Source organism: Strix uralensis, chromosome 4 (genome assembly GCF_047716275.1).
Source record: "Strix uralensis isolate ZFMK-TIS-50842 chromosome 4, bStrUra1, whole genome shotgun sequence".
Taxonomy (NCBI): domain Eukaryota; kingdom Metazoa; phylum Chordata; class Aves; order Strigiformes; family Strigidae; genus Strix; species Strix uralensis.
This window is the reverse complement of record NC_133975.1, coordinates 34,998,720-35,142,898: the sequence shown is the minus strand read 5'-3', so window position 1 is coordinate 35,142,898 and position 144,179 is coordinate 34,998,720. Positions and strand designations below refer to the sequence as shown.

Sequence of the window (144,179 nt, the reverse complement as noted above, 5' to 3'; positions counted from 1 at the left end):
ATATAGTGGAAAAAAAAAAAAAAGAAAAAACTGTATTTGATAGTAAAAAACAGTTGGAAGAAGTTTGAAAAAAGCATTTAGAACCAGATATACATACTGCTGAGTTGTGCTTCAGGGAAATTCAATATTACTTTCTAAGTAAGGTAGTGTCTTTTCATCATTAATAACAACAAGGCCTGTCTTCCTCCCATTCCCATGCTTGTTCTTTCTACAAGTTGATAATTTCTTAACTTGCCTTGGAAGGCAACATCCCAACAGTGTCACTATTTAAAAAATAATGTAAAGAAATCTTTCATAATGGCTGTTGAGCCTAAGTCTCAGATTTGTATGACTCTGGGTACCTTTTGCATATAGTAAAGGCACTGCATAATGTGCAAGCGTTCTCTTTCACTGAATGATGTCAGAACCTAAAAAGAACAATAGTGGTATTTAGAAAGTCTAAGAATAAACCAAAGGCAATAAAATGGAAACTAAAGGGTATCAAAGGATACCAATGGTATTTTAAAGTTTGTGACAAAGCTTTCCTGCAAAAATAGGAGTAAAGAAGAAACAGTCTAAAATATTTTCATATGAAACTTCTCTTGCACGTGAACATTATCATCTGATGAGCTGATAAAGTGCTAGAATACAGACACTTTTCTGTTACTCTTCAGTGCTGATTTAAAAGCTTCAAACATTTTGAATGGAGGCCTCTCTCAATGCTTCAGACTCCTGATGCTGACTAGTGTTGAAGCGCCTTTTCTTCTTCATATACCGACTGCATCTGCTACTCCATCTGCACTCCTCTCAATTTTCAGAGATGAGGAGAAGGAGGTTACTAACAGCAAAGCAAAAGAATTTCTTCAAGTGGCTTAGCTTTTTCTCTACCCCAAGAAAAACACAAATGCCTATGAGTGGCAAGTTTCAGGCCAGTATCTGGATAGTCTGTAAATGGTTCATAAAAAAAAAAAAAACAAAACAAACAAACGGCTGGTACTTAACATCAGATTATTTTTTTCAAGTGTCACAGCCTACTTAGTCCCATTAGGTGTAAAAATAGTCAAAACCTCCACAGATTTCAAAATCATAATTCAGCAAGATATCTGGAGGAGAGTCAACCCTAAAGACGTTTAAGCATGTAGAGCCATGTGTGTATTCTGACCACAGTTAATTCACTTTGAGTTACTTTTCATTTACATCAATGCCACTAAGAACAGAAACTGAATCACTGAGGTCATTATTCTTCTACTTTTGAAGGTGATAGCAAAACTTGCATTGATTTCAAAAGACAGAATCACAGAATCACACAGAATCGTCTAGGTTGGAAAAGACCTTGAAGATCATCCAGTCCAACCATTAACTTAACACTGACAGTTCCCAACTACACCATATCCCTCAGCACTATGTCGACCCTACTCTTAAACACCTCCAGGGATGGGGACTCCACCACCTCCCTGGGCAGCCCATTCCAATGCCTAAAAACCCGTTCTGTAAAGAAATGTTTTCTAATATCCAGTCTAAACCTTCCCTGGAGCAATTTGAGGCCATTCCCTCTTGTCCTATCGCTTGTTACTTGGTTAAAGAGACTCATCCCCATCACTCTGCAACCTCCTTTCAGGTAGCTGTAGAGGGCCATGAGGTCTCCCCTCAGCCTCCTCTTCTCCAGACTACACAACCCCAGTTCCCTCAGCCCTCCTCGTACGACATGTGCTCCAGACCCTTCACCAGCTTCGTTGCCCTTCTCTGGACACGCTCGAGTAACTCAATGTCCTTTTTGTAGTGAGGGGCCCAAAACTGAACACAGTAATCGAGGTGCAGCCTCACCAGTGCCGAGTACAGGGGTAAGATCACTTCCCTGTCCCTGCTGGTCACGTTATTTCTGATGCAAGCCAGGACACAGTCTTTCTTTTTTTAAAAAATATAGCAAGATAACCAGAAGTAATAAATACAAATTGTTGGCATTAATAAACCAGTTGTGAAATACAATTTTTTATACCAAAAATATATCACTGATTATAGCTTTGGAAAACCCCAGAAGATGAATTTTACTCAATTCAATATTGTTGTAAAGAACAGTCTATTACAGTTAAGAACACAGTTGTTTCTTTGCACCTGTTGAAATAGTACTAGCAGAGTATAATGTTGCAGCCATAAAAAGAATAGGTCTGTATATTTGACATGGATAAAAAAATCCATCTAAAATAAGATGAGATCTCATGATTCAAGGGTTTTTTTAAAGTATATTGTTCAGTTATTTATCACAGCAGTAAATAAACCCACTGCTATAAAATGGAAAATTATAAGGTAAGGTTCTTTTCCTTTCATCTAACTTCATAATCAAGAATAAACATAATTAGAGGCCCCAGAGGCTTGCTTAACAATATTTCATGAGGGAGAGATATGAAGAACGCCAATGACAAGAAACTTACAAGAATGAGTAAGGGATAAATCAGAATACTATTACTCTCTTGTTTGCATGCTCAAATATACTGTTTGGATACCCAAATGAGAATTGATGAAAAACTGCTTATTTGGAGAGAGCGCTTTTGTTTATTCCTTTTTAGTTATTTGAGCATTTAAAGTGTATTCACTTTTCTCTCCATTCAAAACCATGAATTTGTATCCCTGCCTTACTGTAGTATTTGGTGAAAAAAAATGCTTCACCTATGTAGTCTTCAGTAAGGGAACACATTCAAAAGTCTTTATTATGAAATACTATAGCGGTGAAAACATAGAAAATTATGGTCATGAAACGATCACTAGAAACAACTTGTCTATTTTGCTGAGATTCCAGCTTTATTGGTACTTCCATGATCTGTAGCCAACCAGAGAGCAGCCACAGTACATTATGGAAATCTGAAAGTTACTTTGTGCTATAACTTTCCTCCAGACAACTCCTTTCCTTCCACTTGAGCTCAGGGAAGAAAAAGAGGAATAAAAAATTGGTAAATCTTTTTCAATGGATAACAGCTTTTCCCTAGTGAAAACCAGTTCGAACACTGACGTTCCAGGAGTTTCAATCACAGTAAAAGGTGAAACAACAGTTGCTAAAAGCTCTATTGCAGCTAAATTTCCTCCACCAACTGAGGTTTATCTTGGCCGGTATAATACCAGATTGTGTAATGTCTATGTTTAGTTTGTGCGCCTGATCAGAAGCTATACATTTAAATGGCTTCTTCTGGTTTTAAAGGATGAATCTGACTGTTACATATTATATCCTGTATAGTAAATGTATCTATATAAATATATTGAAAGATAACTATTAAAAGATATATAGATATTAAAAAAATGTATATATTATATGCCATATATATTCTACACTATACATATTTTATATGATATACCCATACTGTACAGTATATATTATACACTACAATTACATACCACTTCATACTCTTTATTAATTATTTACTATTTGTTATATATTATAAATTTTTATACATTATATCGTAGAGTACATCTGTAGGGTTTTCTAAGTTCCTGAGTTCATGTAGTAAAGCAGAAGATTATTGAAAATGATGAACAGCAGTATTATTCAGGACACTATGAGAGGCAGAGCTGATTTATTGGACCATTCAGCATCTAAGACAATTTTAATTCTGGACTATGTGTTTCATTTGGAGGCACACATTTCTTCTATTTCTTCTGTATCTTGAGCATGTTACACAAAGTCATCTAATTATCATAAACATTGACAGTGAATGATATTTGCATTCAAATTTAAAACGACAAGTTATAAGAAAGCCCAAATACTTGCTTAACGATGATTCTGATTTAAGCTTAAATGTTCCTAGAAAATTCAATGGACTTTTTTTTCTTCAAATGCCTGATAGTATTTTTACTAGCTTGCTAATAAATGCAGTATTGAATTATTTTGATCAAACTTGTTGAATATTTCAGAAGAGGCAAATGGTAGAATATAGAAAGCATTTACAGGACTTTGGAGTCTAAGTTCTAGTTTTAAAAGTGATTTAAAAATGTACAAGCCTGAATCTCATTTACTTTCAAAAAGATTTAGACTCCTAAACTTCATGGTTACTCTTAAAAATTTTAACAAATTTCTAAGAACTGTATAATACAAAACACACAAGTAATAGAAGACCCTATTATGCCATTCAAAGTGTACTTCTTGTTGTTTTTTTTCCTGTTTTCCCACAGTTAAAACATAATCCCAAATTGACTGACTGTGGAAGCAAATATGATCAAATTTGTCTCATTATATGAACAGAAAATAAAATATATAGGAGAAAAACAAAATAAAAGGCTACTATGGGAAAAATAATATATGTTCCTTATGTTAAGCACCTATTCTCTTTTCCTTATATTTCAGTCTTCTTTCTTTAAAAAAAGAATATGTACTATTTTCATGCAAAAGTATGCTGAAATGATGCCTTGTGATTTGAAGACACATTGGTAATTTCACTTTTTTGAGCTGGGTAGTTATATTAGGGTGCCAGAACTTATTGCTGAAAGACTAAAAATAGGTGACCTGAAGGTTGACCTCAAACACTGTTTCTACTGTATCATACTTAATTATGTATATCTTACAGACATGGGATCAAACAGCTAGAATAGTGCCAGAAGGAAGAAGAAACATCTTTCAAGTGGTTCATTTCCATTATTCAAGGAAAGGTGCTATCTATACAATTTTTCTGAAAATACTGTGTGTGAGCAACCCTGGCAAAGGAAATCTTAATGACAGAAATATTCAGTGGTGACTCTCACGACCTCTGCCAAAATTAGAGGGTGATCCCTAAGAAGATATCAACCTAGGAAAATTACAGATTGGGTAATCACGAACATAGAGAAAAGATAGTAAGAAAGAAATCCCATATTCAGAAGACTGTCTCTAAGCACTGTCAGAAAGAATATATTTTGTGTCATTTGTCATAAGTTATCTATTTGTCGATGCTTAAAGTAAGAGGAACATTTATCCCATTGTGAAGAAATGTACCAGCTTTCATTAATTTTACAAGTCATCTTCAGTCAATATTAATATCTATGAGCTGTACATTTATTCCTCAGATGCCCAGAAGTTAATTCAAGGTCCAGTTGCAGGGTCTAAACTTGTCCCTCTATCTGGTTAAAACATTGTTTTAGCCATTTCAAAGACTTCTGAGTTAACCTTGGAGTATGAAACAGAGGATGAAGAGTCATTGAGCACTGTATATAATATCATGAGGTGGGTGAGAAGAAGCATATTTTTGTACTGTAAATATACCTGCCAGGAACAGGTACCACAGAATGACAGGAATCCTTTTGTATTAAACAAAAACATCATAAAAATTTGGTTATACTAAAGACATCATTAAATTTTTATTCCTTGCCAAGGAAAAAAAACACAGCAAAGAAAAACCTAGCAATATTTGACTGTAGGACTTTGATGTTCTCCACCCAGTTTCATTAGTTCCTGCTTCACTATTCAGGAAAAGGGGGCAAAAAAAGTTATGCAGTGAAACAGATGTTTGGCTCAGCTCCCCTAGTAAATCCATCTTCTATTGTATCAAGCCTATACCTCTTTAATGAAAGCACAGATATTAATATTACTAAAGGATTCTCTGTCCTTCTTTTACAATTACAAACCATTATTTTATGTGAATGTAATCTAAAGTACCTCTTAACATGTTGAAACCAGAGACTTAGGCTTAAGGATGTCATTCTGCTTTATGAAGAATGGGTGCAACTTGTTCAAATCATTTTAAGTGAAAAAAAAAAAAAAAATGAGGGATGTGTCAGACTCCAGCCACATTAAAATAATCTAATTCTTTACTTAATTCAATTTGCTCACTATTTTAACTATGTTACTGATTCAAAATTTTTCGTATTATCAAACTTTTCAAAACTCTGGCAAGTCTTGCCTCCTTAATAGAAAAAACTCAGTAATCAGGCCTAAATTTGAGAGAAAATTATTCCACATACTGCTTCTTTTCTGGAGATATGGTCTTGTGCCACAGATGTGCAATTTTCATTAGCTTTAATAGAATTAATTTCTGCCCACCCAGAGAACAATTTACTGCAATGTGTCAGTTAATTTTAGAAAGGATATTTTAGGCTACATGATGATATAGTTACATAGGACTAACATGAAAATGGTTTCAAACTTTTTCCTTTAAGCGTAACATTTTAAATTTACATTTATACCACACATAGCCCCTGAATGGGGAATTTCAGAAAAGTAAGACAGCTAATGCAGAATACTACAACATAGATCTGAAAAAATGTGTGCAAATTATTATCAATCAACAATTTAAAACAGAAGAGAGAAAAATCGTTAGGCTAACTGAGAAACACAGAGTGTTGTTTATGTATGAGTTGACTATGTGACTCATCTATAGGAGTCCTACAATATTCAATAGGTGTAATTTCTCAAAGTGATTTTTGCATGACTCTAAAAACCCTGTTGCAGTCTACTTCTTTCTCACATCCATGAAGATAAATCAGGCTACCTTCACATGGATTCAGAGACACAATCAGGTCAAACCTGAAAAGAATTTTGTGTTCCACCATGCTGCTATTTTTCAAAACTCTGGTGAATTCTTCTCTAACTGCAACATCAAGTCTCTGAAGAAACAGGAAATCAAAAGCTAAACATTATTTCTGAAAGAAATACTATGGTTATTCTGGCTCCTTACACATCATATTGGCCATCCTTTCCCCCAGCAGGTAGAATCTCCTGAATGAAGTAGCATTAGTGTAGAAAGTGGTATGGGTAGTGGTAGTCAGAACAGGGAATTAGATTTGGCTTTTGTTTTTTCAATCCCCTACTGTATTTCTACGACACTTTTGTCAAATTGTCATTGTACAAGCCCATGCTCCCTATAAGTACCTAATATCTAATGCACATGCTGGTAAGAAACTTGATAATTTAAATGCATTCAAAGGTGGATATAGTGGTGAAAGAACTGAAAACTTGTTTTGGAAGACAAGCTCCACTGAAATAATTACATATAATCTGTGGAAAGCAGGGACTATTTGACTGATCTTCTACAGCAACTTCCAGCTGTTTAAGACTGCTGCAATATTGTTAGGCTCTATAAGATGGGGAAAGGACAGAGTGAAACTTTCTTAACATATTTAGAAAAAAAAATAACTCTCTTGTTCCAGTGAAAACTTCCATTATATTATTTTGATAGAGAAACATATTTTTATATAATGCTTCAGGATTTTACCTCAGAAAGCCTAGATGAAGCTGGTGTGCCTCTTTCCTACATTAAAGGAAATAAAACACAGATTGTCCTAAAACTAAATAAACTTATAGTACTCCTGAATGGAATTCTATTTAGTCATTTGCTGTCATGATTATTAACAGGCTCCAATTATGTGTTCTGCCTTGAAATTAAAAATAAATACTAAAAGTGATACAATATTAATAACTGTCACTTTTAGGCTACAGGTAAAAAACAAGGCAAGAATATTTATGTGGGTGAAATAACTTAAAATACTGCTCACATGCACAATAACATCTCATTATATAGTGCAGCCTGCAGACTGAAAAACAACTGTGCACATAAATACACTTTTGAAAACCAAATGGCTTAGAATACCTTTGCTTCTAAAAGGCAATAAGGGCCATATTCACTATTATTTTACATAAGCTTTAGTTAGATCAGTTAATGTGCTTAGTCTTCTTTGAACATGTGAAAACAATTACTTTCTGGTAGTGGTGTTTTAATATCTTTTCATACAAATCTATGTTCTTCAAAACATTCAGCAAATAACAAGACCAAAAATTTAAGAAAATATTATTGTAAAACCTTAAGGTAGCTAGAAAACCAAACTTGTTTCTTTTACACTTAGAGATGAAGGATGAAATTCATCTACTGGGAAGACCTAAAAAAGCTCAAATAACAGTTGATTTCAAGTGAGGCTCAAATTAAGGATAAACTTGGGCCCATATAACTTTTAGGCACTACTTTGGCACTCTGTAGAGAGAAAATTGTAACTTTTGTGAACTCATTAAAGTTTCAACCACCATGACTCAGATCTCATTGATTTCACTGAAAGCAGCTGGCAAGGTACAAAAATTAATCCCTGTTCCCTAAGTTTACACGTGTTTCTTTTTGAAAGCTTTGAAACATCTACCTTCTTATCTGTAGACCAGCATGGGAAAATCTCCTGAGTCACATCTTTTCATATTTTTGTACTGGCATATTCAGTAATGCTCTGTGCCTCTTTCCCTGTTTGTTCTTATTTTTCTAATTTCCTGGAGAATAAGGAAACTGTGCTGATTTTGGTTGGGATAGAGTTAATATTCTTCATAGTGGCTAGTATGGGACTCTGTTTTGGATTTGTGCTGAAAACAGTGTTGACAATACAGAAATGTTTTATTCTGAGCAGTGCTTACACAAAGTCAAGGTCTTCTGCTTCTCACACCGTCCCACCAGCGAGTGGGCTGGGGTTACACAAGAAGCTGGGAGGGGACACACCTGGGACAGCTGACCCCAACTGACCACAGGGATATTCCATAACATATGACGTCATGCTCAGCGTATAAGTCTGGGGGGAAGAAGAACAGGTGGGACATTTGGAGTTACAGCATTTGTCTTTCAAGTCACCATTACGCATGGTGGAGCTCAGCTTTCCTGGAGATGGTTGAACACCTACCTGCCCCTGTGAAGTGGTGAATTAATTCCTTGTTTTGCTCTGTTTGTGTGTGCGGCTTTTGCTTTACCTATCAAACTGTCTTTATGTCAACCCACGAGTTTTCTCACTTTTACCTTTCTGATTCTCTCCCTCATCCCACCAGGGGGAGTGAGCAAGAGGCTGTGTGGTGCTTAGTTGTTGGCTGGGGTTAAACCACAACCTCGAGCTTTTTTCTCACTGTTAATTCTGTACTTCAGCTCAATACAAGGTAGTTTACTGACTTCTGTCAAAGAAAGATGAAACCTTTCTAGCCACTTCCATTTAAATGCAGAGTTATTTTCATGCAGAGCTTTTCCTCAGTAAGAACCACAGATGCAGTAACTCATAGCTGTCATTACTGTGTCATAGATATGATTAGATTGTGGTTTTCAGAAGGCAAATGTAAAATTTCTTAACTTACCTTTACTTATTTTGAAAACCATAAAGAAAACCTACCACTATATAAAATAATTTTGACATAAGTTTATTTTCTTTTGTGTCTTCTAGCCACAATAACATTATATTTCCTTGTTTCATGTTGCTGCTGTGAGACTCTCTTTCATATTTAATTACTTTAAAACTCTTAATTTATCTTTGGAATGTATTCAGTGGTATGCTGGATTTACAATAAATCAATCTTCTTGTCTATAAATTTAGATTACTAATGGATATGTATATATTGGACTTTTAGTCTTTTGTTCAGGACTCTTTTCTGTCCAGTATCACCAAAATATTTAGTCAAAATGTCGGGCAGTACAAGAAACATAAGGCGTGTTTAGTTTTCAGATCCATAGCAATGTATTACTAAGCAATGAAAGAAAATGGAAGGAGATTTATAATCTTGTGTTTTTCTTGCATGACAGAAGTCCCTAGGACAGATGAGAGACTGGAAAATGTAGGCCTGTTTTCTATATTTCATGGAAACACACACAGTGAGATTTCCCTGGTCTGCCAAGGGAATGATACACAGATAGAATGTGAACTTCTCCACACTATACGAAAATAAAGATGTTTTTAAATAGTAAGTAGGATTTTAGTCCATTTCATGTGTTGATTATGTATTTGTCAGTTACGAAGCAAGGCCATAGCAAAACCTCAATAAACTTTAATCAACTTTACTGTAATAATTTTTTGTGGATATATTTAAAATTGCAAGAAATATCAATCAAACATGAAACAGACCGTGGAAAGCTATTTTGTATGAAGTGGAAGTAATTTGGGGCTGGGAAAAAGTCAAAAAAATACTGTTCACAATACTGTGAATAACGATTCCTGTATTTACATTTTTTTCTTTCTTATATATGCAAAAATATGGTATCTTATCTGTTCTAACATATCTTCTGGACTTCCACAAGCAGAAAGAAAGCTGAAAGCACCTCAGAAAAATAAATTGTGATTCATATTTTTATCTGAAGCTGTTTCATTGTGCTGTCTCAGCTTAACTGAGTTCTTGCTAACACTTTCAAAGAACTTTACTGAGAAAGTCTGCCCCATAAAACATACAGCAAGCATAACTGTGATCAATGTAATGACACAAATGCAGTTAGAAAATGTTAGACATTCACAATGAGTTCAATCTTCTTGTCTCCTAGTGTAACTGCAACTGATAGGACAATCCAAATAGAGTTCCTTGAATGTCATTAAATTCAAAAGAGCTCTCAGTTCTTACAGTTCTCAGCTCCATTCACTCTATGAAGCACTTAGTTTCAGAATATAGCTAACTACACAAACAACCTATTTGACTTATTTAATATTGTAGCGAAATTTAAGACAAAAAATTAGAAAAGCTCCAAGCTAACAAAGCCTAGAAAGTTCAAACCTTAGTTTGATGTACGGCCATTCTCAAATCAAGCACTGCTATCTCTAATTTCTGAGCTTATCTTAATTAGAACAAAAAAAAAAAAAGGAAAGAAAACAGCAAAATGAAAAATTTGCATATGTCACAGCCTATCCTGATACCCAAAAGCCATAGGAACAAATTACAAGTTCTCAAGAACTAGAGCTACTGCAAAGTTCACTGCTATTTAGATCCCAGATGCTAATTAACTAATCAAAGTCCTTCAAAGAGATCAAGCCAAGCAGGGAAGGATCTTAGTACGAGAATTCCAAATACAACTATAATGCTAGAAGCAGAGTTAGAGCTCCTTTATCAAGTAAGGAGAAGCAGTAAATAAGCACATAGTTTCGTGAAGATTTCTTAAGTGTGAGACTGACCTAGGTTTCTTTATCTTGCATTCATAGGTAACATTAAAACAAGAGGCTGGCTTCATCAAGTATATATAGAAACCAGTATCAGGAGTCTCCTTATCATGTCAGAACAAAGATTTGAAGGTAAAATTATAAAAGGAAGATAAGAGCTACTGAGATTGTTGTTTCAATTAACATATGCATAATTATGTTCCTTCTGGGTGAGTGATACAGATACATATGTGTATAGTTCAATTAAACTTGAAGTGTTCAAAAAGATTTTTAGTCCTCTAGGCATGATTGGGTGTCCTAAGAGACCTGAGGGGAAAGAAAGTTTTTCTCTTAATAGAAAACACTTCTGTATATCTGAGGATGTTAGTTGAAAGTAGAAAACTGTAATTATTAAGAGTATAGCTGTGAAAGAAAGCTATAGAATCAGGTACATAAACAGCTGATCTTGTGACCTTAGTGAATGTAAAGAACAAATTAACTACAAAATGCATAATTACTGACTTGTCTTCTATGAATATCTAAGCAGAAATTTTTAGCTAGGTATTGTGTAGATAACAATGATGTAGTGAACAGTAGGAGCAAAAATTCAGAATGAAAATTACGATTCCTATGAGAAAAGCTGAGAACAAGTGCTTTCTCTGAAATTATTCCAGAACCCACCCAGACCACAAATTTACTTCACATGTATTTCACTACAGCTACATGGTTACTGGCTTTTTCTTGTTTAATCAACTTAGGTTTTGACATGCCTCCAGTTATGTGTCTATTGCTAAGTGCATTGCTCTCACTTTACAGCAGTTATCCTTTGCATCTTAATTTATGACCTGCAAATAACAAGGAATCTGGGAAGATCATATTTTCAGCTATGCCCTGGTTATAGATCCAGAGTTCATTTCCTTGTTCTAGAACTCTGATGTTCAGGTGAGTTTCTGTCAAGCTCATTGAAAACCAAAGCTTTGAGGGAGCCCTGAACCATGACTGTGGTTCTTAACCAGGAATGGATGGTACTGGGATGTGTTCTGGTCGACCTGAAAATCTTTAATGTGTGGACGACTTAATACAATAAAGGACTCTTCAGGTTTTATAGTTCTTCTTGGTGTTTAAGTCCAAACCAAAAGTCATAACCTACTGGTATGTTTCTGCTTATAAGGATTTTCTTTTACGGAGTTTGAGCTGTTTCAGGAAGTGTCTCACACTTTCACAATCAGTTCTGCACTGCTCAGGAGCATTCCTGGATTGCACTGTAATACTTCTGCAGATGTAAGTGATAAATGGCCAGTAGATTTTATATAGATAAATAGAAACTCTTAGATCCACCATAGCATGAATGATTAGTGGGAACTGGTAAGGACTGGAAGAGAAATAAACAGTTGTAAAGAATCCACAGGATCAGTTTACAAGGTATTAAGGACCATATAATGAGTTTCAATTTGAACAGGACTTTACCTTGTTAGAATTTATAATTTGAGGATTTTCTGATATTCAAATTAAATTACAATAGCTGCAAGCAGTGTGCAGGACTGTTAAAGTTACTCAGTTGCAAAGCCAGGGGATTTGATAATGTATATACAGTTTTTCCCTTGAGGCCAAAAATGTAATTATGAAAAAGTTCTGAACTGAAAAATAGTCTTGTCATCTGTTTTCATGAGAGATAAAAGATCACTTCAAGGTGAAGAGGTTACAGATAAGAAAGAAAATTAAATTTAAAAAAGCCAACATGACCAACAGTACAGCTGCTGAAGAATATTAGGAACAAAACTAAATATTAGATTTAGAAGGGGAAATCATTCTACCTTTACTAGACATATGCTATTAAAATATTTAATTCATCTCCTGATTAATTCACTGGATGATGTAAAGATTATTATAGAGGTGATAAATCGGTAGATTAGTATGTATTCAGCAGGAATACATGAGGTAGGACTGAACGAAATTCCCTAGCTCAATAGGAGACCAGTTAGCCCCTTTTCACTGTATGTGGTCTAGAGCAATGTATCTTCTTTTTACATGTGGTTCTAAATTATCATACTGTCTTAATAACTCCAGATGAAGGGAATATAATGATTGGAAACAGGGTCCTCGTACAACCAGTTTTAGCTATTATTGTAAATATTTCTGAATTTTCAGAATAAATTTTCAAGTTTATTTTGGTAAATTAATTCTTCTTAATTCTCTAATTAAAGGTGATACTATCCCTAATCTTTCCTCAACAGACTGCGTTCCCATATATCTGGAGAAAAATATACCCTTCAGACTTGTCACATATTTGTCTTATTTTACTCATTCCATTCAGCTGTATTAAAAGGCCTCAAACTTCGGAGTTGTAGTATGTTGCAAAGTTTTCTATGACAAGTATCTCTTACAGGAACCTGGGAAAACTATTCAAAATTAATATAATATCTTTAGCATTCCTCATTGTTTATATTAAGAAACCTTGAAAATTGGAACCTTTAGGATGAATAAGGCTATGTGGAACAGTCTGGAGACAAAAAAAAAACAAACAACAAACAAACAAAACCACAAAACATTTAGAGGTAGAAAAAAGATTTTTTTTTTTTTTTTTTTTTTTTTTTAAAGAAAAAAATTCCCACAGATAGCAAATAACCAGGTAGTAAAGAAATGCAGACTGGAAATAGGATACTCAAATTTAAGCTGTATCCAAACAGGAACATTTTTTCTTATTCTGAGGAATTTTCCCTTACACTGATATGTTTTGATGGAATTATGTTTTAAAGCAGAACAGAGAAAAATTTACTTTCAGAGCCCCTACTTGCCTCATTAGGTAACATAAGAATCTATATCATGTGGCCAGAATCTGGCACATGGTCATGATGCTCCCTACATGAAATGAAAATGTGACTTTTAAGTTTGGTAAAACACAAAACTGTACTACCTCAGGAGAAGGGTAAGAAACATTGTTTATCAAGTAGGCACAGACTCTCCTTAGGTACAAAACAAATTGCAAAGGTCCTGCTAACCTCTAAGTGCTTTGGCATGAACAGGAGAAGATCCAGATCTATAACTAAGACATTTTAGTCACTCTTCAACTATAATTTGAGTTAATGTAAGAAAGGTGCTTTAAATTAAGGTAACATAGTAATACATTATGTCTGGCTACACCTTGAAAAATGTATGTAATTACAGTGAATCAGAGAAGGATTAACATATAGTGGATTTTTGTTGCTGTCAGTTTTGTTTGAGTTTACACTGGCGAGTAATCTAAGACAAGCCAATGCACCATTTCTAAAATACTATTTGTGATGTATACTATGGATTACAATTGCAGTACTAAGTGTTCAGGAGAGAAATTAAGTACCTGAAGTTTGACTATCTGGAAATGGGGCAGAGAAGAAATCCCCAATAAATGTGACCAAATCAAAACCATAGATGATACAGTCCCATATTTCAGGGGATGGTCAGTCCACCAAGCTGCATGCTTGACATATACTCAACAGATTCTGCACTTCTAGATAGTGTTATGATTCCTTTCTCATAATCATCACTTCAGACTATTTGCTACTCCAAGAGAGGAATAATGAGAAAGTAAAAAACATGCAGAAGGAAGAAGGTGCAGAAACAAATTTTTTAAAGGAAAGATGAGAATAAGAAGCTATTGGAAGTCAATGTCCAGGAATGGATGAAGGGAAGAGAGATAAAAAGTCAGATTAAAATATACTATTGACTTTTAACATGGCTGCCCAAAAGTCAGAATGATAAGTCCTTGTTAATGTTTCTTCAGAGTTTACGAAATTATTTCTTTGGCTGAAATGGAGAGAAAAGGAGAAGGAATGGGCCCAAGAGTAATGACAGTAGATCTAGGTGTTTTCTGTGCCAAACTACTTAACGAACTCACAGTAAAATCATTGTTTCACTAGTAATTGCTTTAAATATTACTATTCAATAAATAGTCACAGGTGCTGAGTTTATTTTGGGGATATACAAGACAAGGAATGAAAATGTAACAGTAAAAATTCATAGCAGACTAACATCCTGATCATTTCTTTTTCTGAAAAAATATAATTTGTTATATTTTTATTTCTCTAAAACCATATTTTATCTGAATCTCAAGCATTGCATACTAGGAAGTTTGGAAATTAGACTGCAGATAATGAGGTTCAGCTGAGACTTTGAAGAGAGGAGACAGAAGTCAGCTGGTTGTATTGAAAGCTGAGTAATGTGTAAAGAGAAATTAACAGATCATTTCCTTAATGATCTGGTGTAGGATGATTGCTATTGAAGAGATTCATTAGAAAAGTTGTTTAAAGTAGGGAAAGTATGTTAACTAATTTTACCATTTACACAAAGTTGGAAGATATCATTAGTACTGAAGAGTTGGAATATTTAACAGGAAGATGAAGATGACTAAGGCATAAAGAAATAGGAATAAGATTAAAATAATCATATCAAAGTCAAGGTCTGAGCTGACAGTAATAGATGAGCCACTCTTAGCAGCTCCAGCCTAGTGTTGGCTTTGAGTTTGCTAATTAGGACAGAAGGAGGAATTTGTTGTCTATTAACCACTGAGTAATTAAGAGACAGCAATTCAACAAGGCTCTGAAGATTTCAGGTCCCTCTCAAAACACTTCATGTGAGGTGTTTTCAGTTGAGATGGGGAAGTATCAACAGTCTTGTAGATGGCTCTAGACTTTCTAGTATACCGTCCAGAGTTCTGTAGAGGAAAAAAGAAAAGAAAAGAAAAGAAAAGAAAAGAAAAGAAAAGAAAAGAAAAGAAAAGAAAAGAAAAGAAAAGAAAAGAAAAGAAAAGAAAAGAAAAGAAAAGAAAAGAAAAGAAAAGAAAAGAAAAGAAAAGAAAAGAAAAGAAAAGAAAAGAAAAGAAAAGAGAAATATTCTTAGCCTCCCTTACGAAAGGAGTCAAGAAGGAGATTTATAATCACCAATGGGCTGAGAATGTAACAGTGTTTAAATGGCCACACTGAAGCAGAAAACCCCTTTCACTGAAAGGTAGAACTTTAAAAGATTAAACAGTGTATTTGCTTGTGATATCAGGGATTAAACTTGATAAACTTCCTAGTTTTGTACTGTAATGAATACTTACATGCAGCTGCAATTACTTTAACAGTTTTCTGTTTTCCTAAACACAGACAGTGAACTGAGATCTTAAGGACTTGGAGGATGTGCATAATCATATACAGCCTGGTGCCTTGTGGAACATGGTACCACAAAAGTCATGTCACACTAATCGCTTGCTGTTTCCAGTGTCGATTTGATGCTCTTCTTTCCACTGAAATGGGACACTGGAGTTGTAGGCATATGGCATGAATATTTGATTGAAATACCCAATGCTAATTAGGTCAGAATTGCACATTGTTATCTGTAATTTACCCAATATCTGAGACACTCATGTTTTCCTTTTTCTTTTCCAAGACAACATATGTAAAAGAAATATAAAATGGCACAGAGTTAAGCTGTTGAAAGAGAATTTTAATAAATATAGAAGATGGTCTGATGATAACTTTTGATTAGAGATTTGCTAAAAATTAAAAGGGGTCAGCAGTATTGCTAATTAAAAAGCCCCATTGTTTTATTGAGTTTTTTAATCTACATATAATAAAATTATATGTAGTCTGAATCATGGCACCCTTAGAGTATTTCCAAAGCAGAAACAGAAACACCAGAATGTTTAGCAATGCAAGATTTCTGTAGAGTTCAGCAGGATTTGCATTCTTTCTTCTGTAGGAATAAGATTAAGCTCCAGAAATGATGCATACATATATCCATGTTGTGGAGAAATTCCAAAATCCAAAACGACTCAGTCAGAGGTCATTTGATAGTTCAGTTTTCCACAGTGCCTTTCTCTATTCACCACTTCTTAGTTTTTCACCAGGCTCTAGAATGAGGAGAGAGGAAATTTTAGTTCCATAACATAGAATATGGAACTATTTAGATAATTAATATTTGGACATGTATTACTTATAGGTTCTCTTATAAATCTTGCTCCTTGTTGTGGAAGGATAATTTTAGTCCAGAGTTCCCATCTCCTTCTAAGCCCTACTGTTACAGTTTGATTCTTCTTTTCAGGGGTTTTCTGAAGGTAAGTCACATTAACAGTATATGTTGCATAAAAATGTAGTAATCCTATTAGTATTAGTACTTTCAAAGTCTTGAGTCATCTTTCTCTGCAAATTGTGAATATCAAAAACCACATGGAAGATTGTGGAAAGTAAATGGCAAGTGAGCAAATGAAATCAGGGAGGGGGTTTCTCCCTTTCTATGACTCCTGGACAAGTGTCTGTTTAATTTTCTGCTTATTCACATAACAGAATCACAGAATCACAGAATCGTCTAGGTTGGAAAAGACCTTGAAGATCATCTAGTCCAACCATTAACCTAACACTGACAGTTCCCAACTACAACATATCCCTCAGCGCTAAGTCTACCCAACTCTTAAACACCTCCAGGGATGGGGACTCCACCACTGCCCTAGGCAGCCCATTCCAATGCCTAATAACCCGTTCTGTAAAGAAATGCTTCCTAATATCCAGTCTAAACCTTCCCTGGTGCAACTTGAGGCCATTCCCTCTTGTCCCATCGCTTGTTACTTCATTAAAGAGACTCATCCCCAGCTCTCTGCAACCTCCTTTCAGGTAGCTGTAGAGGGTGATGAGGTCTCCCCTCAGCCTCCTCTTCTCCAGACTAAACAACCCCAGTTCCCTCAGCCGCTCCTTGTACGACATGTGCTCCAGACCCTGCACCAGCTTTGTTGCCCTTCTCTGGACACGCTCGAGTAATTCAATGTCCTTTTTGTAGTGAGAGGCCCAAAACTGAACACAGTAATCGAGGTGCGGCCTCACCAGTGCCGAGTACAGGGGTAAGATCACTTCCCTGTCCCTGCTGGCCACGCTATTTCTGATACAAGCCAGGATGCCATTGGCCTTCTTGGCCACCTGGGCACACTGCTGGCTCATGTTCAGTTGGCTGTCAATCAACACCCCCTAAGAAACCTAATATATCCCATAGGCACATATTAGTTTTATGAATCAGGAGGAGGTGTTTTTTAAAGATGATTTTAGGTGCATGTTTACATGTACAGGCTTTTCAACAACACTGAATGATAGTAGTTTTTGCAATTTAAAATAAGCCACCTGGGGAAACCAGACTCATAATAATGTAACCCGATTGTGTGTTAACACATAAGTGTGTGCAACAGCACAGAATTTCAAATAACACTGAACATATAATGATCCTCTTCAAAAAACACTCCTCTCTTAAGGGATAGAGCAGATGCTGGATTGAGCACTGAAGAAAAAAAAAAACAATCCATTGATTGCTGCAACTGATCCTGACATTGTTTTATATACAGAGCTCTCCATGGCTTTGTAATAGTTCTTATCCACAGTTGCTGCATTGCTAAACTTGGCACTGAGCCCCATATCTGCAGATCCCAGAACATTAAATATTTAGGTTAAAGCAAGTAAAGAAAAGAAAAGCTAGTCAAACAAATCTTGCATTCACTTGGATAAATACACTGACCGTTTGTCAGTATAGTAAACACATTTTGCTCAGCAGCATCATAGAATTATAGTAGCATTTTACTGATACCTTCAACTGGTCTTTGCTCAGTAACAGAAAGACACCTGAACAAACATTTTTGCCAGCTGTACTATTATGTGATAGATAAGGCAAAATAAGATAGCTATTCACTTCAGATAATGGATTTTTAAAAAGAGACAAGATAATAACTGCAGATGTGATTTGGTAAGAAAAAGTAGTCAAGTGTTCTGTGTTTTGTGGGAAAATCTTAAAATCACTGAGGAAAACTGTGCTTGGGATAACTAAGGGTGTAAGCTTCAGAACAAAGGACAGTGGTGCACAGGAGCTGTGTGATCTCTTCTAACCTGTGCTTATGACAGTTGGTGTCATAAGGGAGAACCCTTGTGATCCCATAAATACCATTTCCCAGAAGGATCCTGACAAAAATAGGAAGTGGCCTAGTTGAACAGGCAGATGATATAGCCACAAAATGTCGTAATAAGCAATTAGCATTTTTTCAGCATTTTACTAGAGTGCCAAGAACTTTAAGGGTAAATTGTTATGGGTTTACAGATCCAGAAGATTTGAGAAGGGACTTGAAAAATTTCTTGTGGTGATTCTTTAAGGAACCTTGAAGCTGGTGATGAGTTAACATGTAAGTAGAAATAATAGATCACACTGCCTTATTGTACCATGTTTTCAGTCTTACAGGTATTGTGCAAAGTTACATGACTTTTCAGTTGTGTAATAAAGATATCTTATTGAATCATTTGGAGAAGCGCTCAGATTGCAATGGTATCGAGTTCTTATCAAGTAGGTAGACACAAATAACTTGACTTTCAATATTGCAATGCCACATGTTGTGAGATAACTTATACTGGGCTCATTAATGAGAGTCTTAGATTCTCATTCGTAAAATATGTGAATTAAAAGATCCATTTTCTTTCTAAGATCCCCCAAAACCTAAGAACAATAATAAAAACAAATCTCAGGTGATGATTAAGCTGATATAAACAGTATTTCTTGTGCTTCAGAAAGGACTGCTGCATTTTAAAATGTACTTTTTGACCCACAAAATACGCATGGGACTGATTACTTTTAAAAAATAAGAGAATGCACTGAGAAGTAGATGAAAAGTGTATGTGTGGAGAGTGGGAAAGAAACCTAATGTATATGGAAGTACAAAAGAAATCCTGAATTACCCCTTTTGGGTATCATGATGAAATATCCTGTACAGAGCCCTTGCGATTCGCCAGGGTCAAGCTGGCTGTAGGAGGAAAGCAATCTATCTAGGTATGTGTGGTCCTGTGTCTAAGTAAATTAACCTCACTAGTCTAACTAACCTGACAACAGGGTGTTCCCAGTTCAAACCAGTACCTCTGCACAGCACTGCACAAAATTGTGGGAAAACAACAGCTCCATGGATGGTGGGCTGAATGTCTCTGCACTACTTCTACTGTACAAAATACGTGTACAGCCTGTGTCATTGTTTGTATCGATGTGACTCCTTTGATTTTGTTAAATGCAGATAAATTGCAGAAAGATGTAGGGGAATGATATCATAGATATCTAGAAAGATATTTCTATTGACAGACGATGGAACTGGGGCAAGGCAATAAAATGAGGCTAAAAAATAGAGTGTAATGTGAAAGAGGTTTCAGTGAAAAAAAAAGGAAGTTTGATAGCAGGAAAATGTTCACAAACTGATTCTGATTTCATTGAACTGCTTTTCTTCCCCCAAAAATCATAACATGAAAAAGAAGCAATTTCAAGAGAAATATTCCAGAAATGTATTTGAAATCACTTTTATGATATTTCCCTTAATACAGAAGAATCTAAAAAGTCAACAATTTAACAATTAGATTAATTGAAAATATAGCAAAAATTCACTTTCCATCTAACTATGGTTTCTGATAACATCAACAAACATACTGTTAGTTTAGCCCTACTTAGGATTTACTTCTGTGAGCTAAAGCAAATCATGGCATCTTTTTTGTTTGTAACTGCACATTAGAAGTATTAGTTGTGAATTACAGAAAGTTATTCACAATGTGGACATCAGTGAATGATTGGCAATGGTAGCAAGGTATGAAGAACTGTGAATCACTTGGGAGCAACCCAATCTGAAAATAACATTCTATGTGATAATGTAAAGAACACAATTAAGTTTTCAACATTCATAAATGTAATCATACTGATCTTTTGTGTCCTGCTTAGATTGACAATTATTTGAAAGGTATTTTCGTTCCTCTAAATATTGCAAATCATGATAAAATGCTTCTCATGGGAAACAAAGTAATCTTGTAAAAGAAAGTATTAGGGAGCCCAGCCAGCAACATAACATGTAGCAAACTGCTACTGGATCATATATGGGCAATGATACAAAATTGACTCATGATTATAAGACCCTGGGTACTTCTTGGAGCACTGTGATTTAGCATCTGATGGGCACATGTTATGCTGTTTGCTGACTTTGGCAATGCTTTTACGACATGTCATGGCAATAAAGCTACAATGCTAATGAACTTGTCTGAACATAAAAATACGTATCACTTTGTACACTATTATGCTAATTTATGATGACTACTTTTTAATTTGCTTTTCTATGGGGTGAAGAGAGAACACCACCTTCAACCACTAGCCCTGGCTGACTGTCCATAACAACTCATGAGTGTTTACTGGAAAAACCAACAGTCAAGTGGTAACCTGTCAGCTTGGAGAACAATGTTCCTTTTGTATGAAATACTCATTTTCTATTTACTATTCTTTCCTTCTATCTTCCTCCTTATTACAGCTCTCTTAAGAGTGGATCACCATTCCAAACTGTTACCCTGCCTTATCTGTTTTCTAGCAGGAAATCCAGATTTCATAGGCCCAATACTGCTTTTATGAGTCTAGAGATTGCCTTATCAATCTTTAAGTCAACAAATAGAGGAGATCAATAAATATACCTATGACCTTCATGGACACAATTTTTTTGCTTACTAAAATTTGATACTGAAACCACAGATATTGTTCACGATCACAAAATGTGTACTCACCTCTGAGCTTCCATTATATACTTGCTAATCGTCTTTAACAATACTATATAGCCTTAATTAAATCCTGATGTTTTTAAAGTTCCCAGTGGCACAATCTTACTTTTCTATTGTCTCTTCTGCTTAATTTTGGGATACTTTCTGTCCTTAAATTGGTTTCAGAATGATGAAATAGTGCAAAAAGTCTTGTACTTGAGGAAAAAAAATTCTTCCCAATACACTGCAGTTTTATGCTCATTTATTTTAACCTTAGATGTTCCCATTATGAGCAAAATGACACAAAAGGACACATGAATGTGTGAAAACATGGATTATATCATAGTATGTCAGTGTCCTTTTTATTTTAATTTTGTTATAATGTCTGAAAAAATTCCATTTATTAAACTTGAGTCTGTTCTTGGTATATTCAATGTTAGTTTACTCATTTCGTGTTCGTATATAGTCACCGCCTCTTGTGGAAAACTGTGTATAAGTGTGTAAGAAAAAAAAGCAATATTTTAAAGTCAAACAAGGAAACTACTTTTGCCAAAGGGTCTGTAGGTATGAGTCATGTGAGCAGCTCTAAAGCCCTGTTGTCTGCAAGGGTAAAAATCTCTGAACTATTCTGACTGGAATGGTGCTTATATACGTTCAACATTACACGTAGATTTTGTCTTCTAACTAATGAGGCTTACCAGGCGTGAAACACAATGATAACAATAATCATTAACAGTACAAATTCTAACTGTAACTAGTGAGAGGAAAGTGATACCCAGACTTTTGAAGAGCCTGATTCAGTGTCCATATATCTATTCAAGAGTAATACAATTCAGCTGCAGTGGTTAGTTCATAGTAACATCAAGGAACACTGAAGGAATCAAGTCCTAACAATCACAGGGAATCATGAAGCTGAATTATTCCAGAATGGTTTGCATATCTGTTTTACCCATCCCTAGGGAAGAAAAAACAAACAAACAAACAAACAAAAACAAAAAACAAAACAAACAAAAACAAAACCAAACAAACCAACAAACCACAAAACCCATGTCTCAGTAACATGACTCAAATAGGAAAATAATCCACCTCAGAATAATATGCCATAGGAAAAGAACTCCAATATCATTCCCCTGCTACTGATCTCTTCATCCGATAAAATCAATAAAAGAATAAAGTTTTCTTTATGACCTGAAAGAAAAGAAATGCTATTATAGTTATGAACTGTAGTTAGTCATATTATCTCCGGATGATGTCTCTGACTTCCAATATGATGTGCTTGAGTGTTCACACTGACTGTTTTTGCCTAGAACAGAATTAGAATATACTGCCATGACGAATTGACAATATTAGAGACTACCAAGAACACTGATTGAAGAATAATAAATGAAATTCCAGAAAGTGTTCCAAAGGACACAGATATATACAGCTGTAACATTAAAGCTGGCTATCTCTTTCACTGTTACCACATGCCACAGGTGTGGAATAGGTAAAATTATGCAGTGAGGGAATGATGACAGGTATGTATCCATACATCATTCCTCTTGAATTGCATATGTGCACCTTTTATTTATTTAGGTATTTTTGTTATTACTTTTGGATGTGTTTCAACAAGTTAGAATTTCTAATTGACTTAATGGAAACATTCTGAAAAAAAAATCTGAGAATATTTTGCTTATGCATTTGACATTTGCCTATTTTTCTTCTTATTAGGAGTATTTGCATGAAAAACAGAGAACACAGAAGTTCATTTGGTTCCAAGATCTATTTCCCACCTGAAGTCAGAATCAATTCCATATTAACTAATTGAACTTCAATGGATTTTAAGTAGAGTTTATAATTACAGAAATACTCTGCTTGATGCAGGACAGAAGAAGGTGAAACTGGCTTAAAGCCAATTTAGCACTCTCCTGCTTGTAGGCTAAATCCCAGTACAAATTAAAATAGCCTCAGGCTTTCTGTAACTTGCACCAGATGGTAGAACCCCTTAGAGGCAATTACATTGGCAGGGATGACTGGAGCATGGTATGCTCCAAGTACAGTCCTTCCTGCCCCAGTACGTTTCCAATAAGCATTTCCTTAGCCAGGTTGTTGCAATGACAGCTTTACATTGCTCAGAGATTTCTCCCATGTGGGATAAATCCCCAGTTAGTCAGAACATGTTTAACTCTGCTTAGAGATGCTAAAGCAATACATAGCCAACTTGGCTTAGACTAACAATTGGCCCCATAGCCATAGCTAATGAATAAGCAATAGCCCAGTTCTGTATGACATCAGTTTTGAGTGGGTTTTTTTTAAATGATACTATTTTTTCTTCATCCTTGTAAGAGTTCATACCTACAGATTATCTGTATGGAAAAATAATTTCTGGTACCTATCTTAAATTGCTTTTCCTTTAATTGCCATTCACACCCACTTGTCCAATTAGCACAGTTATGTCGAAAAAAAATAATTCCCTCTCCTGAAACTTCAGGTTAGCATTCAATACAGCATTTCAACAGCCTGCATTCTCAGACCTTATGGATTTAAGCTCTCATACTGTCCTCATAGCTCATAACCTTTAATCCTGACATCAATCTCAGTGCTCAGTTCAATTACTATAGTGCTGTGTTCTGAAAACTGGCAGAGGCTCAAGGGAAGTTTGTGAAAACTTGCAAGTTCCCCATTCATTTTCATTAAAAAACTGGTAAGACACAAATTTCCTTCAGATGTTCTCCAGAATTCCTCCTACTCATCAGTGAGATATTGAATAGCATCTTTAGTCAGTGTGGTTGAAAAATCACAAAAAACTGTTCTGATTGTGTTACAGGTCAGCACAAGCCTGGTATGCATTTTTAAATTCCTTTCAGGAGTGCCTGGTGACTTTTTCTTACTTTAATCTAGTGTCTGGTGTGAATGTACAGCTCCAACACTAGGAGTCTTAGAAGGGTGATCACCAGAATCTCCATTTTATGTATTGCAGGTTGCCAGTCTGTTTCTAGATCACAAGATTATTCTGCAATAGTTATTTCTACATAGCAGCCCTTTCAGAAAACAAAAAATGCAAGCTGAGGATCTTTTACAGGGTGTAGATTCTGGTGTTTGAGAACAGCATGTATTTTAAAATGGTGATTATATCTGAGATGCAAAACTGAGGAAAGTTTTGCAGATTTCATTTCCCCTGAGAATTGTTCCATAGTCATTCATAAAATATACCTTCTCCCTAGCATCTAAATATTCTGTCCTGAGCTTTGGGGCTTAGAAGAGCAAAACCAGAAGGGTGATTCACAGACTGAAAATCTGATCTGAACTGATATGGATGTCATTAAAACCATATTTTTATTTTAGAAAGTAATCCCCACCGCCACTTGTAACTTACCAACAACAGGAGCAAGACCCAATGATAGGCTGTCTACACAGTTTGAGTCCTGCAGAATGCAAGATGCCACAGTTTCTGAGACAGAGCCTATGAACTGTCTTCATAAATGTCTTCAGAAAAATTAATTACTTGTCCAGCCTGAAGGTATCAAATTGCTTTTTGTGACTGAGGTCTCTAAGAAGCTCACAGAGAAAGCATATTTTCCAGAAAGTGGGGCTTTTTTCTCTGAGCTCAGCAAGGTACCTAGGTTTGGTCTCTGAAGACTTTTTTGCTTTGGTCCAGTAAGTGATACAGCTTGGCATTGATCTGAGGCTTTATTTCCCTGTACATTTTCATAGCCTTATAGTATAATCCTACAGTATTTCAATAAAACACGTCAGACTGCTTGTTTGTATTCCACTGATTCCTGGCCTCCCTGGTCTCCATCTCATCATGAAACACTGATTTCCTCATTTCTTTATATTTGCTGTTTTATACACTCAGCAGTGACATACACTAGCGAAGCCAGTGTTGTCTCAGCTTCACTTTTGGACAACACCAGCAGAGTTATGGTTTTGTGCCATTTGCAGATCAAGCAAAGAATATTGAAAATGTATAATTTGCCAAATACGGAAGTTGAATATTTTACTTCCAAAATCTATTTTTTCAAAATATAATGCCAACAGGTATTGTAAACACATACATCATTTAGTACTGTCTTTTATTTGGTTTCATGACGAAAATGTAAAAAAAAACCCAACCCTGCAGACAAGTAAACAATTTCAACTAGGACTGTCTAACTGTAAAGAGAAATTAAATAAGCATATTAATATTGCTAGTGTAATGTTTTCTCAATGGTAACAAGTAGGTAAAGTTGCCCATAGAGTTTCTGAAAAAACATACTATATGAAGGGTATACATATGTCATAACTCTTTTCTTTCTTTCTTTTTTTCCTCCCTAAAAGTTAAGATCTGCAGGATCTTATGTATCATTCTCAGTTTATTAGTCTACAACTTTATGATATTTTAGCAGCTTGGCAAACTGAAATGCAATTATGTTGTAAATTGTATTGACAGCCTTTTCATTCCTAAGCCTCATTTTTATTGTACCTGTATCTTGTACAAATTGGCACACAAGATCCTAATAGATTAGACAGCTAGATTGTTTGACAAACAAAAAATATTAAATGTCACTGTATTTTGATGAAGGTCAATCAATACCAGTTTGTTAGAAAATTCTTAGTATGTACTTCTCAGATTTCAGCCCTTTACACCCTTTTTTTGAAGAAAAATTTTTTAAAAATTAAAGACCAGATTTTAAAATAACTTGAAAGCAGGGTGTTTGTTACAATTTTGACACCCATTAGAAACCTGTAGAGTTATTAATTCATCTTATACAGTATTATATGAACCTCTTGGTCATTAACTACCATCAACATTTTTCAGGGACCAAATACATTCTTGTCATTAAAGATTTAAATCATAATTCTATAAGGGAGACATGTTTTTTGACATAACCATTAGTTACTAGCAATGAGTTGATGATCCCTCTTTAGGAATCACCATTCTACAGCATGTTATTTTATTATTCACAAACACTAACAATTTTCATAGTCTGTTACTAAGATAAATCTAAACTCATTAAATATTTTAAATTACACTATGGCATTATCAAGCATAAATTGATGCCCTGTAGGTTTTATTACATTACGTTGATCCTTCTTTTCTATTACTTGTGATCGTTTCCTGTTAAGGTGAAATACTTTAATACAGTAAACACCTAAATGTAGTTCTTCCTATGCAAAGGTTGATAGGTTTTCATATTGAGGGTTAACAGGGGTCTTGTTTGTTTTTTTTTTTCTTTTGAAAAACAATCTTGCATAAGAGACACATCAACAACAAGGACATTTCCTAGCTGTGAATTTTACTTTTCAATTACAAAAAAAAAATAGTATTTCAAGGTCATGGAGAAAGGATACGGTAATATAACATAGGTGGGCTGGATACAGGGCAACGCGTACAAGGTAATTGTGAATTTTTATTTCTGCAACTAACAGTTGGTTGTCTATTTGCAAGCTCTATATGTAACCAATAAGCATTTACAAGTGTAGTAACACTCACACTGCTGTAACTCTCCCCTTTACACTCTGTTCTGTCTCCTAGAGAACCCTTTTTTAAGAAAATGTCTTGAAAAAATACAGATATTTTACGTTGAAGCTAAATTAATATTTTTACACCCTTGCAAAGGTATTCACACACTGGGTTTTTTTTTTTTCGTTGATACCAGATTTTAGAAACATAAGTTTTAAGACAAAATGAACATGACTTGTACAAGTTAAAGGAATCTTAGACATGAAGAATAATAATTTCACGGTCTGATGGAGCACTTTTTTTTTTAAAAAAAAAGTCACATATAAGTGAAGACAGTTCTTTCTCTGATAAAGAAACTACTTAGGGTGAACATATACACTCTGACTGCAGTAGAGGCAACTTGAATTACCTTCTATTTCTTTAGATTTAATATGGGATGGATATTTTTCTGGGATACCAAATTCTCTTCACCTACCTTCCCACTAATTGACACTGAGGAAGGGAGAGATTTCTAGGGTGAAGTCACCAAGGTAGTCAAGCTTCCTTCCACTTCCGATAGAAAGCCAAAAGTGGGAGGGGATAACAAGAGTGTAGGGAACTCCTAGACAACTGTCCTAAGACACAACATGTCAGGAGACCTGATTTCTTGAATTTGTGTTCTTATTGTCTCTTTGTGAAGAGATTTTCATTTTAGTCTCTTCTTCTTAGTCTTCCACAGTAAACACCCTCCATCTCCCTGTGATTCCCTCCCCTCCTCATACCAATATTACAGCTTTTCTTTTAACCCAGAACATAAAACTTGCACCACAGAGAGTCCTGGTTTGCATTCTGACTCATCCTGACTTTTTGACTTCCTTTTCTCTTGCTATACAATTTCTACAATGCTTATTTGTGCATGAAATTCTCTAAAATACTTTTTCCAATTCTGTCTTACTGCTGAAAGGGACAAAGATGAAGTGGATCAATGCTAAAGAGTTGTGATAGTATCTCAGCATCAATAGATACACATTTTCTTTCTCAACCATAGAGCAGAACTATACAAATCTTTTTTTTTTGCATAACCCACTTAAATATCACATTATGATATAAACCACACAGCAAATTGTACTAGGAGACATTTAGCACACCTGCATTTAGAGAAAACAGAGTACAGTCAACCACAAACCAGGTTTCAAGTTTTAAATAAAGCCTAATTCCACCTACAAGCACATTTTTGCACTTTGGTTTTCAAAGAGAATGTATATCAGGTGCTTTCTGTTCTGATTCTCCAGTGATATGCTGCTTAGAATCAACCTTTGTTCCATTAGTGGCAAGTTTAGAAATTGTGAGAACCTGGCTTTCCATAGGTTCTTGCAGATCTATCAAATTGAGATGCCCTAGACAATTCCAGTTGTTGTGTTGATGACATAGGTTTGATGTCATGTCACATCTGACAGCTCTGTGTAGAGGTGTTAATACCCTAGTGCATCTCAAATGTCATGGGATGTTTAGCTATAAGCCAAATGAATCAAGACCTCACTGACAATAATGAGATTTAAACAAGATGAGGTAAATACACACAGATGCTGAGAACTAGGTTTGCTCAAAAATGGGTGGCTGCTGCCATTTCAGATGTTCTAGACTATCTGAAATATATTTATTGGACAAGCAGATTTTGCAAATTACTTATGGTCTTCTTTACCAGTAGTTGGTAGTTAGGTGTGGTACCCTACACCATCTCAAAAAAGCACTGGAGGCCTGACCTTGTGCAACCTATTGAACCTTTGAACTGTGTAGATTAATAAATTCAGGTTTCCCACCCTAGATACTGAGGTTCTCCTTATTTAAACAAATTCATTTTCTACATACAAAAATGCAGAATTAATTTTAAGGTTTTAAGACATAAACTCACCTTTATATATAACAAATTTCAGTGGGGAAACACCTCCAGAGAAATAATTATCTTTAAATTAAAACTGCAACCAACACCTAGTACACCAATAGAAAGTCCTTATACACAGCGTACATATGCATTTACATGTGTGCATGTGAGGATTTTTTTAAGTTAGTATATACACATGTACAGTAGACTTGAAACGTTTTCAGAAAGGAGCAGAATGAGACATCTGAATCACTTACCTACTGCTACAACTACAGGATCCTATTTTGTATCAGTTTCATAGGACACCACTGTATTTATGCTGATTGAAATCTCTTCTGTAGCTACCATGCAGGATAAACAAGGGTTGTAAATTCAGATCTTTATTAAACTAATTCCTGATAGTGATTTTTTTTGTTTTGTTCCATTTGTCTCAACATTTATTATTTGTGGGACACCTAATCTGACTATAATATTAGCATAAAAAAATATATTTGCAAGGGCAAGCTGTGAAAAGAATGGAGGAGGTTTCACCTTATTTGTGGGGGGTGCCTAAATCCATTCTGAGGTCTGGAGTGATTCCAGGAGGAAATAATCTGGACTAAGGAACAAGAGGCTAAGTAACACCTGTTCAGAAAAGAAAGAGGAGCGTACAAGGAACATCTAGATCAAAATCCAAAGAAGTCAACAGTGAAATTTGTTTGTAAAAAAAACCCAAACATGGTACTAAGATGTTTAAAGAGAAGGGTAGTGTTCAAAATACACAAAATCGTGTTTCTGTTCAACATTGGTGGGTCCTCATTGGATTCAAATATCTGCATTTGGTCACTATGTTTTGAGAAAATACAAAGAAAATGAATATGCAAGAAATGATCAGGGATAAGACATGATTTAAAAGGAAACACTGAAAAAATTGCAGTTGTTCAGCCTGAAAAAAAAAGTGGGAAGGGGGAAGGAAGTAATGCTATAACAGCCTTCAGATATATACTTTTTTTTTTTTCAAAAGTAAAAGGAATAGTCTGTTTTCTGTGTCCAAAATCAACCTAACAGGAAGTTATAGACCTAAACAGAAGCAAGTGAGATTCAACGTAAGTATTTGGGACAAAAGACCACATTGTAAGCATAGGGAACCAATAGGAATAAATTGCCAGGGGAAGTCACAAATTTTCTGTCATTGCAGAAATACCAGAGCAGTTAGACAAATGTCTGTCAAATGACCTGAAGTATGGGGATGGACTAGAAAACCTTTCATGTTTCCTATCAACCACATTCTTCAATTTATAGGTTCGAGAAATACTCAGTTATATACTCAATTTTAATAAACAGATTGAGTATAATTTAAGTTAAAAAAATGTTATGACTTGCCACTGCTGGCTGGTGGAAAAATTAGACAAAAATCTTTACCTAATTAGTTATTGTTTTATCACCATTTTACCTTTCAAGGTATTAACCATGATGCCACACAAGATGCTACCACAGTGAGATAACATGAGGTTCTTTCTGATCTCCAAACTGCGTTGTTTGGCAGGTCACACTTGATATTTTAAGGGTCAATTTTCACTCTCAAATCTCTCAGTACACACAGACTCCTTCCATTTTGTTGCTAGAAACAGTGTCATTATCAAAATATCCCATCAATTATACAAAAATCTTGGGTTTAGAATGTGCATATTAGAGTTACTGATTTAATAATCAGTGACAAAAGTGACATTTGCTGCTTTGCTTAATTTCATGTTTTTATAATGAGTTCTTCAGTTTCATCCAGTTTTTAATGTCAGTGTTCTATATATATTAAATAGTTCATGTACATAAATTTTCCACAACTTTACTTTCAACATTTAGTCTTTAGGTTTGTTTCTGATAATACAACACCATATGAAGAAAAAAAACAGATTTTCTCCCAGTCTATGACAGAATACCTAAATAATGGAGGGTAGTGGTATGGCATATCTATACTATGCTTTACACAGTATAACTGCCGTTCAGGATTGAATCTTCTCTAAAATTCTTTTTCCTCTAGACTTATTAATACTTTAATGTAGAGATTGTGCAGGTGTGAGCCTTAATTACAAAATATGTTTGTTCTGATTGAATAAATTACATGACTAAATCCAACTTTGGATACAGAACAGTGCAAGCTACATTAAAAAGTCATTATATTTGGAAGTTGGAGCAAGACACTATAGCTAAAAGGCAATTGGACTAAATTAGCTTTGAGATTACAAGACTTTAAGCAGAATTTAGTAAGTGAATATTAACATGTGCATTTTATTATAATCTTTTCCTCTCTTTTTTCATTTCTTATTTACTTTAGATGTCTATGAAATAAGACACATAAAAGACTCCCACACCAATTTACACCATTGCACTTGGGCTCTGCTCAAGCTCATAAAATTTTTCTCCTGTGTCGCAGACACCATTGAATCAAAGCTGAAGCCATCATGTGGGCTACAATAAACTCTTTGTTCTTCTAACTTGTTTTCATCAATGATATTTTGTTTCCTACAGCTGTGTGTCACAGAAAATATGCAGCTGTCTTGTACAGAGTTCCAAGTATTACTAATCTAAATGGTTAGCACTATCTTCAAGGCATCATAAGAACAATCAATGAAGCCCAGGGAATTTTGTCTTTTATAAACAAGTGTTTAATACTTCAAGACTACTGAATGAGACTGCTCAAGGCTATGAATAATTGTACCTGAGGGCTTATACAAAATTAAAGACTGAGAAATGTGTATGCTATCACAATATCTGCTGTCTTCAGATACCTCCAAGCTCTACTGCAAGCCTTTCATGAATATTCTACAGTGCAAATCTTGTTTTCTATTGCTCTATGTGAAATCTTTTGTTTTGATTCTCTTTGCTTCCTTTCGTGCTGATAAAGTGTTATGAGTGCATGAAATACTTCCCAAGTGACTAACATAATGTGCCCAATGCCAGTGAAGTTCTGAGCAAGCATATCCCTTTTGCTGAATGCAAAAAGAGAGATATCAGTAACAGCATTATAAACTGCACATTTTTAACAAAAATAATATAATAGCAATGCATCAACCTAGCAGGAATTGCAAATAAATCATTGGAATTAGGAACTCAGAGCTATGCACAGAAGATTAAATTTATTCATACTTTTATTTTCCTGTCTTTTTTATTCATTATGTATCACCAAAATGACATGCAATGTCTCAGTCATATTTCTGGTATATGCCTGCCAATTTTTTTAGGCAAAATCCTTCAGAAATTACTTAGATAAGAACTTCTGTTGAAGGAAGAGTGAGTATTTACCTGAGTAAAACCTGCTACGCTTTCTCTTATTAGACACATTGCAGATGTCCTTAGAGACATAGCTCTTTACCTGACAGATCACTTGAAGTTATTCTACAGATGTGTGAGCAGACATGGAAAACATCATCCAATATGCATACGAGCCCTCTGTAGATACTGGCACCAGCAGCCACTGAGACATATCGTGTCAGTACCTCTCATAGTTTATTTATGATACCTTCCATTAACACTGCTGGATCAGATTTGTTCAAATAACTTCTAGATTACACACATGCAATATTTGTGAGTGGGCTTCTGTAAATGCATATATTCTGAGTCTCTCTCAAAAATTCAGCTAATTCTCTAGCCTTAAGACTTGATTTATCGTGCACATAAGTGCTTCTGTACACTATATGTGAATTTTGCGTGCCTATGTATGAGAGGCCTAGGCAAATCTTCACAAAGGAGTTCTTTACATGCTACTGTCGCAGATCATAGTATAATTACATATTGTAATGTACCTTGAATGATGCTTAAGACAGTGTTGCAACAGCTGGTGAAAGTCAAAGTAAGCTACTGTAATGACTAAAATGGAGGTACTCTGATTTACAGAAGATCTAGTTATTGTCAATCTGCTGGCTGTACGCTACATGTGGAAGTCCCTTTAAAATAATATTAACATAAATAAAACCATGTATGTACCCTAGATTGTTCCTTCTCTAATTCACTAAGATTCAAGATGAGGACTCTAGCTTAGAAAAGCAAGGAAAAGTTTAAGTAACTTAAGTAACCATCACCAGTATGTTCATATAGAAAGCTAAAACTTAGGATTCTCTACCTGCCTGTTATATACTGCTGCCCACACATTCAGTTAGGATGTAATCAGAAGAGAGCACGGTGTGTAACAAAGTTTCCTATTGGAATGAACCACAAAGTTAATCAATTGATTTTTTTCATGATTTATCTCTTTTTGAACACACAATTTTTAACAACAAAATGTGAGATTCAGATAACCAAAAGAGTTACACCCTTTCCAAAAGGGCTGTATTCAAAAAATATGCAGTCTCTGAATTCTGAGAGATGATCCAGTGACTCATTTCTACCCTCGCAGAAAGTCACTGCAGAATTCTTCATGGCTGTGACCTACAGGAGACAAATTTACCCATTCATCAGAGAAGTGATCCCCAAACCTGAAAAAATCAGGTCTTACAGAGTGGCAAAGAGCTCAATCATTGTAATCAGTGACTGGCCATTTTTTAACTCCAATCTCTTCTCATCCGCAAAAAAAATCATGTCTCTGGAGCACTGCTAGAGCATGGTTTTCTGCTAGAGCATGATGATTTCAGAGATGAAATATCAAACCAGAAAAATCAATGTTCTTTCCTCATTTCATACATGCTTCAGACTCTGCATTTACTTCTTTCTGTCCAGAGAAGCAAAGAGAGAAAACATGTGGCTCTAGACCAAGTTTCTTTTGCCATAGGACCTCTGGATATTATTCTTCACAAAAGCTTCTTTTTAATGTGAGTCTGGATAAACAATCAGGGATCCCAGAAGAGAGCCAGTCTGTAGTACTCTTTTCTTCAGTCTCAGTTGTTTTATCAAGGTACACTTGGATGGAAATAGGGTGTAAATGTTCACTGACTCAGGTCTGTGTTATTTTGGTAATATGTGTAAACTTCAATCCCCAGCTAAGAATTAACCACACTCAGTGGAATATTGAAATTCATAGCAGAACAAAAAAACTGAGCAATGTTGATCTCAGCCTGTGCCTTGGTAGTTTACTGGTTTAGTACTATTTACAGCTTTCATTGCATTTTCCTCAAAGGTTTCTTTACAGAATCAAACCCTGTTTTGTCTGGCTCTGTGTGAAGGACACAATATAGATATCTAAAAAAGCCTGCAGAACTATCAACCTGATGGTCATTACTCATTTGTTGGTTCCATAGTGCTTGGTTGTAAAATAGTCTGACCGCAGCTTCCTCTTTTCCTAACCATTCTTATTCTCCTTCAGCACAATATTTCCCAAAGTATATTTAACTATCCATCTCTGCTCCCAGATCACTTATTGCTGCCAGCTTGAATGAATTCATCACTATGTCCCTCTGGTTTTAGTTACTTAGGACTGTAGATAGATAAGTACACAGAAAGAGAGAGACAACATAGATTTTACACTAGATTTGATGGTACTTTTAATTAGGTCAGTTAACAGAGTTCAATAGCAAGACAGACTGCTCTTTATTTACCATATGTATTTTCTATACTATGTGGAATTATAGATGCTAAACGCAATTTGTTATCAAACCATAGTCCATACTGGTAGAAAAACAAAGTCAAAGCTCAGGGTAGAAGGGCTGGTAGGATAAACATTAAATATTTGCTTGTTAATTCTAACATTTTGGGCTACTAGACTCTAAAACAAAAAGTGGGTCAAAACCCAAGATGCATACAGTCATAATAATCTTATACTTGACAGCAGACCAATCTTATTCAAAACAAGACCTTTAAAGGGTATTTCCAAACAAAGGGGTCCAGGTCTTAAATCTATGATTAACAGAAATATGCATTTTTTTCTTTATATTAAAACAATGCAAAATTATATTGAAGGAAAACCTATGAATATATGTTGACTACATAAACCCAGCTTCATAGCCCATATAAATTAGTAGATCAGAGTCACCTAGTTGAACTTTCTGAATAGGAGACAGAATCTGAACCATGCCAAAAACATATCAGTTAATGAAATGTCAAAACAAAACAGTCCGAAGAGAAATACAGGACTTTGAATGGCACAGCCAGACATTAAATTAGAAAATTTTTGTTGTAAAGAATTACATTTGTTCATGTCTTTAAATCCTTTCTTTGTGACAATGTCAAAGAGCAATAAAGACTAGAAACTGAACAAATCACAGAAATTTCAGAAGTTTTCTTAGAATTGCTCTACACATTTTTGGTGATTCAGTTGGCTGTTACAGTGTATGATGTCGTATACAGTATCAAACATAAAATAATTATATACAACTAATAGCTGAGCACTATCACTCAGGTATATCTAGTATTTAGATATACTGGCTTGACCATAGAATCTAGTAAGAAGAATACTGTGTGTATGTATGCATCAGATATCTGTGTTACACTTAAACTGTTCTACTTTCTTGCTCTTGGTTCTGATGAGAAATTCATAGAGAGCAAAAATTCTTTTCCAAATTTCTCGAGATTATCTGAAAAAAAAACTTCAGCTCAGAGAAATCTATTTATAAATAACAAATGTTTATTTCCCAAGCAATGTTCATTTTATTAAATCTGGCTCCTCCATTTCAGAATTCATTTCTGTGCAGTTCAAGAACTTCCACTACCACAACTGTCATCCAATGTATATTTGTCTGAATTTAATGTCTGCTTTAAATCCAAGTAGAACTCCAACTAATACTTACTTTAAGTATGGGTATATGAAATCTGTTAGAGTGGACTCACAATAGAAGAAGGAGAAGGAGAAGGAGGAGAAGGAGAAGGAGAAGGAGAAGGAGAAGGAGAAGGAGAAGGAGAAGGAGGAGGAGGAGGAGGAGGAGGAGGAGGAGGAGGAGGAGGAGGAGGAGGAGGAGGAGGAGGAGGAGGATCACTTGACTATGTATGACATTCTAACAGCAGCTTATGAAAACCTGCTGAGTAAGATCAATTGGTTAACAGGGATCAAGTTCCAGGATACTAAAACTCAGCTCACTTTCCTCAAATCATGAGTGAAATTTCCTGTTTATTTCAGTGACAACTTTCTATATTCAATTATCTATGCATTTAATAATTTATGCATGCATGCAGTTTATATTTTTAGAATGTTTTGGAAAAAAGAGAAGACATTACAGACAATTACATGCAACATGCAAATAATTTCATTTTTCTTTTCAAATCAAATCTGCCAGACAGATGGCCCTGGCAACAGCATCATTGACTAAAAATCAGATACTCAAATGACACAGAAAGAGAAGCAAACAAATTATCATCGTCAAAAAGTGACTCAGCAACATTTCATGCACCAACAACCACAAGGTTTAGAATGAACCTGTAAGTGCAGGTAAGCAATACTGATGTATGCCAGGATTCCAGGATTTTTTTTGTGTTTGGGTTTTTTTTTTACAATGCTTTCCAGCAAGAATGAGACTGAAAACTAGAAATTATTCAAATTCATATTTGGCTACTATTTTCTGAAATGCTCAGATGCTGCAGTCAACAAGAGTTCTACCACTTCCTTCCAAAGCAGGGAATTACATGCACTGTAACCCTTAGCTCTTGCAGAGGACATAAAAAACTCTCAAACAACTCCCCCAAAACCCATCACAAAAAAAACAGAACAGTGATTGGAAATCATAAAATTAAGGAAAATAAACCGATGATTATTGATGACACTCAGCCAAAATCTGGGTTTGAAAGTGATTTGAAGTCTCACTGCATTTCTTGAGGGAAGGGGTGCTCAGGAATGATTAAGATTTAGGGAGATACTTTCCAGTTATGCAACATGAGGCTACACACTCTGAGCCTACCTTGTGATCCCTTCCACAGAGGGTGAGGTGCAGTGAAGGTAGAGGTACAGGACTTTTTAGGCCAGTGTGTTAGCCCAAACATTTTGTGGGGTCTTCTGGTTCATGACAAACAGGAGGTGGTGTAAACAGTGCCCTGTATGCAGATGCCAGTCACAACCTGCACTTGCCTTCTGGGGTCCAGGCCACCAGGAGAAAGGCATAATAAATGAAAAGGTTGAAGAAAAGAAAGCAAACATATTTCAGGAAGTATCAAACAGATGAGGAGATATCTGTCTTTGAAGGACCTGGGTAAGTTCTTCCTGTGCCTACATGCACAGAGCTCCACAGCAGTTTCTGACCCAGAGAACGATTAGGCAGCATGCATTCAGCCAGTTTCAGTATTTCCAAGCCATGTCAGGTCTTCCTGTTCAAATGTAAAAAAGATAAAAACAAGTTTAAGAGAGGTATAGAAATATTAAAGTTGTGACTAATCAAATGAGTCCTTCATATCAGTGCTATTCCTGACAGCTGTTGAATATCAAATGAGGCAAGACAGACGTAACTGAGAGCCTGAAGCCTTGCCCTTCTAAACAGTGCCTGGAGGGAGAGAGTTTCCAACCACTGAAGTAGTCAGTCAGTACCTGACAAGCCATTCATTAAAACAGAACAGTCTATTAATGTCTCTCCTTGCTTCAAGGTTACCATATAAATCAAATTACAAAACCTGAGACCTTTAGGAAGATGAGTAGAACAATTTGATCCAGAAAAATGGCAAGCTGTAAGAACTGCTTGCAAAAAAAAAAAACCAAAACAAACCCTGAAATATAAAAATAACCACCACATAGTTGACATGGCTGAAGTCCAGGAAGATTCAACAGTGAAGTTTTTATAAATTGTTGCTAAACGTCTCTAAAACCAAAGACTGTTCTTAGATGATACTGCCTATTTCTCTTAAAGGGAAAACGTTCTTGAGAAGTCTATAGCAGGGAAATACTAAGTGACAACAAATATAAATCTACCATGAACTTTGAAGAGAAACTGCATTCCACAGAACAAGCCAGTCCTCACAGCTTCTGCACAGGATTTCGATGTTCTTTTCACAGTAACTAGATTTGTTTTCTTCAGTGGGTCTTAGTAGCAGAAGTGTGTTACAGTCCTGTAGTGCAAAAATGAAGGACATTTATGCCAACATTTGTGGCCAACAGCTATATTAAATATGGTCAATTACATTCATTCAGCATGAAAAAGAGAGAATGGCAAGCCAGTGTTCTACAGAACAATGAAGCTCTTGTGCCTACAGGCTACATGGAGCATAAATTGCAGCAGAGTGAGAAAACTGGACTTTAAAAAGTACGTTTATTTTCTCAAAACACTCGACAGTTACCTGTAATCCAACTACTTTGCTAAAAATCCAGTTGATGACAGCCTGAAAATGATTATTATTTTTCAGTGCCATAGATATACCTGGTTACAACTATTATTAATAAGCCCACTAATGTGTTTATAACTTAAATAACATTGGTTGTAGCTGGAATGGTATTTTATACAGATGGACAAAAATTTGTAATAAACCTCAAGGACTTCAAACTGCACAAATAACACTGAGTAAGTGTTCTGTAAGCTGCATTTTTTTTCAGTTGTTTTTGTGTGACTTTGTGAAATACATCTTCCATGCAGCTGCCTTAGCTTTGAACTTCTACACAAGTAGTGAACTTCTGTTCTCCTGACTAGGGCTGCACGATCTCACCTGAGGTTACATCACCAGCATCTTTCATCACAGATCCAAGGTGAGGCAATATATGTTCTATCTCAACACTGAAACAATGAGAGTTGGCTGAATATCAAATCAATAATTTATTTGTGCTAGTTTGTTTAAACATCAGCATTTGTGGGTGATCCTCTTCAGAGTTTGCTTAGGCTATGCATGTCTTTTGGATGTGAAAAATTCTTCTGGAAATCAGGCAACAAATGTCTCATTCATGAGAATGAAGGCGCTTTTTTGCTTTTTTTCTTTTTTTTTTCACTTTCTGGTAGGCCGATTATATCCCAAATATTCTGAAATGCATATAAAGTAACAAAGACAAAGTTTAGCCAGACTTGAAGCTTTACCACTATGGATTAAGTGTAAGTAAAGGTGACATGAGTGTTGTTTGTAGGTTATCTAAGACAGCATGTCAGGACTAGGGACTGAAAGAAAGCCTGGGCAGCACTGAGAGAAAAGAAAAGTTTTGCCATTTTGAGACTATGGTGAACATAAGTAGATGGAGTAGTAGCCTGTCAGATAAATGTATGCAATAAATGATACTATGAGGTCATGAAAGAGTCATCTAGGTCTACCACCTACTGCAGATATAACAAAGATCTCTAACCAAGATCAAGCCAAACTATATTAACTATTTCCTAGCCAACAAGTAAAATTACTCTCCTACAATCTTCCTTCTAAACATGTTTAATGTTGATGTAAACAAGTCACAGGCTATTTTTTTCAGAAGGGCTATGGTGTGATCTAAACATTTATCCAAAAACACACATGAAAAGGTACTACATATTACTAAACATATATATAACATATATATTTTGCAGATGAGCTAAATATTTTTGCCTTTCCTTAAAACCACAAAAAGACACATAAAGTTAGCTGATTTTGACTTGTATAGAAAACTGTTTACTCCAGAGTCTAGGCAACTTAGCCAAGCCAAAAATCTGAATCCACTTTAAAAGGCAAATAGCAGACCAAATATATCTCGTTAGCTGAGGAATCATTCTAGCTGCTCAACCAAGTCAAAAAACAACCTCCTAAAACTTGAAACAAAAACATTTTAATATGAGTGTTATATAGAAAGCATCCATTACACGAATCATACCAAATAAACATACCAAATACAGTCCTCAGAGATCCCAGTCTGCATAGCTAAATTAAAGCAGGGATTTAAAACTGCTGAAAACCTGTTCTGACTAGTCTGATTCAGACAGATTAAAGCAGATGCAAACAGCTTTTCATACCATTTGCAGGGAAAACTTATGGTAGCCAATTATATTTTAAAGTGTTATAAAATATGTATGATGAGACTGAAATATCAGCATTTCCAGACTACTTCCTTACTGCTCTTATAAATGCTTTCTAAGCACTCTCACAAACAACCAGGATATCAAAAGGACGATTAGGTGTTCTATATTTAAAATAAAGCTAAACACAATCTTCCTCTCAACCTGTAAACACACAAAACCTTCATTGTGGCTTCGTATTTTATAAAAGTCCAGTCTTTTCAGATCAAGTGATTTTGATTTTTTTTTTTTTTTCAAACTAACTCTATTATCTTACACATAGACCAAATGCTACAGTCATTAAGTTTTAGGATAAACTTCTGGTACCATCTTTTTCTGATATAATTTATCTTGTTTCTGAGAAACTTCGCAATGAAAACTTCCTGAAAATAATGTGGTTCAGACAAGTTACTTCTTACTGGTATTCCAGCTAGCTCTGTTAATGATGACATACTAGTGAAAAACAGAACTGCATCAAAGACAAGTATGAAATCATTACTTACAGCCCACTTGGTTTTATTACCAAAATATTCTATAGTCAAAAAAGAAAAAGAAAAAAACCCACCATCATCACCACCCCCAAAACCTGAAAGCGTATTAGACTGTACTAGAAGGCCTAAAACTGACATAAAGGCAAAGAAGCATTCTCCAGAAACCATCTTGATTCCACCTTTGCCAGACATCGAGCTACTGAATATCATAGTCAGTTAAAGTTAACCCTGTTATTCCAATATCAATTATTTCGTTAGCTGTATCCATACATGAACTGTCTAGAATAGTCCTTATCCACCATTCACCATAGTTTGAAAATCTTATGTTGCCACTTCTGACTAGTTACCGAGATTCTCACCTCTTTTCATGTTGCCAGTCAATAAGCCAGGGAAAACTCCTAAAAAATACAAGCAAATACTGCCATTTCTTCACAGCCAGCTGACATGTGAATATGCATGTGCCTATGAAAACCAGCAATTTCCGAAACATTTTTGTACACATAAAACTATGACTATTCTCAAAGCAAATGAAAATGGACACAGACATGTCTGATCAGCACAACCATTAGATTTTTGAAGAGGTGTTCTCAAACACTGCATTTTGCTATTCAGCTACCTACATTCATATGTGTCACATAGCCAAATGGTCAAAATATTTTCCTCTGAAGTAGTTTTTAGATACAATATGGGGTAGCTATTATTATAGCTATGTCACAGGTATGAAAAGCAAATAAAACAGAAACAAGAAGGGTTATTTCCTTAAATGATATTATTTCTCATAAGAATAATGATCATATACATATATATATTCAAATACTTTGGATTTTGTACATTATTAATGTACTGAAATAAGATATGTCAGTACTTCAAGTAGCATACATATATTTATGGTAAATCAAAATTTTATCTAGATTTACCTTCCCTTCCCCACAAATTATACACTCTCCAAATCAGCTGCTTCTTGGAACAAACACAAATGAATCAAAATTACAATTTCGCTTTAATTATTATTGGAGAGAACTCAATTTTTTTTTCCAAATGATCAGAAATTAAATATGGAGAACAGAAATCATCCTTTCAGATGGAAATAGGACAAAGGTAAAAGCGCCATGAATTTTTGAAATCTCTTCATTTCAATGAACTGTGACATATCAGACCTGCCATTTTAATGTGATAATGTAACTATACTATAACATTCTCTCAATGGTGTGGAGAATAAACACATTTGAAGTAGATACCAGTTTCAAAACTGAAAACTCTAAAGAGCAATTGCTGAAAAACATCAACACTAAATACTTAAACATTTTTGGAACTTTGGCAGAGATTTTTGGTTTGTTTTACAATTCTGGGTTTAGTTTGAATGAAGCTGACCTCAGTTTTCAAAGCATTTCAATTCCAGTGAAGCAACAAATCTTAATAGAAAGGCATCTGCAAAAATGTACTTTCAGAGCGATAATGGCAACTCGACTATTCTTCCACATTCCTTAGTCAGAGTAGTTTCAATAAAGCACACCTTAAAGTGCACAGGATTTCTAAGTTCTTATATGGGTCATATAACCTTTTGCTACTACTGTGTTTGAGATCCTGGTTTAGGATTGAAAGCTAATATCTTGTAAATCATCAGGCACAGGATATAAAGTGGAAAGTTCTTTGTGTGAAATAAGAGTGCTAATCACAGTAGGGTTTTTAGCATGGTCTTTTCACCACTTTGTTCAGGCAAGTCAATCATGCAAATCATGCCTGCTTTAGAAATGTAGCTTACTTTCTGCCTACACCACTTCAGAACTGGTGACAGAATGCCACAGTTTTGTCCTAAAGACAGTTGGTCTGCACCTATACCGGAATCACTTGAGCAATGTGCTGCTATTTTTATTTTAGTAAAAGTAAATAATGAACTTGGTAATAAAGCTCTTGGAAGGGCTAAATTGCGTCTGGACTCAGGGGGTGTCAAATAACAGAAGCTCTTCAACACGACACATATGGAGCTGGGTTTTGGATGAAGAGATCTCTCAGCCATCAGCATGTGAACTCTTCTTTTTAACATACCTTACAGCATGACAGCTGTGATGCATGAACATTGAGAATGAAAGAGTCCATCCAGCCCACTGAGGTTCATCCTTTCCTTGGACATTATTTTCCCAAGACATACATAATCATTACTTGAATGACCCTAGTGTTTTCTGTGTTCACAACTTTGCCCTGTGGGGTCGCCTCACATTTATTATTCGGCAACTGAAAAAAGTGTTTCTCATGGCCTTGTCTGAATTTATTTTTCTTTCACTTCCTATTAGGCCAGTGATTTACCCATCTGTAGCAAGCTGAACACTGTAACTTCAGGTTTAGTTTTCAGAGTGGCATTACATTTTCATGCTTATTAATACTGGTTTTTTAGATAATGTTCTATCTTGGTGCTTTAATTTGTTATTGAAGGAGCTATCAATCAGCCAATTTACCTTTGGACTGTTAGGTCCAGCTAGCAGATGCAGATAATAAATAAAGAAAAATGTAGAAAGAAAACCCCTTTAGAAAAACTGGAACTTCAAAGCATAGAATAATACTCCCAAATCTTAAAGATGCTCAGAACTACAGCATATTTCATCCAGAGCTACATGCAGAGGGACAAATTTGTCCTTAGATTTCTAAGCAGCTTCAATAGAAGACTCTCATTCATATATCTAAGCTCAGAATGTGGGTCATAAGCTCTGGTTCAGTATTTTCATCTTTGAAAATGTTGTCCTGTTACAATTCCAAGAGTCTTAAGTACAAATTGTTTGCCCTTATGACAGTAAGCACTGACCTCCTATTCATTAATCAGAAAATAAAATCTGTTTTATTCAGAATCAAGGAATTAAAATGCAGTGGAAAAAAAAAAAAAAAGAGAACTGTAGCTTTAGCTACTAAGACTCAAAGAGTTACACTCCTTGTTTTGCCAGGTTTCTTAGTTGAATGTGACATTACTTTAGAAGATTAGGTACCTTTATTATTATTATCACACCCCTTTTGTTTTCTGACTGTTGATTACATTGTATCAGCATTTCTGTTTTCAGTTCTACTACTCAAGCCTCAAAACGGCAAAAAAAAACCCCTTCCCCAAAGTCTTTATGAAATCCCTCATTTTTAACAAAAATTAGTGAGAACAAAACAATAAAAAAAATCTCAGCAATAAATTGAGGAAGATATTGGTGCAATAAACTTTTTCCCCTTTCTTCATCAATATTCTGTAGTATGATTTTTGCTAACAAAATAATATTCTTGGAAACCTTCTTAACAAAAAAACCTCAAAACCAAATAAACAGAAAAATACTACATAAAAGTGCAGCAAGCTATTAACCTATAAAGTTAACCTATGTCATTAGGACAGAATATTCCAATATTTTATTGCATACTATTTTAATTTTTGGATAAATTATGCTTGTCCCCCTTTTTGCTGTTTTATTTCATTCAGCAAGAAATGCAAGCAGTTCTCAGGTTCAAGTGTTTGTTCCAATCCAAAGCAAAAACAAGTCAAGTCTTTACAAGCTTGAAACATTTGTAAGGTAGAACATAATCAGCATAATAATTTTCCCCTTTTAATATCTTTTAAGATTACAGACAAGTATTCACACACTGTAGAGAAGCAGTAAGGAATAGAAAATAAATAATTCCCATTATATTTCCAATTCTGAATATAATTGATATTTTCTTCTAGCCAAAATAATTATATTTCACCTCCACTATAAACAGGACTCAGACTGTCCTGAGTCACACCTATGACACATAAATAGAACCTTAATATTCCCAACCTGGAAAAAAAAAAAAAATCCTAAAGAAATATGATACCTCATCTATACCTCATCTAGATTTAAAGAAATCCATATTGGTTTAAAGCCTGAAGAAAAAAAAAGACACCAACTTCTCATACTTAGGACCTGATTATGACAGCTACTATATACTGTCTTCTCCCTTTGATTTATGGTTTTCAAGGATAAAAATTTCTGTGGCCTTTGTGTCTGTGAAATTTATCCGGGACAATTATAAGAATATATAAAATAGTCTGTGATTTTAAGAAATCTGGCAATATCATTAGAGCTACTCTGAAGTAGCTGAGCTGCTGCCATGGCATAGCACACGTGTGGTCAGTTTGTTACTTCCTGAAAACACTAAATTTTCTGTGCATGTTCTGCACAGGTGTTTTGTACAGCTGCAAGGAAACTCAGAATTACTGTGCAAAGCACAAAGTATCTGCAATGTGCATCAACAGTAGGTTTCATGCTTCTTGTCAGAGACTTTTCTTTCAAAAGAATCATGGAGAAAGATATAGATGTCTTTCATCAGCTACACTGAGTTTCTCAGTTGCCCCTTACATCTGACATGGCAAATAAGGCTCTTCAGGCTGACTTTAAAGAATATATCATCAGATCATCTCCAGAAGACTAGAATACCAAGTTCTCCATCCTGTCAGTCCTATATTGTGATGTCTGAAGGTAAATAATTTCTTCCCAATCTGATGGTAGGAGGAAAAATTAGTTAATTGCCAAATATTTCTGACTTCCCAACATCATAATTTTCCCAAGTTTTCCCATTTCAATTCTTGTTAATATTTATTGATGGGAGGTGATATTATGTGCTTTGAAAGAGACTTTCAGATAGCATGAATTTGGATCATCCGGATGATTGACAGTTCCCCTTTCAATGGTTCTTATCTCTTGAAAAAGCACCCTGAGTTCACCAGCACAAGTCAGCTTTTCCCTTGGAAACTAATAGCCATTGCAGTGTTTAACAAGACATATTATAGCTTGGGCACAGAACAATACGAGTATATCCATGTAGCTTCTAAAAAGGAGCTTGCACACATCTGGCTGACTCAGAGTTTAGAGTTTGTGGGTAGGCAGTCTAGATTCCAGTAGACTCAGATCATGGTACCTTGGTACCACAAGGTGGTTTGGGTAAAGGGATAAGATCACTTTATCTGACAAATATGGACTAATCTAGCTATAAGAACATATTTTCTTTAAGCCTTGAAATTGCTAATGTTGATTTTTTTCTATGGTTCTTTTTAAAATTTCTCTTTCTGAAGTTTCTTATTCTACTCCCATAGAAGTTCTTCATATTTCCAAATTATTTATGAAGACACCACCCCCCAAAGCTCCAGTATGGCCTTTAACTTATACAGAAATTTACTATATATTCCAGGTTTTGTCTTCTCTCTCTTAGTCAATTTTTATCCTGTCAAGAGATTGTCTCATGAAAGTCTCATGAAGACCTCCATCAGTTTCTATTGAAAAAATATTTAATGAATAAAATGCTCCCATGAAGTAGATTTTAAGCACAAAGAAGTCTTAGTCCTCCTGTCAGAGATACTCATGCTGTGTTTTCAGATTTTTACAGGCAGAGTGGCCCTGGAGGAAATAAATCTCCAGAAATTACCTCTCCCGGAAAACAGGTTGCACAGGTATGACTTTAAGGAGGACTCAGTAACTAGGTAAAGATTTTTTATTGTTTTTTAAAATGCATTAATTTTCCATTCAAGGATGATTAGTTGGGAGACTGGTGCTGGGGAAGTTGAGGGGAGGCGTGACTTTTGAGATATAGCAGATATGTATGCAGGGACTAAGATCTCTAACATCTTAAGAAGCCACTAAATAACATTCAGAGTGTTTTTGACTTGTAGAATATTAAATACTGCTCAGTGTTTTTGACTTATAGAACATGCTTTTTAAGACTGTCACAAGAAATGATGCATCCTTTCTTGAAGTGAGACACTGGAACAGGTTGCCCAGAGAAGTTGTGGCTGCCCCCTCCCTGGCAGTGTTCAAGGCCAGGTTGGACGGGGCTTTGAGCAACCTGGTCTAGTGGAAGGTGTCCCTGCCCATGGCAGGGGGGATGGAACTAGACGGTCTTTAAGGTCCCTTCCAACCCAAACCATTCTGTGATTCTTTACAATCCTGTAAAAAAACGAAATCCTTTAAGACAGGGTACTCATCTGACCTCCAGTTAATCTAAATAAAAAGAAGTACTACAGGTTTCCTAGTTTCACTACGTGTAAGTCTGGGTGAATGGTGATTTCATCTTGAATTCATTCAATTATATTACAAATAAATAAAGGATTAGAATTCATATATAATTATTTTCATGTAACTTATATATAAAGGATTGCAAGTACAATTACAATAAAAATTACTGTAAGAAAAAATGTGCTATTCTAGCAAAAATTAAAAATTCTTAGATTCTCCTTGCAATTACAAGATCAGGTTACCTGACACAATCCATATAACTTTGCCTTTTCATATACACCCAATTTAAATAGCTTAGATACTGCACTGTGATTAAAATGATGAAATAATACACCCAGACAGTCCAAAGGCTACATCAGTCATAGTAGGTCAGCAGCACAATCAGAATCGAAAGGACAGAGTACGGAACAGTGAAGAAATCTTGACTCCGATAAAATTAACTTTTTGGAGATCCCTTAGCTGCTTGAATATGGTCAGGTGTTTCTTAAAATTTGAGGCATGACTGCATGCCAAGTTCAAAGTAATTTATATAATATTGAGGCTTGAGATTAATATTGGATGTTAACAGAATGATATGGTTAATAAAAACCTAAATACTGTGTGATCTTCTAAAGAAAACTTCAAAAAAAGGGTTTGCTTTTTTTTTTTTTTTTCCCATATTAATGAAAATATTTCCTTCATTGCTGCCTACAGCAAGCAACACTGGGACTTGTGTATTTTTGTCCTTGCCATTGCTAGATTCAGGAACAAAGAATGGGACTTATTATCATACATAGGAAAAACATAAATATGCTTTGTTCTTGCTACTGCCATGTGGACAAAGATGAATGCATTTTTTTGCTAGCTTTGCTGCTGTTGCCAAGCAGAGATGAATATTATCTTATCTTTTTTGTTTTGCTTAAGAAAATCCTGCCCCAAGATGAAGCCAAGGCCAAGGGCAGACAAATATTTCATATGGAAAAGAAAGATAAGTAGATATTCACCATAGGGATGTTTGCTCCTGCGTGGAAATGCTAGTGAGAATCAACGTAAAGAAAGCAAGTGTTTTTACATCTTTTAGATCTCTCTTTAACATAGCATTGTCATTAGGTGCACTGGAGCCATTTTCCACTATCTCAAAACATTCTGTAAAGCATTCCTGCTCTGCACTGAATTAGTATAACTGCCCTTTACTCACAAAGAGTGCTTAAAAGAATGGGTACGTTATACCAGATACAAGAACTTCATTATATTATTGAGAAAAAAGTGAAACAGTTAATATTGTGTTCAAAGGAATATTATATCTTTCTCACTGAGCTTAGCAGTCCAAAAGTTCACATTTTAGAAGTCTGATGCCACAGCCTTTATTCATCCAAATTATTTAAATGGAACTGTTTTTGTCAGAGAATTGCTTTCAACTGGATTTGAAGATAAAATTCTTAGCAACTCCTTGATATGAATTGATACAAAAATTGATTTAAAAAACTGTTTGTTACATGGACAGGAAAGTTCAAATACAGAATTGCATCTGAATTTTCTGGTTTCACTGCATTTTGACCTGGGTTTTTGTTCTAGTTTGTGAGAAAAATCCATTTACAAGGACTTAAAATGAAGACAGATTTTATCTCAGGATTTTATTAACTGTTGGTCCAATTTCTACAATATCTCTGTGGAGCTTCCAGTGAAAATCAGTCTGTGTAACTGCAGAAGTTGATGCATTTGTTTGTGTGTGTGTACATGTGTGCATTTGTGCATTTTTGTTGTGTTCCCCTGTCACTGGGCCCTCTGGTGTTTAACAGAACGGGTTCCAGAACTGTTCAGATGTGACTTGAGTTCTCTTTGTAATGACTTCACTTAGAGGTGATTGGACATCCCTTTATCTGACCATGCCTTTTGAGTAAACCACCTCTGCTAGGTCATCACATCTCTGATTAGTTTGATTTTAGGTCTTTTATTGTTTTGGAAAAGATAGGTAGAAATTTCCAAATGCATCTGAGGCTTTGTTACTACGGTTTTAAGTCACAATTTATAAGCATTCAAAAGAGTTCGGACAGTGTGCTAAGACTTAGAATTCCGATTTTATAATATGGTAAAGATTATGTCTTTAAAAGGAACCTTATTTAAACTTATATTTATTATTGCTGCAAAAGTAGCCAATTGAAGATAGTTTATAGAACTTCTATACAGATTCAATAACAGTAGTGTTAAAATAACACCTTGATAATAAATAACATCTATGATTTCCTTAATAACATATACGTAGGAAGCAAGGAAAACCAAGCTGTTACAAGCCTTTATTGTCAATCATATTTTCAAAATATTCTTTGCTCACCCAGTTACTTGATTCTTTACATCTAAATGTTAAACAGTGACTGTTGTTTATTTAAAAAAATAAATATATAAATAAACAAGAATGAATCCAGTGGTATTTATAGCTGCATTATGACAATCACTGCTGGCAGCTTAGCTTTCATTTATGCAAAGTTTATGCACATAACACTTTAATAGTTCTAGAAGAAAGGAACTAAAAATAAATAGAATTTCAGCAGTAATCAAATCATTACTATATTTTGGTGGCACCATTTCAACTATTATTAATGCCACATTTCTAAAATGTCATAAAGTTAATGTAACTTTTTTCAAGAAAGAAAACACAATAAAAATTATGAATATTAAAATTATGAATAAACTAAGTAATTGTAGACAAATGCTCAGCACATTAGAATCCAGATAGAATAGCTGTACTAAGACCTGTCTTACTGTTCCAAATGAGTGAATGTCCTGTGTCTGAACTCTATTTAATCTCACTAAAACTCTGTAAGAGCCATAAAGTCTGCTCACATGGTACCGAAAGATAGGCGGATACTGTGCAAACCCACAAGAGATGAAAACTGACATCCTAACAGTGTCATCAGAAGTATGAAAATTTACACCAGCAGGAGACAATGAACATATTCTTCAATAGTTCTTCTAATTTTTTTATTTTTTCCAAGGATGTTGTGTCAGGAGCATGGAGATTTATTAAAGCAGTTATGGAAAATAAACATTAAAAAAAATTCCAAAAGTTGCGAAGCTCTTTTTTGCCTTTCTTGGCATCATTTATACTATTTTTGTTAATTTTTATATCAATTTGATTTAAAAGTAGAATTTCAATTGATTAAAAAAGAAATTATAATGGTCATTTGCATTCTTTGTTTGTTAAATTTCAGAGAAACAACAAGAAGAAACCTGTAGATTTTTCCTAAAAATTGAAAAGCTTCATTTTAGGAAGCAAAGGAAAAAGATTCCTTATTCCTGTTAATTTTTAGTGGCATTAGATCTCTCATTCCTTGTACAGCTGCTTATCACTTCTTGAATCAAACTATCACAGCTATTCATTTACTTTTGTGAAAGTCAGGTTATTCTGAGAAATTAATAAGATTTGTATTTCTTTAATACTGCATTAAATGCTTAATATATCCTTTTGAAAATTTCAGTAGGTAATGCTCGTACCTGGCAGAAGGAAACACTAAATTATTCAGTAAAGCCCCTGGCAGGGTATATTGGTGGAGAGTTCCAGATTTTCTTCTTATGAATAGAGGTATAACCTCAAAATGTAGCTACTGATGTCAATATGATGGGGTAAAGAACATAGGGAAAATTATTTTTATTCATAATTTAGTGAGGATTTTTTTCAAGTAAAGGCTGTAGACTCAAATTCCAAAGTTTAGACTTTAGACTTCAAATTCCAGCATTTTTTTGTGTAGTCTGATAGGATTTAGAAAAAAAAAAAAAAAGGAAAAAAATTCTATTCTTGCCTGGATAGGATGCATAGCTGCTGCCTACCAAGTCTGCATCAACCACTGATGATTTTATTCAGCTGCTGGTCACTAGCATCTGATGGATTCTTAGATGCCTTAGAGTATCAGCCAGTCTCATGGAGCTGTATATATCAGCTGTGGAGAACTCAGATGTTCTGAACCAGAAGTGGTATAGGATGTGGGATGTTTGGGGGCACCTCAAATGGCAAGGGATGCCGATGCATGGCCACTGAATCAAGTACTGAAATCTGAGAAATGTTTAAAATTGAAGATAAATCCTGAAAATATCAGTTGAAATTTATGTCATTGTAAATAAAAAGAATGCACACAATATTTCCTGATATTTTTTTTCAAATAATGGGGGTAGGGAGGAAGAAAAATGATCTTTCTAATTATCCTGTAAGACTTACAAAGGCCTTATAGCAAGCTATACTGACAAATTATGTAGACCTTTCAGTTTAGTTTCTAGTCTTAAGGAAAGCCCATTTCAAATAAAAACATCTTTTTTTCTATTTATGAATAATAACCAGTCTAAATCAAATGAAAGCCTGTTCTGAAAGGATAAAACCAAAAAGGATTTCAAAGTAATTACTCTGAGCTAATCAGATTTGATCTGTAATCTGGGATACTGGCTACTTGCTGCAGATCTTTTCCTCTCATTGAACTAACTCTGTGATGAAATCTAGGTTAACACTAATGAAGAAATGGTTTGCATTCCTGAATAATAGCTAAACTCTTTTTGGTACATATTTCTTTCAGGCATAAACCAGATTGGATACTATCAACAAAAGAATTAGTTCATTCAAAGAACTTGTGTACCTTGTAACTACAACTCAAAAAAAAAAAAAAAAAAGTGTCACATGGCCTGAAATAAAGGTGACAAAATAAGTTACCTACTTGCTAGTAAAGAGGCTATGCTATCATTGACACAATGCTTTCCACAGCTTTTAGGACTTAACACTTATACATATCGTTAACAACAGTACCACAGGTAGCAGCATAGAGAAACATATACATATATAGAAATGTGGACAGCTGAGAAAACACAACCCCTTTTTGCAAAACTCAAAGCTTTAAATAGTTTCCTATCTTAGACGCTACAGAAATATATGAATCAGACTATCATAGAGAATATGCATAACAGATTAAAATTAACATGGATTCACTCTGCAAAGGTGAAGGGCCATCTGACAAGATATATTGTGCGTACCTAAATAGTCTTTGAGACAGAACTATCAATGTAATTTTAGCAAGCTTACCCTTTACTGTGCTTTGGTCTGCATTATTAAGCCTTCTCAGAAAGTAGAAACTGGATTTTGTTGGTTTTTTTTTTTTTTTTTTTTTTAAAATGAAACTGAAATAGAAGATGGACTCCAGGAATCACATAATGCACTCCAGCTGCAAACAGGCATTTGGTCTTTGGAATCAGACTTCATGTGGTCTGATGTTAAAAAACAAACAAACAAACAAACAAAAAACAACAAACAAAAAAGCAACAATGAAATGTGTATAGTGTGGATACCATAAATGTAAGCATGAATTTTAGGAACACCTCAAGAGGCCATAAAAAAATTGTGATACTGTGATATTAAGGTCTTATAACTGAATTAATCTGAAACCAAGAGTAACTACTGCATCCCCAATGTCATCAAAAATTTTTTAACTTTGATAGCTGACAAAATGTTAGATCTTGAGCTTTCTATTAACCTATGACTGAACAGTCTACCTTGTATCCCAGCTCAGCATAACTGAGAGCAGGGGGATTCCAGTTAGGGAATAATAATTTGAGGTGATAGCTTAAATAAATTATAATTATTTAAAAGCTGCTCAGAAGCTTGGAATTGTAGAAGCAGTTCTATTAGATTACTCAACAAAATTCATATAAGACTATTAAAAATGCATGATAAATACTTCTCAATTTGTTACAAGGACAAGTCCATCTCATCTGTGTAACAAATATTTTATATAATGTAAATAGCTTTATATTTAAATATATCAAGCTGACTATATTTAAAATAGTAAAAAGATTTTAATCTGCCTCAGTTCTTGCCTATGTGGGTATTTTTTTCTTAATGACCATGAAAGAAAATAGTGGAATTAAATTTATATATGATAAATGAGATTATAAACAAATAAGAACTGGGTTTAAAATTCTATCTGATTTTCTGAATTATTGCGGAATGCAAAACATTAATCATGCATTATTGATTCAACAAGGAAGTGCAATCATTTAAAATCTATAGACCTGCATATATTCAGCTAAGTACCTTGCTCAGTGTCTTCAAAGGATAAGAAATGAAAATAAGTAGTTGGGAGCGCAGTTTCTAACCCCTGGACTAATTCTATGAACAGATGTCCAGAAATTAGGCCAGTCTTTATTGTGGAGTCCAAACACCTTCCTGAAAACATGCAGGAGTGACCAGCTGTATGAGTGTGTGTGGACCAAGCACTCAAAGAAGAAAGGCTTATTTACAGTGCTTGGGATTCTTCTGAGATTCATACATTCACTTCCAAATCCCCTTGCCTTTTCTCTGAAAGCCTCCTTATGTTGTGGAAATGTGTAGTTGATAGCTAACTGAAAGTCTTATTGCAGGCATGCCTTTTATGCCTGAGAATGAAATATGTAGAGACTGGAAAATATGTAATCTCTCTAGATAATGCAAAAAAAGTCCTTGACTTCAAGAGCCTTGGTACATCATCACTTACAAAACAAATATTCGTGTGTATAGGATATCTCAAAGAAATCTGGTTATTGGTAAGTAACTTTCTCTTTCTTTGTTATCACTGCACTTTTCAAATGAAAATAGCCAAGATGAGATGCTGACTCTAGCCATATTGCTTTAACATTCTTTTTGCATTGATGTAGTGTCACTTTTGAAATTATGCCAGGCTAAGATAAGCACTCCATTTCTCTGGCTTGGAAAATCTGGCTCCCTCATCTTCATCACCTACATGAGCTGGGATTTATGTAGCTTTTGGCAAGCACAAATGAGGTTTCTCACCCAAATACCTGAACATATATTTAAGCCAATCACATGCACACATACACACACATTTGCCAAATACCGTCGATTTTACTGGCTCATTGTATAAAAAGATATATAAAATTTGACTTTATATCCTTTTCCTTATTTTCATGCTGTCTGTATAAAAACTCCACTATTTAATAATATTTCTCCCTTCAGAATATATTATACATGACCTTTATGCTTGCCCATCTCTCCTGAGATATAAAAAAGGCATGAGAAAGACCCCATACTCATTATTTGCAAATCTGTATAGCTAGTACTAATCTTATACACTTAGCTAACAAATACTATTTTAGGAACTTGGGTTTTTTGGGGTTTTTTTACTGTTAAGCTATCGCCTAATGAGAACTTATGCTACAGTGTATCAGAGTGAGCATTCATTTTTTGTTCATAGTGATCCAAATACCTTAAAGTGCATTGTTTTACTTATAGAGCTCACTGGGGTTCAGCTACAATATCTAATCTGTAGACTTAATTATTTCATTGTTAGTAATTACAATTAGTTTTACATCAGTATTTTCTAATGATTGCTTTTTAAAATCCATTTTATAGTTGCTGGGAGATTCTGAGAAGTAGTGATCAAAAAGGGAGTGTATAAATCAATGTAAAAGACTCATCTGCTACAGCCATTCCATACAGTATCTGTTCTAGGTCCACAATGAACCTACCACAGGTGCTATATTTTGAAACTGGGGAAAAATAGGTAAAACTCATCACATTTTAAAACATTAAGAAAATCTAGAGTTCTTTAAATGAACGTAACTGATGTCTGAAATATATTACATACATTTGTGAGTTCTAAATTACATGTTAGTGAGCCTGAAATGAAGAACATATATATGCATCTATGTGTCAGTGTGAAAAGTTCTGAACAAGCACAGAGTTCTATGTTATTGAACATATAATTGATCAATTCAGAGACAAAATTGTGTTTCTGATGAGGGGACTTGAAAAAGAGTTGACTGCAGAACTGTGGAGGTTTTGTATCACAGATTTTACCAACGTGGAAAACAAAGGTTATCAACTGCTTTTCCAATTAATAGTGGTGTCTCTATTGGATGAGCATGTACAGAGCACTCAAAACTTCTCAGTGGTACAGAATCAATTTTTTACATAGGGTATTCTTGTGGTTTGAACTCAGCTGGTAGCCAGTTGCCACGTGGCCAGTTGTTTACTTTCCTCCCCCCTCCCCAGTGAAATAGGGGAGGGATAAAAGAAGAAATCCATAGGTTGAATAAAAAAGTTTAGTAATAGTAACAAAAACAACAGTAACAACAGTAAGTCCAAAACAGGTAAATTAATATCTTATTCTGCCCAAACTGGCCCAAGGGTTACTGCATGAATTATTTCCTGTTTAATTTGTTTTAAAGTTTGTCATTGCTCTGGGCTCCATATAATTTTTTTTTTTTTTCCTGGGGTCACTTGATAGAAAGGGCTTATAATCAGACTGTAATTTGGAATGTGCAGTCTCAGAAACCCACAACACCCAAGAAAGCTTGTGTTTCCTTTCTGTTAGTCAGTGGGGGCATAGTTGTTTTTTTATTAATTATCTCCATTGGAATCTGACAACATCTATCTTGCCATTTTACTCCTAAAAACTGAATTTTTTGTGCAGGTCTATTGACCTTATTACACTTTATGGCAAAACTGGCCCTTAGAAGGATTTGGATTATTTTCTCTTTTTTCTTGAAAACTTTTTCTGCTGTATTACCCCATATAATGATATCATCAATGTACTGTAAGTGTTCTGGGGCTTTACTCTGTTCCAGTGCAGTCTGGATCAGTCCCTGGCAAATGGTGGGGCTGTGTTTCCACCCCTGGGGCAGTCAATTCCAGGTGTATTGGACCCCCTTCCAGGTAAAAACAAACTGTGGCCTGCACTCTGCTGCCAGACGGATGGAGAAAAATGTGTTGGTAATAGCAGTCATGGTGTATTACTTGGCTGCCTTCGACTCTAGTTCATACTGAAGTTCTAACATGTCTGGCACAGCAGCACTCAGCGGTGGCGTGACATCATTCAGGACATGATAACCTACTGTCAGTCTCTACTCTCTATTAGACTTTCTTGCTGGCTGTTAAAGGGGGAGTGCGTCTTGCTGATGACTCCTTGGCTCTCTAGTTGACTAATCAGTTTACGGATAGGGATTACAGAGTTTCGATTGGTGCGATATTGCCGTTGGTGTACGGTTGTAGTGGCAGTTGGCACCCGTTGTTCTTCAACCCTCAGCAATCCCACAACAGAAGGATCCTCTGATAGACCAGGTAACAGAGACAGCTGTTTAATTCCTTCTGTTTCCAAGGCAGCTATACCAAAAGCCCACCGATACCGTTTTGGATCTTTAAAATACCCTCTCCTGAGTTAATCTATACTAAGAACACATGGAGTGTCCGGACCAGTCACAATGGGGTGTTTTTCCCACTCTTTTCCACTTAGGCTCACCTCAGCCTCCAATACAGTCAACTGTTGACATCCCCCTGTCACTCCTGAAATACAAACGGGTTCTGCTCCTTTAAAATTTGATGGCATTAGGGTGCACTGAGCACCAGTGTCCACTACAGCCTTATACTGCTGGGGGTCAGATGTGCCAGGCCATCGAATCCACAAGGTCCAGTAAACTCGGTTGTCCCTGTCCTCCGCCTGGCTAGAGGCAGGATCCCTCCAATGTTGGTCATAATATCCTCTAATGACAAATGGGTTAGTGTGGTAGGCACGGGTTTCAGTCTTATCTTGATCACTCATTACTTGTGAATACAAATTAGAAGTTCTTCTGATAGGATTGTGAGCAAAGCTGACCTTTTTTGTCAGTTTGGGCACTTGATTACTGGAAACCGAAGCAGCATCTCTCCTAAAATAAGATCGTTTTGTAGTTTTCTTCCCCCTAACTCACATACCCGCTCTTCTAGGAGGTAGGTAGGTTTTTCATCCCATTTCTTTATGTCTTCTCCATAGTCACACAGGCAATGGCACAGCTTCCCCTGTGGTGTGTACCGGTTCTCTCAAGTAGAGAAACAACTGCTCCTAATAACTGAGATTCTAGTCTATGCAGGTGGGGAGTAGGACATGTTCTCTTTAAATTGCTGGAATTCTTGAGGTAATTTCTCCACAGCTGCCACAAGAGGGGAAGAGAGACTTTCTTCATATTGTCATAGTCGGCGAGCCAATTCATCCACTGTTGGTGCCTCTTCGTCTCTCCAGTCCATTACTGCTAATGCACTGGCATATGATGATGGTATGCTCCGTAAAAATTTCTGCCACATGGGCTGGGTGCATTTGATTTAGTCTGGATCTGTGGGTAGCTGCGCATTATCTGGGTCATAGTAAACTGCCTCCCACATGGCTAGCTCCCTCAAGTATTGGATACCTCTCTCCATAGTGGTCCACTTACTTGGATGACATCTTCCTTGAAGGGATACCTCTCCTTCACACTTGACAGAAGTCACCTCCAGAGGCTGAGATTTTGTGTCTCCTTTCCAATGGCTTTGTCAATGCCCCCTTCCCTAGACAGGGATCCCAGCTGCCTCGCCTCCCTGCCCTCTAGTTCCATGACACTGGCCCCGCTATCCCAGCACCGGAGCAGCCAGGTAACGAGTTGTTCATCTGGATGGTGGCTGAAATCTTTTCTTATGTCTCGCAACTCACTCAGGGATAAGGATTAGGTGACTATCACTGGCTCTGCCTCCTCCTCCTGTTCTCATGATGGGCCTGGTTCATCATCACCCTGTACGCCATGAGGGGATTTTCTTGTGTATTTCTTCTTCTGTATGGGAGCAACTGACACAGTCATGTGTTGGTTCTCTGGTTCAGCTGCAGCGCCTGTCTTTGGGATTGTAGTGGCTGCTGTTTCTGTTACTTTGTTACCAGATCCAGAGCCTTTCTGTTCCTCTTGAGGGTTCTGAACAGTGTTTAATAGCACTCAGTAAGCGTGGGCTATGCCCCAACAGTGAGCTGTGCCTCTCTGGAATTACCCGGGTGACAACATACTTTTTCCAAATATTTTACTAGTTCCTCAGGATTTTTCACCTGTGCAGGAGTGAAGTTTCAATACACCGGAGGTGCTCACTGTTGTAGGTACTTGCCCGTACTGCTCCACACCCCCAGCTACTCATAATTCTCCAACCTGGGGGTAGGTTTCCAAGTGATACTCTTAAATAGTTGCTTAACACTGAACAAAACCCGAACCACATGCAGGAACACACTAGCTCCTAGAAGTAAGACGACCATGTTAATGTCAAAATTCCAAGGATATTTGAAATTCCTGAATTTCTCAAACACAATTGTAAATAGCCCCAGGGCCAATGACTGCACCCTGTGATAGGTGAGCATCACATAGTATAGCAAAAACAAAATCTTAACCCAACTCTCATGGACTGTGAGCAACAGCATGGGAAATATATATTGTAAATGAGGTGATAAAATCTTAAGGAGCCAAACATTCAACATTATTATCCATTTTGTTGTTATCTCAAAACCTCAGGCCCCATGTTGGGTGCCAAAAACTGTTGTGGTTTGAACTCAGCCTGTAGCCAATCACCATGTGGCCAGTTGTTTACTTCCCTCCCTCCTCCTCAGTGAAATAGGGGACGGACAAAAGAAGAAATTCGTAGGTTGAATAAAAAAATTTAGTAATAGTACCAAAACCAACAGTAACAATAGTAAGTCCAAAACAGGTTAAATGCAGCTGTGGCTTACCAAGTATGACGATAGGTACGCAGCCTGCCCTCCCACAACAGTGATCCTACACACCAGAAAATCCCACCACTCCGACTTGGAAACCGAAAACAGGGCGTGAGAGAGCACACGTTCACTTATATACTGAGCATGATGTCACATGGTATGGAATACTCCAACAATCGAACTGGACCCGGCCCTCTAGCTGTGTCCCTCTCAGCCCAAGGAAAGTTAACTCTATCCTGGCTGAAACCAGGACAGATATATCCAACCTTCACAGAGCTGTGGCTGTTGTCAGGCCTACTGATAACTTCTGAGTCTTTGGCTTCAGCTGCCTTCTAGTGATTTGCTCTCTATTTCAAAGTATAACTTTGACGGGGAAAAAATAAAAACTCATTAACACACCTTTATTTTAGAGAGACAGAAACAATGTTGAGCAATGACAGCTTATTTTCCTTTAAGAATGTTTTGTGATTTGTATTCTTAAATAATTTCAGAAAATTAAGTAGAGCTTTAAAATTTATTCCAGAATTTTGAATTGGAAGCAGACAACATTGCAAGAGCTGATAAAAAGAAATCCAAAGTAGAATCACAACTGATGAATCATAGAATACTTTGGATTGGAAGGGACCTCCAAAGATCATCTAGTCCAATGCCCCTGCGATGAGCAGGGACATCTTCAACTCGGTCAGATTGCTGAGAGCTCCATCCTATTATTCACTGATTTGTTTCAGAGGGAAGTGTATTAGAATGAAATAGAAAAGATTCAAACTCTTAGGCCAAAAACTTCGGAATAGTATATGTCATGGGTTCATTCAAAATGTGTTTCTTTTCTGAAGAAACACATTCTATTTTATTGGGTGCCATGAAAGGAAAAGGACACTGCTGTACTGCTCTCCTTTCTATTAAGCAATGTATTGCTGCCTGCTGTAAAACCCGCAAGACAGGATAAAAAAGAATGCTGAATTCCTCAGTTTCCTGGTCAAAACAGAAAGTGTGGCTGTCATCAGTTCACCACCAGTAATTAACTGTATTATCACTGCATAATGCAATGCTAAAAACAGAAAGACAGCTATGTCTGAAGTTTTTATCGAAAGTGTTTAGTCAAAAGTATTACTACAATCTGCTTAAAAAATATATGTCTAAGTGACCACCTTATTTCTAAATCTTCTCCCTTGACAGTAAAAAGAGTTGTCCTTTCCAAAATAATGAAGTATTTTTTCAGATACTGACATTTCAATAGGCTTCAGTCTACCTAGGAAACTTAAAGTCTCCTAGAAGACATCTGTCCACTTAGAAAAGTTGGGTCTGCACAAATGACCTGAATATTAATGGTACTATTGTTGGTTTTGGCAATGGTCTCATCATCGCATTTACTTTGAACAAAGTAGCAATACAAAATTCTTTCTAGAAAGACACATTGTAAACCTATGATAACTACAGAAAACCATCAGCACCATATAAAAAACTGATAAAACTTTTGAAAACTCCCTGTTCTCCAATTCTAATTAAGGACATTGATTATATTCTTATCAAGAAATCAGTTAAAATCCTGTGTACCATTACCTTTTAAATTTTATTTTGTGGATAAAAGCTGAGCTAGCTGTTGTCTATATAGCCAAGAAAGGAAGGAATGAACAAACAAATGAAACAAGAATGAATGAATGAAGGAACAACGGGAAGGACAAAAAAAGGGCAGCATTGGGAGAATCCAAAGGATCTGAATTTCCCCACATGGAAATCATAAACATCTTTGAGAACAGGATGAAACTTAGATAGAATAAAGGTAAAGATAAATGAATGAAGTTTAGGTGGTGTCTGTGTGGACATTTAGGATGGGTGACTGGCTCCTAGGACTGAACACCTCACTTAGCATATGTGAAAGCATTCCACAAAAATTATTCTGCATTTCTTCTCCTCATTCTTTCTGTATTCTAATGCTTGCATTTGGAAGCAGACACTCCATGGATCTGTGCAGTAATCAGTTGTAACCACTATCATCAGAATTATAAGAAAATGCCTCTCTCTTTCAGTAACAGCTGTGGAAGAGATCAAGGATCATCCTCGTAGATTTAGTCCATGTCCACATGGGCACTACTGTTTTACAAAGCCCCAGCTAGGCAAGCACTTGTGCATCTGGAGATGGCAGGTTAACACACAATTTAAGAGTGTGAATTTATCCTGTGTGAAATGGCCAGGAGAGTGAGATGTAATGAATAGCTGTATTGAGCTTAGAAGCATAGGAGAAGGTGAATGAAAAGTAGGAAGATAAGGAATAAAGTGAGAAATAAGAAAGGGTAGAAAATGAAAGGATGATATTCATATGTTTTAAACGTGTGCAAAGTCACTTGCCATTAAACACAGTAAAAATTAGAAGGGATGTCATTGTCCATCTGACTCCATTTATCTGATAATCAACACATTTTATACTCATCATTCTGAACTCTCATTTTAAATCCACATTAATGAGATGATCAGACTGTTTTACTCCTGCCTTATGAACCTTGCCAAAGAGAACTCATTTTCTCAGATCATTTGCTGAAGTATCAGTCCATTGTTTCATCCTGACCAGACTGTTATACCACTGCTTCTGTCTCACCTGCTAGTTTAAAATTATACAGATGGATAAATTAAAGTCCTTTGACATTCCAGTACTCACTTTTTTGTCTGAGGAATCTGCTTCTGATTGTCAGTAACCAAAACAGTGGTTTCAAAATATTAACATTTATCCATTTTGACACAACTAAAATTTCTTTTACCAATCACTTAGTTTCATATGTAAGAGTGGTTTGTTATGCTCTTACATATCTTTTATTCTTCTTTTTCTGAGGATTTTTGTTTATATGTGCAAACCAATACTTTTCTCATTAGCATGTTCTTTTTAAACAAACAAAATGAGGTTCATTTTGACCTTTTAAATCAATGAGAGTTATGCCAGGAGCAGCAGACTTGTATGACTTGTTTTGGGAGGTTTGTGTTTCATACATACAGGGTTTGCTACTGTTGAGCCTCAGACTTCTGGTCTCCATCTCAAGTTTTAAAGCACATTTCAGTATGCTGCATGTGCCGACCCTAGCTAAAACTATGCCAGCATTTCCATAATAAAAGCTCTTATTTCCAGAGGTTCCAGATGCACATTCAGCTGTAAAAATGTGTACTAGGCTAAAATTGGATGTACAGGACTTCAATGTGGAATTAATACAAATTAAAAAAAAAACATTTCACCTGATGATTTCTGAGCTATAACTTCTGAAAGTAGCAGTTTGTGAGGTTCCTTTTTGCCCTCTCATCTTGTAAATCAGAAAACAATTTCTCTTTTTCAAAATAATTATGCAATTATGTGATGAGCTTGTTTGTGCTTCCACAGAAGCCTTGCTCTATACCTTAGACACGGGAACTGGTTTTCTTGTATACACCAGAGGTGAGCATATGTAGTTGTTTACCAAGAAGAATTCAAAAATGACACACTGTCATCCTGCCTACACAGTTCACTGCTACTAATGTTTTTTGCTCATCAAAATCCTATTCCTGCAAAAGCAGGAATGTGAACATCAATATATAATTTTGGTTTCTTGGCAGGGGGCAGAACTCATAATGCACTGTCTTAAACTAGCTGTGGAAACCTTGTTGCTTTTACTTTATTTTTTGTGCTTTGTGCAGTTCTTTTACTTCACTTAGAATAAAGGTAGAAATAATGCTAAATAATACATTAAATTCTGGTAGGTCTTCCTATTTCTCCCTACTTCTACCTGTATAATTCCATGAAGGTTTCATAGGCCAATTGTCAGTGATCCCATGTTATGCATCTTGCCTGCCTATATGTCGAGTTCTGACTCAGATGATGCACTGTTCTTATTTTTGTTTCTGTGGATTTTTCTCTCTGACAAGGATATCTATAACTTGTCCATACCTTATTGATGGACCTTTCTGAAAAGAAATGTATATATGTTTCAGAGAATCAATTGCACTCATTCTGCTAGTGGGCAGAAAGGAATGTGCAAGAAATCCCTTCCACAGCCTTCACCACAGCCTGTGACTGTTCTGCAGTCATGGGGCAGGTTTGGAAACAAGGGTTTAGAAATGCCTGGACCCCACAAGTGGCTGGACTCCCTCTTGGATGGACAAAAAAAGCAAAGACAAACTGTCTGCTTATCTTTGTCTTCCAAATCTTCATCTGTGTACACCATCATGCAATAGGAACCAATGTACTTGACTTTTTTATCCACATTATGAACATGAAAATATCTAGATTAAAACTATATATGAACCCGTGAGTATCCTGATGCTAAGTGTTCTATAATTGTGTGGTGAGTCTGTTACAGACATTTAGAAATAGGTTTTCCTTTCAACATCAGTTGTCGTTACATCTGAACACCTGTTCCATAAGTATTTCTTGTCAGGAGAAAAAGTATACTTATGTGTGTGAAAAATCAAGGTTAAGGCCATCTAAGGTGACACAATAAAGCAATTTAAAAGTTCCTTGTTAATTATAAGGCAAATGAGCAGCAAACAAAATATTTTTATCGACCAAATTATTTTATGTATTATTTTATGTATGTTGAAATGATCAGATATGCATATAAGTCAATAGAAGCTGAAGTATAACACCCTTTAAAGTGCTCAGCAGAAGACAGGTAGAAGAATCTTCTTTAAAGGCTTTGGGAGAGTCCCTTGTTCCTTATAATAAAGTTAAAATGAAACAAAACCTCTGGCTTACATTACTTTAGCTTATATCTATACAAGAGTTTCAGATAAAGTAACAAACTATATAAAACAACCAAAATCAGAAGACCGCATTCCCAAATCAAATTACTGTGTTTTTTTAGTTCGTGTACAATATAAAATTGAATGGAAAATTAAAGTGTGGATGTTACTATGAAAAGGAATAAGTTAAAATTCTGTATGTTTATGATGACTGCTGATTTCATTATCCACAAGCGGAAATCTATAATGCATTTTGCTTCATAGCACACGAAATAGTGAAGTGTACACAGTCTAAATAAAATATGAAATACACAAACAGGAAAAGCTAATGATTCCACACTGGTGAGAGAAGATGGGGTCCACAGCTCAAGTGGAAACTATTTATCAGTGGTGTAATACCAATAACACATAGAAGTAGTTTTAAAGTATGAAGAGTGTTCCTGGCTTTAGAGCCCAATACAAAAAATGATAGTTACAATCCCATTGTGTTGTTTTTACAGGCGGGGGTGAAGGTCCAGAATCCTTACAGTTATGTGCCTTATTTTCATGTTCTTGGATGTTCAGTCTGCAGGCAAGGCTCTTTTTGCTTTTCTTTCATTTAAGGAAAAGTGGGGAAAGGAAATTAAAAAAGAAAACAGAACCAAACATCCTTCAGGAACTTAAATATATGGCTGTTAAAAACAGGAGGATCTGGACTGTATATGTACAGGGTCAGAGAATGACTCCCCATCAAATTTATCACCTCTTCCTTGTTCCTTTGTACAAGTGAAAATCTTTGGGAAATGGGCAACAGGAGGTGGAAAAAAGTGGCTTATAAACTAGGACCACCAGAAGATAACATATTTTCATTGTGGAACCATTGCAATTTTCTACACACTCCGCTACCCATGGATAAAGTGGATGTGAGTATCTTACTCTTTGGTATTTTAATGAACCAAGAAGGAATTTCATAGGAGTGTAAAACTGGTCTAAATTCACCTTTTAGCATCCTTGGGCATAGGTCCCAGACAGAGAGGAGGCATACACATTTTTTATTACATAAAATGTAACATCATCTAATGTATCTATTGCTATATGAGGGTTAAAGTCAGCTTTCAGGGAAAAACCATACAGAAAGGTCTGCAAGCCACTGATCTTTCTCTAAAGGTTAATCTGCATCCATGATCATTTTGAGGAGTGTTGGTGAGGCAGGAATTAACATTGCAAAAAGAGGGATCAGAATTGACCAAACCCCCTAAACCTGGATACTGGCTAGACACTGGATACTGGCACATGGATAATTCTGTATACAATATAATCATGTTCATACAACTTCTGCTTGCCATTTGAATCCCTTAGTTGGTGTCTGCAACACCCTTTACTGGTAGCTAAAGCCAAAAAACTGTCTCTTATCAAGTCTAAGAGTAAAACATGACTTTGAAAAAAAAAAACCTACCAGCAATAAAGCAACAGGAATACTTTGTCTTCTGTCCTTTTGTTCTGTACAGAAGCATGTACAACATCTTATAAAACATTAATACTACCCATTTAACCTGAGTGTGTGAGTGGGCAGGAGAATGGGGAGCTTATTTTTTTTCATAGCAGCAACGGCTTTTAAAGACAGAATGAAACACTGGTCCTATTATAGTTAATTGAGGTCAAACTCATCAGTTTTAAAGGATTCAAGATTTCACTGTTTTGTTAGTCAAGCCATTTATTTCTGTGACCTCTACAGCAATTTTTTATTATAGTATACATTTTTATATAAATACTCTCCACAAATATCACATAGTCTATTACTAATTTCTGTTGCTAAAGGTGACTCTCTTTATTATGTAGCACTGACATCTAGATTGGCTCCTCTTTCTATTATGTTAGTATAGGTATAAGGTTAGACTCCTGCAGACAAGCTGAAAATAATAAGTAATCACTAAGAGTTTCTAGCTTTTTAAAGGTTACCAATGAGCAATGGAGAGATCACTATCAGTGATGGATGGACAACATCTTTGTGTTATAAAACTAAGTGTTAGACTGTGCACAGATTTAGAACATGCTATTTTCTTCTATAAAAGTGGTGGTTTATTGAGCAAAATAAAATTCTAAGCAAACAATCTCTGGAAAAGCAGAAGGATCTTCAAGACTAACATTTGCCCAAGCAGCATAAATTCATTCCATGCATAAGGAGGAGTCTACAAGTAACTAGAATGTTTAATTTATTTTCACTTGAAGTTATAGACTTAAAAATAATTTCTTTACATTACTTTGTGTATTTATCAATATATACATGCAGGAAAATCCAACGACTGTTTTTCACTTTTCGCCTTCTGTCCCCTTTGTTTCCCTTTCTTGTTCCTTCTGTTTGACTGAAAAGAAAAAAGGATGAGGGCAGTAAGTCAGAATATAAGAAAGAAGAAAGGTACCTTTAGAAGTCTTTAAATACAAATTTTGCATGATTTGGTATTTTTAACCCCTAAATTTGAAAGAATAACCTGGAAAAAAAGCCCAGGAAATATGTAAACATTGAAAAAAATTAAAAGTTGAAGAAACTGTTGAATGTTATGAACAACAAACAGTTCTTGTAATTATCAAGCCATATTTACCTGTGATAAGTCAAAGAATTTAATATGCTTGCAGTTTTCCCTCAGTGTCTTCATGCAGCGAAGCTCTGTCCACCTCTCACTTATTAGGCAGATTTGTCTTTAGAATTTCTCAAAGACCATATTCAGGATGTCTCTAAGGGTAAAGCTCACAGATATATAATCTATGTTTACAATATACAGCATGAAAAAGCAGGTGAGGAAAACCCTTTCTTTTCTCTGGAGCTGAGGGCCAGTGAAATGTACTTCTTTAAACCATTTGAAAAGGAAAGAAACTGAGCAGTCCAAAACACTGCATGGCAAAGAGCTTAGAATGAAAAATCCTGTTACTCTGAGTTGGAGAGGTAAATTTCCTGGAACCAGACTCACCAGCTGAGTCCCAGCTCAGCAGTGTATTTTTGTAGTACGTTAATACAATATAAGCAAACAATAACTACAGATACTCAGGCTTTTTTTGTGTACTTTATTCTGGTCTGTTGACTCTCATATCTGTACACTTCCCTTACAGTGCCTGTTTTTTTCTCCTTCTCAGAAAACATGCCTTGAGTTGGCAGTTATTTTACGTTTCTCCCTCTTTACCTACCGCCTGAATTTGAAGAGCCTTTGATGTCTGTGCATAAAAGATAAATGTTGATCTCCTGCAACTCTGGGAGTAGCAGGCTTCAGTCAGAGACACTCTACAGTGATCTTCTCAACTGGGGGGAAGGAGGAGTTCTCCCAATACTAAACCAAAATTTGCTTTAAAAGAAAAAAGGAGCTATTGAAATACTTTCCTCTCTAACCCTTCCCTTGCAAGTATACAAGTCCATTTGGTGCTTTCTTGTTCTCTAGTTGTCATGTCTTAAAACAGAATGCTTTTTGTTTCCTACTATATGCAACATCAAGCACAGTACCAGCACTGAGAATATTTATTATCACTATTGTGATTCTTCTCAGTATGTACACATTAAATAACTTATGTTCTGAATGGTTGGATATGAAAAGAATTTAATTTTATTATGGATAAAAGTCCTGAGAAAGAATTCTGAAATACAGATATCAATGTAAAGACGTACCAGTGAAAGAAGATGTATTACTTAAAGGTATACTGTTTCATTAGCTGTTAGAAAACTTATCTGCAGAATCTTCTGTAATAGCTAATCCTATTCTCAGGCCCTATTTGAAGTTTATTTTGGAATTTCTGCAATAACAGGTAAAAGTGAAATTTTTCTTACTCCTCTGACAAATGCCTGTGTTACACAAACAGGAAAAAAAACGGAGAAAAAAAATGGAGAAGATCTGCAAAAACACACTCATGTGGAAATCATTCCAGTCCATCAGAAAAAAACCTCAAACCTTCCTTTCCATCTACTACTATAAATATTATTGATACAAATACTCTATAGGTATAGGTTAAAAGAAATATAGTTTATAATTCTTTTAATGATTCCATCTCTCTGTACATTGCATTTGCATAGACTAGAACAGCTTATTAAATGCGTTTACATAGACGTACATATACATACACATTCTAAATTTTGATGGACAATGATTCACAGAAAAAAGGATAAAAATAGCCAGAAAGTCTATATTTAGTCATTAATATTTTAATTCTGAAAGTAAACATTCAAATAGTAAAAACTATTACTTTTTATGTATAATATGGGAATACTTGTAGTATACTAAATATATATACAATCTATGCTTGCATTCTGTGCTACATATATACATACACACACGCACATGTACATGCACAAAGGATGTATGCATTATATTTAGAATAAAGATATTGACAATAATTGGTCAAATCCATTGTCATCCCAAAGTGTTTAATGTCAGATTGTAATAGTGAGCTGTGTTTATTTGTTTATCTTATTTAAAGGTATGTATCAAATACTTTAGTGTTCACACTGATGTAAAATACTAGATTTAGTAGAAAAGAGATTGTGTAACAGGAATCTGAGTGACAAGGACTCAGTTTGCTATCCCAACTGTGCTGATCTAATATCTGCTGTCAGCTGGGCTGGTCCCACTTTCCCTTTTCCCTGCTTGCTCTCATATATATGCTCCATCACTTCTCTTGTAGTACTACCAGCATTAATCTAACCTCATGGTTAGCTGACCACAGTTAATATGATGAAAATACCTCTTAGACAAGAAGAAATGAGTTGCAGGAAGAAAGATTAAATGTCTGGACCACCTGGAAGACTTCAGAGGAGACGTAGCTTATTGAAGATGGCATAAATGTTCATGAAGTGGTTCTTTCTAATGAAAGAAATTTGAGGTTTATGTTAGGTCTAAGTTATGCCAAGAAGGCAGCCTCTGACAGACAACTTGTCATATAAACCTCCAGCAAGCCGTTGGGAAGGGAAGACAAAGACCTTGCTAATTTAATTTTATGGGAAATACACAAAAAGTAGGTTTTCATTCATTTTTGTCAGCATCTTCCATATATCAGTGGAACTTTATTCTTTTTTTGAGAAATAGCACGTCAGGGGGTGCTTTAGTGCCCTGCTACATTCCCCAGTGTGTTCAGAAGGGATGTGCTCTGTTCCATGCAATGGCCAGACCAAGCGTTTAGAAAGGAAGAAGCATCATCCCATCACCAGCAAAACTCTTCATCAGACAGAAAGGCGTTGAGGTGGTCTCTTCTTAGGGAGTTTGTCATTGTGATTAAACCCAGTCATTTCTAACATTTGGTGTAAAATTAGCTGTAATCCTCATGCCTATCAGTGTTCTGATTCAGGTCTAAACCAAGCAGTATCTGAACATCCACTGATATGATCTGTGAATGAATGTTTTGGCACAAGAATCGAATGAATTTTTTGAACACTGCATGGCCAAGTCCCCATATGTTACAGCATTACCTGTATATTATATATGCATATATAAATGTTTACACATATAACAGATGTAATATAAATCTACACATACATACATATAAAAATATATTTTAATGAAAAAAACCCCTCTTTATGTTTATCTTAATCATATAACAACATATCTGTGGTATACCCATATCTCCCTTGTGAAATGTTTTTAAGTTGAGCCTTACTTTTACTGGCATTGCACACAGCTGCCTCAGGTGTGACTAAGCCCAGCTCCAGTGAGACTGCAAGTTAGTGTGAATGGATGTAGGGAGGAAAGGCTGAGAACATGCACTTAGTGTGAGGCAACACTGATAATTTCCTCATCTGAGTCATGGCTAAAAAAGGTCTGGGAACCATTTCACTGTAATTGCCCAGGTATTTGGTAGCATCAAGAATTAAGCAGTTTTGCAAAATGCCTGAAAACTTTGGTCAGCAGCTGCTGACCAAGAGATTTTTGAACCTAACTAAACATGGATCTAAGTGCCAAAAGGGGTGGATTTGGCCATAATATATATTTTCAAAACATTTAAGTTTATCAGGAGCTGAAGACTTGCTGAAATGCTAATCACGAAAATGCTTTTATAGAGTATTAACTGTATTTTTAATAAGGACTACCAAATAACTTGCCAAAAATAGCAAAAATTACACTATATGTTTGGTCCCAATCTTACTTTAACTCCAGCTGCAAGAGAGAACCTTTTATATTTTCCTGTGTTCAAAAACACCAAGAAATATGAGGGCAAATCCAATCTTTAGGGTCATATAGTTTTATCTTCTGTATTTCTCTAGCTATAGAATTTTATTTTTTTTCTTCCTGTGTAGAGCCCACTAACTAAATTAACTCTTCCAAAATGGCTTTTTGTCTTGATGTGAAAATGTCATACAATGGACAATCCAATACTTCCCTTGATAGAATGCTCCAACTTCAAATTGCTTTTTACAAACATTTCTCAGGAGGCAATAAGAGATCCTTCGATTTTAATAAATGATACACCCTAACATAAAAATGAGGTAGTAAAATTAATTCCAGTTGGTTTGTATATGAAGTGTCACTAAAGTCAATTAAAGGACCAATGCCTTTTTGTTTATCTATGTCAAAAAAGCTGTATAAATAGCAATTGTAGGCCTGGGTTTAGGTAATGGAGTGTCTACTTTTAGATATAATCCAGTAAAATAAAAGGATCATCATAAATCTCAACAGAGTTTTTTTCAGATTTCTATGGTTTTAACTGAAAAAAATCTGTACAAAGTTATAAACAGCTGAATTAACAGAAGCCTTAAGAAGTACTTCGTGTTGAAAGGCTGCAGACATCAGAGAAGCATGAATAAGCCATCACAGGAAAGGAAGGAAACAATGAAATCCAACTTAAAAATCTAACATATTTGTGAATTCTGAATGTTTTCTTACACTTAACAGAAGGGAATATTTTGAAAGAGGTAAAACTGTAGAAAACTTAGGGGTAATTTTGGCAAGAAAATGAATATGATCTTAAAAGGTCATACAGTACAAACAAACCCAAGATATTTTGACCTCTTATATACAAATACTGATAGTGAAATAGATAGCTGCTTTACATTGTGGAAAGGGAGATAAGGATCCCTTTCTGTATAGCACTTGATTACACATTTGCAATATGACACACAGTTTTGGGCACTTCAACACAAGAAACTTGTCAAGAAATTGGAGGAAATTATTAAATGACTAGAAGGCTTGATTTATAAGTTAAGGTATATCTAAACAGATACACAGTAAATATAATGGTCTGAATATCTTATAACTACTACAGAACATTCATAAATCTTACAAGGCTGCTGCAGAGGAGTAAAGGTTGATAACCTCTTGAAAGGAGTAAACTCTTTGCTCATACCACTCAGATCGATGTTGTTCTCAGGGTAAGACACTCCACAGTGAGCAGAGGAGACAGAATCAATCTTTACACACATAAAATTATTATTTTTAATTGCAATTGTATACAGAATAGGAAAAAATGAAGAAAACTAGACATCAGAACAGAAAAAAAAATCTACTGATGATCTAAGATAATTTGAAAAAGAAACAGACATCACAACTGAAAAAAACTCTATAAATTGACCGAAGGTTGCCTCCCCAGAATGAAGAGAAGTATACTTCACCATTCTGGTTCTGTAGTTTGAGGCACGTACTAAAATCTTCTCTCAGATTCTCTTTACCCCCAGTTTTCTCTTCTTATACCCATTCATAGTGTTTTTGCAGCCCATTACTCCGACATGTTTCTTTCTGTATACTCAACCTACAGTTTATCTCGTTCTTTGAAAATATAGAGGATACTATTTTTTTTTTCTCTTTATAGCTAACCCTAGCTGTCACAAGCAGCCTGATTTTATTCACAGACAGACAATGCTCATAGTCAAAGTGCTTTTATTTGTTGTCAGACTAGTCAATGTGTTCCATCTGAAGTACTAGGTGGAAACAAAAATGTGTATAAAATATTAATGATCTCACTGTTGTGTACTCATTATTTCAATAAGAAAAAAATGAGGCATAAAAATCAAATATAATGAGGCCATTAGAGAAGAAGAAACACGGTAATCAATTTCTAATATATAACACCACTACAATGATATTAGCTATAATTTAAACAAAGTAATCTGCTTTTGTTAGATATGCAAAATGCAAATGAGACATTTTAGTAGTGCTCCCATCTCTTGCAAAAGTCACAGCAGTGATGCTAATGAGGAGATGATAAGGTTAATAAACATTTGCTTTTATTATAGTGATAATTTTTTAAAGCTATAAGATTTCGGTTTGACAACTTCCTTTGCAAACTTGAAAATACCACATCAGATAAAACTAAGCTTTTCCTTTCACAAACACAACAAGAAAAGTGTTTATACACACCCATGACACACATTTTTCCTGAAGCAGCCATGCAATATCATAACCACATTGCGGCTCTGTATGTATGATAAATCAAATAACTGGAACAATGATCAGGTTTTTGAACTTTTTCTGATGCATTTATCAGTGCAGTAAATCACTGTAAAAATGAATGTTCAAATGTAAATTCCCCTAAGTGTATTTGTATCACGAATTTATCCTCTGAGTTTCATTTGAGGTCATATTTTGCCCCCTGAGAATAAAGAATACTGTATGCTATTATCTATAGTTAGGCTTGAATGATAACATTTACAGAATCAAAGCTTCAGCAAAAATTAGTGAATAAAACAATATATAAAATTAGTACAAGAAGGAAAACCCAGGTAAGGAAGCCTTTTGCATTCAATCTTCTTTTTAGTGTTTTCTAAGACAACTAAACTCTCAGCACTAGCATGGCCTAAAAAATAAAATAAAATAGAATAGATAAAATAGAATATATCACCTCTATAAATTTTAATGATAAATCCTGGGGATTCTTATAACTTTGAGGAGATTTTTAAAAGTGTTGCACAGGCAAAAATGAATAAAAAGAAAAATGTTCATTTCATCCCTGAACACTTGTCAGTGAGAAAAGACAGCAACTATGCCCTAAAGAGCCAACAGAGAATATTTAGTCCAAATGGGGCTGCTGCTGTGTTTTTTTCAGAAAATAAGCTGTAAAGGAAATTCTATAGGAAATTTTGATATTTCCATTCCATTTTTACACAAAAGTTTTTTGAAAGGTTTTAATACACTTGGAATGAATATTCAAGCACATGAGTACACATCTGAACCAAAAATCTGAGGGCAAATTTTTCAAATACAAATTAATTTGTTTCAGCAGGAGTTCCCTTATTGCCTTCAAGCAATGGTAGTCATTAGGAATACTTTCAAAAGCCTTAGCTCTAAACTTCTGAAATTCAGACTTCAGTTATCAAACTACATAGTGCAGTTTCAGATCTCCACACTTTCTACGGAAAATTAAATAATAAATATATCTAAAACTTATACCTCAATGACATCTACTATTTTCTCCAAATCAAGCTTACGGAAGATGAACTTGTAGCTTACAAACTTTGCTATATCAGCTCAAAACCTCTTAAAATGCTGGCTATCCTAAAGACCATTAAAGTAACAGGTGGTATGAAGTACATCTGAAAACTGATTTTAATTGCAAATAAGCTTTTATCAGTTCATAGTTGGCAATAACCATCTGGAAAGATATAGTCTGAGATACTAACTAGTTTTAAAACCAAGTCTGCTTTCTGCTTTGATTTGGGCTTGGTAATCAAAGACACAATTAAATGTTTAGTTTTGGTATTACAGCTTTCTTCTTGGATCTTAAGAAGTGTCTAAGGTGTGTTTTAAACAAGCTTACATCCTCTTCAATATTTCAGCTATATTTTTTTATAAAAAATGGATTTCAGAATTATTTTATGGCCAATTCTGGGAAACATGACCTTCTGGAAAATTAAGCCTTGTGTTTCTGGGCTAAACAAAAAAATGGAAGAACTCTCTATTTAAATTTGACTTTTTCCTTTGAAGTTCTTTCTACCTTATTTCAAGGCCACCCAAGGTACTGCTTTTTGCCCGTTGCTGGGACTTCATACACAAAGTCACTAACCACAATTCAGTCAGGACTTCTGTGAACTGATGTTGATAACTGTATTCTACACCTTTTTGATCCCTAGGTTTGACTACTGAATAGATTTATTACATTACCCCTTTCACAAAATGCTGTCTCAGTTCTTACTAACACAAAAAGCTGTTAAAAGCATTTTAAGCCACACTAAGCAGATTCAGTTTAATCTGATAGTCTTTGGGGAGTCAGATCAATACTTATTGTCAAATATGTATTAAATTTTGTAATTTCAATAGCTTCCAGCATACTCTGGAACATGTATTTATATGACTGGCTCATCCCAGATTTGCCTATTCACAGGTAAAGGTTTTTATGTTCTATACTACAAAGCAGTATTGAGCATCTACTTTTAATTTGTGTCTCACTTCCATACTAGTTTGAAACTCATTCAGAGACAGTGTACAATGTAGGTTCAATAAATTTGAAAAAAAGGAAAACAAAAATCTGAACTCCATTTTCATTCTTTTTCTTTTTTTCATTAACTCACTTAACCCTAATTCATACTGGCAGTGATTTTGTCCATGCCATCTCTTCACAAAATAGAGAGAGTATGAGTTTGCATGAAAGGTATTAGAGAATCTTGGTTAGTATTTTGCTGTAAGAAGAGCACATTCACTCTGGATTGCCAGTGCAATTAGTCAGATGAATGAGTTCCTTGAACTCAGCTTAACACGGTGTCTGTAATAGCCCCATTGCTAAAGCACCACGTAACACAGCACCCATCCATTGGGGTGTTCACAGGAACAAATAAGCACAATGAAAATGAATACTGCTGGTCCAGTCACTTCACGTGAGACATGACTTTCAGATAGTAGTGACTGAGAGAAATCCTAAACTCTTGTCTTTACTTGCACTCTTTCTTTCACTCTCTCTCTTTTAACATAAAGCATTAAAGTATCTGGAAAAAAACTGCTTGACAAGAAAACACTGAACAGTTAGACACGTGAACTTTTATTTAGCAAAAAATGACAAAAAAAAAAAAAAAGAGAAAATAAAAAAAAGAAACCCTTTATGTCTCTAAAAAGGTCTGTCTGCTAAAACAGGCTGTGAGGTCACTAGTAAGGCAATGTAAAAACTTACCATTGACTTACACCTAAAGTTCCAATGTAAAGAGCTTTAATGATATAATCGGTTGACTTTCATATTTCTTAAATTAGAAAAATATACAACGATTCATATCAAACATTTAGCAACACTTCTCACTCTGGACCTGATTAAAAAGAAGTAATGCCTGTTGAGAAAGGAAATATTCTTCTGCTTTATCAAAACCAAATATTTCAGCAAGCTGTAGCCTACATATTACACAAAAATCCATAAAATTCCAGTAACATGCAATATTTGTGACTAATTCAATAATGAGAAAGCACAGTCAAACAAGATTTTGGAAATAACCAAAAAAGGGAAAATATGTTCAAAGACAGCAGAACTATATTTTTAAAATAACATCTACAAAGCTGGATACATTCAAACAATAATAATTTATCATAAGAAAACAGAGCAAGTGATTTAGGAGTGGGATCTCAATCTAGATTTAGAATATAGTAGAACATAGTTCAAGAATAAAAATTAGTTTCTTGTCCAAATAGAAGTCACCAGAGATAAAGATTAAGACATTCAACACAAGGAATAAAGCTGAAAAAAGATGAATACTGAAAAAAAACCCCTGGATTATTTTGAGTAAGAAGGACTATTCCATCATTTTAAAACAAATATGTTGTTTTACAACTTGACTTAAAAATCCTTTTGAAAAAGATGTCATTATTTTGATTATTGACCTAAACACTTCTATCTTTAGATAGCACCTTAAAACACCTTTTGATACCCTATTTCTCTCTGACACATTGAAAAAAATCAGTCTGGGCGAATTATCAGCAACAGGTTCAACCTCATTTAGTTGGCATCTGATATAAAACTATTCAAGATTTCCATGATTTCCATTTTATTAAAAGTGTCCATTAATGACTGTTAAGTCGGTTGACCACAGAAGACTCAGCAACTGGTAGCTGAACCATGCACTCCATGGAGCTCCTGTAGTTTCTCTGGAAGAAGTACAACACACAATCTATCTATTGAAAGGAAAAACAAATTAAGTGTTATGAATCCTAATGATAAATTTGAACTTACAATATTATTTAGTATTATATTTTCACAGATTTCCAATGGAAGAACATTTCACTCTCTACATCTGTCTAGCCTTTCTCCTCCCCAACATACACACACACACACACACACACAAATGCTCATAACAGCTAAAACAATGATCACTGAAAGCATTGCTATAACCTGAATGTAGCTATATCAGTCAGTACACAATATCTTAAATTACACAGTATGTTGACACCTATATTGCTGTGATTAATTTTGTTTGACACTGTAGGCAAAAAACCCTTTCACTTTATTGTAACCATTTGATTTTTTTTACTGTTATAGCTCTCTGTTTGCTCTTTCTGTTTCATTTTTCCAGGGCAGGGGGCAGGGGTCTGTAGCTAAACCCCTGAAGTGACACCTTTTGGAGGTTTCTCTTTCCCCACATGAACCAAACTTTTTGTGTCTTACATCACCTTTAATTTCTGCTCATATTTTGTCACAAATGCCCCTTCAGAGCTTGAGGTGAAAGAATAGTTTCATTTGGGCTAGAATATTTTTTCAAGAGAACTTTAATGACATTGTCTAAACGGAAACACATACGTTTATGCAAAATGAAAGCTCTGAGGATAAATATCTAGTTGAAGAGTTTTAACTACATGTATAATCAAGATATTTATAACTCTCTTGTTTGCATGGTAATTTAAGTTCAGAAGACACTGTTCAGCTGAATGTCCAACAAGAAAGAGGTTTCTATTGTATTTAATCCTTATATTTTCACATAAACTATTCTTACATACAGTCTTGAGAGCTCAGGTTCTTCAAGTTTGCAAAACAAGAGGAGGAACTGGAAGAGAAGGAATCACTGCCTAAAACAGCCTCCTGTTTTGCAGAAAGTATCCTCACACTAAGTGTGCACACAACTGTATAAATTACAGCTCCATCCCTATAGTGCCTTGTCATATTGCATTTGTTTATTAAAAACTCCACAGATTTGTATAGTAGATGTCTGAAAAATAGATAGTACATGCTCTTACAGAATTTACAGTCTGAAATACATATGGAGAAGACAAGACATTTGAAGAAAATTTAAGGAAAGAATCAATTGTAGGATCTCATCATTTAAATTAAGTTACTGTGTCATAGTATCATGGGATTGCTTCAATTAATGACAACAAAGCCCAACATTCAGGGATTGGTGTTCAATCCATGACCCAATAACAATGTAAAAGAAAGGCATAGAAACTAGTGTATAAAAGAGAATTAAAAAAATTATGAAATAATATTTCTCTACAGAAAAGGTATGGGTTGTTCCTACCATTTCCTGTGATATTTTGAATTTTTAATAACAAAGACTGGGATGTTAAATATAGAGTTCTGGTGTCTTCTAAGAATGCATAAACCCAAAATGTCACTATCTTGCAAAGCAATAAGAAGGAACAATGCACAATATTTTCAAGAATCTGAAGATGACCTCACAGCTAAATATATTTTATAAAAGAGGGTATTTTCTAATGAAAAATGGTTTTAGTAAAAGCCGTGCATTCTGTATTACCTACTCCATAGTTTTGATCTACCTTTTTCTTGTCTGCTGTCTTTCAGCAGCTTAAGGGTTTGGGTTTTTTTCTTCCACCCCCAGCCATTAATAAACCTTAAGATTTCATTGAACTGTTCTGCTAAAAATCTGGAACACTATCATTAAAATTGGCTCGACTTGGAAATCTCAAAGCATATATTTCAGTGAATATGAAATTTCCTGAGCCAAATTTGGCTTGGCTATACCCAAGTGATCTTGCAAGCATGCAGAATATAGAGTTCTTTAAAACGTGAGCTATAAATAAATAAATGAAACCACTTTTAGATGTTTTTGTTGAAAAGATTTCTGCATGTATCACATATGGATCCATTGTTTCATTTTTCAAGTCCTGTCCTCTCTCCACAATTAAAATGAAGGCCAACTTTCCTTTTTCATTTTTCTCTCCATCTTCCCTATTATTCCAAATTAATTTATCTTTTGTTTGCTTGTTTATGTCATCTTTGTTGTCTTATCTCGGAAAGAAATTGTCTGGTTTACATTTCTTTCAATATTTTTATTTTTTAAATCATTCTAATGAGGTTTTTATTTCACTTCAGGATAATATTCACAATATGCTAAACAGTATATATCCATCTGGAAAAAGATCGCCAAAGTAAACCATATGGTGTTCATTAATGTGAACTGATGGAAGGTGCCATGTTTTTACACCATACTAAGAAGTTATATACATACACCATTCCCTTAAGGAAAGTCAGTATGTCAATAACCTAACAAGTCAGGCTTACAAAAAACTTTTAGTCCAAATACTCACTGGGTAGTTTTCAATCTGTACACCTCACATAAAGAAGCACTTTACATAGTTATAATACTGTCTACCATAAGTAAGGTCTATTTTCTAGGATGACATGTGTTCATATTCCATAAACTACTGGAATTAAAAAGTCTAACAACAAATAAAGAATAATAAGGTAGAGAAATTTTTACTTGATTTTAAAAGAACTAATAGATTAAACACATGTATATGCTTCACTGGACCAGGGCCTGTTGTGCTCAGCACTAAAGAAAGTAATTTGTCTTCCAACCCATTTTGTGTTTGCACAGGTTCCCATCACAGCTGAACTACATCACAGCTCTGGGCAGTGCCAGTGAAAGTTAAGACTGGTCCTGTTTTAAATTCCATCTTGTCTTCTTTAAGCATCTCTTTACTTCCATATAATCTGCGTTCCTCCCAGTTGTAGCAGCTGTTTTTTCTCTCAGATCTGTAATGTCTATTACCAATCTTACATTAATTTAAAGGAACACAAGTCTGTAGTCTTCACCTCTTTTTTAAAAAAACCCTGTTTGTCTTTTTCCAGAGCAAGAAAATTAATGAATATTCTAGCAAAAAATGGTTCAAAGTAAATTATTCTGAAATATCAAAAGTTCAGAGAATGAATGCTTAAAACTGTCATACCATGAAAATTGCAGAAAAAGAATTATTTAGAAACAAATAATGATTTTATATGTGAGTGCAGGATATGTATAAATTATATATAGCTGAAACATACACTTTATATATATACATAAATGGATAAAGCTTTTTTCTCATGTTTTAAATGAGAAATATTCTTTTGTTTCATTATATTGCACTAATCTTGTCCTTTATTTCTAGCCTGAAGGCGTAATCTCCCATTTGTAACATTAGATTTGTAACTATGCAAGTGCTAAAGGTGTGAAGTCAGAAGGAACACATCTTTAGGTGAGAAAATACAGAAAGATGAAAGGAACTTTAAGAAAAATAAGAATAATAGTCTCAGAGAATAAATTAAATAGTTGAGAATTAGAAACAACAGCAGTACAAATATGTTTCTAATTAGAGGACTCACTGGAGTTCTCAATCAGAAGACAGCAACTTTTTTCTTTAAGAGATTTTGTTGTATCTTGTGTTTCTATTTGTGAATGCAAATTAACACTAAGAGGCTGTGTAAACCCTGTTATGACTAAGTCTGACTAGCCCTTCCACCAGATGTACAGTAATTACTAGCAAATGGTTATTCTCTTTACTCCATTTTACAGGTGAGCAAATCAGGCTTGGGAGGCGACCCTGCCTGGCACCTACCTCATGCCTTGGCACAGCGACCAGCAATGTTTGCTCAGAGAGAAAAGCAATTGTAACAACAACTTTTTTCCCCTCCTTGGAAGATGGAAAGCACAACTAGAAGATTGCTTGGGAGAGACTGCTTCTCTGAGCCAATATCATGCACATGGTAAATTTAAATTGACCTCAAAAAATTATATATATTATACACATATATTAGGGTAGGGAAAGAAGTAGATCTTAAACATTAAAGTACTCTAAATAAGAAGATAACTACAATATGAAGAGATCTAAATATAGAGTGAAGTACTCACATTGCCTGCTTTAGGAGCCTATTTACTGCTTCCAGTATCATAAATGCAACGAGATGAAAACTGATTTAGGGCACATCCTCCTCTATTAAAAATTTAAATGCTTCTGGTGCATCTTACACAGAATGAAACCTCTAGGCCTTTGTGCTAGAGGTACCTAACAGGTACCTACAGGTAGATTTACTTCAATCTGCTTGAAAACTAAACCCCTGTCATTTCTTTTGAGATCAGCATAGGTAACAGAAATAAAAGTTTAAAACAAAACAAGGTCTTGCCTGTAGGTTCAAATTATATCTTTTTTTAAGGATATGAAGAAACCTATTCTGATTCTGAATGTGGCCAATTACTTTAAAAAAATTAGCATTTTTAATCCTCTTTAATCACTTTAATCATCTGATACTAATCTTAGGGAATTTGTTTTCTTTTTAAGCATAAATTTAAAAATTGCTATAACTAGCTGTATGGTTGCAAGTCATGTATTAATGCTGGGTTTACTATTGCTTTCCCCTAATGTATATCAGATTGATTTTCTTCAGCTGAACTTCATAACCCTTACATTTTTATCTTCTGTGCAACAAAGACAATGCTCTGTTCCAGCAAGCATCTTTTTAAACAGAGAAGCTTGGGAGCAACACCAAAAACCAAAATGTGGAAAAATTGAAGGGGATACAGAATGATGTGTTTACTCTCGGTAAACAGCTTTTGAATTAGAAAAATCTGGATTAAGAGGGAAAAAAAAAATTGCTTCCTGCATCTGTGATTGATGTTTACAGAGTCATAAAACATTTTACTGTAAACCATGTGCCTAGGGGAATTTGAGAGATTTGCCAATTTTCTACACCAGATCTGCATCTATTGAGGAATACCATGTTTCTTCAGTTTCTTATGTGTAGCACACTGCACAAACTTATCTCAAAGCACTTCACAAGCCAGTTCAACAAATAAGTAGATATAAAAGGAAAGCATGACTGTGAATAGATATTGATGAAGGTTAAAAGAAGAAGTTTTCAAAAGAACTCTAAAGCTGACAGCCCTTAGTTTCATGGGTTTCTATTGCATAACTCTGATTTTACAGAGGAGAACTACATTTTTATTTTGAAAATATATTTCATATAAAGAAAAGTGTATAAACATTTGTGGACTGATTCTATTTGAAGGTATGGCTAAAGGTAATTTAATTTATGTGTAGCTCCACCATTAACACAAATAATATCATTACTAAAAGAGCTGGCAGTAGCAATCAGGTTTGCACAGATTTTTAGTTTTGTTTGTAGCTTTTTATTTAATGAAATATTGGGAAACAGCTTTGTGGGTTCAGTGTTTATTATTTTTGTGCATTCTATTTGAAGTGGGAACTGCAAGTACATGCCAAACGGATTGACATATTCTCTACAAGTCTCAGGGTAACTCTATAGCCTTTGTTTAATGCTAATTTATAGCTCTTCCCACTTCTAATCCTCCCAACACATATCCCCCAAAGTAAAGAACAAGTTAAACTAAATAAATAAAATAGTGAGCCTCAGTATATCAAACTGGGCCAAATATTTGTGTTTGATTTCTTCTTATATTAGCCTGCAAGTCCATTTTACATATGGTCCAGGAGTCCTATAACACTTCATATTTCTACTGCCTTAAAAACTGACTGATCTTCCTTTCCTATTTCTTTGCACCTGCAGTGCACAACTGCCATCAGTTGTATACAAAATATCCTCAGCAGAGTAAAAACTATACATACATGAAAGTCGTTCAGAGTTTAGTATCTTGGCCACTTCTAACAGACTGCAATAAAGGTTGCAAAATAATGTGTCCCTGAAGCACAAGGACATATTTAACATGGTCCAAACACATAGATATTTTTATAAACAGAAAGTCATCTTCAGATTTCCAAGGAAGGCTTTCTTCATGGCAAATATTCACCCTTTGTACTGTATGCTTTCTTTATTCATGTAATGATTTATCCTTTCCTGGTAGAAATAGAACATTACCCTCCTTTTTTGTATGGTGGAACATCATTATGTGTTTCTTCAGGGCCTTTTGTAATCTAGGAACACCTAGCTCTTTCAGCTGTGTATACCACATAATGCTTTCTAAAACTCTAAGCTTTCTGGTTTGTTCTGTTCTGGATCTCTTCCACTTTTTTTTTTGTTTGTCTGTTTGTTTGTTTCTTAATGTCTTCCAAACAAAACTGGGCACAGTAGTCGAAGCCAAAGTCTCACCAATGCCAAGTACAAAGCAAGTTTTAGATAGTGACATACAGTAGTCAATAATGTAGGGTGGAGGGAAGATGGCATAAAAAAATATATTTCTTAGAAAAGAAGAAATTTCAAAGCAACACTTTGATTCAATAGCGTTAGACTGTTTCGAAAAATGAAGAATTTTGTCAAAATTTTTTTTTAAAGGAAATGTTAGGCATTTTGTAGGGTCCTGGGCTGCATTAGAAGGAAGCTAATGCAGACAGGACTGTGCAAGGACAAGATAAAGTCAGCAAACAAAGGGATAGTTATGGTCAGCAAAAGAAGGAATGACTATGGTCAGCAAAAGCACACAAGTCTGAATAAAATAAGATACAATGTAGAGAAGTTTGTAAGTTTCAGGTTGTATGTACGCAAATACAACTAACCAATGCAAGTGCTTGTAGAGGCGCCTGAACAGCCCGTGTAGATAGTATGCAGCCTATCGGAGTACAGATGTGCGTGTGTACGGAACTTAGCGTACTATAAATGTAACCAGGATTGGAGAATAAACGAACGATTCGATCATCATATTGGTGTTGTGTCGTTCCTGATCCCTCATGAGCAAATAAGGACCCCGGCACATTTGAAATGCAAACAAAATTTTATATTGTTGGAGATCATAGAGCTGGGTTTTACAACAGCTAGAGTAGAAATTTAAAATTTAATTTAGAGAATCTGCTACACAGTCATCATATTAGATCTAGGAGAAAATGGACTTAATTTCCCTATTTAATATTGGAAGTAGTGAGAAAAATTTTCAAGGAAAAAGACACAAAAAAATGTTTTTCCAGAATGACAAACCTGTATATAATTGTAAAAAAGAAAAATCTTAGATTAATCTAAAAAGCTAATTGATGGTATGCAAATAGAACATTTGTGTACATGAAGTCTTCATTTGGATAGATTCAGATCTTCCTCGGTGCATGAAAGAAAGGGGAAAGAAAGAGGTCAGCAATTATTCCATGCACCTGGACCACTTTTGACATCTCTAGGAGTAGCTATAAAATTAATACATCTAATCTGCTCATGAATGGAAATGGAGAGCTGTTGGTGTTTCGGTGTCACGGTACTCCTTTAACCCCCTAAAAATTGTCCACTGTTTCCTCAGGAAGGAAATGCCACATTGTTTATGGGTCAGTATGTGTACGTTTTGGGAAGGAAACAAAGAAAGGAAGGAAAGAACAGCAGCAACAAAAAATGGGTATGATGATAAATATGCATGGATTCTTTTTTTAAAACATATTGTGAAAACATTGTCTAAGTTTTGAGAAGCTCCAAACCTGCAACTGCCTCAGGCAAGCAAAAAGGCAATGGCTTATAAAGGAAATATGCTCTCAAATGATTTTTATTAAAGTACAGAGTAATCTTCTACTGGAAGTGGTGGCTGTCCCATCATTTGAGATATTTTGAACAAGAAAATAAAATTTAGCTGGGCTACAAAACTGATCTTGACTACAGATCATGGACTAAAATCTACAGATCATAGACTAAAACACTTTACATGTATTTTTCTTATATCTAGACTCCAAGATTTAATGTTGCTGGTACAGTTTTAAAGGCCACATGCATTAATTTTCTGTGATGCATGCAGAGAAAGTTTTTGTGTCCAGGTAAGCTTATTTCAAACATACAAAACCTAGTAATACTTATTGAACTTATTTTATTGCAAATTCCATGGATTTTATATTGAAATCACATGCATCAGACATGAATATCTGAAACTATCTTTCAGACATAAATATGCATGTGTAATGCTAAATGTTGGATAACACATTTAGCATTAGTCCATGAGCTGCATGTTTTATATAAACATAAGTTATTTATAGTATGTTACCTGTATCTTCGTATATGTTACATATTTTTGCAATTTGCTATAGACAGTATCTGCATCCAGAACTTAAAAAAAAACCCACCCTATGTAAAGAACACACTCTACCAATAACATATTATTAAATAGGACTTGGTAAGTGAGTGCACATCAAAAAAATTGCTACCATGCACTCTCCACCACTTAAGTAGATGCACACTGTGTGGCTAAAATGATTAGAGCAAAATGAAGTTATGTCCTGTAGGAGTGAGAGAACATCTGCTCTGAATTGTTTCATCAGCACAAATCTTATTGACTTCTTACAAAAGCATGTTTGAATCCCCAAAGCAGGAACATCTATCTTTCCCCATTTATAATCTCCATGGCTCACATAGAACCTGCTTACTCAGATCAAGGTGAGCCTCTGATTGGTTTATAGATATATAAAATATTTAAATCAAAGAAGTTGAAAGCAAAGGCTTATCCTGTATCCTCTCTTCTTGAATTTACACACAAGAGCTAAGGGCTGCTCACTTTTCAAGACAGTATGAGTAACAGACATTTCCATTTGTAGTTTTAACCCACCATCATAGCCTTTTTGAAAGTTTAAGACCCGTGTATTTGTCATGAGTGGTGGGGTTTTTTGGTTGATTTTTCAGGGTTTGTTTTTGGTTTTGTGTGACTATGATACAGCTTTCACATGAAACTAAAATTCACCTTTGTGTGGACAGATTCCTTAAACTCTCAGAACAGGAATTATTATTAGGGACACAAAGGCTTTGTGTCGGTTTGTCATGAGGTTTTATCCAGTATGATGTACTGTTAAGTGCTGTGTGAAAGCATTTTCCAAAGACCATAATTTCATTCAAGACTGTGTCCTGGTTTGAGCTCAGAGGGCAACTAAGCACTACGCAGCCATTCACTCACTCCTTCCTCCCCAGCTCTGGGAAGGAGAAAGTGAAGCAAAAGGCCCAGGAATCAGGATTAGGACAGGGACCCATTACGGTCAGGGGCAAAAGACAGGCTTGTTAGGGGAAGAAAAAGAGCATCACTTTAATTCAAGACACAAACAACAACAACACTTAACAGACAGAATGGGACAGTGAGAAGCATTACCACATCTTAAAAACACCTAACCCCACCTCTCCCTTCTTCCCAGGATCAGTTTTTTTTTTTCTGATATCTCTACCTCCTCCCTCCAGTGGCACAGAGGGCAGGGAATGGGGGTTTTCAGTCAGTCCACCACTCCAAGGGAGGGGGAAGCCCTCCCCTGCTCCATGTGGTGTCCCTCTCATGGGAGACAGTCCTCCACAAACTTTCTCCATCCTGAGTCATCCCCTCAGGGACACATTCTTCCCAAGGTCACCCCCACATGTTGTAGTCCTCCCAGCACTGAACTACAATCGCGGGGGCTTCTTCTTCCCATAGAGTCCTGACCTTCTTCAAGCTCATCCACCTGCTCCAGTGTGAGGTCCTCTGCACCACTGATGATGTCCATGGTGGCAGGGGGGTCGACCCTGCTGTCTCACCACACTTCAGCACTCTGTGCTCTGGCGCACCTCCCCCACTTCCTCCTCCTTCCTTCCACTGACCTTAGTGTTCTCATAGGTGTCCTTCTTGTAACTCCTTCTCACCAATCTCAATCCTCTCTCAGGTTCCCCTTCTTAAATATGTTATAGCAGAGGCACAGCCACCTTCTCTAATTGGTTCAACCTTGACCACAGAAGGGTCCAACTTGGACCTGGGGGAACTTCAAGAAGCTTCTCTCAGGGGGCCACCACTGTAGTCCCCTCCCCTGCTACCAAAAACCCCGCTGCACAAGCACAGCACAAATTAGAATGAGGAACACAGGGTACATTAGATGTTTTAGAAAGCTAGTGGGCAGTCACCTGCCTAACACACTAGTTGCAAACAGGTCTTTCTTCAAAATAATTATCTTAAAAAGAAAAGGCTAACTTACTTTTAGAAACAGGATCCTCTCACTGGGAGAAAACAGCTTTCTCCCTGGTAGTATTCTCAGACTGTTACTTTATGCACACTGGTTGCCTGAGATGCCTATGGGGGAACCTACTGAGAAAAAGTTAAGGGGTTCACTGTTCTGGATTTGCTTTAGAACTATGCATGTTTAGTTTCTTCATACCTTCCCATCATGATCATTTTGACGTTGATAATTTTTTTTTCTATGAGTGATTCTGATAAAGTAAAAGGTTATGTCATGCTTCCTGAACCACTGTCACTCACACATTTATTGAAACCTCAAAGAACTCTTACTAGATTTTTAAAGCATAATTACCCTTTACCAAAGCTCTTTTAAATATTTAAATTCATTATATGGTCTAATTATATAATATATATCATACATTTTATTTATTTTTTATTATTTACATATAGGTTAATTAATACATGCATTGATATCTTATTTAAAACATTTGACTGACACAGAAATAGTAGTACTTGACATTGAGAGAGCTCTTGACCAGCACTGAAGCTTTTCTAAAAATTGGTGCTTTTATAGGTGACTAAAGACTGCTTATACATGAGCTGTAATTCAGATCTAGGAGAGCTAGATGTATGGAACTAATGACTACATGAACACCGAAAAGAAATTGAGCAGTAAGTCTAGCAAAATAGTCAGATGTAGAGCAAAGAAACAAAGCTTTGCCAGATAAGTCAAGAGTTAAGGCTGTTAGCGTGTATTTGCTCATAAACTTAGAAATCTCTAAATTCATACTGTGACTATGAAAGGACATAATATCTAAATTGTGTTAGCATGTATTCTTGAAACATCTGGTGTGTCTATACTGCAAGTCACTCTGGAAATCTGGCTAAGACATAGGAAGGACTGTCACCCTAGCAGCAAGTTCTTTTTCCTGTCTGTTTAAGGATCTGCAGTCTTTTAGTTACATTGTTTGCAAAATGTATGTAGAATAATTGCTTCCAAAGGATTGAACTGAAAAGAATTAGAAGAGTTGGTCAAAATACTGAGATTAAGCACAAGCCTTCTAGTTTATAGCTCAGTCCAGTAACTTCTCTAACCATATGAAATCTGTACCACCTTATATTCTTACTAGGATTTATGTTCTCCCTAGATAAGTTAAGAAACAATAACAAATAAAACAATATCATTCACTGTTTTTTTCTGAACAGGAACCTGATATAGCTCAGAACTGAGAACATTTATTTTTTATCTGCTTGTTTAATGAAATTATCACTTAACTTTTAAATACTTTTTAAATTATGATACTGCTGAAATGAAAAGCCTCCGTTTCTTTCCACATTGTTTAAACTCTTGTTTTGGATACAGAATCCTAAATTTTCATAGATTTAAAGAAGAATATGGTTATTTAGATTATTTTAAAAGGCACCTGTCATCTGAGCCCTACATCAACTTACTGCTCAGAGCAGGGCTCATGTCAAAGACAGGCTAGGTTGCACAAAGCTTGGTACAGTCAAGGAAAAATCTGAAAACCTCCAGGAACAGAGATTTCACTACCTCTCTGGGAAACATGCCTCAGTGCTTAACCACCTTTTATGCAATTTCCCTGTGCATTTTTTCACTTTGTAAACACTGTGTCTTCCCCATTTATGATACACTTCAAAGATTTCAGCTCTTCTTCACAACTTTCTGATTAACTGTTTTACACAGCACAAGGTTGAAATTAGGTTCCACCCTTCCTCATCTTTCTCTTCTCCAGGCAAAAAAAATACAACAAACCAACTTTTCTGTTTCTCCTCATGTTCTTTAGCTCACTGACCATCTTATTTTCCCTCCACTGGACTTTGTCCAGGTGTCAATCTCTCTCTCATATGAGGGCACCCAAAACTGGTCATGATATAAATGCCTTACAACTTGCATCAGCCCATTAGCTTTTTATAATGCAGTCCAACAAATTGTTAGCCTTCATTGCTATGATTGCCAAAGCATTTTTTTTAAAAGACTGTCAAAGTAAAAATGAAAATAAAATAATTTTAAAGTTTTTTTCCAAGGTCTGATTTCGGAGGAAATTTTGGAGGCTTGTTCTTACTGTTCTCTTTCAGCATAAAATCATGTGAGAATAGTGGAAGATGTCTTTGAAACAAACAAAAAAGTAGTAACAATAATTCCCATGGAGTACTGCTTCATAACTCTTTTCATAAGAGCAAGCTCCTGATGCAGCAACTTTTCTCAGCTAGAAGGTTAGCCAGTCTTAATTCCCACTGAGGGGACTGTAACCTAGTGAAATAATTAAGCTCATACCAGTGGCACAGAAAACATTTTTGGGTGTTCCTGGTAACTTCCATGCCTTAATTCAATATAAGACAAAATTACACCTTCTGAGAACTTTCTAAAGGGTTGTTCTCTCTTTCCCCCCACCAGTTACTATGGATAAACAGCAGATTACAAGTTAGGCAGCTTATTAAGGCTCTCACTAATCCTATGGGTTTTCAAAAAGCTTGGGGGTTAGCTATAATTGGGTTTGTGTTGAACTTGACCAGAACATTATACCAGAGCAGCTGTACTGCTTCCAAGACTGGAAAAAAGACACTTATAAACAAAAGCAACAAATAGCAAGAACAAAAAGATCTATTTTCCCCTTTGTTCATTAATACATCTAAAAACATGTTTGGTGCTGCTGCACTCATTTCAATAGTCTCAGTAGGGATGAATTTGAAAAAATTCTCTGCTTCAGAGAAAAAAATCATTCCTGAACATTGTCATTTGTATGTATCATTTTTCTAGCATACACTCTTGTAAGGGACTGTGTTTGTCTCAACATTGCTACTGCACCACTACCACTTCCTGGCCTCAACATTCTGTCGCCATGGAGTAGTACACTCTGAAGGAGACAAATTGCCCCTGAAGAAACCACGATATCCACCCAAAGCTGGAGCAACAACATCCTTGGCAATGCCAACCAAGCTGCGCTTGCATGCGAGCTGGGTGGAGAGGAAATCAGGGTGAGGAAGAGGTGCAGAGGCTGAAGACCCCACAGATCGACCACCCACCGGCACGACCACCGTGAACACCTGGGCATGCGCGCATGGAGGAACAAGGGGTGGCACATATTACAATGAGCTCTGTAGAAATGGGCAGACTCTTTGGAGAAATCGTGGGGACTGAGGCAATAAAAGGACTGTGTACTTCTCTCTCAGGAACCTTGATATTGATCTTGATCTTGATATTTGATGAACCTTTATCTTAATCTTGATCTTCTTGACCTTGATCTTATCGCTTGGAGTTGGGACTCTGGCAGTGCTTGGATCTTGGAGCAAAGACCCCATCACCTGCACTGAGACCGAGCCAACAAGATGTTGCTGGATTCACGGTGGTGGTAATTAATCTTGCTGCATCTCTACCGTTTGCTTGCTTTGGTATTCTGACTTTTCCTTTCTTCTTCTCTCTGTCTTATCGCTTTTATCAGTTGTTATGGGAAATAAAGTTTACAAGGTTGTACGGCATCTGACCTCATTTGTGTCTTAATTTTACTCCTGGGATCATTTAAAAACCCTCCCCAATATTGGATCGGGGCAACTCTTTATGTGAAATAAACTTCACAAGCCAAAAAAATAGAATAGCTATCAGAAAGCAGTGAGGAGAAAAATGAAAAAAAAAAAAAAAGTTTCACAAGGTAGTCTCATTCCTTTCACAAGTACTTTTTTTTTTTTTTCTGTGTAATAAATTTCTCAAGTAAACATTTGTTCACAGTCAACACATTTAAAAATTTAAAGCAATATCGACTCTGCTACATATACCATCAAATCCCATATCATCATGATAGTCATCAAACCCAATAATGTCACACTGTCTGTGAGGTAGAAGCTGACATCAGGTGAATAAATTGCATTCTCCAAATACCCAGAACTGATACTATAGACTAGTAATCAAATAGTAAGACACTATTTGATGTCTTAGGGGGACAAATACTAACCCTTTCAAAGAGGATTTGGCCACTGAGCAAGAATTTATCTTCTAGTTTTCTCTTTACATCAAGATGAATGAGGTAGAATAAAATATGGATTTATTGACTCTGAGGACTGGAAATAGTAAAACTTGCTCTTTCTTTCAGTAAATTAAACAGAAATTACTCAGAAGATAGAGTATGTGTGTAGTCCATTTCTTTTGGTGACTTTTCAAACCATAAATGAATGCTTTGAAATGAAATACTTCTGATTAGCCAGTAGAAATAGTTATTTAAATAAAAATGTAATAGTGGTTTTCATTTAACACTTTTCTGGTTTCCACTCTCCTATTCATATCAGTATGAACTAAATCAAATAGATGGGCTCCAGAGATCCTTAAAGCAAAAGGCCCTCTGATCAAGCAGTAATAGCATACAACAATTCCCTAAGTGAATAGTATTAAGGGAAGAGACTGGGCACAAAACAAAACAGGAAGACATTGTTAATAGTTTTCACAAGTTTTTTGTCTTTTAAGGTTTTTTCTCTGTTTTTATTTCTCTGACAGTTTACTTTCTCTATTTCCTGATCTTTCTAGAAATGGAAATGTAAATGGAGATGTCAGAGAAAGGAACATTCCTGAAAACCATGGTTTTGTACTGCTTACCAAGGAAAATATTGCAACTCAATACATTGTGGTAATGAAAGAGATGAGATGCTGGGAAATTATAAGTGTGAGAAAAAAGAAAACCTTAGAGGTGGCACTTTGAACAGATTACTGGAGAATGAGTCTATGTCCCTTTTATTGACATATTTCAAGAAAACTGCTATATGGCGGGTCACACAATTCCAGTATAAATGTTTTCATGTTTATGAATGTCTGCATCCACAAAATCCCAGAAACACAATATATTCTGACCAAGAGGAAAGGAGTTTCCTCTCTCTTTTAAGCTTGCTCTTCCTGCTTTACATATATAAAAACTCAAACTGAAGCAAAGAGCTTTGGAACATATATATACTGACAATCAAATCCTAAATAATAAAATGCATTATGCATTTGGTCATTAGAAAGAGTGTTTTCCAGGACATTTACTGATTACTATGTGCAAACATAATCCCCTAAAAATTCTTCAAGGTTAGTTATGTGAGAAAGGCAAGGTAGACGTAATTAGTTTTATTTTATTCCTGCAAACAAGTAATTTTGGGGGTGAAGAAAAAAAAAGCAACTTGTTATTCAGTACATAGTCTGTGAGCATTTGGTGGCAGAGAGATGTGTTTATTCTGTTATCTAGTAGGTATGGGTGGTTTAAGCTAGTTTTTCTTCAATATAATCAGTCTCAGAGGGACCATTGAGACCCTGCTGAATCAAATGATCACAAAAGGCATGTATGATTTCTGAACAGCTTGATGTTATTATGACATTTAAGCCCAATTTATTTCATTTGCATTATGATGGAAGGAATACCAGGAACCATGGTAACTTAAATGTAATTTAAATTCCTTAGAAGATTTCATTTTAGCTACAGATAACTACATTAAGAAAGATTTATTTAGCAAATTGTAGATATTATCTAGGGCTTCATGTTTGTCATTTGCAATAAATTATATAGTTAAGCAAAAACTATAAAAGGCCACTTTTTGTTGTCATTTTGTTTTATAACGATAAACATTAATGTTGGCACAGATTATATATATAGGACATACTCAAATGGACCATATTGTTAATAAATTGTATAATGAATAAATAAATCTTTTAAATTGTTTGGTCTTCAAAGCTTAGATACGTTCATGCAAATAGAGATCATCAGTGACAGATCAAATCTGGTCTGTATGTGACTATGAATATCTTTGTATAATTTAATGCACTGTCTTTTGTAATTCTTCAACACACTCCTTACTGTAACGAACAGATTTAGTTGTCAGATTACAGTCTTTAAATGACTAAAGCTATCATGTAACTATATATCTTTACAGGTCCTTTTCTTCTGTGAGAATCACCAAACTACTTATTTATTAAGCTTCTTAACATTCCATTAATTTTATCACACTGAAGACTGAAATGTAGACAAAATTAATTTTCTTCAACAGTTTTGCTCATGGGAAAAGAAAATGCTTCCTTCTGTTTGACTGCTTGAGGCTCGCTTCTTGGATACAGAAAAACAACACTGGTATAAACTGCTGGTTTAGGCTTATAACCTCATCCAGCTGGCATCCAGAGGCTATAAACGTCAAAGTGCCACTCAAAGTGATGAACTTAATAAGCACATACCAGGAATGATATTAGCTCTAATATTGCCAATGAATGCAGGCTGTTATGAAAGTTTTTGTGGACTTGCATCCCTTGGCCAAAAAAACAGCTCTTACTACAATCCATAAACCAGTGTAAATAAAGCCACTGGCGCTCAAAGATGTCTGTATATTAACCCCATTACGTAGTTATACCTTTTATAACTGCATGATGAAATGGAGCTGACAGATTCCCTTGTTATGTGTAGAGCTTAAAGCATTTTTTTCTTCAGTATTCTCCATTTTAGATCTGCAGAAAAAGTGCTATATAAGCAATGTATTAGTAAAAGAATACACACTTTTCAAAATATTTAAATTCAAATTAAACTTGCATTTCAATTAAACAAACATAATTACTTAACAAACCAATTAGATATGATTCAAAATAAAATACGAAACATGCACTTTTACCTTTAGTCCTTAAATGAATCATGATTTCTTGTCTGAAATAAAAACACAGTTTTATAAGCATGTGTCACAAAAGCATCTAGATAAATAATTCACATTGTTTACCAGGTGCACTTTTTGTGCTGGGACATAAGTACAGCATCCCAGTCTTTTTAATGTATAAGCTAAATTACATAATATATTTTAAAATACCTTTTATATTGAATATGTAGTTTACTAAACTATAAATGCATTTAAGTTTATATATACAAGTCTATAAATATGTCAGTTTATATAATTTAGAACAAAATTTTCATATATAGTATTTTTAAGTATTTAAAAAAATTAAGTATCTATGTGCAGTTTCCTTGATCCACCAATCTTTCAATAGAATAGATGATGTAACACCAATGATGTAACACCAGATGTAACACTAGATGATGTAACACCAATAGATAAAGGTAACACCAATGATGTTTATACAAATGGTAGTTACTGTGAATTAGAGATGTAATTAATTCCTGGAGGAATTTAAATTCAGCTTTTACTGAAAACCATCACTGGATGTTTTTAATATTTATGCACAGTCAGAGGGAGAAGTAGAAGTGTTTGGGTTTTTTAAATGACAGGTCAAAATTCTTTCACATGCAGAGGAATACAATTTGTTGTGAGAATTTATATGGCATTGGAGACTGGCCTCCACAGAACTGTATGCCGCTCTTTGTAAAGAAACAACATTTTAAACCTAATCCTTACTGTACTTATAACTGCATTTAAATATTGTGCTAGTTGGTGCATAGATCACATTCCTATGACCTGTACCTCTTGCTTAAAATTTTGTCTTTTTCTTCTATTTGATTCTAGACTACTTTTGAATGTGACTACACGTTCTGGCACACTAGGCACCAATAAACTTCATTGGGGCAGAAATTAGACAATCCAGTTCTGTCTATAGGGCACTGTAGGCCACTGTGATTTTACATCCATCAAGCTAGTTCAACTCAGTTCATCAGCAGACAGCTGAGAATCCATTTGTAAATGCACATCCAGGCTTGCTGCCTTAGAGACTGCCCAGAGGGCATCTAGATGACTGATTCCAAGAAGCGAGGTAGAACACAAAGTTACTTTTATATTCTGAATAAAAATATCATCTCTGAGTCTTGACAGCTGAATGTTATCCAGCCAACCAAAACTATGTGCTCATTCACTGTCTTTGCTATTAGATTATCACCGTCACTACGCCTTTGAAAAGCACTACGTACATCTTTCATTTTCTCCGTTCCTGAATAAACAAACTCCTGATAGCTGAAATCCCTGCTGATCCGCTAACATAAGGTGGTAGATATGGAAGGATAGGAAAAGGAAAGCTTCAGACTTGAATAAGAAATGCCTCAGCTACACCATGACAGAGGGACCAAGAGTTTTTTTAATAGAATTGAAGTATGTGATTTCTAAAATGTATTTTGAGTATAATTAACAAACATCCTATTACCACATAATAGCAAATCTGTCTTTTAAAGAAAAAAACTGGTAATATATGTTTAATTATACAACAAGACTTTTAAGTTGTGTCTGGATTTTTTTTTAATTACATTTCTGCTTTGGGTTTCATATGCAAATATATGCATAAGGAGAGTAGACATTAGACAAATTTGTTACAGTAAGTGAGAACCAAGAGACCTATCTGATTAATACACATTGAATGAAAAGAAAGAAAATATTTAGTAGAGGACAAGCCAAGGAAACAACTAGTAATGCATTGACTTGAGAACAAATTAATTTATATTATAAGCATTTACAATTTATATTGTAAGCTTTTTCTTGCCAAAATCTATACAGGAATTTTGCTATGTGAATAGATATGAGATGGACACTGTCTGTTGTATGTTATGTCCCAATAGTTCAAATTACTTGTATTATATTTGATCAGTGATATAATAGGAGAACAATGTCCCTAGGAAAGTTCACAAAATGTTATGTACTCATCAGGCAGTAGTTCTCAAGATATATAGTCTACAATAGCCCAGAAGATAAGTAGATACTATTTCGGAAAAGAAAGTTGGTATGATAAATTATTTTATTGATGATGATGATGTATAAGATACTTCTTGACATTCCAATATGTACATGATTATCCTCCTCTATATAACTGAGTCTTTTGGTATTGTTGAAGATCTTTAGGCATTTCACACTCCACAGTTCTAACCATTTCTCAATATAGCCCTGGCAGTGTACGTTCTAATACCTTGTAAATAAAGCACTGCCTACCTTAGATTAGGAAAGTGCAACTTTATAGGTTGCTCATTTGAAAGTACCATCATATTTAACAGAGAATTAATATTATATTAGAAGAATCATATAGAAATTAATGTGCACTTTCTATAACACAACAAAAATAAAAGGTGTAATTTGTGCTATTAAACTTGATTTATTGTTATACAGTAAGGTTAAATTGAATACAAGGTAAGATGTACTTTTATTGTGTTTGTTTCAGAGTGTATGGTTTTATGTTCACAACAGAAAAGGCACAGTTTCACAATTAAGACAGACCATCATTTCAGTTAAATGTCCATCCTAATTCAGAGGTGAGTTCAAGGCAAGTATTTGGGGAAAAGAAAAACAGCTGCATGTAATAACAGGAAAATGTATTAAAATTGGTATAATTGTGTCATGTGCAGAATTGATTAAAGATGCTGAATATATCAAGGGAAAATATACTTGGGATAAGGCTAAGGAAAAGAAGTACTTTTAATGCATCAATTACAAGTTAAAGAATTTTAACAATAAGTATTGGCGTATGAAAGAAATAAAATTGATGAGTGATGCAAACAAAAGTCCAATAATTATTCTGTGCTATATTTGCAAAGTGGAATGATAGGATTAACACTTCGTGGTATTTTTTCTATTTATTTGAAAAAGATGGAAAAGAATGGGAATATTATTAAAACAGCAAAATATTGTCTCCATTAGTCTGTAAAGATCTAAGGAAAATTGGCATCTCAGAGGAGAGGACTCTAGAGTTTTATGGACTATAGACAATTTATTTTAAATAAATCCTGGGAATTCCAGAAGTGAGCTGACTACGAGTTTGTTTAATTAAATTAATGCAGAAGTATTTCTATACAAGATATTTTGACTGGTATAAGGTTTTTTACTTCACATTAAATTAAAATAGTGCAGTTTATTACCAGAATCAGAATCATGGAATGGGTGAGGTTGGAAGGGACTTCTGGAGGTCAGCTTGTTCAACCACCCTGCTTAAGGAGGGCTGCCTAGAGCCAGTTGCCCAGGGCCATGTCCAAATGGTTTTTGTGTATCTCCAAAATGGAGACTCCAAGGATGGATCAATCTTAAAAGAACTGAAAATATTGTCAGAACTCAAAATTCCCTACTGATGAGAAATCAACATGGAACTGAAGTTCCACATGAAGTTCTGTAGGGATTGATATCAATATAATTCAGAATTTTCTTTAATGATATGGAAGTGAATATAAAATCAGTGCTTATAAAATTATTAAAGTAAATTAAAGTACAGTAGTATGGCTTATTTGAAAAACTGACCCATTCAAATAAAATTCATTTAATGTAAGGCAAATGTAGAGATGCAGATACACAAGAAAGAAATGCAAGTCATCACTGATTTTCATGGAAACTGAGACCAGATAAATTGGAGGTGGGAAAGGAAAAGCCCTTATTTTTGAAATAATGTCTAGTTAACTAACAAGACCTAGTAGGAAATGGCTTTCATAATGCATATTTCCAACATATACTGGTTTTCTTTTCAACCTAGTCTAGACTGAACATTAATTTTTAATTAGAATTATTTCTCCCCTCTATCAAAATTGTGGATTGTTCTTTTGACATGTTTTATTTCAGTTCATACTTTTATTTATTTTGTGTCATTGAAATAGAAAAAAAAATTGTTTACATCTTGAAAACGTTAATACCTCTTTTTTCTCAAAAAAAAAAAAAAAGTACGGTTGAAATAAACCCTTTAGTGCAAATGACTGTAATACCATCAGATTCACATTACCCCATTAAAAACCCCAAAAAATCACACCTACATCTACTTATTAGCTGTTGATACACATTATTAACATAAATTTAGGAGGTATGGATGTCTTGCAATCAAGTTTGACTTTCTTTTTTGGAAGACGTGCTTCTGTTTGACAGAAGTTATCAGATCAAATATAAGGGCAACTTGGTGAAATGTAATGACCTGAGATATACAGACAGTCAGGCTATATGATCTAATGGTCCCTTAGGCTTCAGATTCTATAAAAATCTATTAATCTTTTATACCCAAGGTAGTGCAAGTGCAGCCATTAGACCAAGATTTATTTGCAACAGACCACCACAGGGGAAATACAAAATTTATTTGAAATGACCTTTCAATTCTGAAGTTCAATTTGTCCACCATCGTACGTCTTTTAACCTCTAGACATGTCTTTCTTAGTCTGAAAGAGGGATCTCAGGAGGCGGAGAAGGTGAAGACAACAAATACTAATTTTTATAGTTACAAATGCTTACAGTTCCCTCTGCGCTAACAGTAGAAAAGGCAACCAGGATCAGTTCAGAGTCCAGCTTCTAATATAGCAAGACAAATCTTTTACACTAAGGTGAGCATCAAGCAGAAGGGGATTACCAGTTGATAAGACAAGTTCAATGTAAGCAGTATGCCATCCATAATGTTCCACACAGATAAACTCTGTTGAAATACACTTGCTCCATGGGCCTTGAAATGTGAAAAAAAATCAGCATCTTTTTGGTGTAAGTGAACTTAAACTACTTTATTAAAATTTTCTGCCAGCCAAATACATTTATGTCAGTAATCTTAGATTCTAATTAGGTGGGCGTGCTGCTAATACCTTACATACACTGAAGAAAGATCATAGCAAATCCATGTGTCTCTTGCCATATATTGGGGTGATGAGGCACAGTAGGAAGGTTCAGCACACTATTTCTAAAACTCTCTTTGAGAAGAGGATCTGTATTAAATGTTACATTGTGAACAAAGCTGATAAACTAAAGTTAGTCAAAGAAGCTAACTGAGGGTTTTGCTTTTTTTTTTTTTTTTTCCTCTACTCTTCCCTTATGGTTGTTTTATAAGCGATTTTGTGAAACATTAGCTAGTAGTCAGTAATTCAGTGATTATGAAAGTATAATATTTCTAAATGCAAGTAGCACATTCTACATTACATGATATTCGCGCTACCTGATACATTAAATATTTATTTTAGAGTAGATCTGCATTCACAAAACAACAAAATAAAGTTTCCGCTTTAATGGAGAAAGCTAACATTGCAAAATATATCATTCTTTCTATCTGGTCAAAGGGATGGGACTGCTACTCTGCACTGGTTGTAAAAGTGAGGGACCAGTACAGAGGGATGGGATGCATCATATTAAGCCCCAAACATACCTTTCTGCAAGAAGGTCACAGTAGGGCCCACACAGATGCCCACAGTAAGCAGGTACACCTGGTTAGCTGAAATAGCTGTTGCAATAATGTCCTGCCACTACACTGCTATTTATCTTAATGGTAAGGAAGGTGGGAGGAGGCACTTACTCCAGGGTTTCTTGGATTTATGTATCTAACTTCCAGTATTCAGTCTGAAAAAGCTAGACTGTAAAAGTCAGTGTTAGGGAGGGGATTAGTTCTCCCTTTACTTCTCTAAATCACAGTCTCTTCTCTTGCTTCCAGTCAGGCACCACTCCATCTATTCAGCAGCTGAGGTGATTCAGCTCCAGATTTCTATCTGTTAGGTAGCTCTAGGGGGAAAATCAGCAATAAACACTCTATCCTGGTGATGAGGTTGCCTCATTTCACATTCCCAAAGATAACTTTTCAGGTGGAAGCAGTGAACTTTGTGAAGTTTTTAAAGTGAAAGCTAAGCAACTTCTCTTCAATCCTTCATGCCCTAGGTGATGACCATGGCTCTGGATGTTTTGATGACACTGAAGCTGTTCTAGTTTTGCTATCAGCCAGGTGAGAAGGATCATCAGTTAAGCAACTTTCAGTATGAGGCATATCAACTTGTTCCTTCTTATTTTAAGCTATCAGTGAAATGAAACACACATGAAGATCAGTCCAACACATCTTAACTACACTCAATAACATCTGTTTTATTTAAATGTATGTCATTTATTACTTTTTCATAATTTCTGATACAGCTTGTAGTACAGCAAATTATATGCAGCATAAAGGAAGGCACATATATCTACAGAGAATATTGCCCAGACAAAATGTTTCACAGACTTCATATTCTGTAGGCAAAGCAACTTGTTCTTACAGGGGTAAGGCAGCAGAGACCTTTTGCTTTCAAATTCTCTTTGTTCAAGTGAGAAATGTTGATAACTAGCATAGTTATCTTAGACTTGTGTTACCAGGTTTGATTTAACAAATAATGACAAAAGAATCAACAACAAAAAAATACTCCTAAAGCATGATTGCCAGAAGAATATGACTCTATTTTTTTATGACTTATGTGTGAAACCCTTGTTTACCTCGCTAATCATCAGTTCAAGCTCTGATCTTTCTTCTCTGTGTGCTACTTGTATTAGTCGGGTTTTTTTTCTATAAGAAGTTCAGAGACTTCTTTCACTCTCTCAGGTGCTTTAAACATTACCTCTGCCTACATCTCTCGTTTTATCTCTTTCTACTCCTTAGATTCTTTCTGAATTTCCTTCATCTCTTCTCTTTCTACTGTCATACAAGACTTGTTTCCATCATACTAACCATTACAGCTGGGAGAACCATCCTGTGCAAAGAAACTCTTGCAAGAAACTCTTGCAAGAAACAGATACTGGACTGACTGTGAAATTGTTTTCAGAAAAGGAATTTATTTCCATTTGTCACACACAAAGCCTATACAGCTGTATGCCAGGTATATTAAAGGATGAATGGCTCATGTCATGGACTGTGAAATAGGTCATGTCACTGCCCTGAAGCTGATGTTTTTAAAAACAGTGCCACCAAAAGCACTGCTGATTCACCTTTGAGGATGGGTATCCATGCAGATGCACTCATCATTTCTTCCTGAACCTGTATATCCTCAAATGCATTATATTGTAATGTATTCTATTTGCTAGCTTGCTTCATTTTATGTTCTCTGACTGAAAGTCCCTAGAGTCTTTGTTTATAAGCAAACTATCTCATGTAGAGCACTGTACTCATTCTCTGCCTAAAAGATCTGAATTCGTGAAAGCTGAACATGAAAATCAAAGTGTCAAGCCACTGATTTCATCTGTGATGAGTATAAGAGGTCCAAAATCATACACATATGTGTTTACATATACACATAAATATGTACACATATATTTACTTAGCTTTCAGAAATTTAGCATACTACTCTGATACCATTGTTGGACCTCACATATATGCATTAGCACCTCTTACAATGAGGAATCAGGTTATATACATCTTTAGGAAGTACTTATGCTATAAAGTATTTCCTATGACTTTTTTCATAAAAGATAAAGCTTAGTTAAATCAGGAGTCTATCATACCTTTTTTAAATGTATGTATTTTATAAACTAATACAGAATATTCAAATACAATTAATCACATCCAGTTGCATTTTATGAAATTAAAATGAATCATATTTCTACAAAAAAGGCAACTATATCTAATGCTATCTAACAAAATGGTTCAACACCAGTTCTCTTTCTGTATATGTCAAGTAGAAATAACACATTTCCAAACAAGAAGAAACTTCATTTTACATGTATGTATGTATTTATCAAGTTCTTTGTGCTCTTGATATTACTGGGCTTGATATGAATGAACAAGATATGAGTAAATCATAGGCATTCTGAGGGTTCTTCTATAATGTTGGATATTTAGAAATGTGACAAAAATGAACCATTAACACAGATTTTGCCAATGAAGCACCCAGTGCTCCTCTTTGAAAAAGCCCTATTACTACATAAATCTGAGTTTCCAGCTCTTATGTCTGCGTTAGACTGCATATAAAGTACTGTGTCCAGCTTTGGGGACCCCAGTGCAAGAAAAACATCAATGAAAGGGAATGAGTTGAGGGGATGAAGCTGATCGGGGGCTGAAGCCCTCACCCTGTGAGCAGAGGCTACAAGACTGGAGCTTGTTTGGCCTAGAGAAAGGATGGCTTCATGGGGGATATAAGAGCAGTCCTCCAATACATACAGAGTGGCTATTGAGAAGACCAAGTCAGGTTATTCACACTGGTGTATGGTGGCAGGACTACTGGTTTTCTCTTTTATTTCATCATAGTTATTGTTTCCTCTTTTTTTATCATATTTATGAAGTGACAGAGAAAGCTGAAAAAGTTTTCTTCAGAACAAAGAGAAATAGAGAATCATAGAAGGATCTCTCTGTAGAGGAAGCAGTGGTGGATACAAAAAGAAAGGAAATATATGGCTTCTTGGGAGAAGGGAAAATATTCATAAAACATCATTACTATGAGGTTTCCCTCAAAGTTGAAAGTCTAGATACTCCTAAAGCATGCTGATCTCAAACCGTTTGTTTGTTATCATTAACTGTCAGCATATGAAAGTTATTGCTACATTTCTTTCCATACTCCAATTCGCTATTGAATCCTCCATAAACTTATCTTCTGGTTGTGCTATGCATATTTAACTTCAGCTATCTATACCATGTTAAGTCTTGTGCTCTCATTTAGCACTCAGCATGTGCTAAAATTGGATCTGTATCCACTGTACCTGGCTTTCTTGAAATGAAATACATTTCTTTGAAGGGTTTATACTTTTTGTATGGTTTGTGGGTGGTTTTTTTTTATTCACTGAAACAAACTATGAATCATGCTAGAAATGAAAAAAATTCCAGCTCCACAGAATGTAATATGATGTTATGCAACATACAGGAATACTAATCATGCTGTTTTCAAACATTCTTATTTACTCCTTGATCAGATTTCCAGCATTCAGCTAAGACCAAAATAGAAATGACAAATAAAGCTAACTTCCTATACAGCCATAAGCCTTCATGGCTTTAGAAGTCCCTCAGGACACTTAGAAAATAAAAACAACATTAAAGCTAATAACAGTATGATAATTTACACCTTTGGGACCTGCTCCAGGAGATTTCTGGAGGAATACTGCTGGCTACCCTTTTCTTTTCTTTAACCTCTGATTTGCTCCTACTATAATTATCTATGCGTAAACAAAATGTAGTCTATCTTATCTTAAAAAGAACAGGCACACATGTCACTGCTTCTTTTCTTTTTTTTCTTTTTTTTTTTTTTTCATTTTCAGCTCTAATTTCAGTAAGTATGTTGTAGCATTGAATAGTTTTTCTCTTCCAGATCCATCTGGATTATTTCCAGGTTAGTTTTACCCCTTGTATTCCACTAGGCTGTTCTTGATCAAGTCTAATAACATCTGGGAACCCAAAATTCAGAACCATACTTCTCACTAAGTCAGGTGCCTTTAGCAACGGTCCCCTTCCTGAAATCTTATTATCCACTCACTGATGCTGTTGTCTCTTGATTCTTCTTGAACACCCCTAACATTCTTTTGGGATGTCTTTTGAACTATATTTTTATTCACCATTCAAAACTTTGCAGTAGTTGCATTGGTCTCTCACCAGTTTTATTCTTCTGACTTAAAGTCTCATCCCACTTTTCTGCAGCTGACAAAACAGATGTACTCCTAATTGATACATATTTTCTAATTTTTTACTTTTACAAATAACACCTTTCATCAATACCCACCACCAAAATGATACCTTAAGTGTAATCGGAAAATCCAGTTTCTATCTGAGTCAGCACATCCAAGTAGTTTGCAGATCTATGGTATTTGCCTTCCATTGCCTTCCAGGCAGTGAATCTCTCATCTAGGCATTTATCAGCTCACATCCCAATTTGTGTCATGTTTTCTACAGTCTTGAAAAATACAGTTCTCTTCCACTCATGCATATTGAAAGGGCTCAGAGGACTTGTCTGTGTGGTCTTTTGCAGACTGACATGACTGAGCTGTGTCAAATACAACCTGATCAAAAATGTATGTGTAACAGCAGCCCAGTCGGACTTACCAGCTTGAACCTAATGGCTTGTGGCAAAGAGGCTCAATCATCATAACCAAACTGGCACGGAAATGGTACATTGGACAGAGCACTGCAAGAAGGAAAGAGTTGGGAAGACTTTCAACATCAACAGCACAAGATGGAAAGCAACCTACCCTGTAAGTATTAATAGAATCATAGAATCAATCATAGAATCATAGAATCAGCCAGATTGGAAGGGACCTCAAAAGATCATTTGGTCGAACCTTTCATGGGAAAGGGAGCCTAGATGAGACTATCTAGCACCTTGACCAAACACATATTAAAAAACTTCAGTGATGGGGACTCTGCCATGTCCCTGGGAAGGTTGTTCCAGTAAATGACTGTTCTCACTGTAAAAAATTTCTTTCTTGTGTTGAGCTAAAACCTCTCCTGGTGCAACTTGTACCTGTTGCCTCCTGTCTTCTCCATGTGACTCCTTGTGAAGAGAAAGCCTCCAATCTCTTTTTAGTTGCCTTTTAAGTACTTCCCTGAGAATTAAAGTTCAGTCAAGTTAAAGTATGATATCCAAGCTCTGGATCAGTGCAACAATTACAGGAATTAATCTCAATTTAACCCATAGATGACTAATTTTGATAAAGGTTTTCACCAGCAGATTCTCAGATTATCAAGAATCAGAAGCCTTAAACACTATGTGAACATGCACATCACGCCAAGAAAAAAGGAATTCAAGGTTTTGTAAAAGTATTAACACTCTTGCATAAGACCTATACTAGTGTGATTGTAGATAGAATCTGATGTGTTGCTTCTGAAAACACACTTAGGGCAGGATATGCTGATGCTGACATTAAAAAATTACCTTTCAGCATAGTATTATTCATAAACAGTAGGCATGTCCTTATGTGCACTTAGATATAACACTCTTTGCAATGCCAAAAAAAAATTAACTGCTGTATAGTACTGAGTTGAACTCTAATTGGTATTAATTAGGAACATGAATCATGTGTGTGAGAAAGGAAGATATTGTTAAATTAGAGTTCTGTCTTAATCCTTTCTTGTTAGGCTCTCCTTCAACTTTGAAAGATACTCCTCTGTCACAGTGACAGTCAGCAAATGACAACCAGTCTTGCTCTGCGTCCTTAGAGAAGGCTATGAAGATATCAGTCCATTTGAATCTGTCATCCTTTGTAATTACTCCTTCTGTCTAATGGGTGGTTCATCTTCACAATTATCATTCATTCACTTAAATTAGACTTTTTCATATGATGTTTTCGTTAAATATGAACTATAACCATTGTCTGGAAATTGCGCCTTTGGGAGATTTATTTTTCTCCTTTCTACATTTTGTAACATAGTAAAAATATGCTTTTGCTTCTCTCTGAAAAAAAACCCGAACATGACCTTAGGAAAGATTAAAGCCAAAACAGAGTTCTAATTGCCGAAGATGAACTGCTATAAAATTGCACAGTGTTGCCATATTTAGGTAAAGGATATTTGTTGCTAAAAACAAAAACATTACAGTAGTGCAGGCAGCCAAAAGCCTGGGACAATTTATCCAAGTCTACTTAATTATTTTATATTTTAAATTCATGTCTATATGTAATCCTGGTTTCAGTTCTGAAAAAGAAAAGCATTACTGAAACTTAATATAGAACCTTAATTCACAGCAAGTGTATGATGCTAACACAATTTATACATCTCTACTCTTAACAATTGTATGATCATGTGTATTAAGTAACTTACTACTTTAGTTAAATGGCATTTATTATAGTTTCACAACATAACAGAACAACTGTCAGTTTATTTCTAATATCCCAAGTTTAATATCATATACTCAATAAGTTCTATTATTTATATTTTGAGTTTTGTTGTATTGCTTTTGCTTTCTTTCAACTTTATCATATTGATATAATTTAGCATAATCTTACTTGTTTATAGAAAACTGATATGTGTCAGTGCCACAGAATGTGAAGAACGTGTACTTTAGGTTTAAAAATTGTGAGAAATTTATTATGTATAGATGAACTTGATTATGAATATATAAGAGAGCAACTGAACTTTAGTTTCCATCTGTAGCCTAAGAAGATACATCTCCACCACATAAAGAAAGTGCATAAATTGGCAGATTGATGCTGCTACAGTTCTTACATCAACATGGTACCAGCACATCAAGCATTATCATACCACCCTGCTTGTCTTGGCTAGAATGCTGCTTAGTCCGGTGCATAATAAAGCCAGCTGATTTGTATGTCCCATTCCACATTTAGTTCTCACATTTGCATCTGCACCAATCCCTGTATACACATTTTTACTTAAATGTTCAGGACAGTTGAGTTTAGACAAATCTATACCCACAGAGAGGCTTCCTTTGTCCTGGAGTACCATAGTACCAAGAACCTCACCAGGTATTAAATATTCAAATCCATTACAATGTTCAACAAAGGAAAAGCAAAGTCAAAATAAGTCTTAAGGTGTGCTGGGCTAGTCCTGTAAAATTGTGTTCTAATAGGCCTGATTTGGACTGTACTCTTGTGAAGAGCTGGGGAAAACTAATATTTTGTCTGCTGTTATTTCAAGAAGTGACACAGATAGTAGATCAGCTTAATTTCTCTCTAATTCCCCAGGTATTAGGGCTGATTAACTGCATGAGGCAAATAAACAACATCTCAAAGACATATAATGGGGTACATTACTGCTGCACTCCCAAATCCTCTGGAAGCTACCTTAACTTTTTAAGCAGGATACCTCTGAGTCCACCAAAATTAGTTCTCTATTACTCACAATGAATCAAAGACTTGGCTTTCCTCATAAGTTACCTTTATTCATCTCATTTTTGTGGTGCTCAATTGTATATTAATCTGTTGCCAATTTCCAAATTAATAACATATTTTTAATGTAAAACAATCCTGGGTTGTTTTCATTTCTTTCTTTTGTGGAAAAAAAAAAACCAGCAAATCATCAGCCCAACACAAAACAAAACCCAAAACAAACAGACCCCTTCCCTCACTGCCCCCCCCACCAAAACACTCCAAAATCTCCAGAGGTTTTAGAAACACTTTACTGATTTTTAAAAGTGCTGTACATTTTGAATAGTATTTATTTGTGTTGTTTTTTTCCTACGGAACATGTTAGTAAGAGAATTAGAAACTTCTTAGAAATTATAGTTTCAGGAGAAATCTTGAATACATGCTTTGAAATTAGGTTTTAAAAAATATCCAAAGGCTATTGGGAAAAGATTATTTAAATATAAATACAAAATACTATTTAGAATCTCTTCAGACATAAGTTCTTTGTTCAAATCCTGAAGAGCAAACCTAGCAACAAATCTGCTAATGTTAGAAATCAGTCCTCTGACCTTTTAAGTTGAATGCATCAGCTTTGCTGAGATTAATTTCACTGCTTTATATCTGAGAAAAGTTCAGGTGAGATGAATGTGTTATAGAGTTGTACATAGTATATACCTATAAAATAACAATATATTTTTCTTACATATATATTTTATGTTTAATCACTCAATAGCAGCTGACTGCTGGAGAGTTGGGACTTATCATTTTGTAATGATTGGATTGTTTTATATAGTTTTTTCTCCTGTTTTTGTTGTCTTCTTTGTAACATTTAAATGTTGTGGCCTTATCAAGCACAAACTTTCCCTCCTCCCTAACATTCTAGTCATTCCTTCCTCACCACAGAATCAGCTTTTCTTAGAGGCAGCTTCAGTTTTATATTCCTGCTTTGACTGGGCACTAAATTCAGATCACCACGTGGGTTGGGGAGGGGGATCAGTTGTTGAACCACATCTTTATGAATGGCAGGTAAAATCACACACAAATCACTCACCCAAAACACAACCTGTTTTCCCCAGAGACGGTGTAAAAGCTTTCATTAGAATATATTTGCCATTTCATTCATTTAAATAATCGTCTCCCCTTCCACACATACTTTGAAAGACAATTTTCAGAGGTTTAGTTATTTAAAATCTGTTTTAAAAGCACAGGAGAAAACAACGCCTGCCATATTTAAAGCAATTACACAACCTGAAAAGCTACTGTAACTGGTCCAGGCTTTGCATAATTTCATTTTTGGAAATGTGATAATATATACATACACTTGCAAGAATTCATATTAATCCATATATTTTTGTTGGATTTTTTATTACAGAGGGTGCAAAAACTTCACAAGTATAGACAACTATCTTCAGCACACTTGGTACAAGTGTTAGCCTCACTTCCCAGCTAAGGAAAGGGATCAACAACAAACTTACCAAAGCTAGAAAAATGTTGGTAGATGAGCTTGGAATGAAGCTGTGTAGTTTTAGTTAGCTGAACCATGTTACTGTTTACACCAAAACCAGCACTTAACAAGGCTACATCACAGGCCAGACATGCTGTATGCTGCAATTCAGTTTGACCTCTGTAACTGTGCAACTGATGGCAAAGGGGCAGAGGGAAGTCAGCCACCTCCCTCCCCCTATCACATTAGTAAATACCTGCAGCTGATGAAAGACTGCTGAGGGCTAAGAATAGCTTGAGTTTCTTTATAGCCTTAACAATTCTCACTCTTCCTAGAAGGAGAATATTGATACAGGGATCTATGAATACACCGTTCCCATAAGCATCCCTGCTCCATGATGTTTCTGTCATGGGTGTTTCAGGGAAATACAAAGCAGCTCTTACCCCACTCGGGATGACCAACCATCTGACTACAGTCTCACAGTTAAAATGCAGGAACAAGTAATTCAACAAGCTGCTCAGATTTATCGTGAAGATTTCAAAACACGGGGAAAAAAACAAAGGTCACACCAAACTACTGCTAGTGATTGTTTCATATTTCATTTCCAACATTGATCAAGTATTATTCTAATATTTATGAAAAAAGAAAATTATTAAAGGCTTAAAAATACCCATACCATTGGTACCACCATCTTCAAACTACTAAGACCTGTCAGATAAGGATGTTTTTGCCTTTTTAGGTGCAAAATTCTGCTGCAAAGCTGGACTAAAAGGTTAATTTCTCCCAGGTCTTAGTCTTTGGCTTTTACATGGGATTTAGCCGCAACAAAAAGAAATTAGAATAGAATTGTTTTCCAATATTTTTTCTCCTATGTAAGCAGGTTTTGCAAGCAATTTAGAGAAACATTATTAACAAGAGAACAGGGGATCCCTGAGAGAGTACTTTTTAGTAAATTATAGTCCACATGGAAAAACAAATAATTGACAACCATTCTGCTAAGCTCTTCTATTAGTTAAGGGTTAGTAATTCTGATAGCAACATAGAGAACAATTTTGGCAACTTAATGCTGCAAATTCCTTTGAAGTAGTCAATTAATTGACAATAAGCGTGCATCTGTCATCACATAACTTCATTTACTTAACCTTTTTACATTAGGGTTATCTGAGAGTACATACATGTCATAAATGCTGTATTTATCTCAATCCAAGATAACCAGTCATTTCAGAAATGATACATCCATTTCATAGGAGAGGAGAGCCAACAAAATCATGAATGTCTTTTCTTATCTTCATGTCATTACAGTTTTGGATGGTTGATTTCTGGCCTTACAGAGGCAGAAATATTGTTTCTACCATGTCTGAAAGTATAAACCCATCTGTCCCCCAGAAAAGATAGCCAGAAAATGGTGCAAGTACTGAAGAGCAGATGTCCACGTTAGCAAGGAGTTAACCCACAGCAAGGAGACACCAGTATAGTTAACAACAAGCCAAAGCTGTCAACAACTTAGATTTTCTGTTCATCAACAGGGTTGTTTCAGAACCATGCAACATCTAAATATTTAGTAACAGCCTTGAAAAATATCAACTATGCTGTACACAAATGCATGGGAAAGCATGGCCTAATTAGCTAAGGTTTCTCTGATTGTCTTCTTGATGAAGGAATATAAAAATCAATGTTTAAGTATATTATGACTGCAGCTATAAAACAACCAACGTAATCTTGAAAGCTAGTTCTCTGATAAACCCCAAAACTTCAAAGGCATGGAGCTGGCATGAAGGCTTGAGCCATTCCCATATTTAAGATGCTTCAGATCTATGTTCATGGTTTAAGCTTATTAATAAGTTTTGTTTCTTTCAAATATATACACTTGTGATCACCAAAATCTGTCAAAATCAGTTTCATTAAAATCTGAAACAGAGTGGTAGCTAATAGGAGGACCATAGAGAAGGATCCCCGGACTGCTTGTCAGATATCTTTTTCTTTACCCTTTAATTTGAAAAATATTTTTGTGCAGCATTTCAAACAACAAAATCAATATTCACATTCATTGAAATAGCTAACTAGTAAGAGATATGTATTGTTTGCATACTTTTTTGTGTGAGGTCAATAGGTTAATTACACAAGTAAAAACTCTAAATTGTCTAGAGACTACTGAACTGTATAAATAAACAAAGTATTCTGCAAAGTGTATTTAATGTCCATGCAATTTATTCTTTTTCATTCAGTGGTATTGCTGGAAGAGCAGTGGGGATTTTTGTAGCAATTTTCTGTGCTTTCTGCTTGAGAAATTCTGAGGCCTCAGTCATTTGTATTTGAAGTTGATTAGGATGAAGTCAGAGTGCTCACATTTTTTTAACAACTTCTGAGAGTGTTTAGCTCAGGGGCAGGAAGAAGAAAAACAAATACTCCTTACAAATATTTTGTCTTGAAAGCTTTTCCCTAAAAGTACAACTGTGTGTGTGGTCAGATGGAAAAGGGATATTCAAGTCGACTGACAGACTTATCTTCAGACACCCGGTAGTTAATGAATGCAGACCTTGGTAGGAGTTGCTCTGATCAAAGTGTCACTTAAAAAGTCTACCTGTGAATTTAGATTAAACTTCTGTAGAAGCCTATAATTTGTGCTAAAAAGGTTAGAAACTTACTAAGTAGTACAGTTGTTAACTGTGTGATGAGAAACTAAGTTTAAAAATTACATAAAAACATCACTAATTTCCAGGGGGATTTTGTCCATTTAAACTAAATGTATTCTGAAATTGCAGTATAACATAGACTGTATTTTCTTATTGGTAGCAGCAGTGATGCTTAAAATATGCTAGCACTGACAATAATTGTAGTTTCACTTTTCCCTAGAAATTACCAAAACTGAATTCAGGTCATCTGCGTCCAGGACTGTGATATTAAAGCAGAACTTGAAACTGAATTAATTTGCTGTACATGAAGCCTGCAGTTAAACAAGTGCTCATTCAACATATGCCATGTTAGTTTTTTTCTTGGAAAAGATCATGCATGGAACCACAAAGTTTTCAGGCAAGACAACAGAAACCCATGGCTAGTTCATGCAAAAAATATATGAACTTCTGCATTGACAGAATCTAAAATGAAAACATCCAGGCCAAGGTAGCAAGGATTCTCTGCATAGAGAAATTCAAAGAAATCTTTACACTTCGCTTCTCTCCAGTTAATTCCTTTAACACTGCATATTCAACATGTCTCAGTGGGGAAGACATTTTCAGTACTAAGAAACATAGAAAAACATTGCTCTATGAAATTAGATTTGTTATTGTAAGTGCTTTAAATCTGAAAATTTCCACCTCCTCTTTTTTTATCTTGTGGGATGATATTGAAAATCACAGCTTTATCTTTTCTCCAGCATTTGTTATGACTCCTGTGTCACAAGGGTAAAGAGTAGTCATCATTAAACTTAAGTAACTTTGAGCTTCTATTCTAATATGTATGATAACTGTTATTTTAGAGGTTGTTTTCATAAGACTGATCTCCGTTTGAATTGTTACTTCACCTATCTTAGGAATTGTTACCTTACCAGAAAAACAAAATATAAAATTTAATTTTAAAGAAAACTCTGAGCAGTGGTAATGTGGTGTCCCTCATGTACAGTTTCTTTCTTGTTTTATGCATCGAAGTTGAAACAACAATATTTCGCAAATAAATTATATTCTAAGAAACACAGGATCAATCCTAGAATATAAAAATATAACCTGGCATCAAAAAAGACTTCCCCCCACCCTTATGAGTTTCTTTTACCTGTAAGAATTTATCATAGTGCATTTTCATTTTCTGCATTTGATAGATTTTCAGCAATCTGATAGCTGTCATGACTGACACCTATGCAATTTTGAAGATTTAGTGTCTATGAAAGCAAAAACTAGGTAGTCTATCAGACTGTTTTGTGGCAATACGAGCCAGCAGAGAAGTCAATGTCTGGTTCTTTGGACAATGTGAGCACAATGAGATTAAGTACCATATTTTTTACACATGCACTAAAAACTTAGCTGTAGGAGAATGAGCACTATAAATCTGAATATATCCAACTGATGTGTTGAAAGTGGTCACTTTTCAAAACAAATGGCACTCAAGAATTCGTAAATTTTTACTTTCTTAGTTTAAACTTATGTTGCATTTATTACTCAAACAAGGGACTCTTGTTAATTACTGTGATATATGTATATTGGCACCAGCTGCATATGCATGTTCCCCAGCTTCTCATAGACATTTATTGTTATATGTTTACTAATTGCACAGCTGTCACTCTCTTTTATGGTCTGAGCCATATTGTTGGTGTTATTTATATCATGTAAATATCTTGTCTTGTTCAAAGGGAAACAATGAAATCTTTTGTGCTGATCTACCACATCTTCAAAACTGTGTTTGAATATGGAAAATATCCAAAGTAGGACTGTGGTGATTACAGCCAATTCCAGTAGTGTGTCAAGGCACCTGACCAAAACTTAAATAAAACTGAAGTCTGTCAGCCTGAAATTGTGACCTTAACCAAACATGCATGTCACAAGTGCACATACACATCTATTCCACCTTCGCTTCCTACACAGCTTGCTTTCACACTACATCTCTCCCTCCTTTACACAGTGTTGCAGGTACTTGGAGTCCTGCTTCTTTGCAGGTGGCTTGCATCAGAAACAGCATGGCCAGCAGGGACGGGGAAGTGATCTTACCCCTGTACTTGGCACTGGTGAGGTCGCACCTCGATTACTGTGTTCAGTTTTGGGCCCCTCACTACAAAAAGGACATTGAATTACTCGAGCGTGTCCAGAGAAGGGCAACGAAGCTGGTGAAGGGTCTGGAGCACATGTCGTACGAGGAGCGGCTGAGGGAACTGGGGTTGTTTAGTCTGGAGAAGAGGAGGCTGAGGGGAGATCTCATCGCCCTCTACAACTACCTGAAAGGAGGTTGCAGAGAGCTGGGGATGAGTCTCTTTAACCAAGTAATAAGCGACAGGACAAGAGGTAATGGCCTCAAGTTGCGCCAGGGAAAGTTTAGACTACATATTAGGAAGCATTTCTTTACTGAACGGGTTTTTAGGCGTTGGAATGGGCTGCCCAGGGAGTTGGTGGAGTCCCCATCCCTGGAGGTGTTTAAGAGTAGAGTCGACATAGTGCTGAGGGATATGGTGTAGATGGGAACTGTCAGTGTTAGGTTAATGGTTGGACTGGATGATCTTCAAGGTCTTTTCCAACCTAGACGATTTTGTGATTCTGTAAAACTTCCCCACCTTGAGCAAATCCTCACATTTCTCCTAGAAAAGCTCTATTTGGATCCTGGAAGGAAGCATGATTCTGCTGAAGTCCTCAGGTGCATTTAACAAGTGTTTTTTAAAACAAGGTGTGAAATTGACCTGACTGCAATCACAGGAGTAGCTGTTTAAAATTGAAACCAGGAAGACTGTGCATACCTTTTAATTCCTTAGGAGTGAAAGCCCTTTCTATGAGAAACATGAATTCAGCGTCTCTCTTGGCCTGAATGTCTCCTGGAAGATTGTCCTGATAGCAAGATAGGAATATTTCAGTTCAACTCTCCTCTTGAATCTTAGAAAATGGGTAGTTTTATCTGATCAAAGTTACTTAAAACAGTTTTAAAACTATAAAGAATATAAAATAAATCTTTCCTTTGGAAAATTGAAATCAGCAGCAAACGTATATGTTACTTGATATATTAGAGCTGACAATTCGGTTTTGCAAAAGGTTTTTTTTTCCTTCTAAGGTCTTTGCATGAGGTACTGACAGATGAAATTGAATCACTGCTTTTTGTTGGCCTTGTTATCAACATGAATTTGCCCCAAAACATTACTAGAGAATAATTAATAGTACCTGTGAAATCTGAACATATCAATTGACACATAAAATCCTTTACTATCATCACAATAGTGTTGTTAAACTTATATAAAACCTTGAAAAACCTATTATAATTTCTACTTTGATAAAATAACAGTGAATCATTAATTTCATTTGATTTGTTTCCTTTATTATAGGTTTTAGTATGATAAGCCTCTTGTAAGACAATTTTTAAAAATCTACAGTTGCAATAATCCCTTTTATTAGCATAGTGACAAAGAGGCAGCAGTTCAGTCTGCCTTATTTGGAACTGTTAAATTTTGTCTGGTATCAACAGTTGTCCTTTAATCAGGAGTCTTCTGTTCTTTATATAGATCTGACTAAATGCCTTGATTCTACTGCCAAAAAAACCTTCCATCTATAATTTTTTTTCTTTTCTTGAAAATCTAGTGATTTTACTTTTCAAAATCCATTTACTTTATTGTCTGTACAAAAAATTCCAAAGATGTTCTCATTAATAATATTGTAATTTCATGCAAGTGAGAGAAAACAAGGTAGTCAAAATGATTCTTATTATAAAAGAGCAAGTGGGGTACCCTGTGTTCCCCTTGATAACGTGGTTTGTTTTTTCCTTGCTCATCTTAAAAAATAAGTCCTTTTATTTTCTTTCTTCCTCCCATAGCAAAACAAATGATGTAGCATACAGCAGGCTCCTCTGTCATAGCCATCACCATCTGATAGCCATGCCTATTTGATACTGACTTTGATACTCTATCACTAAGCAGCTGGTGCTATATGAGTGGTACATGGAAAGCTTCACTGTGGAAGTATCTTCTCTGACTTGTTTCTGTCCACGTTCTTCCTTTGCCATGAATATTTCTCCCACCCTGTACAACAAAATGTATACCTAGTATATCTTCCCTTAACTCCCTTTTTGCTCACTTACGAGCAAACTTTCTGATTCACCAGCTGAAATACTCATCAAGTCTTTTCCACATATGACATCAACAATGCTTTTGCCATCTTGCTTTTGAGATTCCTGTTCCACACAGATTTAGAGAATATGTTGGCCCCTTCACACTTTTTAATGTCAGTTTTCATATGTTCCCATTTGACATCAGCAGCCACTTTTATTTCACTGAAATCTTCTGTCAGATGCTTCCAAAATTTAACCTCATGTATACTCCTTTTATTAAAAAGCTTTTTCCTGGAAACTTTCCTTGAAATTAAAAAAAATATATTTATGTCTATTTATGATTTTTCAGTTTGTTCAGCATACATAATCATTCAGGAAATAGTTTGTCCAAGAAAGGCAGTTAGTGAATTGATTTTAAATCGTTCACTTATTGTTTTTCTAAGTAGCTGACCATCTATAGCACCTGACAATTTCTCTTCACGTGGATGATACAACACTTACATTTGACTCAATTAAATGTAGAAACAAACTGTATTTCATTTAATCTAGAAGTTTCTAATTATGCTTTATCTTTTTCAAAGCACATATTTGTAGGGAGAGACCAAAAGAGAAAGGAACCAAATGGATCCCTGTGACATCATGCATCATACTAGAACAAATATTTAATCCAGAATGATCATGAATTATATACTTTCACAACTTTTCATTCCCAAAGATACTGTGCTGACTGCAGGTAAACTAAGATAGCTCAGTGAACCACTTTTGATATATGCACTTCTTCACTTAGACTTGAGTTCATGAAAAGTCTGATCTACTGAAACAAGTATTGCTATTGGAGACTATAGATATAAATCACAGGCTACTGTGACTGTTCCTTGTTTTGAGATTGGACTAATAATATTTCTGAAAGTAGAGGAACCAAAATCAGTATGGGACTGTAGCAGTTCCCTCAAAATAAGTACATTTCTCGACCAGGAAAAAGTATATGAAAGGATAGAATCAGATATAAATTCTGGTAATACTCAGATTAAATAGTGTACTGTTGCTATATTTGCATGTGATGTAAGCTAGAATATTAATTGTCTCTATATCAAAAAAAATATAGCTATAATGTTAATGTCATTTGGAAAATGAGCAACAATTTAAAGGACCACTTCAAAGAGTACCTGCAGGAGTAAAGAAAGGCAGTGACCTTTGCAGACAAATTTTGCTGCACCAGCACATTTAATTGCTGTGTTACCATCTCCATTAATCTCCAGACACCGTTCAAATACAATAATGATGAGACTGAATAAACACTCTGGAGCTGTAAATCGTCTTAAAATTCCTGAATCAGTTGAATTACACAATGAAGTGTTAAATCTCCTATTTTAATTGCTGGCTACTTTTTATGAAAATTTGGTTAAATATCTTCAGTGGCAATCAAATAACAGCACTTTTATCTCTGTAATGATTGAGGACTGACATGAATTAAGTAGGTCTCAAAAATCATACAAAGAATTAAGTTTTTTTATGCTTAGCATTATCTTTAGCAGGAGTTAGAGCTATTCTAGAGAACCTGACAAATAACAGATGCAACAGGATACAGAACACACAAGGGATCGTGTTGAATATTCAGATCAACACCAGAACTGAAATCGTAAATGTCTTTGATATATATTTTCTCTTCTATTTTCATTACTTTTTCAAGTCTGTATGACAAAGTTAGTACATCAAAGATAATTCTTGATATAATTTGTAACAGAGATATCAGGAAAACTGCTTCAAACTATCTCAGTAACCCAAATTCTAACTCGTAAATGCTTGAAACAAACTTCCTGACAATGCACACACAAAGATGTCTAAGAGTACTCACAAAGATGTATAAGAGTATTCAGTGAGTGAAAAACATTTCAACAGGCCCAATAGCTGCATCCACTGCAAACTACAAAACCCCTTTAAGAGCCTACTGACCTCTCAACCAAAATCCCATCAGGAGATCAACAAATTTTAGAATTTGAAGCTTAGGTCTAAAGTGTTGCTCAGATTTCACAGGTATTTTCTTGTTCTTCTGTCATTTGGTCATGAATTTTTATACTTTCACAGCCCCCAAAGGATACTGCACTGACTGAAGGTAAACTAGGATAGCTTCGTGAAATATTTTTGATGCACACACTCCATACTGAAGAACATACATTGATTTTCTGGATCACACTTCCAGACACAACATTCACTCCTTTTCCTGCACTTGTTTCTCATGTGTTGACTCCAGCCAAAATGCTATAAAAGAGACCTTGTGCAGGCAAAGGAATCTGTCATTTAAAGTATTGATACAGAGAAATGATTACTTGCTTTGAGATTTATTTACTTATAGCAAACTGCTTTGCAACTTATTTACTTATAGCAACTTACAGTATTACTTATAGTATTTTTGAATATTGCTAAGAGTCCTGCTTGCCCAGACTGTTCTGTGGAATTTTACCAAGGACTACTGTGTCCATCAAAACAAAGCAGTTTGCTGGGAAAATCTACCAAGAACTGCAGTGTTCAGCAAAATATCATGTTTTTGTCCTTGGGAAGCAGATGTGCTCTAACTAGTTTAGGCTTTGTAATGAATAGATAGCCATATATGGACGGTAGAAGTGGATACACTGGTACTTTTAGAGAAGATAGAATGAGTAAACTGGCTGAAAATACTCTTGTTATTCAAGAAATTGCCTAAGAGAATCTGCGCGTGCTCCAAGGAAAAGTACAAGGTGAGAAAGACTATGAGCCTTCCTCCAAAATACCCCCGGAGATGACCACCAGGAGGCAATGCACAGGCGAAAAGATAACAAACTGCTGACACCAGCCTTTCGAACTAACCCAACCTTACTCATGCATATGTATGTTTGTGTTATGTAATCCAATGAATATGTATATCCACACTCTGTAAGTTTTTGGTAAAATGTGCTGTGGGTGTGCAAGCTTTGTGGAGAAATCCCCTTGCACCCCGGCGCAGGAGTAAACATACCTGCTTTATAACTCTATTGGAGTTGTAGAGTCTGTTTTCCGCAAGTCAGTATTCAAATCACACTATTTAAAGTCCAGTTCTGCTCTGGATCTCAATGCCTGACTGCCTTAAAGGAAGGCTAACCCTTATACCAGTGGAGACAACAGCCAGAAGGATATGTTTTTACACTGCAAAAAATACCAGTCAGTCCACATTCCTCAGCAAGGAATCTTGGTGAGGGGAACTGCTTTGCTAAGAGTGAGAGAAATTGATAATCTCTGCTATCTTGTTGGTTTTGTTTTGTTTTAATTGGATAGAAATGTTTCTTGCTGCTTCTAACTACTTAGCATGAAACCTAATACTAAACTGACAGCATTTGTATCATTTATCTTAACCTCACCCATACCTCTAGAATGAGAAAGAAGAAAATCATAAGGAATATATCTTAATAGCTCTTTTATATAGGGGTTCAACTAGTTTCAGGCAAAGAGTATTATCTTAGTATTATCTTTAGCAGGAGTTAGAGCTATTCTAGAGAACCCGACAAATAACAGATACAACAGGATACAGAACACACAAGGGATCATGTTGAATATTCAGATCAACACCCGAACTGAAATTGTAAATGTCTTTGATATATATTTTCTCTTCTATGTCTAATATGTCTAACTTATATTATTCCCCTTCTAATTCTGTTACTTCATCCTATTCTTACAAGATATAGCCATTAAAAGCACTCATAAGTCACCAAAAAAGTAACTGTCAAAAGATACTCCCAGCTCCCAACTCCCTCCCAGCTACATACACACAAAATATTGAAGAAAGGTTCTGTCTGTGACAGGGTGCCACTTTATTAAAACGTTAATGTTCAATTTTTAACCTGACGGTGTGAAAAAAAAATGCTTGCTAATGTGCTAGTGAGTAGAGAGTGGCAGATTTCCCAAGATATTTAATAACAAACACATGAAATCTAGGGGAAGAATGCACACACAGATCTTTAATTCAAATGTTTATTACCCTGCAAGAACATTAGAGGTAATAAATCTCTCTTTTTCTTTTTTATTTTTTTTAATGGCTTAAAATATGAATTTTCTCAATTTAACGCTACAAAAAACCTAAACTTTTGGAAATATCATAATTTACAGTACAAGTAGCCAAATTAGCTTTTGCTCTAGAGGAAAATCTGATCCTTCTTTCCTGGAAAGATTGAAATGTGCACCACAAGACATTATTTGTACGTAATTTTTCACTCAAACATTGCTCTGATACAGCTGATTAAGAACCTAGCAGTGCATGGGAATACTTGAAGTGATTCTTTTCTTCAGTCTTCTATCTAGTATGCAGTAAGTCACCTCCATCTAGGTCATCCTTCTTCACTGAGACCAACTTGAAAAGGCACACAAATGGAATTCTGGAGAAAATGGAAACAATTCAGTTCTAATACCCATTGTGCCGGAAACCTGCCATTGCTACTTTCAGAAATGATTGTAAGTGTGTTGTGGTTTTTTTCTCACTGTTGTCAGGTCTAATCTCAGAGATGCCTCTTGAAAAAAACATTTTCCAAAACCAAACTCTAATATACAGTAAAGAATTTCATTTTTAAATAAAGCTTTGGAAAAGAATACCCTGAACAAGAGCTAAACAGACGTATTGCTACATCTGCAATTTTTTTTGCAAAATTTTGCCAATTAGTTGGGTAATATCAAGTTTTGTAACAGAAATCAGCAGTTGGATCAGTCCTGATCCAAACACAGGCAAAGTGGTCAAAACTGGGTATTAGAACTCCATCATGCATGAAATTGCTTTTCCAGAAAACCCATAACTTGGGATAGTTACATATCAACTTCTTTGCCTCAGTGGCAAGTCACTGAAGGGTTGATTTTGCAGTGTCCACACTAAGAGCAGAATGTTCATGAACATCCTCTCTGTGCATGCCCAAGTTTACAGAGCAACACTGAAACTGCGAGAGGAACACTTGAACATAACAACAGAAAGATTAGTACAGCTTTAGTAACCTAAAGTATTTTTGTAACAGAAGACATGCAATTTCCATTCTGGCTTCAAATTCAGTGTAACAGACAAGTAAATTTGGGTGTAGATGAGTTGCTTATCCTGACCCTCTTCCTTCCCCAGGATTGATATATTCTGTTTTTTCTGGGTTTTGCGATATATAGGTTCTTGTAGTAGCTCAAATACACATAAGAAAAGAACATTATTTGGATTGAATAATCCTGATTATGAACACAATCCAAATCTAGTTTCTCATCTAAATTATGAAAGTAGTCACAGGAAGAAACATGTTTTAAGATATTTTCTAAACAAGCCTCATTTCTGAAATATCTTCAAGCCACCTGGCTGAAACCTAAAGGTTTAAAAAGTAAGTATTTCTAAGGTAACTTTACAATAAATAACTGAAATAAAGGCATCAATAAAGGAAGCATATAAAAGGAAATAACAATTTTGCATTGTTACGGTAGAGTAAGATAATTCTTTTTCCTTGTGCAAACATTCAAAATACATTAGGAAGACTTATTTAATCTTTCAAAGAAGAGTGTTATTATCTGAGCATAAACTGTGAACTTAAAGACAAGAAAACAGAACACTGGTAAGCAACTTAGTCCTGGTCAGAAGCAGAGGGATAGGGGCACATTTAACTGCTATATCCCACTTCCCAGCTGAATGAGCAGAATGTGAGACAGCTAAAAATTTCCGAAGCTGAGATTCTTGCACTGTGCTCATGAGCTCATAAGACGGAGCATTTTTATGAAGATAAGAGTAGAAACTGAAGAACATACCAGACTTGCAACCTACATGAAAAGGCTTATTACCCACATGTATACAGTCCATGAGCAGAAATGAACACTAGAAGCAACATTCTGGTAAAATTTTCACCTCACAAAGTACAACTGAAAACAGATCTTACTGTTTTATAACAAACCGCACTTACATGGGTACCCTGTTTACAAAGCAGGGTAGACCCAAAGGCATCTTTTCAAGATTTCACTGTACACTGCCAGATTTGAGTTAAAGAGACCAAAAGACACCTCTGGTCCTCACTAGATTGTCGTATCTGGCAAAAATACAAACTGAATTAGACAAAGCAGATTTTTCTAATCACTCTTAAGAGAGTGCAAGAATTGTGGAATCAAGCAAGGAAATCTAGGGATTTCCACAAACTATAAACTTGTTTTCTTTGTTTTCAAAACGGAAAGTGTGGCCTTAGTAGAATTACTTTGTGCTTATGTGTCTGTTTTCTGGCATCCCTGTTTTGGCTAATGCACCGTTCAAATAGTGCAACCCTAAAAGGAGAACTGGTTACTAAATTCAGACCTGAAAAGCTTATTGCAAGGAACTGAGAACCATGCAAAGTGTCATTTCCATCAAAGAAAATACTGGACTCAGAGGAGGATATAAACTTATCAAAGCACTTGTCCATCCAATGGTTGTGATGAGTGACGAGACTGCAGTCAGTCTTAAGGGAGGTTATGACACAGAAACAGTAACAAAGCTATTACATAGCGAAGATTTGCAACCAGCTTCTCAGATATCCAAAACCAGGAACTGGGCAGGAATTTAGGGCTCTAGGAGCAAACACATCATTACCTTAAAAGCAAGTAGATATAAAAATCTGTAAGACTGATAAATTTGGCTTCATGCAAATCAATGAGTACTTTATGCATTATGTTGGTGATGTAGAGGAATGTATTTTTTAGACCTGGAAAATCATCTCAAAATTGCCAATAACTTTTGTTATCAAAGGCATGAGTGTGTCAGACTAATACAGATTTTAAGAAATACAGTGATGTGTAATTCAGAATATTTAATTCGGAATGAACGGAAGTGAAAGTAAGGTAATTTTAAGAAATAACAGGTTTGGTTCTTATATAAGATTATAAATCACTGAGTTTTCTCTGACAAAATGGATTGTTATTTCTTGGAACTGAATGGGTTAATGTCACAGATCAAGTCACAGGTTCAGAAGGAACATAACTGGTCTGTATGCAATAGTATCAAAATATATTAAGGACAATGATCCTGTCAAAAAACTACACATGGTTTCCAGATGTGTTAGAATTTATTATATTTTACAGTTTCTTTAGGAGATAACATCCTCCAAATTCCAGAATCCTAACATCTTTTTCAGTAAGGAAACAGCATTCTGCATGCATATAACTGAATTGGTAAAGTCCAGTTTCAGAGAACTGATGTCAAGTCTCCTAGGAGCAGAATAGGAAGTAGGATCACAGCCCTAAAACAGTCACCTGGATGACTGAATGTAGTTACCTAATATTCTAGGTAAGTATTCATTTAATAAGTGCACCAAACACCATGTACAGACATCATTGTCATATTCACACTCTAATAACATCTGAGCTTTTTATTTGTATCCTTAATTTCCTTATGGTCATCTATATTCATTAGTTCTCATGCCAGCAATATTCCTTAGGTCCCTCCCTAGTCCTTTCTTCCTCATTGAGTTTATTGACAGCAATTATTCTAGTTGTCACCATAGTTTTCATACAACTAAGCAAAATGTTACAAATTTTCTGAATCCCTCCTCCCACTTCAGTCAGTCTTTTTCTGTATGTGATCTAGACCGAATTAATTTTTGCTGAGTGTATGGGACAATAGCTATATGTTTGTAGGAAAAAGGAGTTAAATATATATTTTAATTCAGGAATTTAAATTCCCATTTCTATAAGTAGTAGTCTAGGAATTAAATTGTCCTTATATTTTTTATTTATTTTTTCATATGCAAGACAATGCGGAAATTCAGAAAATTGCACCTACACTTCAGTGGGACTAGATACCATGCTCTATAGAGAATCATAGAATGATTTGGGTTGAAAGGGACCTTAAAGATCATTTATCTTCAGCCCCCTTGCCAGGAGCAGGGACACCTTCCATTAGATCAGGTTGCTCAAAGCCCCATCCAATCTGGCCTCAAACACTTCCAGGGAGGGGACAGCCACAATCTCTCTGGGCAACCTGTTCCAGTGTCTCACCACCCTCACAGTAAAGAATTTCTTCCTTATATCTAATCTAAAACTACACTCCCTCAGTTTAAAACCATTACTCCTTGTCCTATCACTAATGCTCCCTGATAAAGAGTCCCTCCCCATCTTTTCTGTAGGCCCCCTTTAAGTACTGGAAGGTCTCTATAAGGTCTTACCAGAGCCTTCTCTTCTCTTGGCTGAACAACCCCAAGTCTCTCAGCCTGTCCTCATAGGGGAGGTGCTCCAGCCCCCTGATCACCTTCGTGGCCTCCTCTGGACCCGCTTGAGCAGGCCCAGGTCCTTCTTATGCTGGGGGCCCCAGAGCTGAAATCAGTACTCCAGGTGCGATCTCATGAGAGCGGAGTATAGGGGGAGAACCACCTCCCTTGACCTGCTGGCCACACTTCTCTTGATGCAGCCCAGGATATGGTTGGATTTCTGGGCTGTGAACACACATTGCTGGCTCATAGTCAGTTTTCCATCCACTACTACTTCCAAGCCCTTCTCCACAGGGTTTCTCTCAATCCACCCTTCAGCCAGCCTGTATTTGTGCATGGGATTGACCCAATCCATGTGCAGGACCTTACACTTGGCTTTTTTGAACTTCATGAGGTTTGCATGGGACCACCTCTCATGTCTGTCAGGGTCCTTCTGGATGGTATCTCTTCCCTCCAGCGTGTCAGCAGCACCACACAGCTTGGTGTCATCAGTAAATTTGCTGAGGGTGCACTCAATCCCACTGGCCATGTTTAATTCTATCAGGGCTTTAGCTTTCCTAACCTGATCCCTGGCTGCTCATACAGTTTCTCTGTATCCCTCCCAGACTACCTATCCTTGCTTCCAACTTCTGTAGGCTTTCTTTTTGTGTTTGAGTGTGTCCAGGAGCTTCTTGTTCATCCATGCAGGCCTCCTGGGGTTTTTGCCTGTCTCCCTCTTTGTTGGGACACAGCTCTCCTGAGCTTGGAGGAGGTGATCCTTGAATATTAACCAGATTTCTTGGGCCCCTCTTCCCTCCAGGGCCTTATCCCATACTACTCTGCCAAGAAGATCCCTGAAGAGGCCAAAGTCTGGTCTCCTGAAGTCCAGGGTAGCGAACTTGCTGTGCACTCTCCTCGCTGCACTAAGGTTCTTGAACTCCACCATTTCATGGTCACTGCAGCCAAGGCTGCCCTTGAGCTTCACACTCGCCACCAGCTCTTCCTTATTGGTGAGAACAAGGTCCATCATAGCACATCTCCTCATTGTTTTCTCTATCACTTGGAGAAGGAATTTATCATCAGTGCATTCCAGGAACCTCCGGGATTGCTTATGCCCTGATGTGTTGTCTCTCCAACAGATATTGGGGTGGTTGAAGTCCCCCATAAGGATCAGGGCTTGTGAACGTGAGGCTACTCCTATTTGTCTATAGAGAGCCTCATACACTCAGTCTTCCTGGTCAGGTGGCATGTATCAGACCCCCACTATAATGTCTCCTGTCCCTTTCTTCCCTTTAATCCTGACCCATAAGCTCTTGGTTGGCTGCTCATCCATCCCACACAGAGCTCCATGCCCTCCAGCTGGTCATTGACATAGAGGGTGACCCCCCCTCCTTGTCTCCCCTGCCTGTCCTTCCTAAAGGGACTGCATCCTTCCATTCCAACACTCCAGTCATAGGAGCCATCCTACCGCTGGTTGTGGCACCAGTCCTGTAATCAACTGTTGATTTGCCAGATTCGACTGGCCCTTTCAAGCCCCTTCCCTTTGACCAGAAGGATTGGTAAAAAACTCCATGAGTCCCTTACCACTGCTCCCAGAGCTCTGTAATCCTTCTTGATACTCCTCAGACTTCTCCTGGCTACATCATTTGTGCCCACATGAAACAACAGCAGCAGATAATAGTCAGTGGACTGTACAAGGCTCAGCAGTCTCTCAGTGACATCCCTGATACAAGTCTCTGGTAAAGAACACACCTCTTTAGAGTGTGTCAGGTTGGCAGATGGGTGCCTCCATACCGCTCAGAAGACAGTCCCCTGCTACTATGACCTGTCACCTTTTCTTAGTTACGTGGGTTGTTATATGGGGAGCAGACCAGGCTGCCTTACTCAGCTCCACTGTCTCTCCTGATGTGACAGGTCTTTCCTCTTCAATCTGCAGAGTGGTGAAGCAGTTCTGCAAGGGCACCTCAGGCTTCAGAGGAAGTCTCTTCCTCCTGCAGGTCCTTGCCATCTCCAGTTTCCATTCTTCCACATTATTGCCCCCCCCCCCCCCCCCCCCCACTTCTGTGTATGTCATCAGGGGTGTTTTTGGCTGTTTGGCAGACATCTAACTCCTTCTCAGCCTCCCTGATGCTACACAGCCTTCTCACCACCTCCTGCAGTTCAGCCACCTGCTGCAGGTTTGTCTCCATCTGGGCACACCTTTTGCAGGCAGGTCTGCTGCCTGTCCCTGCCCTAGGAGAAAGGTCTGGGCACTTCTTGCAGTCTGAGGTCTGCACCACAGCTTCTCCCTTCCGCAGCTCCGTTTGGGTGGAGGCATTGGCCACTGCTGGGGTAGATGGTGCAGACCCCCCAGCCAGAGCTGCAGCCTTTGCTCTCAGAGTGCCTGCCACCCTGTCTTGAGGGTCAGATAGGATGAGTGCCCTTGACCTGCACATATGGTCACAGAAGGGTGCTCTGTTGCTGTGTTATGCAAACTTCAAACCTTTCCACTCCTCCAGTGGAATGTCCCTCCTTCAAAGAGGTGCCCTCCCTCTGCACGCTTCCACAGAAACTGCTGTGCCATGCCCTGTTCGCAGTGCTTCTGCGTGGCTGGCACTCCGTGGGGCTGCCTGCTGTGGCTGTGGGGGGCAGCTGCCATTACTCCTGGCCCTGCTTGCACCTCTTCAGCCGCTCTCTCCTGTGAGAGCTGCCAGCTCCTGGTGAGTTTCCACACTCACCTGGGGTTTTCCTGACCCATGAAACCTCCTCTTGCACACCACAATCACCCCCTCTGCTGCGGAATGTATCTGCACTGTAGCCTCTGCAAGTGACGGTGGCAGTTACACCGTGTTTAAATCTGCCACCATTACACCTGGCCCAGGCCGTGCCTAGTCAGCCACTCACTCTCAGGGGAGCTGCTGGCTTCTGGCAGGTCTCCACACTCTCCTTGGGTTTCCCCCAGGAAACAGTCTTTAAAGAGATTCAGAAATTATTTTTAAAACACTCAAATATGCTGCTCCATTAGCAGGACTGTTGCCTAATACAGAAACAAGTGCTCCTTCACCATAACCCTTTCTGGCAGCAGCAAAAGACTAGGATTTAGCATTAAGCAGTAAGCTGAGGACAGAAGTGTAGTCCAACTGTAAAAATTTCTGTTCTAAGACTGGAACAATGCTTGCATCCCACTCTAAGATGTAGGAAGGTTTCCATGAGGTACATAGACCCAAACATGCACAGAGCAGCAGTTTATGGAACTGAACGATGCATGCTGGAGAACAGATGTAATATAGCGGGCCTGCAGGTGCTTTCAGTTTCAGTCCTGGCACTATTTGATTCCACTCCAGTGCGTTGTGGAAGGCTGTTCTTACACTAAAAGCTGAATTAACTTTGAATCTACCTTGTAAGACCCAATACAGATTGAATCTGTACAAGAAAAGTTTTATTACTCAAATTGTCAATAGATGTATTAACAGGGTTTACCTGAAACAAGACAGAAGCTTTTATACAAAAAGACATGAAAGGATAAGGTAAAAGATATTTCTTCTGTGTCTACCCAACCCTAACTTATACTTCTACACTTTACATGAAGAGGGCTTCATGTTATTTAAGTGACAATAGCTGATAGGTCATTTGTTAATAATTTTTCAGTTGCATTCTCTCACTTGACATCCAGAATTGTCAGAACACCTTGGTCCAGTAGAGATACTTGGATAACATCTAATCCAATGTTGTAGCATTTGTGGGTAACGTGGAATATTTGATTGTATTGCATAAAAAACTCTTACTTAACTAACATACCATAAATGACACAGATAAAGTTTAACAGCCAGAGTGCTTGTTAAAATTTAATTTAGCTAGATATCTGCTTTAACCAAACAGACACTGTCAGTTTAGAGAGCATGAAATTTAACAAGGTCAAGTGAAAGGTCCTGCACATGGATTGGGTCAATCCCATGCACAAATACAGGCTGGCTGAAGGGTGGATTGAGAGAAGCCCTGAGGAGGAGGACTTGGAAGTAATAGTGGATGGAAAATTGACTATGAGCCAGCAATGTGTGTTCACAGCCCAGAAATCCAACCATATCCTGGGCTGCATCAAGAGAAGTGTGGCCAGCAGGTCAAGGGAGGTGGTTCTCCCCCTATACTCCGCTCTCATGAGATCCCACCTGGAGTACTGATTTCAGCTCTGGGGCCCCCAGCATAAGAAGGACCTGGGCCTGCTCAAGCGGGTCCAGAGGAGGCCACGAAGATGATCAGGGGGCTGGAGCACCTCCCCTATGAGGACAGGCTGAGAGACTTGGGGTTGTTCAGCCAAGAGAAGAGAAGGCTCTGGTAAGACCTTATAGAGACCTTCCAGTACTTAAAGGGGGCCTACAGAAAAGATGGGGAGGGACTCTTTATCAGGGAGCATTAGTGATAGGACAAGGAGTAATGGTTTTAAACTGAGGGAGTGTAGTTTTAGATTAGATATAAGGAAGAAATTCTTTACTGTGAGGGTGGTGAGACACTGGAACAGGTTGCCCAGAGAGATTGTGGCTGCCCCCTCCCTGGAAGTGTTTGAGGCCAGATTGGATGGGGCTTTGAGCAACCTGATCTAATGGAAGGTGTCCCTGCTCCTGACAGGGCGGTTGGAACTATATGATCTTTAAGGTCTCTCCCAACCCAAACCATTCTATGATTCTATGATTCTATGATTTTAAGATAAAGTGCAGATGACACAAGTGGAAGATGCATGATGTAGTGAAACATGATGATTTTCCTCATTTTGTAGGTCTGTGGGTATGTAAAAAATAATTCCACTATGTACCAGAATAAAATTTTCTGCCTATGTCAAATTTCAAACATTATTGCTATTATATTAAAAAAAAAAAAAAAAAAAAAAAAAAGTAGAGTGGCTTTTTAGATGCTGGTATAGTTTTTAAAAACCAAACCTGGCTGTGCTCAGAAGTGATTTAGTCAGTTTGACTTCCTCAATTATGGTATATTTTCTTTAGAAACGCTTATGCTATGAGCTCTCAGGAAAGTGAATAACTTAGTGGTCAGAGCACAGGTCCTACATCAGAGATATTCAGGGTTCCAACTCTAGATTCAACCTGAATTCATCCTGTCAATTTTGAGAAGTGAGTTATAGGAAGACCTTTTGTAGTAGTGTAGGGAATAAATACTGCTTAAACTCAGAGGGATTTACACTGACTATTGGTTTAGGCTTAATGTCGGTATGGCCTTTTCTGGTTGTGTATCCAGTTCTTGTACACATGTGACAAATTAATAAAATTTCTAAGATTTTGAATATCCCACTAGTACATCAAAATGTGTAACATTATTCTCTGTTGTTACTCTCTCAGACTATATGCATATCCCGTTTTCTAAAGCTATTTTCAATTATTACAGAACTACAACCTAAATATTGCCAAATAGTTTTCCTAAGTTTTACTCACTCATGGTGTGTTCTCCAACCTTCCTGCCAATGGCCCACCGATTTTCCTTCTCCATTTTATGTGTTAGATAAGAGGCCCCTGGCTTTAAGATTCATTGAGTTTGTAATGAACTTGGCTCTAAATTACCCAAGATCATTAATCACTAACTTACTAATGTGATCCTATCTGGGACTGTGGACCTGCCTAGTATGTGGTCAAAGTTTATCCATTACATGTACCAATTCTAAGTATCTAATCTAAATGCAAACCTTTTTCTGTTTAACAATATGAAGTTCTCTGTTGTTCCCTTTTGAGATTCGCTTGAAGGTTTAATACTGAATCATGTCTATCCCAATAATTCAGATCACAAAGAGGGGAAGTATCCAAGATGTTGATTATGACCTTCAGATGTATAGATTTTAAATATTAAAGTTCAAATTTTTTATTGACAATGTTAAAAATCAATGAAAATTGGAATTCACTTGAAATTTAAGTCTTAACAAATAGTCAGATACACATATTTCAGTCTTCACCTGAGCTTCGTGATTGTACTTGCCCCATTTTGTTTCTGTTCCCATACTATGGCATCTGAATAAATCAGTTCAACCTGATGGCCCAAACTTTAGCAGTTTGCCAAATGGTGCAGACATCTTACACTTTATTATTCTTGTTTTCTGGGGTAAAATATCGCTTGCTGTTATCAGAATTCATAATCCTATTTGATGAATGTAACAACATCTTAGTACTTCTCTTTCTATCAGTTCATTTCAGAGAACTTGGCTTTTTTCTCAGCTGTAAGTATTAATAAAGGGACTTTTCTCAACTTCATGTTTTGTTTTGTTTTGTTTTTTCTTTCTTCTGTAGAAGTATGAAATTTTAGAGATGCTAAGTATGAACTAAACAATTTGTTGTCCAAAATTATATAGATATTTGAGCCTGCTGCTAAAAAGCTATTTGGAAAGAACTAGGCCACATCTAATTTACAGCACTAATGCCTGTATCACAGTTAAGAAAGTTGCTTGTTTCTAGCTTCTACCAGTCACCTAACTCATAATTATGTTCCTCAAAAACAGTCAATATCATGCCTAAGTTATTATATAGGCTGCATCTAAGTCATGAATCAAGTTTTTAAAAACTCAGAAAACACATGAAATTGTTACTGAATAAAAGAGAATGCTGAATTAGTGTTGCCTATCTAGGGCAGCTTCAGTTCTCTCTTATGCATGTCCCAGAATAATAAAACCATTATTGATCTGTGACGTTCTTTCTAGGAAAAGGGAAAGGATATATAGATATAAACACACTTATATGCACCCAAGAGGCAACAGAGATTGTCTGTCAGTCTTGGGTCTCCTGAATCAGAGAAAACAAACAAGATACTGCATTTTCCTCACTTGTACCATTTATTTCAGGAAGAAATTAAACCCTTTTAAAACAACAATACACATTCACGAAACCGTGAGGAGTTTCCTATTGAAAAGTCAGACAAATTGATCTAAGGTTTAGCAGAAGTGTAAGCCAGTTATTATTGTCTGTCATAAGAAAGATACCCACATGAATGCACCTCAAGCTCTTCCTAACATCCGGAAAACTCAGCACATCTCAGAGGAGCAATGGTCATTGTATATGAATTAGCATGGGTGGTGGGATCCAGTGGGAATGAGGTGATTGTTATTTGGTAAAACAAGGGATTGAGTAAAGGAGTCTGTGCAAAAATAATCCCTTAGATATAAAAAAAAATGAATGAATATACACACAGACTCTAGGTTCACTGATAGTTTTCAGAGAGGGATGTTTGTTCAACTAAATTTTTATTATACTTTGCCTACCACAAAGACAAATCTCTCCTTATAATACTCTCAGAATAATTTTTCTACAAACTTTCTCTAGATGTTACAGTTATCCTCAAATTCACATGTTGCAATATAAATATAAACATGATAAATTTGAACCAAGACATTCCAGTGAATTCATTCTTGGGTCTTCTTTGAAATAACAATTTAAAACTTCCACAAAGGTCCACTACCAGAGTAATATAGTAGGTTGCTAATAACAGACCTTGCTTGTTCTGCCTTGTTTGCCTGGATCATCCCATGTAGCATTTTTCAGCGTGATTTTGGCCCTATGTACTAACAAAACAAATCAGATAAATGTTTTTTAAAGTAACTAGATAAAGTAACATGCTTGTGTTGTTTACAGAGAGGAGAATCCTTTAATGTTTATTCTACTGATAAATAATTGATAGCTTGATAATAGCTCACAGTGCCTCCTAAAGAGAACTAATATTAAACACTGCTGTATCTCTGCAAGAGAAGGCATTGCTGAACACAGATACATCTGTTCTACCCTAAGCATCTGTTCTAAACCTAGGTTCTACCCTACCTTTGTGGCAGGACTGTTAATACAGTGCAATTATATAGTATAAAAACAGTGCTACAGAGCACAGATTCTAGTTTATATTGGATATAAACATACTTTCACATATAATACTGTATTTCATATTATCCATGAGGAAAAAGTAAGGAACAAATTGGAATGTTAATGCCCTGTAGCTATTACATATTCATTTCACGCTGGTGCTAATTAAAAGTAACTGGGAGATCAGGGTGAAAACTCCCACAGAAATGCCCAGATGCTGAAACATTGCAGTACGTGATGCACTCTGTCTCTCAACAGAATACAGCCATTTTGCCCCTCAGACCCATTCTCCCACACGTCTTTATATTTCTGTCACTATGGGAAACTAGGCATAAGCACCCCACTATATTTTAGCAAAGAGCAGGTTTTCTATAGGATAGAAGTCACTCTGCAATATCCCTGTATTCAATATATTGAAAGAAAGTAGCTAAGTTGTCTGTGTACAGTCAGGGTGTGTTAAGGTTTCCAGTAGAAGTTATCTAGTAATACTTATGGATCTATAGGAAGCAATCTAGAGGATTCTAGATCTCTAACCAAAGCAAGATACTGAGTTACTGTAATGATTAATACTTTTTTTTTTTTTTCCTGGTGAAAGAAAGAATACCACCAATTTACTTAAATGGCGCTCACTTAGAAAAAAAAAGATTAAAACCACATTTATAGATTAAAAAAAGAAGATATGTCTGACTTAATCAGCAACATTGTTAACATGTGAATTTTTAACCAGAAAATTGTAAAATATTTTTCTCTAGAAAATGTCTGTTGTAGAAAAACAATGTGTCAAATTCCAAGCTAATCTACAAAACATTAACATAACAGAAAACAGGTTTTGTTTTGAGTTTTAACAGTTTGTTTCTGAATGTTTTTCTTGCTTGCTTTTTCACATATGGATTCTAAAAATGTCAACAGATGTTCCTTCAGCAAATAACTATGTCCACTGAATTTGTTAAAACTTTCTCTCTCCAACTCATCTCTCAGTTTTTTGCATCTCCTTGCAATGTGTCCAGAACCAGAAGACATCTGTGTATAATCTAAGAATTCTGAAGCAATTTAGAAAATCAGATGAGATACATTTTATGGTTTTATTGTTATTATATTACAAAATAAATTGTGAAGAAAACCACATTCTCCTTATCCTGAAATTTGAACTGAAAGATTATGGTTACTTTGTTTAGCATAAGAATTTATTTTTCTGCCTAATGGAAATACTGTAATATACACAATGACATTATTTTATGTATTTTAAAAATTACACATTTAAGAAATATTTTACTATGTGTACTTTAGAACTGATGTTCTGCTTCTTTAAGCATAGTAACATGATATTCTATAGCAGTTTCAAAATAGCATTATAGGTGGAATTAAAATACTTTTCTGTCACAGTAGTTAAAAATAAACAAGTGACAGTGTGAAATCACATCAAAATCATACCAACCACCCCAGGAGCTCAAAATACTAAGGCAGAGACTTTCTGTGTATTGCTTGATTTGGGAAGATAAAATAAAATAAAAATAACCAAATGAGACAGAACATTGGTGTCTGGAAAAATCAGATTCTGTGGGGATGGAAATTGCCTCTGGACTTATTATCTTATCAGACTGTAAGTAGACCAGACTTGGCATTCTGGTCAAAATGGTAAACAGTAACTTGTCAGAGCGTGTCATTCACTTTCAGGGTTCCCTTTTGTTGCCTGATGTGTGTTATTTCTTTTGCTGTCATTGTTCATAAATGCTAAAGACTACACATTGTAATTACAATGCTACACATTGTAATTATAGATTTATCAAATTTCTACAATTATGGGTCTGCACATTTCTCAAATAAATAGTTAAATACTAGCTTGATTGCCAGAATACTCATTCAATAGCTCTGTGTAACAAACCACCAGTTAGGTTTGATTATACAGAATAATTATATGGCATGAGCATTGAAATTAGAAATGCATAATGTAAAATGTGATTATTATTTCTAACATGGGACTAAATTTAATAAAAAAGGCTTTACTGATCTGGAACTGATCTTGGTGTTGTATGACCAGGGTTGGCTTGATCTTTTTTCCGTCTAGTAAAGCTTGAAAAACTAACGGTCTGCTCACCTCTGCTAAAAAACAGCCAACAAGTTACTTTTTACACACCAGATGTTTCTTCTTTTTATGTCAATATGTAGTTACACAAAGCAGAAGGAGATGCCAGCACAGTTGAGAGCTGAATTATCTAACATTTTTTAGCACTACAAAATAGTAATATTGATATTTGATGACAGTATACAATCCAACAAAAAAATTGATAAATTCCTGTGCCTTATTGCATTAGATTAGACATAGTTTAGATGAAAAAAACAAACAGAATTAAGGTTCTGAAAGAAAATGAGAGGAGTGAGGGGGATCCATTTTACCTTTAGCACTTTGTCATTTTTTGTCACTTTGTCACTCTGTCTGGAACTATTATAAACAAAAGGAAAATCTTGAGTATAAAACCATGAATTATGAACAATTTTATGGTTATTTCTGTCTGAAACTGATAATTTAAATTGAGAGGAAAGGATCAAACTTTTTTAGCAAAAAATGTATAATAGCTCATCTAATTCAGATCAGCTGTCGCATTCTAACTCATTTCGTATAGATATTAATGCCTTTTCATTTTGTGTACCTTTTATTTCCTTTTGAGTAAAATGTAGTAACCAACAAGATAATTCAGGTCCTTTTGCTAAGTATGGGATATAGACTTAAGGCACAAACTCAGAAAAATATATATAGTTGTATATCCTTATTCTTGAGAATGCCCTACAGAAGTAAAACTGTACATAAAAGTGTGTGTAGCATGAGGTCCTTTGGAAGCTTTCCAATACTTTTTTTTTTTCATAGACACAGCCATTAGTGCCACCTACAATTAAGGTCGCTTGAGGCTTTCCATTATAAGACTTTATTTTCGTTAATTATAACTTTGCAAAGCTGATATTTTTGGTAAATATCTCTTTATCTTAGAGCACTTGTCAGTATTATTGGTTTCACCACAGACAGTTCTACCATTTCTGATGGTATAACAGGTGATGTATACACTTCCTTGCCATTGAGAAGAGGAAAAAAAAAAAAAAAAAGAAAAAGAAAAGACTGTCAAATTGTAACACCATGTGCAACAATCTTGTTGAAAACCTCCAGCACTCCCCTGCTTCAGATCAAATCTGAAGAGTCTGGCTACAGTGAAACACCCTATGAAGGACAGAAGAGAACTGTAATGTGAGAATTATGAAGTGGGAAGATGAGGAAAATGAGTGAAAAATCAGAAGGTAAATGTGGTTGGAGAAGAGGTTAGACTGAGGACCGAAACAGAGATGGAAGATGAGACAACTAAGACAAAAGGGTCAGCCTTAAAGAATTTTTTTGTTAGATACTCTTCTCCCTTGAAACCTGAAATGGAGCATATGATTTCCAAATTCTTTCTAAGACTTTCATTATTTCCTTTCAGCAAATACATGTGAAACCTAAAACTAACAAATATGCCTGACCCATCTTTTTCCAGTTTCAGCCCACATAAATGAGGACGTAAACCTGTCTAGGGAAATGTAATTATTTAAGATGATAGAACTTCATAGCATGGGTGTAGATATTTCAGTCTACTGATAGAGTATGCTGGTTGGCTTTTCTTTAAAATTTAGGAAATTACAACTGGAAATCTATGGCTGAAGGCCATAAAATATACAAAATGAATACTCAATATGTGGTCTGGTGCCCCTTCCTTGCTCCCAATTTCCTTAACCTGCATATGCATGTGTATTTTCTAGATTTACTTTCCAAATATCCAAATAGGTATACAGACTACACTGCTTCTTAGTGTTGTGAAAACATTATTGGTGTTTCTCAAGACTGTGTATACTATGGTAACTAGTGACACAAAGGAAACGCTATTGCTTTCAAAGGAAGACTTGAAATTTTCAGCAAAGAGTTTTAATTCACATTGAAAAGAGCCTTGTGACCATATTTTACTCTCTATATTGAAAGGGACAAAGTCTGAAATTAAAGAATTTATCATAATTCATGCATCAATATTATTTTTAATTATTCTTTATTAATTTCATGTTTGTATTTATAAACATATATTTAACAGTCTTACAGAATAAATTTGGAAGACCTGATAAAAAAATTAATTTCTCTGTAACAATTCCAGAATTTCAGAATGACATATTGAGGTAAATGACAGGCAATATTTTTTGATCCATGTTAACATAATAATTCTTAACAGATGCCCAAAAGAAAATATCCCACATTGAAACAAATAATGACTTTGCTGACACACCAATCTACTGATTTACTTCAGTTTGACTTTATCGAGCCAGGCTGTCACAATCTTACAGACAAGTTCAACCCTGGGCATGCTTCGTCAGATGTATTTCTTTTAGCTTCTGTAAAGTACCTAACATAAAGTTGAGAATATTGTGAAAAGGTGATACTTTCAGTCACCTCAACTGATGCTATTCTATGTTTGAAACGGTGACTCCTTCTTTGTGTCTTCTTTGCCAGCTGCTAATGACTGCATTTTCCTTTGAAACAAAAGACAGAAACCAGTAGCTCACATATTTCTTCTATTGACACATATGAAGGCAATGTCAGTAGTCTTCAAACTTCTGACAGCTAACTTTAATGAATAAGTCATAACTGAGGTGCCAAGAAACAAAATAAGATGTTAATTTAAAGGTTGAAGTCATTTGTCCTAAACACAGCGAGTTTATACAATATTCAACACATCTTTCTGGTAGTGACATCTTTCCATTAGGGACACAAAGTATGCTATATTGTCAATTCTAAATTATTATTTTCCCTGCTTAAGCTTCCCTAATATTGTATCAATCACTTATTGTACCATTCACTTAAACATTGCTTCAGATACTTCCCTAGTTAAAACAATTTGATTGTCTGCTCAGATTTGTCTCTTTTCCTCCTGTGACATTAAAATACAAATAAAAATAAACACTCCTTGTCTAGTTGAAATACTTTATATTTTTCATAAAACTACTTTTATTTTATATTTCTACACGTATACCCAAAAAGCTATCAGACTCTACAGTGAACAAGACAATATGTTCCCTAATATGAGCAACCTGATGGCCTAACAGTCAAAAAAATCCCACCCAAAACTTAAAACATGGAAACAGTAACATTGATTCAAACAAAATATATAACATAGAGTATACTTAAGTAAGACCTTATATTTTGTTACAGATATAATCATCAGAGACTGTTGGAGAACTGTTTGAAAATATGTGTTATTATATCTTTTTAATTTTAAGGGTTTTAATATTTTTTCAATTATATGGTAAAAAAAAAGTATTCTAAATTCCTAGACAACAGGTGACTTTAGTTTAAAGTTAATAAAATTCACCTAGCTCACAAACAACGGGACAAATTTTAAAACTGATCTGTTTCTTCATTCTTCTAGAGTGTTTTTAAACTTATCTGAATCTTGGAAGACAAGTTTTATTTCCTTTAAGTTTGTAATCACATTTATTAACTGTGATTAGTGCACTGATTTTAAAAAAGAGCATGTAAACAATGAACAGTGGCAAATTCTGTTACAATCCCTATGGACTTTCTCCTTTATAAAGATCTTATCAAAGAAGTTGCATTTTTGAGACTGGGTCTGCCCCAAAGGAAGCCATAATAGCTTTATTAGTAGAAAACGTCAAATGTGAAAATCAGAAAGAGGTAAATAGTATATATATTTGGGCTGTATAAAAGCTTAGAGATGGAGGAACAGAATAGTCAAAAAGGAATAGTCTTGACGTGTGTCCATCAACTACTATAAATAATCTAAAACAAATCTTATGTCCAGTTTCTCCCTTGGTATGATAAATAGGTAACACTTTGTCTTCAGGAATACGTAAACTGAAAAAATAACAGAAGAAGCTGGCTCCCTCTCCCTCCCCTCCCCTCCCCTCCCCTCCCCTCCCCTCCCCTCTCCTCTCCTCTCCTCTCCTCTCCTCTCCTCTCCTCTCCTCTCCTCTCCTCTCCTCTCCTCTCCTCTCCTCTCCTCTCCTCTCCTCTCCTCTCCTTCTCCACATACATTTAATTCTTTAACAATTTAGAATTTACTTCATCTGGGTTGATGTATTTACAGTTATTTATTCTAAGATTCAAGTACTGAACAGAAAAATTCATCAATCTTCTGTGCTGTGCTGTAATGACTAGGCTTTTTAGCTATGTTTGGTGCAGAGGTGAATATGATTAACCGTGATATTTGGTATATGAAGGAAGAACTGGAAGGAGACAGTGTTTATACAGTGTTTATAACACATTCTTTCCATAAACAGGAAAAACAGTATTTTTTTTCCTTTATTGTTCTAGTGTCTTTTACAAGTTGGTCTTAATAACATCATCTCATTTTACTTTGTTTAATACCTTGCATCATATCTCTAATTGTTTTAACTCTTTTAATTGGAAACTCTCAGAGCATCTTTAAATTGACTGATGGCTGTTTTTTTTTTTTTCTTTTAGTCAGTCTGTTTCCTAAGGCAACACTTCTGTTTTATGAGTTTCTAATAGCTGTAATTTACAGCTGCCTCACCGTGCTTTAAAAAGATGATCAATTCTTTACGAATATTAAAAATGTTATTCAATTTATGCATGTCATTGACCCTTTTTTTCAACTTCTTTTGCCTCTGATTGTCTTTTTCAATTTTGTAAGAAATGGCCAAAATTACCAGATTATGTTAATTCTGCAGTTAATATGAGCCTTATGCTCACAGAATTTTTTTTCAATTTTATTGTAACTACTTGTAGCATCAGATTACTTCACTACCTTGGACAAAAACCATTATGAAAGAAAAATGTTTTTCATTAAAAAATAAAATTTGTAGACTACTGAAAAAATATTTAAGATTGGTAAACATTAGTTTGAATGGTTTTTTTGCTTAATCTCAGTCATTTCAAGGGGAAAAATGACACACCAATGAAAAGAAATATGAAGTAGATGAAAATTAATGTACTCTGTAGGATATTTAAATGAGTGTTTGTTAAAATTATAAGACCTCAGTAGATTTATAAAATACTTCTAATTGAAAAGTGCCTTTTAAGTAAACTTAGTATATGCTCTGATAACATGCATTTCTTTTTGCAATTAAAAATATATGTTCTTTTTAATTAGAAATTCTTCCTTAAGAGAAGTCTTCTGATTCTTTCTATTATTCTTTGTCTTGACATTACGCATTCATGTGTGAGAGGATTAATGATCGTCTTTACTCTGAATAGGTATCTTGGATAAAAAACATTTCCACTTATTTTTTAAAAAGATATTCTTGTTGGTTAAGTGACCATAGGAATCTAGATTTACACTTTTATCTTTCACAGTATATTTCTAACTTGCAGTTATAGACCTCTTAACTGTTTTATGTATAGAGATGTCAGCTCAGATCACAGCAATTTATTATTATATATCTCTTTTACAAAATAGCATAGAGGAAAAGAATACAGGAAGATTGAAACTATGAAGCTGCATTCCACTTTGTACTTTACAGAAGAGTGGGTCCCAGCCTTTGCCTCTCACAGTTTTGCTATTACTCCTCAAATTCCTTGAAATTGTCTGAACACTTGTATTATAACTGCTAAATATATTTTATGACAAATTAATAAATATAGAAAGCTACATTCTTCACAGCTATAATATAACCTTCTTAATATTTACATACAGGTTTGTATTTGTATCCGTACTGGTAAGAACTTTCAACTTTTATTATCATAAAGATCTATTAAGAGGTATTAAGAACCATGACTGTGGTCTTACTGTTTTCTTTACACTCAAGGCTGACCTAATAATTGAAGGTTTATGGGGTTTTTTTTTTCCCCTTAGGGTGATCCAACTCTATCTTTCCTTACAACTACTTTCCAACAGATAGGCAATACCAGGTAGCTAGAAGTGTGACTTCAAAGAAACAAAGCTTCCATTCCTTACAAGTATCTCCCAATAAGGTCTTGAAGGGAGCTTCCAGGATATAGCTCCCTTTTCCACTTGTGTGTACAGGAAACAGTACCTTGGTCGATTTGCTCAGAATTTCAAGGGATCCCAAACAAATAACCACTTCACTTGCTCATCCATGACCCTTCAAGTCTAAGTGAGCATATGTTGCACAGATGCTTTATCCATGCACAGTGAATCTGATGTATTTAAAAGAAGTCTAAACCTCAGCACTTTTGGACTTATGGTGCTTGCTGAACTCCAAGCCAAAGCAAATTTTTGGACATGCATTTTAACATGTATTGTGGCAGCAAAAAGCAAAAAAGCCTAAGAAAAAATAATAACTCTTCTGTATAGACATAAGTACAAACACCATGTATATCTGAAAAAAAATACTGAAATCAAAGTGGAAAAAAAAAAAGTATCCTAAGTTATTATTTTTGAATATAATGTCTGGTTAATGGCTAGTTGTTCAGCACATATATATAACCACAGGAAACAAAACAAAATGTGAAAGGGGAAGACAGATTGTCTGTAAACAATGTTGGTCTTAAGGCAACTTCTCCTCAATCCTTTAGGTCACTGTTTGTCTGAAAGATTGATGAGCAGTTGAGACACTTTCATGAAAAAAAAAAAAAAAAAGAACAACCCACCTTAAAAATATCCAAAGGCACTGTAAAAGATAAATAAGTAAATAAAATGCTATTTTTCTGAGGCTGGTCAAAATGCCAAATTTGGATCAGCAAACACATTCTTGCCTCAACTAAATGGAATGTTTACTGAGCCCTCTAGCAGGAACACTCTGGAAACTTGATTATTAATGAGATGTGGTAAATCTTATGTGCCTGAAAACTCTCCATATTTAATTTACTGGTGCCTTCCTAATCCATCTTGTTATATTAGCAAGGGAATAAATCCAATGATCTAAATGGTGTTTCTTCCCCATCTCTGATTTCTGTGAATCTGTTTTCTTCATGCTGATGATCACTAAAGGCATTATCCATGAATCAGGACCATATAAATATGCACAGATATAAATATCTGTAAATGATAGGCTTATTTTGTAAGAATATATAATATTTAATTCCTAATCACTCAGTGAATAAGGAGTTTCACTGAAATTTAAACATAAACACAAGTAAAATCATCATAGGGTTTTTCTGTTTATTTGTTCATTCTTGCTAATCACCCTAAAATCAATTTGCAAGTTGACCATATTTCTTTACTGAAGCAAAGTAACAATTACAGGAGGTTTACAGTGTTATGAGAAGGTATAAAGTTTCTGACATTTCAGCATATATTGAGTAAAACTGTAAAACTGTTAATAGAGAATATATAAAGAATATTAATTTTTTAACATATCACATGTGCGAATTATATTTTTAGTGTATGTATCTCATTAACTTTAAGGCCAATCAATGTAATATTACTCTACATTATCTTTAACTGATTGTAATCACTCATTTATAAATAAGATTTGAGATTCAAAGGACTTATTTTGTTCATAGATAAACCACATTGTGCTGAAATACCTTTGCTCCCTATCACCACATCCTTCCCTTTCAAACTGTCACAGTGAAACTCTGCTACTTCAACTGGAGTTATTCCTCTGTTTAACTACGTCATGGTCACCCTGAAAAAGACTATTGCTCTTCATGGATAGACTAATGAGATATCAAAAACTGTGATAATTTACATTAAGAGACACTGTTTGTGAGACACTTACAAACACATAGTTTTTCAGAAGCATTCTGGCTAACTACTGTCTCCTAGGTAGAACTTTTTTCTGATGTACGCACTGAAACCCAAGTGGTATGAGACCAGACAGTACACACAACTTTTCCAGCATGTATTATCACACTTGGGCTAAGCTGGAACACTTAGGTGGGCTTGTCTCAGTGTATAAAATGAACAGAGCCACAGGCTGAGTATTTTCAGAGAGGGTTCCTATTTCTATATAGAGATTCTTCTGTTGACTCTTAACCATTAGAAGCTCATTTATGTTTGCTGGAGGCATTTGAAAAAGCTTGAGTGAGGACTGTGGTATGCCCAAATGTTATTCTCGGTAAAGAGGACCTTTAGAAACTGGGAAATGTTTTGAAAGGTTATATTTTTTAATAAATCACTTCCACACTAGATAAAGTGGAATATTCTCCTTTACTGTAAGAAAAGATTTTTTTATGTGTTTATACATCTGTGGCCATTTTATGCCACCAATGCTGGTTAAAAGAGCAGCCCTTTACAGGCAATGAATAAGGCATGGCAAATTGCTGGTAAGGGCACAACAGCTTTCTCAAGAAGAAAGAAAGAAAAAGAAAAGAATAATTTGAAATATTTAACAGAAGAGATTCCATTGCTATGCAGCTAAAGCCATGGCAGTAAAAGTCATTTAAAATTGTATTCTGAGAAATATCTTTCAATGCTTAAACAACAGAACCCAATTTTGACAAACCCAGAAGTGAAACAGTATTATTGTAATGGAATATTGGTTTCGATAAACTGTATGTGACACAGAATCTATGAAATATTGTCAAAGCTATCTTAAAGGCTTCTAAGTACAGAATGGCAGTATCACGAAATATCTAATACTTACTGTTCCTTGTGGGTAAGTACCTAACCGCACAACTAAGAAAAAACTTTGATGTTCTGTCTAACTCAAGGCTAAAAGTGTATTACATGTTCTTTCATGTGATAAATTTAGGTTCCTAACTACAGCTCCTCTGGTATTATGGAGAAGAGGAGACACAAAACTGGAGACCAGAGATTTAGTGAGATAATTAAAAAAGCTTGAAAATATTCTCAGAAAGCTACTATGCTACACTTAATGTATATCTTTTCCTAAATATTCTCTACTTGATGAAAGGAATAAATAACTCAATTTTGACAACTCCAGGTAACCATAGCACAGCTTTGCAGTTGTCAATGAGTTCACTTAAACTTCAAAAATAATGTAAAAAGACAAGATCTGCAGTATTAAGCTAAAAGCTACATGAGAAGTCAAACAATACAAGACAAAAGAAGAAAAGTCATAGTTTTTCATAAGGAAGAAAAAAAACCACTGCTTTTGTTGACTAAAGGGCGTCTAAGGGGACTTAAACATCTAAAGTGATTTTGTACTGAACCCTAAGTTACAATCATTGCTCTAAAAGTGTTAGGGACAGATCAGAATAGGAAGGAAATGTGGTTATTTTTGAACATGTGTCATCAGCTGGGGAATTAAGATTTTATTACGGAACTGACTTAAATTTCAGTCCTATAAATTTTTTCCCCCCCTGATTGTTCTACGTAACAGAACCTCAACAAAAATGATCCCCCATTTGATGTAATATTATCATAAGCAGAGAAACAAGTGGTTAAAACAGGATGGTAGTTAAAAAACATAATATTGGAGTTTTAAAGGGTTATTGAAAACATTGTCCATATAAAATGTATGTTCTTTAGAGTTACTGTTTGATATCACACAAAATGTTATTCTACTGAATAAGACAGTATTGCTCCCTAATGATGAGCATATATTGTTTAATGGCACTTTCCTGTATTCATATGAGGCTGTGAGTTCCACTTGGCATCTTTGTTATGTTTACATTAGAGGTTGCCAACAGATAGGCAACACAACAGAGTTATTTTGTGAATCTAAGTCTGAATTGTCTGAAAATTCAAGCAAAATATCATGAGACACTGTCTGCTCATGCACTGATTCCAAAATCCTTGCAATGGTGGCACACTTGAGTTACTACATAACTTTCCTGTATCTGTCACAGAATTTGAAGAGTGTAATGCCATACTGAACACAAATATGAAAGTACCTGATTGAGCATTATACAAGGAGAATCATTGAAACATTTATATAAAATGAAGTTTTGTTTCTAATGCATAATGAGCTGCCCCTCAGACAAGCAGCAATTCAAAACTCATTGTTCTTTTCAAGTGCTGTGCAGATTTTAAGTGCATTTTAAATCAATCACCACAGTTTTCACATGAACTGCACTAAATCCTTTCTTTTTAGTCAGTCTTTCTTATTCCTCACAAATAGCTTAAACTGTAGAAAGTACTTTGCACCTGCTGTTAGGCAGAGTGTGTCTTGCAAATAAAACCTTATAAAATTATATTGTAATAGTCAGCTTCTGTAAATTAAGGTAGTTCTGCTGGGCTCAGTGAAGTTTTACTGATTTGCAGCTGCTAAGGTTCTGGCCCTGTGGTTTCTCCAATAATTACTGAGATGTTCAGTCTGTAGAGACAGAGATCTCATTCTTCTTTTTGAGAGTTTATTTGAATCTCTTCTTGTCATTTGAGAGTGTTCTTGACACATGAACTACAGACAAACACAACAACTCAAAATTCAGTGAAAATTGGTGACTGCTTCCTATTTCACAGTGATAATATCAAACAACAAACCAGTACAAATTCACTAACAAATGTCCCTCAACTTGCAGCATTTTTTTGTTAAATTGATCTGTTCTCTACATGTAGGAATAGCCAGTGACAAATGCCTTACTAAAATAAGATTTCCAGAGAAATGTTGTTAGGCCAATAGTTATCACTGGAAAAAGCTTTTGTGAAGTAGAAGGTATGTTTAGAAAACTATACATAGGAGATATAATTGACTGGAATGTGGGGCTTTTTTTCCTGCCCATTTTCTCATTCTTAATTTTTCTTCTATTGATAAGTCCAAATGAAAACGTGCTTTCTGGTTCTACCAGTCTTCAGCTTACCTACAATGGTCACTGTCTAGTTAGTCTTTCAGCTGAATACTAATGAGCATTTTCTGCCATTTTAAAGGTTTCAGGTATTCTCTCACTCTTCTGAGAGTATACTTCAAGTATTGTTTCACTCACTCTGAGAAAGAGAGAATGGAGGAAAGATGAAAAAATGAAAAACATGCAAGAACCAGTCCAGGGTTAATAATATGACAGAACTGAGGTGGCTATGCTTTGTGTAGTCTATATGCAAATAGACCAATGTGTTTTTTTAGTTTGTCTTATGTAGTGGAAGTCTTCTTGTCCTTGCAGATTTTCCCAGGAGCTAAACCTGATGATTACAGATAAAAATGAAATAGTGAATGAAATGGAAAATTATATGGCACATCAATACTTCTGTTGCTATGCTGAAAATATATTTCTTCTCATTAAGAGATGAGATTTTTTACTATGTTTATAATTTAATTTACTCTCCTGTTAGGACTACAGCTTTTGCATCAGGGTACATGGAAGTAGGGACAGCTAGGAAGAGGAATTCCATATAGAAACACATTAACATATAAACTTCAAGAATAATTAGTACATTATGCTATTACCCTTTTATTTTTAGGATAAGAAAACTTTCTGCTTCATAAGACACAAACTTCTCTAATCTCAAAAGACTAATAAATCATTGTTTAAACTACACTGAGGAGTCTCAACTTGGCATCTGAAAAGAAGAAAAATTGCTTTGATTTTTTATCCCTTTTGATCTTTTATTTCTGCTGGTATTTTTCATATGCATTAAACAAACTCCTATTTCTCAGTAAAATGACAGTAACGAAATGCCCAGCCATTTTTCAAAAGTAACACTGTTTCTATTACACCTATCATCGATAATAAGTGTATTGAGAATAGCAGGCAGGCAGAGCATTAAACTAGCTTAAAGATATATTAAGAAGATGTCAAAGAGAATACAGTGGAGATAAGCCTTCTGAAGCTATACACTAATAAACCCCTGAAAAGAAATGAAAGTATGGAAGAAAAAAATCATTATTATAAAATTCATTTTAACAGAGGCGGAAATAAAGAGATTGGAATTCAGTAAGTACTAATAAATTGCTATGGGTGTAATTTGCCCATCAGAATAAGAACTGTGAAAACCTCTCCAGTCCCCTGACACAGATATCTAGGTAAAAAATAAAGAATGGAGTTCTACAACTGTGAAATGCTGTTGAACTGAGTTCTGCACAATACATCTTTGGGAAGGGTCAGTTCAAAGATAGTATCAGTTTTGACGTACAAAAAATTTGCAGAATATCCTGTGCTCCCTTTACCTCAGAGGAACTGAAGAGCTGTAGTAAGATGTCCAAAATCTGATTCCTCTTGATATTTCTCTGCACAGAAGTCTTTATTCAGGCTTTGCGTGTATTTTAGAGAGAATGTCTCTGAGATCATGTTGGAAACACAAGTCTCAGAAATAAAGCTTTAGAGCTTTCAGGAGCAGAATATAGGTTAGTCTGTCCATGCTGGACCTGAGAGATGCCAGAATGCTGAAGTGGAAGCAGGAAGGCAGTCAACATAAGGAGTGTAGCCCCAGGGGTCCAAAACCAGTGACAGGCTGTGCTTCTGCTACTCTAAAGCTCCAGCAGGTCTGATTTTCTGAAGCTATCCCGTACACTCAAAGGCTCCAACGCCTAAATCATTTTATGTTGCTCTTTTCACGGGGAGTGGGGTGAAGGAAGAGGAAATGAGGCTGTTTCTAAGCCACACTAAAATGTGAATTTTTGTTATTAGTCCTTTGCCACAAATAATTTCCTGGCTGATCATTAGAAGATTGTTTTACATTAAAAAAAAAGATGACAATAAAAGCAAAATACAACAGACCTCTTTAAAAATTAAATTGAAAAGGAATATAAATTTACAGGAAGTTTCTCTGTCACTTTGATTAATAATGTTTGTGCTTGTATGTACTACCAATTCATTTGCTGAGGTCAGAATGTCTATGAAGATGATATTGTGCATACAGAAAACATCTGCTCTAAAGTGTGCTAATGTTTAGAAAACATTTGTAAAGATTTGCTCCATCTCTGTAGTTAACTCCTTATGTATAGCAGCAGTCCAGACTGGAAGGTAGTCCACTCTGACAGAACCAAAAGGAGCACGGGAGTCAAATTATCTATGTACTGTGTAATTATAAAATTTCAGAGTAATTATTACAGTATTGCCAGCTCAGATCACTCAGAATTTCTTTCAGGCTATCCCTCATGTTGTGTAGGTCTCAAAAACCTACAATCCCAGTGCTTTCAACATTGCATTTGCAAATAATCTTCCTTCAAAAAAAAGTTGCACTAGTATGACTATGATTTTTATACAAAACTGCTTTTGAACAACTATCAAGCATGAATTAATAATACTTTGATTTTTTTTAATATTGAAGCATATAAAAGTGCTAAAAAAAAAAAAAAAAATCAGATCACAGAGATCCAGAGTTCTTAACCTTGCTAATGAATTTACAGTAAGTATGAAGCACTCAGGAAAAAAAAAAAGAGTCTGGTCTTAGTCATAAGATAAATCTGATGTTACACTGTTATCCATGAGTAAAGGCAGAACCTGCCACAGGATTTCTAAAATAGAAAATATTGGTTCTGAAAGCAACATGGCAAATCTCAGTCTCCTTTGACTTTCCCTTCCCTTTAAAAGACTGAACTTCGAAGTCACAACATACAAAAGAAGAATTAGAAAGCTCTCCTTCAAATGTATAAAGGGTTAAATTACAATTTATTTCCTTTTAGTTTGAGAATCAAAGGACATTACAAAAAATTGTCTGACCTCCTTCATTATCAAAGTAAATTTCTGTTGTTTCTTCAAAGGTATCATTTTCAGTCACATGCTAAATTACAATCAAAATCTCCCATGATAATTTGTTCATCTTCATTAATTTACATCCTGAAAAAGTACAGAAGTAACTATATGAAGTTCACAAGGCTTTGAGATAGACCAAGACAGAAGCCCATATCTGTGTAGTATAGGACATTTTTTTTTTAATGGACTTAGGAGTACTTGAGTATTAGTATTTCCTGTATTATTTAATCACTGCCTTTAAAGATCCCTAAACTTGTATTACATAGGCAAGAAATGATCTTTGCTAAAGTCTTTTATAAATCCTTGTTTTAAATTAAGTTCACAGAACATGGAATAAAGAATATTTTAGTTCAACCTTTCATACAGACAATTTAATAGCTCTTCTGTCACCATCTTTGCAAAATTGCTTTATATGGAGATATCAGTACATAGGTATACTACTCATTATACCAGTAAAATAATTCGTCACAAGTATTTAAGTGTTCTCCATTATATAACTATTTTTATTAGTGTAATATCAAGGTCTTGACTTTAAAGTGAAAAACATCACTTCCTAAAAATAAACTCATTCTTTAGTGTCATCCTTATTACTGTATCTGGACGGAGCCAATGTGTGTAGGATGTTATGAGCAGTAAAAATTCTTTTATGTTGATAAAGTTTATTTTTAGTCTGGAGTTACATAGCTTTGTGATTTCACTTGTTTCACCACCTATATAGGATACTTATAGGATACAAAAGTGTAAAAGCATTTAAGTGGGACCATGCACTCAATTTAATAATAAATCCTATATTTTTTGCTCCAGACTGTCCTTGGCATCACAGTTATTACAGCTTTCTGAAAAACTATGAAAGACAATATCAAAAAAGAAAAAAAAAAAAAGAAAAAAGAAAATCATTTGTAAACAGATTTTTCAAAGACTGATTATTTATCCACTTTTGTAAATTTACACATCCTACTAGGCATTGCGATCACACATATTTGGACGTATACTTCACAGTTTGGTATAACTCATGCAGATGAGGTCCTATCATAAAATACGTAGGTTTAGATTCTGAGGTCAGGAGTTCCCAGTCAGAACTGGTTTGGGCTTATTCTCAGGCATTTTACTGTTTCAACAAAGC

The 144,179-nt window shown here is 35.5% G+C and overlaps 1 long non-coding RNA gene across 2 annotated transcripts; it reads right to left on the bottom strand.

The window, feature by feature from the left end:
* Positions 1–72,966: 72,966 nt before the first annotated feature.
* Positions 72,967–141,711, bottom strand: LOC141942122 (uncharacterized). Of its 2 annotated transcripts, none has more exons than XR_012628531.1 (4): positions 141,529–141,711; positions 90,662–90,693; positions 90,407–90,514; positions 72,967–74,102 (listed from the first exon to the last, which is right to left on the bottom strand). It is a non-coding gene; the product is annotated as an uncharacterized LOC141942122 (long non-coding RNA). The 2 variants fall into 2 exon arrangements; XR_012628530.1 differs by having other exon boundaries at positions 90,407–90,500.
* Between the last annotated feature and the right edge of the window lie 2,468 nt (positions 141,712–144,179).